At 40.2% G+C, this 123770-nt stretch overlaps 4 protein-coding genes across 10 annotated transcripts; 2 read left to right on the top strand and 2 right to left on the bottom strand.

Moving 5' to 3' along the window:
* Positions 1-23033: 23033 nt before the first annotated feature.
* Positions 23034-51044, bottom strand: LOC102791648 (semaphorin-4G-like). 4 transcript variants are annotated; one of them, XR_436684.3, is made up of 16 exons: positions 50940-51044; positions 45129-45448; positions 38445-38593; positions 35525-35587; positions 35290-35388; positions 34987-35080; positions 34788-34901; positions 33334-33488; positions 32237-32412; positions 31488-31632; positions 30488-30710; positions 29271-29386; positions 29004-29158; positions 28596-28654; positions 24015-28068; positions 23034-23922 (listed from the first exon to the last, which is right to left on the bottom strand). XR_436684.3 is itself a non-coding variant. In XM_006783852.3 (15 exons), the coding sequence occupies exons 2-15, from the start codon at positions 45259-45261 to the stop codon at positions 27071-27073; spliced, it is 2679 nt and encodes an 892-aa protein (XP_006783915.2). In that variant the 5' UTR covers positions 45262-45448; positions 50940-51044; the 3' UTR covers positions 23034-27070. The 4 variants fall into 4 exon arrangements, 1 of the variants encoding a protein (XP_006783915.2); XR_004843414.2 differs by having other exon boundaries at positions 25739-28068; XR_436685.3 differs by having other exon boundaries at positions 25796-28068.
* A 4510-nt stretch (positions 51045-55554) lies between these two features.
* Positions 55555-83074, bottom strand: tp53bp2a (tumor protein p53 binding protein, 2a). Of its 2 annotated transcripts, XM_087850223.1 has the most exons (20): positions 82993-83074; positions 82510-82675; positions 71740-71887; positions 70663-70776; positions 68671-68741; positions 67953-68054; positions 66487-66661; positions 66109-66290; positions 65853-66017; positions 64097-64144; positions 62855-63038; positions 60660-60782; positions 60386-60507; positions 59850-60258; positions 58557-59392; positions 57711-57848; positions 57469-57602; positions 57131-57297; positions 56815-57014; positions 55555-56726 (listed from the first exon to the last, which is right to left on the bottom strand). In XM_087850223.1, exons 2-20 carry the CDS (start codon positions 82534-82536, stop codon positions 56685-56687), a joined length of 3387 nt encoding a protein of 1128 aa, XP_087706349.1. In that variant the 5' UTR covers positions 82537-82675; positions 82993-83074; the 3' UTR covers positions 55555-56684. The 2 variants fall into 2 exon arrangements, with proteins under 2 accessions (XP_087706349.1, XP_087706350.1); XM_087850224.1 differs by lacking the exon at positions 64097-64144.
* Positions 83075-84404: 1330 nt separating this feature from the next.
* On the top strand, positions 84405-99132 carry xpo5 (exportin 5). The gene is made up of 32 exons (XM_006783851.3): positions 84405-84639; positions 85162-85283; positions 85372-85444; positions 85525-85662; positions 87614-87796; positions 87893-87919; positions 88018-88203; positions 88948-89024; positions 89109-89286; positions 89371-89454; positions 89555-89680; positions 89762-89852; positions 89949-90077; positions 90494-90609; positions 90709-90864; positions 91057-91098; positions 91186-91275; positions 91396-91595; positions 91675-91777; positions 92467-92648; positions 92761-92861; positions 92952-93048; positions 93160-93296; positions 93459-93556; positions 93650-93696; positions 93915-94024; positions 95085-95144; positions 95252-95346; positions 95433-95540; positions 96336-96473; positions 96853-97017; positions 97282-99132. Exons 1-32 carry the CDS (start codon positions 84538-84540, stop codon positions 97426-97428), a joined length of 3708 nt encoding a protein of 1235 aa, XP_006783914.1. The 5' UTR covers positions 84405-84537; the 3' UTR covers positions 97429-99132.
* An 817-nt stretch (positions 99133-99949) lies between these two features.
* On the top strand, positions 99950-107791 carry LOC148099916 (cystatin-like). 3 transcript variants are annotated; one of them, XM_087849707.1, is made up of 4 exons: positions 99950-100024; positions 107215-107366; positions 107439-107549; positions 107694-107791. In XM_087849707.1, exons 2-4 carry the CDS (start codon positions 107223-107225, stop codon positions 107781-107783), a joined length of 345 nt encoding a protein of 114 aa, XP_087705833.1. In that variant the 5' UTR covers positions 99950-100024; positions 107215-107222; the 3' UTR covers positions 107784-107791. The 3 variants fall into 3 exon arrangements, with proteins under 3 accessions (XP_087705833.1, XP_087705834.1, XP_087705832.1); XM_087849708.1 differs by lacking the exon at positions 99950-100024 and adding an exon at positions 106196-106213; XM_087849706.1 differs by lacking the exon at positions 99950-100024 and having other exon boundaries at positions 107005-107366.
* The last annotated feature ends 15979 nt before the right edge of the window (positions 107792-123770 follow it).

Here is a 123770-nt window from a genome sequence, read left to right as displayed (position 1 = left end):
TGACAACAGAAGATTGAGAAAAACATTGCTTGGTCTGATGAGAAAAGAACATACATCAGTATCTTCTTAACTTAGGCTCACAGTGGGCTTTTGTGGAGCTGTGTGGAGGCAAGGCCCTGGACAAGGCTAACACAGAGAGAAACAGACAACTGCATATTTCCACCTCCACGCATAGGTCCAATTTAGGAAAAAACAGTTAACCTAACGTGCATGTCTTTGGACTGTGGTCAGAAAACCACTCAGGCACAGGGAGACCATACAACTCCACACACAAAGGCCCCTGCCAAGAGGGCCAAGAGGGCCAAGAGGTTGAAACCTGAAACCTTACTGTAAGGCAGTAACAAAAAAGTCAACAAATAAACTTAAAGAATGGCTTTAACATTAAAACAGATTGCAAACCCACTTGTAACCTCGTGTCCAAGTAACTGAGGTTATACTCTACAGTAATTTGCAAGTATTGTAACTATTCTCCTGTGATTTAAAGTGTGTTTAAAACTGTTTGGTGAGTTTTCTCTAAGATATACTTAGATAAATATGAAAATGTGCTTTATTTTGGAAAATCTCCCCATCTTCTTAGCATGTGACCATGCAGATATTGCTTCACAGTCTAAACAACTAATATTTACAGCATGTGATGGGCAATATATGAAACAAAAGAATATTAGCTATAAAAAGTCATCAACAGTTGAAATACTACCTCTGAGCCAGCTTGTCTGCACTGAGCCCCCCACTTACTTACTTCTGTCCCCTCTTATGTCTTGGGAACACACTATAGGGTCTCCTCTTCTCATCACAATAGACTTCCACCTGCTTAATTCATCCATGAAACCGGAGCTGCAGGAAAGCCTGTCCTAATTTCTTAGACGTCGACATATGGGTCGGTTTCCACCAGATCTTAAGATGCAGAAATCAGTGCCAGTCAAAAGGAGCAGCTGTCAAGGTGTAATGTTATGTGATATACTGCAGGTAGCAGGGTCAGTTTACTTTAGTAGGGACATCTGGTCCACAGCATTAAAGGTTAAAGAAAGCAAGCATAATCCATTTTCCCCACACACAGTTGTCAAGAAAATAAGGAGCCTCTTATAATTAGTAATGCTGAAGTGTGACCCTGGCTCTCTTAAACCCTCATCTACAGCTGATTCACTTATGAACTTATAAAATGCATTAAAATATTTGGTTATATGAGGTTGTCTGTGATTTTTCTTTTTGGTCTTTTTTTTTGCTCCTTCCCTGAGTTGTTTTTTTTTTTAACTTGGTGTGATTAAATAACTCATTAAGGTGTGTGCATCTGCATCCATCCATCTGCAGGGCGGGATTATATTAAAGTGCTGCTAAAAGTGTTTGCACAGCAAAAACCAAGGACCTGCAAACCTGAAACTTCCACCAATACTCAGACCCTAAAACCATATGTTGCACTGTAATAAGCAACTTAATATTTTTGCAGTAACTTGGGGAAAAAAGCAGGAAAACTCCTTAGCAGGGAGTTAATATTAATATATTTATTATTTTAATCAATTTAATTCATCTGCATCATTGCTCCACTCTTTTCACCTTTAAAAATGTCAGTTCTTAGACCATTCACTACCCCAAAAATGATTGAGCACTATCTACAGACTTTTGCTTGTCTTAACTTGCTCAGTAGTTTTCTTTATGTCAGTTTATTTAAATGTTGCCAGCGATTCAGAGCAAGCAGCAGAGCATTCGTAATATGGACTAACTCACTATCACTTCGAGATATCAGCACACCCACTGATGTGTGCTAAAAGTTGTCTTCACTGCAACCTATGAACAGCGCTGGAAGTCAATTAACATCAATAACCCCTTAAGTTATTGTTTAACTGGAACCAAAACCAGCACAGGCTTCCTTTGCATACTGGAAATCACATGTTTTAGATGCTGTTAAGATGGGTCAGTAAGTGTGCAGTGACATCCAGTAATTACTGCTGTATGCAAAACATTTGCTTGATCAAACTTAAGCAAAGTATTAGAACTATATGTGAAATCAGATTTGCATCTGGTTTTGCATGTTTGGTGTCACTTATGAGAAGGTGTGAGTTAAAAAAACATATCTCTAAAATCACTACGTCACCTTTTCTATTGTAAATTGTGCCCGTGTCACATTTTCAGCATTCAGTGCTACCAAATTACCATGCTCATGGTTTACTTGGACCCCCAACCACTGCTGCTTGAGGCTGTAATTCTTCCCGATGTTTACTTCTCCACTCTAAAAGTGTGACCTGGAAAAATTCCTGGAACCTTAATGCCAAGACCCTCAATTCCTTATACTACTCAGATGCCAAAATGAGGAACTGCACTCCAGTCATCGTAGCTTCTTTTAAACGAGGGATAACGAATACAAATCACGGGGAAATTATATTTTTGAAAAACTCAAGGTTAGAGTATGAAATGTCACTGTATTTCTGTTAAACAAAGGTTTAACTTTTGGACTCTGAAGCACACTAAAAGTGTTTAAAAAACGGCACAGAAACAACATATTTAGCCAGTATTGTGATGACGGTTTAGTGTGAGGATGGTTTAAAATCTGAGATTTTATCTGTAGCTGGACTTGGCATGAATGGTTTTATTATTTATTTGTTTTGTTGTGATTGTGTATTTAAATATTATTATTATTATTATTATTATTATTATTATTATTATTATTATTATTATTATTATTATTATTATTATTATTAAATCTTAGGTTACAGATGTATTTTAGGATTAATGTTCCTTACATGTTGATTGTTGCATCGGGGTAGGTGTTATCGACACATTTTCCATTTTTTATGGGATTTCTTATGATTGTATTTTGTCATTTATGCTATCATGGTTAAAATGAACTTTACTGAATGAAAAAGTGAAGACAAGAGCCTTCAATTTGTAGTTTATGAAGAAAATCTTTAAAAAGTTCTTTATTAGATTGCATCTTCAACAGCATCAACCTGTGTCTTTGACCTCCAGCCAGCTCTCCTGCCAGAAGACAAAGATATTGAGGACTCCCGTCACTGCTGAACTCCAGCTAACCTCTCTCCTCTGCGTACAACATACCAATTTATTTTCTGTTCCAATGCCAAGTACATAACCCCCACCTCTCCTGCTCATCTGTCTTCAGACTGTCAGGTACGTCTGTTTCTTTTCATCTGTTCAATACGACTCCTTACAACTGCCCACCATCATCTCAAGCCTATACACATACCCTATTTACCACAACACTCCTTTTCTCAACCCCTTTTTTCCTTTAAATCATCTCCATGGTTCAGTTCAGCTTCAGGCTTCGGCAGTCTGCAATGCTAATATGATTTCTAGCTGAAATGAATCGTGCAAATGTGCTGTAGCCTCTCTTTCCCCCCAGTGGGTTCCCATTTAAGTCCACTTCATTTGACTGGAGTGGGTGGAGGGGTTTTTAAAATTTTATTTATGATTCTTTTCTTTTTTTGAACTGCGGAGGATTACAGTGGATATTTTTCTAGGCTTGATGTTTGTGGGTGGAGTATTTCTTATTTTTCCAGCATCCAAAAAGCCCTGTTAGTTTATTGTCTCTTGCAGTATGCAAAGAATATGTGTGAGTGTGAGTACGAGTGTGTGTATGTGTCCCGCTGCAGCAGTATGTTTCTGCAGATCTCTGTGTGCCCAAGAGTGTTTTCTAAAAAAAGTCCTTGCCCTCGGCAGGCAGCAAGGTTTGTACACGACAAGACTGTTTATTTCATAATAACAGGGAGGAGGTTGCTGCCTGTGCAAAGACAGAAAGAAGTCCCGCTCGTGCTATTGTTCTCATGCTTTTGACAAAAACTGCTTTAAGCGTGCTTGTAGGGAATCTGGTGGGTCCACCACATCCATGTTTGTGTCCAGACTGAAAGATACAGGCAGATTTGGCTCGAATATTCATGTTTTCCAGATGATTGTTGACTGGTCAAGACTGAAGTGATCCACACCCTCACTGTGAAGAGCATCACATTTTGTTTTTCAAATTGAAATTAATGTTGCTGTGCTTGGTCTCCAGAGGATAAATCCTAATAGGTTTAAATGAAGCTCCACCAAAGGAGAACAGATGTTCTTGATTTTTTTTTCTTCTTTTTTTTTTAAAGAATGGGCCTTTTGGGCGGTGGCTACACATAGTGTAAGGTCAATCACTTTCCACAGAGCACAGGCCTGTTATATCTGGCCCTCTGAAAAAGGAACTCATCTATTAAGGAGGGGGCACAAGCCAGTGTAAATTGACTGGTAATTACATTGCCCCTTTCTACTCAGATGAACACATGAAGTCTTTCTACTAGAAGTCTTATTCACCTAATCCTACATACATGCATACACCGCTTTTATCAATGGCTAAGTGTGTTTTCATCCATACACACACTCACTCTCCAATGGATACATTGTGGGAAACTCAAGGTTCAGTAACTTGCCCAAGAATACTTCAGCTTGTGGACTGAAATGGATCAAACAACCAAGCTAGTGTGTTCCTTGTGCTGGCCCAAAGTCGAGATTTAAGGGGAGATTTGCATCTGGAAGCTCCAAGTAAAATTTCTGCCCAGTCAATATGTGGATCCAAATAATTCCATACTGGACTGGTTGAGGCCTGGATGGAGGTGAATGATCTGCTGTCATGACAAATGATCGGAACAGCTAAAAGGAGAAGAAAAAAAAGAAATAAAAAAAAAACATAAAAACATTGAACTTTCTGTGTAGGAAAAAGTCAAGAGTCAGTCTCAGTACTAATTATAAAATGTTACATCCAAACGCACTAAACTAAGATGGTAAACAGGATGAACTGTCATAGTTTCAATAACAACATTAATGTGAAAACAGCCATGATAATCATACAGGGAAAATCTGAAAGCCCATCTGATATCAACACATAGGATAAACCCAGAAAAGTAGCAGCCTGGTGGGGTTTTTGTGAACAGAGAAAGCTGGAGTGGAGTTAGACTGAAACATGCTGCTGGCATACTGTTTGACTTAAACCAGCTAAAAGCATGACTGTAGACTCCTAAAATCGTGTCTTGTTAAGACTAACTGTATGCTTAAGTGGACATTAAGCACTTTTAAACAATGATTAAGGAGTGTAGATACTAATGTTGCAGTGTGTAGAAATGTCACAAGAACATCAGATATTAATAGCTATATATGTGTGATTAATATGGCTACAGATTCAGTGATCAGTTTTGACTTGATGCAGGATTTGAGCCTCACTCTCCCGGGTGAAATGGCTGCACTTAAATGATCTGAGAATGGCCAACCTCACCCAGCAAGCTAGATTTTCTTAAGCCTAAAGACAGAGGAGGCAGTACACTTGAAATCCCTTCTTTCTAGTGATTGATGACAATGTGCTGAAAAATGATATTATGGATTTTTTGAGTTTTTTTGGGTGCCACAGGCAAGTAATCCACCCCAAACTCAAGTTTCTACACAAACTGCCAAAAATGCGTTTGCGTCTAATTGTTCTGCAGCTGTAGGTGTTCTGTAATATACGCTGTGTACATGCTGTGTGACTCAAGTATACATGTGCCTCCACAGCATCCTTATACTGTGAGAACAGGCACAGGGCTCCCAGAGGGGGGGCTCTGACAAACGACTCTACTGGCACAATTTAGCAAAATAGCTTCATAAAAGAGATTAATGGAGAACTCCTCGCTGCCATGCCAAAGCAGAAATACTACACTGCGGGTCTTTGTTTCTACTGTGCTTTAGTCTGTCTGTAGTTGTCTGTGTAAAGCCTGGATCATATGACTCACATGCTCTGTCCCCTCAGGGTCTTCATCCACCGCCAGACACCTGACCAAAGCTCGACCCTCAGCTGCAAGATGACTGAGATAAGAAAGAGCTAAAATTATTCCCATGAACCTGGGAACGTTCCTCACGTGCATTTCAGTTTGCTTCCGTTTCAACATAAAGTGCCGTTTACTTGTCCAACCTTTGAGTTTAATGACTCATGAATAGTTTATGCCTCATTTGCCAAGTGGATGAATTTTAGTTGTTCAATAAACAATGAGGCTCAAAGTGCATCCAAGATGAATCTGCCAAACAAAAAGAGAGACAGCGTGGGAATTTGAACGATGCCATTATCTTTGTTTTTGGCCACTGAAGAATTCATCAAGACCTATGACATCTCTGTCACGTTCCCAATTAGACTCTCCTGCACGGCTGGCACTCTGCTGAGGTTTATTTACATATTTCTATAATGGTCAAATCAGGAGAGTGCAGTATAGCATGAAACACTCCCTCGGATTCCTGCTCGGGTCTGAGTCTGAAAGCTCATCCAATATTGAACTCTTTGTCTACAAGACGAATCAGTGTGGCTGGGAAGCAAAGAACTGGGGCAGAAAACAGCTTCATCTCTGTTTTGATACCGCTGTCTGTTCGGAGCCTCTCATCTCTTTGCTGTCAAGGATGGTGTTGTAAACCAGTATGACAGCTCAGATTCTGTCTAATTCTATGAAATGCTGCAGTCAGGGTTTTGGCAGGGCCAGCTCGCTCAGACCAGGCTCTGAAGATGATTATTTAATACCACTATTCTGCTATTCAGTACGCTCATTAGAAGCATGTCTGCGCAACAAAAAAATCCTACATTGATAATTTATTCACTCACCATCAACCACTTAGATGTTCCCTTTATTCGCCATCCTGATGCACTTTCATGCATTTCAATTGATGCCCCATAAGCTCATCCATCTCCCTCTGCACTGGCACTGAACTCTGACCTCAACCAACCCCCAGTGTATACAAATAAGATATAATTATCACAAATATACATTAATAAAGTCCAGTCTCAAAATCCATCTGTTTTTTAAACAGCTATTTCTGTTTAAAAAACAGATGGATTTTTTAAAGTCAGCTTGAATTTCTAAAGATCTGTTTTGCAGTTCAGTGGTGCATTTTTGTGGTCGATTAACCATAAATGATGTGAAATAATGCTGAAGTTCAAGGGCAGCTGTGGTACAGAGGGGTCTGGAAGTAGAGAATCTTAGGACTGGCTGTCATTGTTGTGCATAAGAATCAACACAGCTATATTTGCTTTGTAAGCAGTAACATCTTTAGACTGAAGTGCAATGCAGGTTTGATTTAAGCAGTGGTTTAAATGCCACAATCTAAGACTGAGAGATGGTGCACGACTCGGACTGCAATAAAGCAGCATTCTCCCAGAGAGTGCACAGCCTCACAGATCAATGAGCTAACTTTTTCATTTTTAATGTAATGCTCCATCAGAATTCTCCCCTTTTCTGCATCTCCTTGCGATGTGAACACACTGTAGACACTAATCACAGCGAAGCAGATTTCCACTCAAAAAGATTAAAGCTAACTACCTCCAGTAGCTAACACTTCTTCTCAGCCCCAACCTCTAAATTCAGGATTTTTATTTTCCCCCACTGAGCCAAAAATGGGATGCCAAGAGCAATCCTCCCTGGATTATTTAAACAGCCACTTCAAAGGGGAGCAATTATAATCCTGCATTATTGATATGGGAAAACCAGTGAGTAAATGTCATAGTAACTAGAAAAAGAAGTGCCACAGACATGTGAGAACATGCAGAGTGTGAGCAAAGGAGAAGTGCTTTTAGGTTTGAGGTTTAAATTCTTTGATAAGAATTTAAATTAATCAAATAGATATTTGAGTCTCACACAACATCTTCCTAATCTGAAATGCAAAATTTATTCTCCTTCCACACTTGCATACACGCATTTTATCTTCATAGATACATAAAACTGCATTATCTAAACTGCAGTCCATCGCTGAGGGAGATCCAGCCTTCTTTGTTCACACATCACATACATGGCAGACACATAGCCCTAACCTTCCTTATGGAGTCTTCATAAATGTCACCGGTGTCACGAGTACTCCAACATAGGCGTAGATGCATGCATCCACAATGACATCCATGAGTGCTTGCTGCAGAAATCAGCTCATGCACAATAACTGTAGTTAGTGTATAGTAGTGAAATAATGTTGTACTCACACAGTAAGCGTTCTGACCCAGATTAGAGCATGCATACGTGTGTCTGTATTAGTAGTTAGTAGTAAGGCTGCGAGTGAATTAGGATGCACGTGTCCCAGAAAACAGAGTGCAGATGGTTATTTTAGTCAGGCGAAGGCTGCAGGCCGCGCACTGTCATGTTGTGTAAATCCGGTGGCAGGAAAATGGTCTATCCCTCCAGGTTAATGATGAGATAGCTGCACATTTGGGGAAATGATGAATGAGAAGAGTGGTGAAGAAAACTAAAATTATGTAACGGTCAGCCGAGCAGTTGCGATTTTAGATCCTGCGAGCCTTGCAATAGGTTTCCGCTCATTGCCATCAGCACTTCATGAATAATTACATTTCTTGCCTCAGTGACCTTAGTGGATTCAAAGTTTACTGACCTTTAAAATGTCTGAGCAAGAACCAAAAGCATTTATCATCAGACTTTTACAGGAAGAGTGCCTGTTCACAAAAGTGGATGTGTTGAAGGTTGATGATGCATTGATGGCGGGTGACTTATTGCTTCCTGCCACTAACCCGAGAACAGCTTGCAGCATGTTTCAAAGAGGGCCAAGGGCTTTGCAGCAGAAACACTTTACTCTTAAATTATCTACACACCTTCACAAAATGTGCCTAGAAAAAACAAAACTTTGTCTCGTGACTATTTGTCCGTGCAAACAGATGTGTGTCTGGGTGAAAAACAGAATGTGGCGCCTTAGTTTCAAACAGCAGCTGTGGAAATGTTTGTGTTGGCTGTGGTGATATAAACAGTGTGACAGTTCCCAGACACTCTGGAGATGTGCATGAACACACAGATATCCATCTATAGTGTCATCCCATATGCTACAGTATGTCAGAATGGGAGCCATAAATGTTGTTGCAGGATCCTTGAACTCCGAGGAGCATCTTGTGAGTCATACACAGTTTCTTTGTCACTGTAGACAGAGCTGTGTCTCTATGTGTGTTTGTGTGTGTCATTCCTACATTTCAGCTGGCACACCTATTCTCCATCAGTTCATTTACTTGCAGCATATAAGAATCAGCTCATTCCTTCACTCCCTGGCCAAACCTGCTAAAGGATTTAATGTCATGCCTGAATCTTTGATTTAGTGTTTTGTGTTTTTAGTCTATCGAGTTCTGTTTATTATTAAATATCTTCAGTTTCTATCATGGTTCCTCGGTCGTTGACTCAGTGTTTTGAGTTTGTTATTCTTTGTCCTCAGTCAAGAGTTTTCTCATTTATAATTTCCAAGGTTCTTGTAATTATGTTTGGATTATGTGCTGGAGTTGTAGGTCTTTGGTTATTATTGAATCTCGGAGCTTTTGTTCACGTCTATTCTCAATGAGCACTCTGCTTTGGATTATTTGTAGTCTCCTGCTACTTTTTCTTATTTTGCCAGCTCTTCGTGTCGTGTTCTTTGTCTTCAGTTTGCATCCTTTTGTCTCATTGGTTTTCTTTTTAAGTTTGACGTTTTTTAAATTCTGGCCGCAGCCAAGTTTTGTTTTGTAATTTGTCCCTGTACGCTCCAGCAGTGAAGTTTATGTTGTGTCAGGAGTCCTGCATATTGGGTCCTAAATCTGCCTGCCACACAGCGTATCGTAACAGATTCTTAATTTGCTTATTCTTTACATTATCACCGTTTCCTTCTCTGTCAGTTCCCCCAATGTTTAGTTCTGTCTCAGGTTCCCTGTTAGCTATTGTGCGTCATTTCCCGTTTCATTTTGGCACCATTTGCCTCTTGTGTATTTTTGGTTTCCATCCCTCATCTCATTTCCCTGATTTAGTTTAGATGTGTTAAGCTCCACAGCTGTGTCTCATTGCCCTTTAGCCCTTTGTGTTTCTGTGTATTAAAACCTCTGTTTGCCTTAGTTCTTTGTTACATCATATTGTAGTTTTGTGTTAGGTTCCCAGCCTTTTTAAGACTTTGTTTTTCCCCCTGTAATTATCCTCATGTGCTCCTCGTTGGTTCTCAGCTTTCTTGTGGATACTTCACAGTGGGATTTTCATGGGCTTTGTGTTTTGGACTCTTTCATCGCTTATAATAAAAGTTTGTTCTTATTTGATATCTGCCTGAGAGTCTGCATTTAGGTTTTCATTCACACACACACAGCATTACCTGCACTTATCTACCTGCCTGCCCACTTCCCACCGCTCTGCTACCTGGAAATGACTGACCTGTTCATGCCCCCCACCACCTGTAAATACAACACAAACAACTATGTATGAAAGAGTAATTCCTGCACAAATTCCAAGTCTTCCTCATGCCAAACCCTAACCTCTCCAGTAGGTGTCCCATCCAGTTTCTGGAAGAGAGAAGCCAGCTGTTATCACGTACCTGCACCAAAATGAAGGTTATCTGTAAGTTCAATAGGGAAGATCTGTAATTACTCATCTGTTTGATTTCCTGACTGTTCAAGCGGCTAGTCTGTTCTTTACATCACTCTCTCTTTCCTATCCTTTCAAACGCAATATTGACACCGTTATTCTAGTCCAGCCATTTACTTTTGCAAGCCAATCAAAAATCTCAGCGTTCTTCTGTCATTCTGCTTTTCAGATTCTTCTTCATGCAACCCACATCCTTCCCACCTCTTCTTCACCTTAGTCATCCACACCCCCAAGCCTCCATCTTTATCTTTGTCTTTATCTTCACTATCACCGGTATCTAGAGTCCAATCTAGATTTACTGGAGTCTATTTTCCAAAAGGTTTTTTAATTAAACAATATATTTCAAATCCTATTCAGTTCTTCCAAATGATATCTCCTTTTTTAGCTCTTTCCCTGTTAAATCTGCACAAATTTAGTAAAATCTTTAGACTGAAAGACTTGGTTTTGCTTTCAAATCTGAATTAATCTTTTGGTTTGCGATTTTGCACAGCTTTTGATCAATAGAGTTCTACACAAGAGCTAAGATTGCTAATTCATGATTATCTGTGAATTTAATGTAAAAATGAATGATGGCAAATGATATCCCCACTGGGGTCTTGACTGACAGCAGAGTATAGGCATAGGCAGAGTCATATCTCTGGGGGAAACAGCTTTGATTCGAGTGACTGCTCTGTATCCTGTAGATATTGCAGTCAATACTGACCTCTTTGGCATGTCTCCATGTCTTGTGAAGCACATTCCATTCAGTCTGCTGAGCTGCTCGTCTTTGTGCTTCTGCTTTGAAAAAAGTGCAAAGTTTGATGGAGAAAGTCACAACTCTCTCCGATAATACAATAAAACAACCTCTCTAAACATTTGTTGCAATTGCGACTGATACACTTGTCATTAAGTGTGTTCAAAAGGCAATAAGCAAATAGAGGATGACCCATCCGAATAACGAGAAACTTGAGCAATCGTGTAAAGTACTCCACCTGCAGTGCATTTATCTTGCAGGTCCAATATTTTTTTTTTTAGAAAAAAAGACCTTAAATTTAAATATAGCAGAAATTTTAAATACTCTTTAAGATATATCATAATATTACACTACCTCATTCTGAGGACAGACGTATGAAGTCATGCACCCTGAACATTTGTGAAAACCTTGTCAGGCTAAATCTACTCCTGGGGGATGTTTTGTTCTGCTGTTGAAGCTAAATGCTTCAGAATCAAAAGCCGTAAAATGTATGGGTTTAAACCAGCTCAAGGGTCAAAAATCTGTGGCACCAACAGCTATCGTTTTCTTGGAAGAAGGCGATTAGCAGGCGTGGCTCATATTCCCCCAGGGATCAATTTACCTCTGTCTCCTCTGAAATAATGTTGTTATTTTGACAAAAACGTCAAGGCAATGTGGTGTGCTCTACTGGTGAGTTTTGCCCACTTTCTCTGACCGGATGAATGACTGAGAGAGGCAGCTGATTGACTGATTACCATAACAGCAACCTGTGGGTAATGGTGGGTTGGGCTGTGCCAGGAGTTTTGCTCAATGGACTCTTACACAATTTTCAGTCCACCTCAGCAGTGTCGTAGGTGCTTTTTGTGCTGCACTTATGCCACTTTTGTAGTTAATGTGAGAGCTCATCATGTCATCTAGTTTTTAATTGTATTTTTTTAAAACCAGGGCGTTCCCCTGGAACCCCCCTTCTCGATGGACTTGGCCTCCTGAATCAGGAAGTTGACTTTCATTACTCACATCCATTATTCTCTCCGTGTGAGTGAATTACAAGCTAGATAACAGTAACACATTGCTGCGACGAGTTTTAAGGTTTAAGCGAGGGGAGGCGAGACATAGAGATAGCTTTTATGGAAGGAGGTAAGAGGTACATGGGTGAAGTAGGGAAAAAAACAAGAGAATGGAGGGATGGCACAGGAGGAGAGGAAAAAGGGTACACTGCACTAATGTGGGGAGACAGGGCCAGTCAAGGGAGCATCTGTTTTTAGAGTCTATAAACCCTCCATCCACCCTCCCCTTTTCTAAACCCCCTCTGCTTTTTTTTAAGCAACATCTCTTTCCCAGAGCCTGTAGTTTCTTTTTTTTCCCTCTCTGTTTGTGTCCACACCACACTGAGCTCTAAACAGCCCTCTTTTCACCATCAGAAAGCAAAGACCAGGAGCTTCTCTCGTGGGAGTTGGATAACGGCGAGTGGAGACAGCGAGTCTGCCTTTGCATTTTGATATTTTAGGGTCAGTCCGGGCAATTCTATTCAATAACAGAAGGCTATAAAAATATTGAATTGTTATTAGAGTCAAGGCCTGAGAAATAATTCAAAGCATGTACACATATATGTGTGTGTACCGTTATTACATAAGTGTTTGCAAAGGAAAGAGTGGGGTGGGTTTGGATGCCGAAACAAAGACTGGAAAAAATTGAGGGGAGGTTTTATAGTCATCTGTCCTCATTCATTTCTCATTTTCATCCAATAGAAAGGAAATCTGGAAATAATTAAAGGCCGATCAGCCTCAATCTCTGAATGTCATTCAATAAATCCGAGGATTATTTAATAGCTCTTGGAATCCAGCCACTTGCTCTTTGCTTTTCTCAAAAAAAAAAAAAAAAATCTCCCTTCATGTGGAGTTGCATGTTTCCTCTAATTCCATCAGAAAAGAAGAATTTGTTGAAAGCATGCTTGTCATGCTCCTCCCATGTCCTCCGCTGAACCCTGCAACTATTTTCCTCTGGTGAAGCCTCCAAATGGCTCCTCTGGGTGACTACATCATTTCATCTTCATATCCTGCTTCATATTTCACCCAAGGAGCACAAGAGAAGGACTGGGAAAGTACAAAAGAACATACTCGTGTTTTTACTGGAGCCTCAGGGTCAGCCATGGGCTCATAACAGACCTTAATCAGAGAGCAAGGAAAGAAGAGAATTCATAAAGGAAAAACAAAAAAAGGTTTCTATGGTGCTGTAAAACCCAGAAATGCACTAATATTAACCTCGTGGATGCTCTGACCTTCACTTTCAGAAAAACAGCAAACAGTAAAACATAGTAAGCACGAGTCTTGATTCAGAACTACTTGAACTACTGGCACCTTCAGTTCCTCTGCTGTTGTGTTCTCCAAATTATTCTTCTTTTTTTATGAGAGCAGCTTAATGTGAGACCTCCCCACAGATCTTGGTGATTAAAGTTGATGGCTTTTCGCTTCCTCATAAAAATCGATGGATCTCTAGTGAAGCACAGGGCTTGTTCCCATTAGCCAGTTGACTAACTGCATCGTCGGTTATTGAGCCAGGTATTGAGATGGTGACGAGACGGCTGCAACTGCTGCAATGCAGATCTCACAGGAACATGCAGTCACTGTAGCCTAAAGCGAAGGTAACAAGTGGATTCCTCAATGCTGGCTCTTAACCACACACACACACACAAAGTCATTAATTGTTCCCCACTGACTGGGCACCTGGTACTGTTGTTTCTGATAATCAATCACCAGAGCGGTAACTCCCACCCAGATTTATTCATCATTTTATGCCGCAGTTTTGTGTGGCTTTTGTCTGTGCGCTGCTGTGCTGCATGTGTGTATTTCTTTGTATGTGTGTGTGTGTGTGTGTGTGTGTGTGTGTGTGTGTGTGTGTGTGTGTGTGTGTCTAACTGGGTCAAACCCTTCCATTGCCTTTCAGACAGTCCACTGGGACATTAATGCAGGATTGAAGCACGATCCTCTAACTCAATTAAACATCTCTGTCTTATAGGACACACAAACACACACACGTGCGCCTAAACTAACGCTACCATCGCTCCAACTTATCCTGTCACATGCAGATGACTTGGAATAATTTCTTGAAAATACTCATAACCATAACTGAGTTTTCATGGTAATTTTTTTATGTACGGTGATTTATGCATGAATTTATGCATTTCCAAAATTAGAGGCAAGTCCAAACACTTGACTATGTCCTTATAACATAAGTTCTATAGGTAATTGTGTGTGTGCAGGTGAGTGCACAGAGTCAGTGAGGGTTTTCAAACTGATATCTCTGCATCATCCTTCCTCTACTGTTTCTATTCTGGCGTCTGTGTGTGATGGTAAGGGATGCAAGACGTGTTTTTGTCAAATTTTCTATGTAATTAAAATGTTTAAATGTTTATTTTTGACTTGTTAAAATCATCTCAAATCCATTTCAACTTATTTGTTCGTAATGTGGTACTTGACTGTATCACATTTCATTATTTTTTCGGTTTCTCAGTTTTAACAGCACCTGAATTTTACCAGCAAATGTTCAATGTTATATTTTAAATACACAATTCACAGAGCTGCACTGACTGTATCACAAATACATTTTCATTTCAAAAATCTATCAGTTAAAAAGTCAACTTCAAACAGCAGAATTCAAAGTATATTTCTGATCTATTAACAAACAGGATGACGCTGTAACACCCCTTCCTGCCACCAGATGTCCTCAGACTTCCATTAGGCGCCTCCCTGCCACACTCACCTGGTTCCAATTTCCCACTAACTCCCATGTACACAGTTATGTTTTCAGACCTCACTCCTCTGTTAGATAGTATTTGGATCCTATGTGCATTTTTGGATGCCTTTTACAACAGACCCTTTTAAAGTCTTTTCTGCATACTTGGTTCAGTCTGCAGTGGGTCTTACTTCACGGGAAGCAATGGTTTCTGTGTTTTTGACCCTGCCAGCCTGCCGACAAGACTGGTCTGCCACCTTTCCTGTTGAGTTACACCAGCAGTTAGTTGTACTCTGCTCCTCGTGCACTCTGTCCTTCCTTTCTTAAAGCACCGCGAGGATATGAATCTCATGTCATTATGCATTTGGAGTTAATATATGTTTTTCTGTATTTTTGAAAATATTTCACTCCCACGCAGACTGTTTAACCAACATGCAAGTTTAAGTGTGGTAGGTGTATTCAAACACTGTGACTAGGGTTTATCAAGACTGTGCAATAGGAATTAAAGGGGTAAGTAGCAGCCAGGTGCTCATAATAGAAATCATTTGATTAATTAAACATCAAGAAAATGTGAGCACCTCTTAAAAAGCTGACGTTTTGGCAATTTGCCCATCTGGAGCATTCAGGTGTGAGTTGAAACAACGCTACGATTCTTCCAGGAGTGAACGTTACAGCAAATTCACCCCCGAGATCAGACCGTGCAACACTCAGAATCTTTAGCGGTCTCAGTCAGCATGTTAAACGTTAAAGTTTATCACAGTACAATTAAAAAACAAGACTGAATAAGTGAGGCGGCATGGTGGTTAGCACTGTTGCCGCACAGCGAGAAGGTCCTGAGTTCAATTCCACCATCAGGTCGGGGTCTTTCTGTGTGGAGTTTGCGTGGGTTCCCTCCGGGTACTCCGGCTTCATCCCACCATCCAAAGACATGTCATTCACAGCGGATGGAGTCAAGCCTGGCCATCTCTAAGCTTTAGATTTTTTACCAAGATTTTCTCTTAGCAGCTTTATATAAAGCTCTTAGGAAGACATTAATAGTTTTGACTTTTTAGCACTCCTCCTAGTGGCAAAATGTGATCTTTGTGAATACAAGGGAATGTAAATGGGGTAAGGTGAGAGAGTGGCTTCAGTTTTGATTCAGGGTAAATAAGACTGAAACAGAAATTTGCTGAGTGGACAAAATGTCCTGTTAGAAACTTAAATAATGAAACAAAATTATTATTGTAGAAATGCATTGTGAAAAATATTTGTATAGCTTTTCTGTTTATCGGTTAAATGGTGCAATACATGTTCATTCTCAAGTTAAAAAGTATAAAAAAAATTATGCTGCTGCAAAGAATAAAGTAAATGAATGAATATTTGTGATTTAATGTGACTGTACCACAAGACTATCAGACTACCCACTGACTATTAGGTCAGTGTGCATCAGCATTATACAGAGAGACACTGACTGTCAGGGGCAAAGATTGCTCCAGTGAAATAATTTGACAGTGTTTAGACAGCGCTGGCAACACGTGTCTTCCAATAAATGGCCGCACAATATGATGGAAAGAGGGAGGAAATGGTGTAAGTCAGCAGAAATGAGACCCACACGCACGCGCGTGAGCACGCAGACAAACACTGCGTCTGATTTCTCCATCCACCCTAAACGAGAATGACACTGAAATACAGACAAGTGTTCTCGTCGCTGAAGCCTGAAATTGCCTTTTCCCTCCTGCTGTTGATTGTGTTTCACACTCAGTGAAACAAGAGCCAGGACCCAGACACAACTTCAGTGTCAATGTATGTCTGTATCTAGTCTTACTCATTAGGGCTGCACTCACACCAGCGTGAAAGAGATTTTATATTCAGGCAGTAAGACTGTTTTTATGAATGGAGGGCGCCCACTGTTCAACAAGAGAGCGATCTGGTTAGTTAACCAGCCACCAGTCCAACTTGCCTCCTCTTAGCATGGTGTGGCTGTGGCTGTGCAACACTGCACAATCATTTGTCTACAACACTGCTTCCTTCTAAACAGCCTCGCCTTTTTTTTCCTTAGTTTAGTTCACTAATTTTACTTCTTAGTGGAGAAAACACAGAAAGTAAATTTACTTACGTGGTGTCATTTTTAGCTCCTTGAGTATTTTTTCTGATTCACTATGTTTTAAAGGAAAACTGTAGTTTTAGCTGTAGTTCCTTACAAATTCAAATTCATTGTTTGTTTGTTCTTTGTTTTTTTTTACAATATATTGTATAGTCATGCACAGAAAAAGTTGGGACGCTTTTATTTAAGCTTAAAAAAAACAGAATACAATGATTTGCAAATCTCATATTTTAATTTACAATAGAACAAAAAAAAAGTCAACACGGAGGTAACAAAAGGCTGGAAAAGTAAGTGGTGCTAAAAAGAAACAGCTGGAAGAACATTTTGCAACTAGTTCGGTTAATTTTCCACAGGTCAGTAACATGATTGGGTATAAAAAGAGCATCTTGTGTTTTCTGTGTTCTGTTGTCAACAAAGTATGATTTTAATTGATCAAATCATTGCATTCTGTTTTGATTTATATTTTACACAGCGTCCTATTTTTTTTTGTATTACCTCATTGAGATGGTTATATAATAAACAAAGAGTCTGAACCATTACATTTTAATGTCATAAAATGTTCAATGTCATACCCTAGTCGTCACTTGTGGCCACACACATACATATTGTTTAAACTTTAGCTGCTGCCTTGCATAAGTAAAGAAAATTCCTTGTCTGCAGTAAAAATGTCTAATTCCTAATGTGAAACGAACAGCAAACGTTTCAGGAGACAAAACAGTAACACATTGTGTTGATTCTTTACCGCTTCTGGGGAAGGTTAATTGTGTTTTTGCACAGGAAGGTTGGAGGGCATGGTCACCTTCAAAGCTGACAGGAGTTCTGCTCCACCTTGGTTCAGTGACACATTCATGAGTTTGGACGCTTGCACACATGAAGGATTGATGGCAGGTCAAGGTCAGTCTGTTATTCATTATGCCAGCCCTGTTTCATTCTGTCCAGCGGAGTTGCGTTGGTATGATGACAGACTGGCACAATCAGAGGAAATCGCCTCAGACATAACTGCCACACTTCAGCAATAAAGTCGGGTTAAAACAAAGACTTTTACAACTTTCACTACATGCTGAACTAAACAAATAGAAAGAGGTCATACCTACAGTAGTTTAAGTCTTTACAAACCAGTAAAATGAAAGGCGTCACCGATTGTTACATTTTCTTTAGATATTTAATCGTTTCAGACAAGTACGAGGTCTGTCTTCTGCAATCAGAAACTACAATTAAACTTGTAAAGGTAGACAATATCAGAGTTTGTGCTGGCAGATGTGTAAGCTCTATAAGCAGGCTGTCAACGACCTCTAGTGGTAAACGGCGCTCGGTGCATTTGACATACGAGAGAAGAGAAAAACACTAGATGGCGCCACATGAGTGAGAATGAATCACCACATGGCGTGAGCCCAGCCCACAGTCCAAAGGCTGACATGGTTCATAGCTCTAAGCCACACACACACACACACACAGAGAAATCTCACTGATTACTGACCCAAGCATCATGACTACACATCCATAAAATGTATCTCCAGTTTAAAACACGTGTTCACTACTGCTGGTTGCGCTTTACATATCAAATCAAAGACAGATAGCCTTAACTGCATGTGCCGAGCTGGTTTACACTCTGTCAACAATTCCAAGTGTCAACAGAGTCCAAAAAGTCCAAAGGTCAAAGATTAGACATTTCGTTTCCGTTTGTCCAGGACATATCAGCTGCCTGTGTGTATGAATCCCCTCTTACATGAGCACAATCACACATAAACACCTGAGAGGAAGTCTCTGTGTTTGTTTGAATCTGAAACTGTTATAATGAAAACAAGATAAACAGCATCACGTGTTGCTCACATTACTCACTGAGTTTCAGGTGAAACTTGAGCGAGCTGCAATCAAAACATCTCTCTGCAGTGGAAATGTAGCTTAAGAAGACATTTCAACATATGTATATATGTGTGTGTGTGTGTGTGTGTGCGTGTGTGTGTCAGAAGTCATTGTGATGTGTCACTAGGACACCTGGGCGTGTCTTAGCACTCTCTCTGGTAGCAGCTGCAACTCAAATTTCAGTCTCCTGTTACTTCCTTCATTCCCACTGCATGAACAGAGAACCCTGGGGGATCTTTTGATGAATTTGTTGTTAGAAAAAATAGAAAAAAGCTGCCTTTGCATTGATTTTGTTGGCAGCTGTCAAGAAAAATCAGAAAATTGGCTGCTTTTTAACCAGAACAAGCACCGGCAGTGGTTTATTCAGCATACCTCCCATTACAACATAACCAATAGGCTTTAAAGGCCAGTTGGATAATTCAACCAATCATTTAATCTCCTATCATGATCTCAAGGGGTATTCAGAGCAAAATAACCTCTCTGACTTTTGACAGGCACATGTCTTTCTGTTTCTGTCATGTGGAGGAAGCAGATAAAGAGCTGATTGATATGCCAGTGTTACGTGTGTGACAGCAGAGACGCGTGGCTTTTCTGGCGTCAAACCGGTCCGGGAGGAGGCAAGGGATCTGCTTGTTGGCCTGAACAAGCACAGTATCTGTTTGTTTTGGGGAAGAAAAGTGCAGTGTGTCACGCTTTTCCTTTTGTCAGTCTAATACACAGGCTTTCTATAATGGTGACATCCAAACAGCCTCTTCAGAGTGGAAACATTTTTATGAGGCTGGATATTTAGAGCATTATTTGCTACACAGTGGCTGGACAAAGAAACAACAGCATGCTCTGAGCGGCATCACAATGAAGAGTTCGCTTTTCTTTAGCCATTTAATCTTGACTACTGTGAAGGAGTCAAAGATGACTCTGCGACAGTCTCAGCAGCATAGTCTGTACTGTGTTTTAGTGTGTGTGTGTGTGTGTGTGTGTGTGTGTGTGTGTGTGCGTGAGGCTAGATTCTCTAAATTTATCCTGACCGTCAAAACTCTCATATCTCTGTCTGTGTGACTGACATTTTCAATATCACAGTCTGAGGCTTCAAATGGACAGTCGAGCAGCTATGAGGAGGATTGATGGGGAACCTTTAGATGAAAAACTTTAAAGTCACCTCAGCCAAAGCTACTTTTAGCTTCTCCTATAGTCACAAGAGGTCACCATAGTGGGTAGCTCTGCATATTTTGCAGATTTTCACACTGGATGCACTTTCTGGCACAGCTTCAAACACATTTGTGTCTCCTCCAGGGATCAAACCAGGGATCTTCTGATTGTTAGGTGAAACTGTCAGCCACTATAATCGTTATATTGTACTGTCTTTACAAAACAGTGAGTAATAATCAGCAGACAGTCATGTAAAAGCTATTTGTCCTTTCCTCACTTGGCTCAGTGACACACTTCTTCAAGAAACACAAAGCAGGGCTGCTCGTGTCTAAAGCGACGAATAAACAGGAGAAAGGGGAGCAGAGACAGCAGAGCCACCAGAAACAAAAGAGAAGAACAAGAGGAGAGGGAATTATCAACCACACCTAGACAATTCATGCACCTCTCTACACATTCTGCTCTGAAGGTTACCTTGATATACTGAAAGATTGATGTCTGCAAGCTAAAATCTATTTTTTATCCTCATGTGTCACTGAAATCCCTTTCATCTGTGTCTGCTTGGATGATATTTATCAAATATGTACAGCTTTGATTCACCAGAAAGGAGAAAGATCTGTGGAAATAATTTTCCCCTGAGAAGCAAATCGAGTCTATGAATAGAATTGTTGTTTTAATCTCAGATTAAGTCACCTGTCAGGTTATTTCTAGGGGAGTAAGTACTTTACACAGAGCACAAACAGATGAGTGAGTTTGAACAACAACACAGTTCAAATCTAACCAACAAGGGCCATGTCAGTCATAGTCTGTATGTCTACAGTGCTGTTTGTTTTAATTATGTTGCTTATAAAGCGATTTCAGTGTTTCTGTCAGGTGTATAAAGAGAGGGAATGCAAAAGTAAGCTGCAGCAAACTAGCAAAAGTAGCACAGACAGAGGGCAATAGAGAGGACTATACACATGCATACAGGACTGAGTGGATGAAGTCTGACCGAAGGATCTCCGCAAAATGTAACCTTACCAGGCAGTCAGACTTCACAGGCTTAAATAATTTTCATCATTCAAACACGGAAGAAGATCCATCCATCGTCTTCCAATTGTTCTTATCAGATTCTCCGGGGGCGCTGGAGTTTATCACAGCTTTCATAGGGTGTGATCCAAAACGAGCAATTGAGAGTAAACAGAGTTCACGTCATCTTTCAAGGTTTCTCACGTGACATCATACACACATTTCTTGCAATTTGTCCGTCATATTGGATGTGATAAACCCCCGTTTGCTAGAGAAAAACTTTTTTTGTATATTTTCATGTTTCTCTGAAAATGCTCAGATGATAATGACATTAAGGACCTTTTTTTAAAAATGCAGGTTTAAGGCACTTCTGTGTTGGCTTGATAACCAACTTTTCTAGCTAGTACCAACATTAGCTGATTAACGTTGGCCCTGAGAGGCCAAACGGACTGCAACTTAAGAAAACACTAGCAATAAGAAAAACGCTACAAAAGCACACAAAACACAACGGAAATAGGAGGGGAACAAAACAGAATAGGAAAAACGACAACGGAAATAGGAAAAAACAGATTTCCAAAAGCACAAGTGAAGTGTTTCTGGGGAAACAATAACCAGACGGACCAGTTACAGGAACCAAAATATGCGCTGTTTTCTGTTTCCTGTTTCCGTTGTAGCTTTTCCTATTTCTGTTTTGTTTTTTCCTATTTCCGTTGTGTTTTGTGTGCTTTTGCAGCGTTTTCTTATTGCTGGTGTTTTCTTAAGTTGCAATCCGTTTGGCCTCTCAGGGCCAACATAGGTAAGCCTCTCCTTCAATTATAGTTTTACAGAGATAGATAGATAGATAGATAGATAGATAGAATTTATTTATTATAATTTATTTATTATTGGGTTGTTTTTTTTGTTTTGTTTTTTTCAAAAGACGAGAATGGTGGCTTCTAAAGTGCCAAACTTTGGAACATGCTGTTAACTGGACTACCTGAGCATTGTCTGTCATTATAACCATTATAATTTGTACTACTCTTTTCCAGTAAAGGTAATTTTTAGTTTACCCGGCATTACATCAGCCAAAACACTAATGTTTAGGCTTCAAAATGTGTAGTCTAGAAAAGTAATGGCTTGCACCCATCACACTGTCTATCAAAGCAGTCTTCTCTAGCTACTAGTAGAGAAGATAAAACCGAAAAAGGTATGATGAAATTACCACATTTTTTCCTGCTCATTTTAATGCAGCCCTTTATCCTAAATGTCTCCATGTGGGAGTCTTGATAATGTGTAAATTCCGTCAAACACAAAAAGCTCCACTAAGTCTGCACTTCTGTCGTTTAACATAAAACCGCTTTGTGATATCCACATTTCAGAGCGGGCCCTTTGAAATTAACCTGTAAATTTTACACTACTCATTCCAATGTGCCACTTGAGAGAACAGGCTCCTCCTGTTGACACTGATTATCCACGGGAGCATTACGCAAGTAACACACTAACCATGACAGTTTGTTAATCACACATCAAGCTGTACACACTGCAGGTACCTGGCACTCTTACAAATCCTCCATGGGTGTGTTTGTGTGAGCGTACGACACGGCTGTCCTATTTATGGGCGTCTTGTTTTGCTGTTGGTAATGTGTTACAATAAATGCATTGTGTGAAAACTGGGTGTTGTCCTCTCAATCCTAGAAATGAAGGAATAGGTCTTTTGGATGACGGAGAAATCTGTTTGGGAGGGGAGGAGGGTAGTTCTGCACTGTGGCATTTCGGATTGAGTAAATTCAAAAGGTGCATCATGAATGTAAGACCTGCAGCTCGTTAATACAAGCTCCAACATTGGACGTTGTCTTTTAATGCCTTTTCAGGACACAGGATGGACATCATGCAGTTGGTTTTGATCAACAGCACTGTCCTGCTGGCTCCGAACCAGTCCTCGGGCATCAACCTCACAGCAAAATTTTCCGTACCAGTCTGCGCTTGCTGCAGGAACTCAGGCCTGCTTCCAGTTACAAAGCAGATGCCTCACTGACAATATTTGCAGGCTTACATAGTTCGCTCTCTCTCTCCTCTTACATATAAAAAAGCTTTGACAAGGATAGGATTTCTTTCATCTACCTTTGTATCTGCAAAATCAAAAATGAAGAAGTCTTTGAAGTAGAAAGTTTTATTCAAATTCATCATGACTGAAATGTGAAGGAACCCACGTCCCTTTTAATTCTTTGTGTTAGCTTAATAAAAGAATTGGATTTGCTGTGTGCACAAGCATGCAAACAGAGAACAAAACAATTACAGTGACAAAAAAAGCTTAACGATCCCTAATTAAGACATTAGGAATATTGTGAGGTTTATATATAATTTGCTGCATTTTCATTTCCCTTAGTAGGTTATAAATACTCACTTCTGTGGTGCTGGTACGGCTTCTGCATGCTTTTTGTTTGTCTACCGTGCTTCTATTTATTACATTTTGTGCAACACAGGCAAAGTGTGATCCTCCTTTTTGTTAGGCATTTGTTTAACAAGTGGCACTTTGACACAAAACATCGACAGTAAATTCCAAAACATACAATGTACAAAATTACAAAATAAATATGCAGCTTCTTTGAGGGATAAAGTAGGCGCACAAAACAACAAACTTGGCACTTTCGATTAATAGTAAAATGAGTTTTCTTTGTCCTTTACTTAAAGAGAAACAGTGTTGAAACAATTCATGCAGCAAGTGAGGGGAAAAAAAGGTTATTACATGAAAAGGAGGGAAGGGCACTCTGCGCACACATAAACACACACCCAGCTGCTTTCTGAAGAAGAAATGCTGCTCGGTAAGACACGGGAGCCAACAATTTCCTTTCCAGTTGTTGCTGCTGGGGCAGAGACTTTTATGCTGTAGCCCTTATCCAGCCTTGCTTCAGGCTCCACTGTCCACTAACGACAGAAATTTTGATTTCAGTGCTCATTAAAGAATATCTTTGCAGCCAGTTTTGCCATCTGACACTGGTTGAGAGATGGTATCCTCGGGAATGAAATTAAGTGGGCTTCAAACTGACCTGCGCTCATCACACCTACAAACGAGAGAGAAGGCAAAAAATATTCAGCGTTTCCACTGCAGCGAATAAAACTGCAAATCACATCAAACCCCTGTAGTTGTGTTCACCTTGTGTTGTGCTTTGAATCGAGGTCAAATGGTTTTAATGAAGGCTTTTAATGTGTGAAGCGTTCAAGCTACATTCTTCTCCTTTTGTCTTTGATCACTGACGCTGACTGGAAAGCCGAGCTCAAGCCACAGCTACGCTGGCGTCCTGACATCACAGCCGTGTTAGGTTCAATCACACGTACGACTTTACATGCTCGTCACTCGTGTTTATCATGATGTTGTTTACATTCGAGTTATTTTTGCTTTTCTACTCTTGACGTACAGCAATTAAATGGAAAACCACACCCCATGCCCGGGGGTATAAGAAAAATAATTATAAACCTGGGCGCGTTACATAATGTAAATGTCCGGGGAGACTTCTCACTCAGTTTCTCCATCCTCGTCATAAGTAGACTGTTTAATTAATACTGCGCTCAGGCATGGGAGCTGAAGATGCAGCAAGAGAAGATGGATTAGGAAAATAAAAAGGACTAAGAGTGAGACTGAGCAACATAATGGCCAAATGAGTCTAAACATTAATCACTGATGTAAGAGAAATTAGTTTTAATTTCCTGCATGGCTGGATTATTACCATAAATGAATTATTCTGTCAGAGTGTAATTTGTTCGAGATAAGACAATGCAGCTGTGAATGAGTTTACAGCATATGTTTTCAATCGGAAATCTGTGAGCTTACATTCCTCCACAAATTATTAATAACCAAGCTGATCTAATTGGTACGCTGTTAGAGCATACAGGTGGGTAGAAACTGTGTGTCCACTACTGTGCAAAAGTCCTGAGCCAAACCTCATTTCTTTGAACTTTGCTAGGGAAATGGGTGCAGCGGTTTATTGAAACATTCACGAATCAATGAAAATGAAGTATATAGGGCAAAAACAGAGTTTGCACAATTAATGAGCTTGAAGGTCAATATTTGGTGTTACCACCATGATTCTCAGACAAGCCTAAACTATCTTAGCCAAACTTTCCGGTAATTTTCTTAAGTTGTCTTCAAGAATAGTTTTCCAGGTCTTTGAAAAAAAAAAATTCAAACCTTTTTGTTGGATTTTGGATCAAAATCTGATGGCACTTTTCTGCCTTCAGAACTTGCCAACACCAGGGTTGAAATGCAACCCCAAGCCATGACATAGCCTCCACTCCACGGTGTTTACAGATGGCTGTAGACACTGCCTCTGTTCTGACCTCCTCTATACAAGATCTGAACCAAAGATTTTAAATCTGTTGGTACTGATTTCCAGTCCAGATCTTGCGTAATTTGGTATACCTCAGCCTCACTGTGCCCCTTCCTGGCACACACTGCATGCCAAGGCAAGATACACCAAGCTTTTGGCTAATAGCTCTTTGGGAATTACCTTGCTGGTGTAAAACTACTATTTACACCTGTCAGCTGTGTGTTTTGGCATTTTTCATAGATTCAAGTAAAGAAATGGAGACAAATGTGTTTTTACTAAGTTATCTGTTATGTGTAGACAACAGTGACCTATAACTGATAAAAAGACACCAAATTCAAGGGACGAACCAAACATAAAAGCATTCCTTTGAAAATGTATAAGGACTGGACTGAAAGAGTGAAAAAAGCAGCCAATGCCCAAAGAAAATCTTTGAAGACCTTCAGAACTATTCCTCAAAAACCACTTATAAACAATTACAACAAAGTCTGGCTCCTTGAAAACAAAATATAAAGAATGAGGGGTGTTTATCTGTCTGATCCATAGCCTTAAGTACCTGTTTGGCTAACAGCCTGTGTAGAAGATGTATCAGTGCAATATAAAGACGATTAACCTTGGAACGCTCTTGGCGAACTCTGTTTCCCGCAGTCTGTCATTCTGTGTGATGGTCTCATGCAGGGAGTCACTCAGCGGTGGATTCAGGCTCAGTCAGTGTTTTTCTCCTGACCCACTGTGTCAGAGAAGGTCCAGCAGACACAGCTGAGGTCTGCACAGTTGCAACTCATCACACTGACAAGGGGGGGAAGAAAAATAACTTCCTCTGGCTGGCTGGTTGCAGAGTTAATAACAATGACTTTAAAATTACTAGCATTTAAAGTGCACTAAAATAATTATAATACTGTCACATATTATCTTGGGATGTCCATCAGTACTTGGTGAAATAATCACTATTTAATACATTTTCATCTAAGGGTTTAATAAGTTTAATCCCTCATGAATTTTGCATGTAATGTGGACTCTAATGGCTACTTGTAGGAATTAGTAGATATTAATTAAACTGGAGTATTAAAGGCTAACACACTGCTTCATGTTTTAACCATTTATGATGCATTAACAGCATCACCTGGATTATCAACAAATTAACACAAATTATTTTTTCTGCAATTTAAACAATACATATAAATGATTAATATGATAATTATCTACTAAAAGTGGTGCATTACTTGTTTAGTAATTATATAAATCAGTAAATAAAGAAATACTTAGTTAAGCAGGGTTAATATTAAATAATGATTAGTTCACCAATTGATGGCTGGTGTAAATGTTATGTGCCATCCGGTCCTATATTACTGTAAAATAATTCGTGTTGGTTATTGCAATTAGTTAAAAGCAAAAACATTGCGCACCACATTCCCTCCCCTCTCTCCCTTCATGTTTTTAAAAATGCATAGGCCATCTGTGCACAAACGAACTCTGGCTAGCTGCTTTCCGGTCTGAATCGACTCTTCACATGTATTCATATTCCAGTGTGGCTCAATTTGACTTGTTGGAGCCTGTGCATCCCGCTTTGTGCTCTGTGGATCAGAGGGCTCAGACATGACACTCAGATCAGACTGGGGACTGACTGCACTTGTTCTTATGGGCAGTTTTGAGGTGAGGTAGATTGCTCTTTTTTGTTGTTTCATGCTCGGCCCCTTCACTGGAATTTATCTTCTCATTTGTCGCGCATTGGGAAATTGGGGAATTCAGTTTGACAAGCAGTTCAAAAATAGGAATGTCTCATTTCTGACCCTTTCACTGCTTTAGACCACAACAATAATGAGTCACGTGACAGGCACCAGCTAAGAACACTTAGCAGTACGCCCACTATAGGGGAAGCTACATCTGTCTACACCGAGCTCTCATCCGGCCTGGGCAGCAGCTGAGTGTGTTTCCTCTTCTCTAAGATCTTGTTGAGCTCCTCAGCAAAGGAATAACCAGGTGGTGACATATTTTCAGAGTCGCTCTGTCTCAGGAGCACATAGCTGTTCCCATGTATCCTCCTCAGGACACTAGGCAGCGTTGCCGACAGCCCGTTGGAAAAGTCACACCCAGGCGAGGTAAGTTGAGGTGTGGGAGGGAGAGGCGGTGCTGGGGGAGGAGGTTCATTACTGGGTGAAGTGTGACCCTCGCCAGGGACAATCTGTAGTAAGCCTCCGTCCTGGATGTTGCCGTTATGCATATTTGAACCTCCGTTACAAATGCCGTTGCCATTACAGTGACTCGAGATGGTCTTCAGCTCCATGGTGGTGGAGTTTCTGTGCTGTTTCCTGTTCCTGTGGTGCTTCTTACCACTCTGGTGGGCCGCAGCCGCAGCCCGTATTGAGTACTTTCCTCTTTGGCCTACTCGCAAACAGAAGCCCACATAGATAAGAACCACTGTGAGAACCACGCACAGGCCTCCGAGGATAGTGATGAGAGAGAGGTAGATGGCCTTCATGTTCCTGGGGGAGAGCAGATCTGAGTGTGGGAGAAGAGGGCTCAGCAGTGGTGGCTTGCCCCTCTCTGTCTGGGGATGCTCACTGGGGCCTCTGACGGTGGTAAAGCCATGAGTTGGATCAACAGGCGGTGGAGGGTGCAGGTCCAACCGGATGGTGACATTGTAGGTAACTATTGCAACCTTTACACCGTTTTCAACGCCGTAGCAGGTGTACAAGCCGCTTTGGTCCTGCCGGGCATTGATGATCAGCAGGCCATCTGTGCCGGTTCTAAAACCAGAGTTGAGGTCGTACCCCTGCACCTGTCTGCCGTCCAGCATCCAGAGGGGCGTCGCCAGATTGGAGCTGAGCTCACACTGCAGCAGCACGTCATCACCGACCCGCACTGAGCGGTTCCGGTGAACAACATCTGAAAAACACAAGCAAGCCCACATGTGCTGAAACACAGATTTCACAAGAAAACCCACAAATCAGCCACAGACACGTTTTATATATATGTTCATTGTTTTACATCTACTGCATTTATCAAAGGCCATCCAAAGTTATTGAGGCATGAACTCCAATTACAAATCTTTTAATTCCTGCCCTCACATTACCTTGCACAGAGCAAGGGAGTGAGGGGGATAGAAGAAGCTACACTTTATCAGATTGAAATTGAGGAGTGAGAGAAGGACTTCGCCTGCCTTGAATATCAAACAGATTTCTCTCCAGAGATGGCAAAAATGTGATTAAAGAAGGGAGGAGAGGATTTTGCCAACACAGTGCGCATAATCAACTTTCAAAGAGGCCTTCATGCCATCTGATGACAACTATGCATCTTTCGAGTCCTTCCATGCGTTCTCTATTTTTAATCTCCCTTTCAAGCGTTAAGTTTTTTTTCTTTTTCTTTTTTTTTTGGAACAGCAGCACTGAGGAGCAGATGAGATTTCTGCGTACCGCCTTGTGTGTTCTCACATCCCTTGGTGCCATGCTGGATATCCTGGATTAATGTGGATCTGTGAAGAGAGATAAATCATCACAATAGGTACATCAGTACAAGGAATAAACAGGCACCTTAACATAAGAATGTCAGCTATTTATTGCTTCGATATCTGCTTTCTAGAGAGGAAGCGTATCTTTCCTGAATAATCAGGACACCTAAAGTACACAGGCTATGTTTACAATCACAACCATCTGCTGTCTGCCAGCACTGAATTACACAACAGTGTGAGAGTGTGACAGGACACGCTGATACTTTAACTTCACTCAAATCAAACGTACAAAAGGGCACTTTAATCACCTGATCTAACCACACACACACACACACACACACACACACACACACACACAACCTTTCAAACTGACCTGTCTGCTTGCATCATGACGTCCACGCACTCTGCTCCGTTCCAGGCACAGTGCGGGTCCCTGGCAAAGATGCAATCATAGCAGGAAGTGTATCTACCACAGCTAGAGAGTGGCAGCTGAACCACGCCTGATGGAGAGCCCACGTACACACTCCACTGAGGGAGAAACAAGAGTCATATATTGTATAGGACACGTAGGACACAGATGACTTTGTTTAAAGCAGAAATTGGATCTAATAAATGTGGCTGTCTGTGCATCGGTCACTACCTGTTTGTCAGATATCAGTAGATTGTTAACAGGCTGTGGCTCTTCAAACAGCTGAAGCTCCTCAATAATGTGCAGCTGACCTTTGATGTCTACGGCTTTGTGTAACCAGCCTTCATCTGGGTGACACAAAGGGGAATCATTAGAAATAAAGCACTATACATAACACAAAACGCACTGTAATACAAGCTGAATGAAATGTGCATGCCTATCAGACACAAGTGCTAGAATACAGGTAAATAAAATCATTTTGGACAAAAATATTGGGTCACACAGGCTCTTAATCTTTGAATTCAAGTGTTTTGAGTCCCATTGCTGCAGGTATTGAAAATTAAGCAGCTAGCCACGCAGTCTGCCTTTACAATGAGTGTGTGAAATGTATTTACCCCTAGATATTTCATGATCAGCTATAAGCAGTTATTACCAAAGCAACTCAGCCAAGAAATGGAAGACCATGTAAAGCTACAGAGCTGGTTCGCTGAGTGTGGCCATGCACAGCTGGTGACAGTTGTCAGTGCTCTGCTGAATCAAGAGCATCAGCATTCAAAACATCCTCTGGCATTAACATCAGCATAAAAATTATGTGCTGTAATACAGTTTTTAATGTCAAAAAGGCTAAAAAAATATATATATGAACAGATAAAATTTATTTACTGTAGTGTGCTAGAATTGTGCTAGGGAGAGGCAGGAGAAGGAGGACTTTTGACCACGTCAGAATGTTTCGCAAACTGAAACAATGTAGTTACATGCAAGTAGAATTGCAACATCCAGTTGGCAGTGGACCAGGATGACACAAGACTGTGTTCAAGAATCAGTGTTCAACCTTAAAGCCGCTGAGTACAGATTTTTTTTTTTTTCATTCCACTCAAATGTTGCTTATATTTCCCATATGAGCTGCTTGCTCAGTGCTTGAAAAACCACTGACAGGATGACTTGTTATTTTTGCTTGTTTCTTGTGAAACAAATGAAAAGCTGGTTGAACAAGAATTACAGGAAGTCTAAAATGATATGTAGGTGGACTGGTTCCAGTGACAGCAAGGGTCTTGAACCTCCCTGTAAGCCACAAGGACCTCATCACCTCTAGAACAAGGCAAGCTTTGTGTTTTCAGTTTTTACACCAAGCTAAGCTTAAGTTATCACACATTTATTTTGACAACAATTCAGAAAAAATAATTATTAACTGGCTGCAAAGTTAATACCTGATCTGAATTCATACACACCTGTGCCCATGTACAATACATGGTAAGTTTTTCCATCTAATCCCTGGGCCGTGTGCACACCCATGTGTGTGTAGTCTGTGGTCCTCCTAAACAAAAGGGGGCGTCGGTCCTTAGGCTCGACCTGCTTGGACATCAGAGGATGCCTCCTGACAAAATTCAGAACATCATCAGGCAGGGAAGTGGAGAAGTTCATGTTCCTGGCCCTCAGAGCATCAGTTATACACTGCAGGAAAATAAGGCAAAGAGCACAACAAGAGAAGAGATGATGAGCAAGTAGGAAGGCATGATGTGGGCTGAACAGCGGTATTTTTGACTGATTTGTAATAGAGGCCAACACTGGAAGGCAGAGAGGGTGTCAGAGAGCTTAGAGATGGTTTAGTGGGAAAATCGGGATCAAGACGAAAATGTGAGAATGTGAAACACTGTGTCTGGGGAAAATGTGACTTTTTTATTTTGACTACAATGAGCCTGCATGGGTTCAGCAGCTGGTTTGTGCTGACATGCGGGTGAATCAGCTTCCTCTGTACCTGACTAAGGGAACGACTTTCCTCCTCTCTTTGTTCCTTTCAAATCATTTCAGCCAACTCCTCTAAGAGGCTTTCACGCTCCCAAGTTAAAACGCTTGACCGTTTCTCCTTTCCATTTAATAGCAAAGTTAAAATTAAGTCCCACAAAGTGTTGAAGTGACACTGCAGTGGATGATGTCTGCTCCTGCTAACGATGACACGGCCCTGGCTGCTGCACTAAGCCATTGTCACCCAAGCTGCGAGCTTCAGTTAATCGCCATGGAAATGGTTTTCAGTGACATAAGCTGGTTGTGTTTTGAGCTTCATCCTTGAGGCCACCACTCATTTTCTCAATTATTTTCCCTTCATCTATTCCTGTCCTCTCTTTATGAATCTTCGCTTTGCATCGGTTTCATCTGCTCTCTGTTAGGGAGACGTTATTTGTGTGCTGCATAGTATGTTTAAGGGATTCATTGGCCAGTGTGTGCATTTACCGTTCCAGGTCGCGGGTCGGGGATCTTTCCAGTGTATTCCTTCCACTTAGAACCAGAGTCCTGGTTCTCCATGTACGGTCCTTGAAAGGCTTCTTGGACTTCAGACAGAGTGAACCGACACACTGCAGACGCCTTCACGTTTTTCCTAAAGACATCAACTCACACAATGAGAAAGACCAGAGCGCGAGCCACGAACAATAACAGCAGTAAACCCAGGGTTTCCATAGTGACAGCAGTAGAAGTACAATAGATCAGTGAGTCACCTCGATGAAATGATAGAAAAAGATAAATGGGATGAAAGCGTGGGGCAGGGAGGGAGGGGGAGACGAACGCTGAGAGAGATGGTATGAAGCTGATTAAAAGTTATATCTGTCTGGGACGAATAAAAGAGAAGGAGGAGAGAAGTAAGTGGTTTTAGAGAAGTGTAGTCGGACCTGAGGTAAGAGAAAGGAGAGCCAGTGAGGAGCAGTATCCCAACCATGTGCAGTATTACAAATAGATTTAGTGTCACTTGTTAAATTTTGAGTACAACTCTTTCCTCAAACTGCTGTTAAACTTCTGCAATCAGCTTCTTTTCACATCGCCTGGATAAAGAAATTCCTTCTGTCTTTCATCCTGTCCCTTCACGTCGTCTTTGATTGTCTCAGCGCATCGATTGCTGCCTTTCATCTCCATCTCACTCATTTGCATTTGCATCCTCAAAGACCCTGTCGATCAGCGATCTTGGCAACATCCAAATTCACACTCACCACTCAGGGCCAAAGATGCCGTAGAAAAGCATGTCCTGCGGCGTTTGGCCAGGCAAAGCGAAAACGCTGCGCAGCATGTTGAAGTGGAAATCATACTCGGGAAGAGAACAAGTCAACCGAGTCTTGAGGAAGGACGTCCACCGTTTCTGGAGAGTTAAATGGCCTCCGCGGTCTTCCTGTAGGATGACAGGTGAGGAGGAAGGAGAAAAACAAGAGGGTGGAGGAGGGAGAACGGGGTGGGGGGGGGTGTTGATGTGAGATAAAAGAAAAATAGACTGAACACCACTCAAGGTGGCACACGAAAGGATATGAAGCTCCTGATGAGCACAACAGATGGCAAGGGAAAGCAATAACGATATATTCAATAAGGTTGTAGCTTCCCATAGGTAAGACTGTAATTTACAGATTTGTGTGTATGCGTGTGTGTTTATCCTCAGCAGGTTGAAAGCACTCACAGTGGAGTGAGCTTCTAATTGGATGTGACAGCCACACATACACAGAGACATCTCAACACCCATTCACTATATAAAAAAAGCTTCACTCGAGGCTGCGGGTCTTTTGGAAAATCCAAATAATGGCACCATTTGGCTTTTTGATTTTAACCTTAAAATGTATTCAGCCTGAGGCAAATTGCTAGTGTCACGCATGTAGCCACAAGGCACTGCTATTAGGATGAATACTTTGCCCTGCTTTCAAGGAGAGAACTTGCGAGCTGACTCAATTTTAAGGCGCCAAAGGAGAAAACAAGGTTAGAACAGTACAGCTGGCTCATGTCATTCTTGATACTTTACCAGGCAGCAGGAAATCTAAAACTTTATTGATACAGGCAGCAGACGATGCTAAATAGTCTATGTCTTACCTGTAGCCATCCACCCGTCTCACTCCGAGTTACACTGCCTCTATAACCAATTCATCAGCTACACAGTCTGCTCTTCTAATTACACTGAGGCCTTGTTCCAAATTTATTCTTTATCCAGCCCCTCATCTATTACAGCCCTCTCTTCTATCATAAGCTAACCTTCACTCAAGTTAGCCTGACGCAATCTTTCACTCCCACATGAAAAATATCTCACGCATCTCTTTCAATCTGCACTCACCTTACAAACCCGAGCAACTCGTGCCACCCGGCTGTGGCTGTAGGTTGGTGTCTGTTGCTGGCTTATTTCAGTGAAGAAGAAATAGATCTTGTCGTCATCGCCAATACTGCTGCCCACACTCTCCCTCACGAGAACTGAACCCACAAAGTCTGCCTCTGCAACGGGGGGAAAAGGAGATGCACTTATTGTAAATGTGACAAAAGTCTTTTGAACATTACACAACATTGAACACAACTCTGTTCTCAACTCCACCACGACGCCATGTTGTAGGCTCTGCTACTCTAGTCTCTTGGTGATTACTTCTTCTGGAGGCCACCCTAAGCAACCTGTTGCTATGGATCCCTTGGCTTCGGCTCCCCACTTCCCCTGTGTGTCCAACCAGGTAATAACTACCCATTGATTCCCATTGATTATTGAAAGGAATAAGCACCATAAGACACTGCCTTACATCTGCCCTGATTGATAAGACACTATGTAACAGCTGTAATCCTGTCCTGATCTCTGACCTGCATCTGGGATTATCTTGGTCCTGGCAGTTTTCACCTATGAACTCCAAACAATGTCAGAATAATCAAGTCAGGATAGTGAACCAACATTGTTCTCATAGATATGCAGCACACAACAAGGAGACTGTATGAACTCTGTTATCACTACTGAAAACTAGTTAGGTAGGGCATGCAGGGGGCGGGACACACAACACCCACACAACATACCTGCCCTACCTTCTCACATGGGCACAACTCACAGCAAGTGAACAGCACATGGACTTTCTACTAGGAAGCTGGCAGGTTAAAATACCTTTTAATGTCAGATTAATTGAGTGTGGCATTTGTATTGAAGCAGGCAGCTCTGTGCAAGGAAATATCTAGAAAAGTTCCGGGCTGCAGTGCATGTGTGAGATCAGCTTAAAACCTTAAAGTCTTGCTAATTACTTTGTGCGACTAATCTAGTGCCAAGTTAAATGCTAACAGGCACACAATGCCAACTAGTACTTATATAGTGCTTTTCTACTTTAACTATCATACATGCATAATCTGATAGACAAATCAGGAATAAACTGGAGTACGGTATCTTGTCCAAGACCACTGCGATGTTGAGCATCTGTCACAAAGTATTTTAATAAGAATTTTAATAAATTATCATAATGATTAATCCTGACAGGGACATGAAGGCTAACTTCATGATGATTGCTGAGATATTTGAGCCCGAACCAAAGTGTTCGATTTACAAACTTGGACTACAAACCTCAATCAGTAGCAGTCGTAACGTTAACCATTACATAACCAATCCACTGAAGCCGAAGGAGTATGTGAGTCACTAAGGATATTCCAGCAGAGAAGGTCATGTGGAGGTTTAACATGACGTTAGCTGGCTGTTTGCTCAGACCCCTGTCCACTTGCACCATCCTGCCACCCAAACGCGCTAAAGGAGCTTTTATCGTGCAATGAACTCACCATTCAGCCAGCGTGTGGGAGCATCTTCTGTCTTCAGCGTGGGAGACGGAGAGTTTCGGCGGATATCTGGAAAGCTCCTAAACTCATACTGGGAAGCTGTGTATATCTGCTGGTCTGGAAGAAAAAAAAAACAGTTTACCAGCTTATACAGCTGTTTATTGGAACTCAAGAAGAGACTGGTTTATTTTAACTGCCTTACCTATAATGAGGGCAGTGTAGCCTGTTGTGGGGCCGTAGGGGCATTTGTCTCTGCCTTCTTCAGGCTGAGATGAAATCACAAATCTCTCCACGTCCTGTACAGGAGCAAAGATTTGAATATGGAAACTCCATGCACAAAAGGTATCTTTTAATCACAGAAAACTTACAAACAAAACACTGGAAAATAACAGACAGCACACGCTTTCTTTTTTAGTAAAGGTCACGGCTATAAAGCAAAAAATGCAATTTCTAAATATGCTGTATTTTCACTGCTGTAAAAAAAAAAATGCATATATGTACATACTATGTATGCACAGAGGGGTCTGTAGGCATTAGTACCACACATGTAGAGATGAGTTGAGTTGAACCTCTGGAGAAGGCGGATGTGATTAAAACACTCGGTCTGAAAGAAGAAGATGGAAAAAAAAACATATTGCAAAGAGCGAGCTAATATCAACACATAAAATAGACCCCAAAAAAAACAAAAAAAAAAACAATAAAGGGCTGAGGGTGGAAGAACGAGTGCTGTAAATGCCTACCTTATTGTCTTTTCCCTTGAGCCGGCACTGATGTTTTTGCTCCGGGGAGGCCTCCCAGTCAATCTATAACACCAGATAACATACAGTAAGACAGAGATTCCCAAAAACGGATGGCTTTATATCACAAACCCACATAAACCCCTTTGGACTGTGCCACAGACGTGACAGCAGATAAACTCTGATAACGTTACTTTTGCTTCGTCAGTGCATGCATTAAGAATGTTATCATCATCTGAATTTGTTGTGTACTTAGACAGCTGCGAGTTTGTTTGTTTTTTAACAATGAAAGTAAATTCTTACAGCAAGACAGAGGAGTGGCACGCACATGACTGCAGCCACTCCTTACAGCACAAACTTTTGCTGTATTAGGATAATTAGCAAACCAGTTTAATGCCAGGTTGTCACAAGCTAGAAAACAAAGTAGCATGGCAGCTAAAACATCAAAGAACTCCAAAGCACACTTTTGCTTCAATAAACTTTCAAGTGCCTTTTTTCTCATAACATGGTTGTGTTTAACTTGAAGAAAAGAATTTTTAAATAACATACAAGCCCTCATTGAGGAGTCTTTTTTACTGGTGTTCCACCAGTAGGAACTTTCCACTTGTGGTTTCACACCATTGGCAAAATTCCATCTGAGGTGATAGTGGAATATTTCACCAGGGCCGCATAAAGCCCACAACATTCATCAATTTTATACATCAAAAACAACACACAATAGCATAGATCACAGACAATAACTGCACCTCAAACAAGGTTTATAAAACAGCAGTAAAGGTGAGTCATTTAAGCCAGGGTATTTAGTACCCTGTACACTGTAAAATATGGATTTTCTTGTTCAGCTAATTACACTATATATCTGAAGTTAACAATAAATTTTAGGGATTGGCTCATTTTTTACAGCAGACACCCTTCCCAACCTGCAGTGAGAGACACTATTTTATGACTCCCACACACAAGGCTTGGTTTGTGTTTCTTCCTAGCTGCAAAGAGGGAACCCTTCACATGTTAACAAGCATGCTAACTCTTACACTGTCAAAATAAATGAACCTTCCAAAGACATTTATGTTGCTATAATTTTATATAATTATGTAAGAAATGAATAAATAAACTGAAGAGGACACTGCTGAAAGTCAGCTGAAACATTATGTTTTGCACTGGTGTAGGGGTTAGCACATTCACCTCAGAAGCAAAATTCCCACCTTTCACAACTGGGAGGAAACACAAAGACAGGTTTATGCAGGGTGTCGCAACCCCTGCTAGATAAATATGGTCCAAATAGGAGTTGAAAATTACACGGAAAAGGTTTCATGTTGAGTCTGTTTACTCAACAAGAATTTATGTGTTTTGTGAAGGTATAACACGCGGTGCTGAAGCTTGAATTTTACTGTTGACCTCACAGGAGTATTAGTAACAAGTAGCTGAAGAGGACGAGTCAAGTTTCCTGAACACTTTCAAAGTAAAGTCAACACCAGTGCTGAAAAATCTATTAAAACATGTTGCCTTGATATTTTGACTTTTTTCAATTTTTTTCCCATAGCGTACCAGTCAGTCACCTCTTTGTGTGGAAAAGCAATTCCATTTGTAATGTAGATGAGTTACTATTAAGGAAGTCCAAGTAGTGTCTAGCCACGGGCAATTACTACTGCCTGTGCATATTTGCATATTTGTGCTCTGCTAACCAACCCTGCAAATGTCCAGCAGTGATGAATGAGGTTTTACATTTAATGAAATGATTAACAGTAAACTCCTTTTTAGATGCGCAAAAGTAACATGACATATGGAGCAGGGTTTTCAGTTCTTACTGAGGACAGTCAACACTAATTACTTTATTCTAGAGCACACAGTGCTGAAAGTCGACACAAACTGAAGGCAATATTTAAGAGTGCTGATTTTAACTCTAGTGGTCCTGGTGGGGTAATGCTAAGAATATTTTATTGAATACAGGTCTCGGAGTTATGTTCGATATTTCACAGAGGGCAGGAGATACGCTCGCTGCAGCTTCCCTGTCAGAAATACAAAAGAGACTATGATGAAAATTTGATGCCTTCTTTATGAACAACAGCCGCCGTACCTGTGTGAAAGCGTATGTGCTTCCTACTGCTTTTAAATATTTCAAGACTGCTTAACATATGAACAAAATTGCATTATTTTGTGAAAGCAGCAAAGCAACGGGGTGCTCCATAGCTGAGCATGTAAAATTCTGTATAGCCATTTAACAAAGCTGTAGATATATTTTTTCACAGATGAATTAACTTCAGTCGTTAATGGTGCAAAAAATGGGGTTAGCAGCACGGAAATTACAAATTTGATGCTGATAATAAAAGGAAAATGTCTTCTTACAGTCACCAACCCTACAGTTATATTAGCCTATGATATTAATTAGCATCTAAATTTGCTTCTTTGTCCAAAAAAGACCATTTGTTCGGGCTGTAATAGCAATTTATGTCTAACGAAAGATGAATATTCACAATTTTGCATTTGGAACAGTTTTAAAGTCTGCGAGTGTAAAAAGCAGCACAGAAATGATCTATAGGTTATGCTAATTACTGCATGAATTAGGAAACTATTTCTGTGTCAACATACACCAGTGGTATCGCCATAAATTCTGGATCTATTTAAAGTGAGACGATCCAGCAGCTGATTCTTCACCGTTTTCTCTTTAATGTATTCATTTATGCAGCAAGATAGTCCTGTGAGTTATTGTGTTAAAAATAATACAACTACACACACACACACACACAAACACACACATACAGAACCAAAACTAGTGACAGAGGAATGTTTTTGCCTCAGACTGAAATATTGTTGCCTCAAAAGGTTCCTGCGATGTTGAATGCAAATGAGGCTGTGGCAGAGGTAAGGATGTGGCAGCTGAGGCACACAACATGCAGCAAGATGGAAAACAAACAAACAAACTCACAGTGAGAGCAGAGCTGGCTGAGATGTCAGAGGCATTGAGAGCGAATACGGCCCCACGGGCCCCGACATACAGACGCTCACTGTCAGCCTCCAGCAACATGGTGCTGTAGTTGACTGCAGACGACTGGAAATGCCTACAGCCTCGGAGACCTAGGAGAGTAGAGGAGAGAGGACGTTAATGATTGTGGCCTTCCATAACTCCTTAACACTACTTTTTTTTTTCTAAATGTATAACGGCTCCTAATGACCTTAAAAACTCTTTAGAGACATTAATTTGTCAAACATACTCTTTATTATATGAACAGCAGTTTGGCACAAAGAATAATTTGCCATCCATTGGAGGACTGGTAGGTTTAACCACCTTTTTTTCTGGGTGATATCAACCATAACTGTGTATGTATGCCTATGTATTACCACCTGGGTACATCTCAGCATGAACACCATCCGTCTCTATGGGAACAACTGTAGGTACACTTTTCAGAGAAAGTGGCATCTTCTGTGCACAGTTACATCTCCTGAAATTCCCAGCAATGGGCAAAATTGTCTCCTGAAGTATTTTCAGAACCAATTACTGTAATTTGTATGTCAAAAATCAAGCAATTTTGAGTGCCATTTGGATGTTTAGGTGATAAATTGAAGCAAAAATAATGAATGAAGCCACACTGTCCCTGAAAGCCTTTAGAAAGTCGCGGCCATCACAGCGGGACATATTAAAAGCTGTAGAGTGATAGCGTTTTCAATCAAACCTGACTGTCTGAGGTAAAAGGTGAAACAGAATTTCATCTTCTTTGATGGATTTCTTTGCTGTGGGATTTTTCAAACACTGGGGCAAAGTGGTAAGAAGACCTTGTTCTTTGATTTTTGAGAGAGTTCTTTGAAAAACGTTGATTTTTTTTTTTTAAAGTGAGGTAGAGAAAACTGTTAAATTTCAATCTGCTGGTGTCGTGGCTGAAAAAAAACTTCTTTGCAATCAGAATCGGCTTTATTAGCCAGGAATGTGCACAAATACAAGGAATTGGGCTACATGTTCTTCTTTGCCTTCTTCACAGACAGTACCAACATGTACAGCATAGTCCAGACTGCAAAGATGTTGGAATAAATTATGGAATAATTGAAGGATGGATAACTTGTTGCTATAGATACCGTATATAGATTTAAACTGACAGTATATTGGTATATACAACCAACAAGACATGCATCAGGCTTTGGTTGTGTAGCAGGTATGGTGAATGTTTAAGCAGAGACAATATGCGATTGATCTAGTGATCTAGTGATCTAATGAGAAATATATACCACAAAACACAAAACAAAGAAATTCGTTTTGTGGTATATATCTTAGAGCTAGTGATCGCTAGCTCTTTATCTATTCGGGAAGTTTTATGCCAAGCTGTGACTAAGAAAAACCACTAGAGCACACACAAAGAGAATGATACTTAAAATAGCCGTAAACAGAAAACAAATTTTAAGAAAATACATCAAATACTTTCACTTTAATACCATGAATACTTCATAAGTCTTGCGGCAAACCAATGGATCAACAGACTATACAATCCTATCACCAGGTCTGCTAAAACAAATAGCCCCAAAAATCTGGTGGTTGCAGTATTATCAATGTAAGAATTCACAGGTTTTCTTGCACTCGTTGAATACTAAATTGTATCTTTACTCTGAGGTATAAAAGGGTTTAAGGTGACGGTTGTGACTTTCATACACACAAATGGATGAGCTGTGATAGTCACCGCGTTATACTCAAATCATTTGTTAAACACTTTCCATCCTCAGGTTAAGCCCTGAGCGGCACAGTTGTCCCAGATTTTATTTTGGTGTCATTAAAAGCATGAAGTTGAAAATTAGTCTTTCCTAAAGCAAAACAGATTTTTCTTGTCTATTTTTCAGTCGTTGATGTTTTCTGATCAATTTTAAAGCATGAATGTTAGACAAATTATGATTACACATGGTCACAATTTTCATAAACTACCACACAGACTTGTTCATGAAATACTTGAGGTATTCTTTTAATTTATTTGTTTGTTTGTTTATAAATGGGACCTCACTTTTTGAAGTATTTAAAGGAACAGTTCGCCAGTTAGTTAGATCTGGACGAGGAGACGTTTTGCTCACGCTTCTGCACGGTGCAGTTGATCAGTAATCTAACACCACTGGGAGTACCCTTGCACATGCCTACACTTCTTGGACACAAAGAGCCCAAGTACATGACTGCCATTGTGATGCACCTTTTTTATTTAACATCTAATTAAGATATCTGACGTGCCTGTGCAGGTTTTACAATCAGCACAATAATTAAGTAAAAGTGAGCCGCTTTTTATGACCGCTATTGACTACGAGAGACAAATTTTAAATTGCCAGACTTCCTGGATCCTCAGCCAATTCACTATCCCCTGAAGATTGCATGGTTAGCTCAAAGTAAGCCGTCATTAAGATTCCTATCAGCTGCTGCGAAACACAATCCACTCTGCTCACTTCAGCAGCAGCAAAAGTCAGATGGCATCCCAAGCTGCTCCTAGGTGATCAGGCGCCTGCTTTTCTCTCCTATTCTCAGCAGGAGGAGAAAGGTTATCATCTGTACGGTCTTTTCAGAGTAACAACCTTTCCTATGTGATATGAGTACCTCATTGTGAGTAAATACAATGAGTTATTGCAGAGACAGTGCCTACGTTTCAAGAGTGTAATCCAGGCATTAGGGCACACAATGAACTTTGTGTGTAAGCTTGTGCGACAGGCGTGCCAGGTAACTGGAAACAGAGCAGCAGAGGGAGGGTTTATCTGGGATTTATCACAACGAAATAACATCCCGAGTCACAGGTTAGCCTCGGCTTACAGGATCAGGTGAGAAAAGGCACATTTGAGTTAGTCTACAGGGAAAGAAAAGATGTGAGCTCAGATACTGTTATTCACTCAGCAAACACTTGGAGGGATCTCAGCTGATTGTACAGCACGTTGTGTTCAGGGACGCCAGCATACTCTATGAACATCAAGGCGCTGGACTGTGACGTGGCGACCGAATTGCATACAAACTCAAACTCAAGTCTCAGGCGCGTTTATGGCTGAGAGAAGGCAAATAAAATGTGTGCAAGATTCCTAAATATGAGCGTCTAAGAGGAGGCAAATTCCCGAAATACCCAACAGGTTAACTCAGTGGGTGTAATAAAAGTGTATTTACATGTACTGCCAATTTATTAGTGTTTTTTGCACCATGGCCCTTCACTGTGGTGCCAACTTTTAATCTTTCAGCTGCTCCAAACTGTCTGAGTGCCGAAAGACATCAAATTAATTATCTTTAAACACACCTGAATGATTTAACCTTGCTTAAGAGAAAAAAGGGAACGTTTAAGCCCAAGCATGAGAGACTGGGAGTCACTGTAGATGTATGTGTAACTTCTCTTGCCCCTCTTGTTTCTGTAGCTTTGACTTTAGGTTGCCAGGGAACACAGAGATTAAAAGGATTAGAGGTAAGTTTGCATATCGAAGGCTTCCCATCAGTAGGAGGGACGCGGAAGAAAAAAAAAAAAAAAAAAAGAGGTGGAGGCAATATAAAGAAATGGAAAAAGAGGGCAGTGAACTAGAAAAAGTACAAACTAATGAAGAAAAATTGGGCAAAAGAGCTTAAGTGTAAAGGCAGAGCAAGGAGGAGAGGTGGGGGAGAGGATAGAAGTGTGAGGGGGTGAGCTGTGTGGGAGGACCTGTGGGCTTGAGTGAGCTCAAACCGATGATTAAACTGATGATGAAAGTGAGATATATACGTATCAAGAATCGTAAAAAGATGGGCATGGGATGAGTGTAAGCAGGTGATGTGCTTTGTGAAGTACAACTGTTTAGAAAAAGGGCCAAGAAGAAGAGTGATACTGCTCTACAAGTATTTCTAGCAGAAGAAGGAAATGTGGGTGCCATTCAAAGTGGAAACGTGAGAAAATTTCTTGCACACATCTGTGCGTCGACAAATAAAGTCCGGGATCAGACGGCACTGCACGCTTTGCCATACATGAACTAAAGGAAAAAATGCTCTATACCGTCGACTTGTGCAATACCACAACAGTTGTCATGGTTACGGTGCTTCTCAACTACCTACGGCAGTGTCGGGCGCTCTGGATGCTCCGCAGGGAGCCCAACGTACACCGTACACTCATCTGCTTCTGTCTCTGCAGCACCTCAGGCTACATGCCATCACTCATGAGGTAAGTAAATAATAATCACAGCCGGATAAAATAAATCCTCATGGTTAACAGAAGAAGCAGGTGTTAGAGGAAAGCGAGGGTATATTAAACTCTGTGCACACATTGAGGTATAGAGGAGCGAGTGGAGAGAAACAGAAAAGCATTGCTTCGGGAGATAATGAGGGATAAAATGCTATAAAAGAGAAGAAAGAAAACTAGATGGAGAAAGGGGCAGAGAAAGAAAAAGGGACAAGTGAGGAGTTTTTTGTAAAAGTCTACTTTTAGAAAACAATCAGCAGCTTTCTAATAAAAAGATGACTGATGACTGCATGTAAAGAGCGAAATAAATACGGACTTATGAGTCATCTTCAGCTATTTATCTACAGTTCAAACGTTTGTGCAGTGCTTGGAAATCCAAGGATTTCTGCAGCGATTAGTCATTAAAATGTGGTCTGATTTACATCTCAGTCAGTGGTACATTTTCACATCTTTACAACAGGTGATCAGTTCAGGATGAATAACAAAAGTGAACCCCTGTGCCAAGGCAATATCTATGGAAGCCTGTTTCCGCCACTAAATAAAAACAAAAAAAACTAGTATCCATAACTCGAAATTTCGAGTTATTTTCTCGAAATTTCGAGTTATTTTCTCAAAATTTCGAGTTATTTTCTCAAAATTTCGAGTTATTTTCTCAAAATTTCGAGTTAGCTCTGCCAATCAAAAATCTACGTGAATGAGGTCGCTTTCTTGTTACCCGGAAGCATATGGCGCAGAGGAACGCGCACTCAAAAACGGATCCCAACAAATTGGCGCTTTTGCGAGTACGTTTGCTAATAGTAACGCCATGTGATTCAGCTAAAAGCACAGGGATTTCATCATTTGTGAAGCCACGCTGAAAACACTCAGCAATCTGTGCATTCACGACTGGATGTAATACCAGTAGCTTAGCTGTAGCATTTGTAGCTGAGGGCTTCAGCTTCCGGGTAACAAGGAAATGACGTCATTGACGTAGATTACTGATTGGCAGCGCTAACTCGAAATTTCGAGTTACTTTTCTCAAAATTATGAGTTAATAAATCGAAATTTCGAGATAATATGTCGAAATTTCGAGAAAGTAACTCGAAATTTTGAGAAAATAACTTGAAATTTTGAGTTATGGATCCTATTTTTTTTTTTTAGTGGCGGAAACGGGCTTCCATAAATATCACCCATTGGTTTAGGAATTCTTAGTCAAAGCCTTGAGATGAGCATTCGAGACATTTTTGGAAATTAGATAAGTGATAAGCTGGGGGTGAATCTGACAATATGGTAGCAACTTGTTAGTGTGTTCACAATGAGACAAAAATATATATTTATATTATAATTCCATTATTATATCATTCCTGCCTGCATGACTCCTCTATCATACACAGAGCAGTAGTTACACCCCTTTTCTTAAACTTTGTAATATATTGTATTATTTAATTTAGTTCAGTCTGTTACTGTTCTTATTGTCTTAGAGCAACTGTAAACACATCTTCCTTAGGGATTAATAAAGTATTTTGATTCTGATCAAACTTTTTTTCAGCCAGATAGTTAAAGCCCTTAAACCCCACCTTTACTATTAAGACTGGATATTTTATATATCCAGCCTATGCTGGGTTGTTGAAAACACTTTTTCTATTAATAAGGGCACACAAAGCATTTATTAAGAAAAACTGGTAAATTTAACATTTTTTACAGGACACTTAAAGGAGCATTAGAGAGATTAGCAGTTTCTTAAAAGCTTACTTCTTCATTTCTAAAAACTGGTCTATAAATGAAGAAACTCCAGGAGTGTTGCTACTCTCCCTGGGAGTGGGCGTCTTGCAAAGATTACACCAAGAACACAATGTGCAATTCTGAAAGAGGTAAAAAACAAAACAAAAAAAAGGGCAGAAATCTTCACTTGTTTATGTGTCAATCGCAATATTTCTGAGATAATGATGAGAAAAAAAAAGTTGCACATAAACCAGGAAAAAAGAAATGCACTGCACACCAGAACCAATACCTCATCACTATGTCACAGTTTGGGGTTCCCTTGCCATTTCAGAAGCTGGACACTTTGCTATAATTTATGGGACAACGAATTCAAAACTAAATCAAGCGATTTCTTAGGCCTGAGGTGATGCTACAAGGAGATGACCCAAAATCTGTAAGTACAACAACAACAGAATGCTTTAAAACACAGAAAAGTCATGTGTTATAATGGCAAAGTCAGAGCCCTGCCCTCAACCCCATTTAGACCTGAACAGGGCTGGTCAATTACGACATCCCAGAATTCTCCTGAAGGCTGTCCAAGTCTCAGCAGCTGGTTGAAACAGGCGCCACAGGTTACAAAGTTCAAAAGTTCAATTTTCCAACCTGTACTCTGCATGATTATTGAATTTGTTTAAAAAAAACAGCTTCTAACAGTTCACTAATGAATGTTGGAATAAACTTCGGTACTGATGATTTTAAAGCAAGGTGCAACACGTGTTCGTGTCTGTCCTTACCGCTGTTTAGCACAGTGACACGTGGAGTCACATCCAGGTCCAGGGGTGTCCTGAACAGGTAGCCGGTTGCCACGGCACACAAGCAGCCCAGCAACAGCAGCAGCTGCACCACAGAGGACACACCTCGCTGCATCTCCGCCGAGCACCTCACGGGACAAACACTCTCCGTTCAGGATGTATATGTATATACAGGCATTCACACTGGCATATTCACCCTGTGACTCACATACACCCCTGCACACAAATACGCACGCACAAAACAGCACACCGACGCACTCGGACAAAAGCGGGCAGCCTCTTGTTCGCCACGCTGAAGGAACCTGAAAAAAAGAGAAAGAAAGAAAACACACAAAGCGAACAGCGTTAGTAGTCTGTGATTAAAAATGTGACACCTTAAAAAAGTCAGAGAAGTTGAGAAAGAAGAAAAGCCGGTAAAGTTAAACAGCAGAGTTCAAACACATTAGATGAGCTGATGTGGAAGGATTTCACAAGGATGACGACAGAGATATGAAAGAGATACAAAGTGGATTTGCTCAGTAAAATATTGGAGGCTTTCGCAGATCAATGTTGCCCTGCGAGACCGGTCTGGCTTAACATGTTGCAAAGAGTGCGGTGTGTGAGAGCAGCAGCTGTTGGATACAAACATAGGGCTGAAAATATCATTAACCAAACAACGACTGTCAAACAAGAGCTACGTGCCGATATAACGAGCAAACACTTGCGACGTGAAGCAATCCAGATCGATGAGGTGTGAAGCCAGTTCAAAACAGCAGACATACCTGACAGGAGTCAAATGCATGAGTGGAAAGATTGTGAAATATGATCATTTCAAAGATATGTGTGTGTGTGTGTTGTGATATGAATGCCAATGTTGTTCCGCCAGACCCTCTTACAGAGGGGGAAAGGAGTGACGGTGAGCAGAGGAGAAGGAGGTGGTGTATATGTGTGTGTCTATACCAAGCGCCAGTGCACGCACAGGCACTGAGAAAACACTGACAGACACTCATTACCAGCATTATCCAATTTTATGGTAATGCCATTCTTTCACTTACACCCTTTCTCTGCTTCTCATTTAAAAAGAATCGCACGAATAAAACCTTTTGAACTGCTTTCCTGATTCCAAATGTAGACAGTCACACTCTTTAGCGCTTTCTTTTCAAACAAAACCTGCCTCCAGTGCTGCAAACAGGTGACTCTCCAGGGAGCCTGCTTGTTCCTTACATTATGAGCATAGGCATGCTCAACACAAATCTATTTACACACACATACAAGGCTGCGGTAAGAAACGGGCAGAAAGGTGAAGCCATTAGCACGAGAAACCGTGTGTGTGCTCTCACAGAAAGTACCAGCAGTCCCTCAAGGCTGACACCATGACAACAGCTGGCTTCGGTGTTGCATAACATTAGAGATGAACACAGCAGCATGCGGGTGCGGACAAAAGAGAAAGTACACGAAATGCAAGGCTAACAGTAGGTACACGTACACACAGGTAATTAGACTTTCATGAACTGATTGTGCCTAGCATTAGTTCAGACAGGCTAATGTACAAAGACAGTTCATCCAATCAATTGCTTTAGCCCCTCTAGAGCTGCTGATGCTGCTGTCTCTACAAGCTGCTTTGCAACCCACCTCCACCCCAGCTCCCCCATTTTCATGTAGTAATGTGAAAAACAAAGTTTGCACAGGTCCTTATGCCATCCTGTGAAAAATTACTGCTTTCATAGTTATTAAGGGGGCAAGTAGCAGCCAGGTGCTGCAAATCAAATGCACTTGACTTTATCATTAGCAAGTGTGATCACAAAAACAGAAATTTTGGCAGTTTGCTGGTCTGAAGCATTCAGGTGGATGCGGACTTCTCAGCAAATTCCCCCCCTAGATCAGAACGTACAATGCTCAGGGAAATGGCAAAAAACCTAAACCCCAAGAGCAACGTGTCAGACTCTGCCCGCCTCATTTAGCATTTTAAGGTTAAGACAGTCCAATTATAAACAAACTGAACAAGTATGACTTGTTGGGAAGGGCTACCAGAAGAAGGCCTCTTCTTTCTAAAATGAACATAGCAGCATGACTTAGGATTGCAAAGTTGCATCTGAGCAAACCACAAGACGTCTGGAACAATGTCCAAACACGGCATAGCAGCATAAACACCTCATACCAGCTGTCAAGCACGGTGGTGGTGTGATGATGATGATTTGGGCTTGTTTTGCAGCCTTTGGCACAGTCATCGTGTCAGAATTGAACTTGTCCTGCAAAGAGTCCTGTGATTCTATAGAATAATCTTGCCGAGGCATTCCCAGAAAAAAGCAATACCACCAAATATAAATGACTATAACTGAAAATACTCTTTTTTTTTTTTTTTTTACTAAATAGGGCCTGAGTGAACTTATATATACCATACACAACATACATTACAGTCATATAACACACATACAAATAAAGAAAAGTAATTGTCTATAATAACACAGTAGAAAGTTAACAAAAGCGCAGACACTTTAAATAATGGGGAAACAGATAATACACAACTCGGCACTTGTTTAATGCACTTCTGAGTCAGGATTGTTTCTGAAACACAATCTGTGTTGGGAAAGCTGCCAAAAAGTTTTGCAGCCACAAGTTTGACCAGCATGTAGAAGGTGCAGCAATAAATAAACATGAAAAATGTTCTGGAAGATGTACTCATATGTGGGGGATATATTGCTCGCGCTTGTTTCTTTAATCATTCTAAATGCAGTACTTTGTCAGACCACTCATTTTGATTGTTGTCATTCCATTGAATGGCACTGTAATCACTTCCATAGATATGAACATCCAGTGGGAGCCCTCCTGGAAGCTCTCTGATAGTCCAGCAGACGTGTTATCATTCACTGTAATCGGTGATAAACATAAAGGAACCCTGTTGCTATAGGAGATTTCTGGCAATCATATGAAAAAGTGCACGTAGGCGCATGTTATATATAGTAAACCAAACATATTTTTCCCTAACCTAACCAAGATGTTTTAGTGCCTCTCAGACTTGCACAATGATAAACTCAAGACTCATGACTAAAAACCATGTGACTTACACAACTAAAACTCAGAATGACGAGCATTCAATGGTTCATAACATTCAAACATAAAACAAACTGTTACAAATATTGCTAGATTATATTTGATTGATGAAAACTGCTTTTTTTTTTTTAAGTTGGCTGCATTAAAAAAAGATTCCTAAACGTGAAAACTCCTAAACTCCCTCAACGTGACAAAAAAGAAGAAACAAAGTCCTTTATGCTTCTTTCTTTTGACAAAAAAAAATCTATTAAATCTTCAAAAGTGACAGATTTTAAAGTATTTCTGCTGAACTTGAGTGAATGGCCAGTGGACAAGAACTATAAATGGGAAAATCTATATAAATAATATAAACCATGTTTTATTACTTCCTGGAGTTAATCCATTTGAGATATACGACACTTCCACCAACCTTAAAGTTCTTATAGGGTTTCACAGCTCTATCTTGCTCCCTTAATGCCAATTTTACTTTGGCTAGAGCTGATTATTTCTGTTGCGTCCCCTCTGAGCATGTGCTAGCCCTCGTGGGAACTGTCAAACACTGAAGGTGCGTCAACTTGGCTCCCACTTTTGTCTGAGCTCCTTTCAAAAGGTGGTGAAGGAGGTGCGCCGAGGGGATCGTAATAAGTCATTCATCTGACTCATGCACACAAAATCACTCAAATGGGCTGTCATGGTGCAAATCCTTTCAATCAGTCAGCCACAGCGGTCCTGATGTGGTCTAATAATCTTCAGAGGAGCAGAGGTTTGTTCACGCAGAAATGAAACCCTAAGGTGACAGTACGATAAAGAAAATATGAAAGAGAGGAGAGGAAGCAGTCAGCAAGGAGGTAAAATACTGTCAGAAAGTTCAGCAGTGCAGAGAAAAATCCCATAATTGTCACATTCCCAATTCTCTGTCATCTAAAATCAATTATTCCTGATTTCCTCCAAGTACCTCAGACCCCATGAATGCAGGAGCTTTCAGCTGTTAATTGGCCACAGAGCACACCATCAAAACTTTGAGGAAACGCTGAAAGAATGAAATGAGAATGAAATGCTGAAAACGAAATGAGCCGAATCCAGGGGAAATCACAGAGGCTCTACCGCTCACGACCTTCCTAATCTGCCTTCCTCCTGATCTCGCTGCCGGCTTTCTGTCCCATGACATCCATTCACGGAAATGGATTTTATCAGCCAACTGAGGCGTCCATAAACCTGCTTGAAAAGAAAATAGTGGAGCTCCGTGGCGACAGCTCCATCAATAGACAACACTGGTCCCAAAGGACTCCAAACTCTCGGTTGTTGAGCTGGATGTGTGTGCGTGTGGTGAAAAGATTATAGTCAAAGCCACTGAGCTCTGCTTCAACTGGCAGTCAGACTGCTTTAAAACAGTCTTGTTTCACAGAGTGACAAAAGGACGCCAGCTGAACTGAACTCCATTTGTTCAGAGGACTGTAGTATTTACACTTTGTACAATTGGGGTACAGTGAGCCCTTTAAACCCACCTTTAACACACTGGAGTCATTCTGACAGAAGCAATGCTTTGTATTATTAAGATTTTGTTTGCCATCATTGATAACCCTGCAGCTTGTTTGTGCTATTTGTCAGAATCTTTCAACTCAGCAGCAGCCTTGCAATTAATTTTAATCTAGTATTTAGGGGGAAAATATCCAGATTTGCATCAGAAAGCTTCAACAATCTTTCTGCCGGCAACCTTTTCTATCGCTGAGCACTTAAATTTGACGAGGAGCCGCCCTAAAGAAAATAGGATGCATAGGCATGCAAGTAAAAAGGCAAAACAAGACTTAAAAACACCATAATTTTGTACAAAACACACAAAATCCTTGATGCAGAAAGAACCAGGAGGCTAATCTGTTAATTTTCATTAATAAAGGGTGGGGACTTCATTCTGGGCTTCCTGTTTTCACACAGCTTTATCAAGTTAGTCCCTTTGGACTGAGCTAAACCTCAATAACAGCAAAATATTGAGTTAGGCCGCTTCTGAAGGCATTACAGAAAACATGGTTAGAAATGACTAAAAATCAACATTTTAATAATGCAGGAGCAAAAAACAAACAAACAAACAAAAAACGGCTAACCAATCCTTTGAGTTAAACAAGAAATGACCATCGAGGACACTATCTGCATAACAATAACACCTTTCTTTGCACATGTCTTCCAACAGTTTTCTTCCTCTTACCTCACAAGTCATGATTTTTATTTTTTATTTTTAAATAGACAGGTAGATAAGCGGGTCCACCGGATCCACACAGATTTAACTGCAGGCCTAATGATGATTAGATCACCATGGCTGGACAGGAGATGGACACCTTTATCAGATCGATCAACCTCTTCCAGCACCTTAAACACGATCACGGTGTGTTTAAACTGCTCTGATCACAACTGCTCAGCTAGCTTTTTTCATATGCAAAACAGATTTCGCACTTATCCACTAAGTTATAACACCGTATGCTCTCAATTAAGGCTCAATTTTAACACAGAAATGAACCGAAATTATTTATTTTAATGTAAATGAGAAAAAGAAAGAAGAAAAATAGACAGGTAAGTATTCTTAAACATGCAGGAAATATAATGTAGGACATCTGTATAACAATAACTGAAAGGAGTAATTTGTTTATAGAGAATCACGCTGTAGACACTCTTACTACAGCACCGCCGTTGACACTAAAGAGATGTAAAGGTATTAACACGGGAGCCGAAATCATATATTTGGTAGGTATCTCGTATCCCTGCAGAGATCGGGTAGTGTTTCGGCTGTCTTACCTGTATTCGTGCGCAGAAAGGGATATGTATGTTCCCTCGAGCTTCAGATAATCCAAGTGGACTTTACACTCCTGCCTGTGCACTCTCGCAAACACCCGCTGAAAGACACGCAGCACTGACAGAGGCGCAGACTCGCAGCTCGTCCACTCAGCTGCCGTCACAGGTGGCCCGCCCTCCCGCGACGCTTACTTATTTTTTAATTTTTTTATTTACGTTGAATCAAGAGATATCTTTGGCTTTTTATCACCGGTTATACTGCTGTTATACTGCTTTGCTATCCCATCAAACACCTCCACTTGGAGTTGCGATGCAGAGGTAAAGTGGAGGTTAAAAAGGTGGGCAACAAAAAGCAACAGAGTTCATTTTAAGTTGTGCCGTGGCTCCACACTGACACCTAGCGGACATGGAGAAAATTACACAGAGCTGAGCTGACAAGTTTTACAAGTTTACTTTTATAAGTGGCCTGCAGATTAAAAAAAAAAAAATCTGGCACTTTTACAAGTGTTGGTGTTAATTGATGTGCACAGTAAATAAAATTAATATAAAATTTAAGTTATTTTGTTAGATATTTGTATTTTTGGTATTTTCACGCCCACACCCAAGTTTTGGTCCAAAGCCCCCAAGAAGAAGAGAAAAGATCTGGTGATCTCTGAGGTGATGCAGGTGGAAGAGGACTCATACAAAATCAAGGCTGTTGGCCAGCATCAAGGGAGATGGACAGCCTGGGAAGTGATACTCAACAGGCCTTTCTGTTGAGGCTGCCGGTATAGACAGCAACACATCCAGGTTCTGCATAAGCTGGCCGAAATACTGGAGGTACAAGGCTGGAGGGAAATAGCAACAGTGCAGTAACATCCCAGAGGCAGAGCCATTTCATCAGGAAGGAGGATCAGGCCCACGTCAGCTCACAGTAGACACGGTCCCTAGTGTTAACGGGAGGTGAAAGCTGATCTTGGGAGTGGATCTCAACCGTGCTCTCAGGTTCCCAGAGAAAATCGCCTCTGGGAACCTTCTCTGACCAAGACTGTCATCCCGGTCATCACTTATCCTTCCTTTAAATCGAGCTTTTCACATTCCTGGTAAAAGTTGGTTGCAGAGGTTATACCAGAGCAGCACCTCTAGATCCCACAGCCAGCTGCAGGGCGTAGAAAGGAGACATCTCAACTGCTGCTCCACCACCCTGAGATGTTTCAGGGTTAAAGAAGCGAAACATCAGCAGATAGTCCGACCTGTGCTCTAATAATGACTGCAGAACTAGGAGGAATACTGACCCTAATTGAATCCCATCAACTTTTAGTGAGGAGGACTGACCTGGTTAGGTACAAGAAATGCAGTTCTGCATACATTAACATATAATCTACGAAGAAAGATGCAAAACACTGATTAGTTCAACTGAAAAGTGATTAGGTTAACGTGGCTGATTACCTCATTCAAGAATCAAATTAAATAAATTTAAAAAACAGAAAAAGGCAGGGTGGATCCATGCTGTATAAGTGCCAAAGTCTGACCATCTGAATGTTTCAGCAGAAATTGAGAATCATCAGACCAGGCATTGTTTTTCCAATCAGGACAATGGAAAAATGTTCAAAGGAGTGGCACCCTGTGTGGTCTTCTACTGCTCTAGCCCAAGCCCTCTTTTACATACCTTGGTTGTAAGGAGTGGCTGTTTCAGTCACTTGCCTTCCCATCAGCTTGAAGCAGTATGGCCTTTCTCTGACATCTGACATCAACAAGGCATTTTCACCCAGATAACTGCTGCTGTGGATATTTTATCTTTTTCTAACCACTCTGTAAAACCCTAAAGATGGTTGAGTGGGAAAATACCAGCAGATCAGCCCATCTGTCCCCATCAAGTGCGCCACATATAAAGTGATATAAAAAAAAACAAACCTTTTCTTCCTCATTCTTCCTATACCCGCAAAATATACATGCCAAAATATATTTGATTACTGCTGTTTAGATGCATTCGATGATTATTTGCATTAATGAGCAGTTGAACAAGTGTACCTAATAAAGTGTGCATTGAGTATATGTTGTGGGTTCACCACCTTTAAAAGTTGTGTGGCTGCGCAAGATGTATATTTGCCTACTGCAGAGAACAGCATGTGTTTGAAACTAAAGATGTTCCTGCAGGTCTTTGCTACAATTGTCCCGATTAATAAATTCCTTTTTGTGTGCTACTAGAAGAGTCACATTACCCACATCCAGGCATGCAGATGCAATTGCTCCTGTGACTCCCCATCTCTTCTCTCATGCCTATAGCTTTTGGTCCCGTCCAGACCCCTGGTTAAAAATAGCATTTTTAGATGTGGTAATATTCATGGTGAGCAGGATTTCACTTCTTGTGAGAACTGAAATGCAAATGTTTTTTATACACTTAATGAAGACGTCTTTGAGGAAAACCGGTTCCTTCACTCTCCCCTGTTGCTATCCCAAGAATTGATATGCATAGGACTGTATTTAATCTAATGCACGAGCCCTGCAGGTCTTCACATAAAAACACAAAGGGCTCATTCTGCTGGACTGCAGTGATCAATTGGAGCTGAATTATGAAAGAAAACTGCAGACGCTATCTGTCATAATACACTTGTTTATACAGAAGTTTGAATGTATTATGAATGCATGCATCGATAATGGATGGAGTTTGTCATGTTCAGAGGGCACTGTTGCTGCTGAATTCAGCCATTTATCTCAACTCCTTGTTTTAATTCAGCAAGGATTTTGCACACTCTGCTCCATTAACTCCAAAGATTCAAAATGTTTAACTAAGTGTTTACAATACCAATTTAAGGTTTAGAAATATGACTTTGAATGGAAATTGCCTCACTATGTGTGGAATTTCCTTCCAGAGAGCTGCAGACAAACAGAGCAGATTTTTTTTTTTGTTTTCGTTCAACAGGTATCTTTATCTGTCATTAGCACATGCTACTTGAAGAAGCTGATGATCTGGCTGTATATTATACCATATAAGCCCATCACTGATGTATATTTTATAATAATATTTTCCACAGACATTATTGAGTTATAACTGTTAAAATGGGATTTACCAGGCACCTAAAATCCAATACTGTGGGGAAAAAATGACTCATCTCAAATTAATGACCAAAGTTGATTTGCACTTTGAGCTCTGCTGGACCTGTTCTCTTTGTGGACAGGCTGTTTGATCAGCTGAACTGTGCTGCTGCAGTGGCTTTGAAGTTTTCTTCTCTTTGTGGAATTAACTAGTTGCACTTTTCTAATGTAATGTGACAGTTTTACATGTACTGTGACAGATTTTCCAACTTTTAGCAATAAAGAAATTTAGAAAGCGAAACTGAATAGCATCATCCGTTTAAATTTGAACTGATGGCTCCTCCCTTTTGGACTGTAATAATCAGGTAACAAACATGTAATAAGCATCTCACTAGCACGTTATATAAATGCACTGTATGCTTAACATTACCTCATAAGCAGTACGTCAGCCCTGTTATTTGTTCACCATGCAGAAGAAGAAGAAATAGCACACACAGCACTTGGTACACCAACTATAATGTTCTTTCCTTGGCTCCACTCTGTTGGGACCATACGCTCGGCTCTCATTTGGAGAAAGGTGATTAAAAGGAAATGAAGTCATTATACTGCAACATTCAGTAATTTTTTTTAACACACTGAAGTGTAATATAAGAGGGATTTCCAATGTCCCTAATGTGTTGTTACTGTTAATAATGTTTGTTTGTGCTGCTTCCACAGTAGAATAATTAATACGATATAGAACACTGTTCTCTTGTCAGTCCTAAGATGAGTCAGTACCGATGGCACACATCTGCCTTTTAGTAAGAAAATACCCAGAAAAGAAAACATCATTGGCATGGTAAAAACAAATCAGCTCTCCATACCCTCTTGCGCTTTCCTTTACATCTTTCAGACTTTCATAATGGTTTGGCTGAGCAGTGGTCAGGTTGGACTCCCTTCTGCAAGGCATTTTCATCCAGAGCAGCTGTGTTCACCGGATATTTGGACGATTCCCCAAAAATCTTAGAGATAGATGTGTGGGAAAATCCCATTAGATCAGCAGTTTCTGAAATACTCAGATCTGCCCTTCTGGCACCAACAATCATGCCACATTCTTCCCTTCTGTCCTTTTTCTCCCCATTCTGACGCTCTGTTTCTAAATGCATCGACTTGCTGCCATGTGATTGGCTGATTAGATAGGTAACCACTTTGTCAGGTACACCGGTTTTTGTGTGTTGATATGGATGCAAGACGGGCATGTACACAAACAGCTCCTCGTTGGCATCTTCACAAAGAATCACTAAAAAGGTCTCTGTCTCAAGTCAGCGAAAGTTACTCATCCTTCATCTATTTACCACTGCACATACTTGTGTTAACATCAGTTTCAAATCTTGTGTCCACGCTTTATAATGACTAACAGAGCCTGTAAAGACGAGAAAATCACTATGTAATGTCAACTACTGTCCAGCAGATGGCAGAGAATAACTTGTAACAAGGCCATAAGAATTTTTTTTTTCCCCCACACCGGTTACATATTTTTTTTTGTTGCGCATATAAATGTCTGGCTTAATGTTTGATTCCTTTTGATTGTAAGACACCTGAAAAGAAATTACATTAGAGCGACTTAGTACAAAGTTTTTATTGTAAATGTTTGAAATACTACAATACATATATGGTTACAATTCTGACAAAATGGCTAAGGGAAAAAAAACGTAACAAAAAAAATAAATACATCAGCACTGATTGATATGTGGTGATCTGAGTCTAGAGATATTTCAAGCTACATCTTATTTTAATTATTTTTGCTTTTAGGAATCGATTTTACTTGGAAAAGGTTTGTGACAGCTTTGTCTTCACAGAATGGCTGTATCAAACTCATACTGCATGTTATTCTCCTGTGTCCTCAGACAGCCTCTTATGAAGTTCTGTAATAAAATAACTCCTACAGTGACATTTAGCTAACTTTTATGACAGAAACACATGTATACACATCATCTGTGGCATCTCAACCATGTGCAACTGCAGGAAAGCAGGCCAGCTTTTGAGGTGTCATTGACCACAGAACGTACAGCAAGAGATAAAGCAAACAGCTTCGGCGCTGTATCCCCCCCCCAGCTGTTATTTCTTCTTCTAATTGTTTAGCCAGAACAGCAGTGGTCACGGCCGAAACTTTACAGCTCCAGGGCAGTTGTACAGAGGCACAGTGACTTAACACAGGCGATGACAAATACGCCCTGAAAGATTGTCACAGTAACAGAGTGTTTCAAAAGCATCATCATCACCCTCCACTCATTAACCTCATGCAACACAGAGTCCCAAGTGTGTTAGAAAATAACCAGTATTCCAGACATAAGATTTAAAAGACTACTCCAATGTGTAAAAATCACTTTCAATGTGAATAAAAAATACTGTTTGTTCCTTTTACATCCCACTGTGACGTCAGACAACATTCCAGACACTAAATACAAAAGCAGTGGAAATAAATGAAAAGAAAGCCTTTAGTGTCATAAGCACACAGTGTGACCTGTAATTAAAAAGAAGAAAGGAAAAGAAAAAAAATAATAAGAAAGGGTGACTCCCTCTCTTTTGTCAATACAGAAAAGTGCCGGAAACATTTGATCCTTCATATTGTTTGGTCTGTCCTCATCTTATCGTCTCACAAGGTGTCCTTTTCTTCACCAGTCTATTAAAGCCTGTGTATATGTGTGTGTTCCAAGTTCTGCCAGAGTGGAAATGTGCAGGGATTCCTGTATTTTAAGCCAGCGTCCTCTGTCTTGGTTTTATTCTGGGGTAGAGCTGTAGAGGACGACACAAAAAACATATTAATAATCCACATTTTAACACCTAGAATACTAGACTGATAATACGCCGATTCATAACTCACCCCTAAGAGGTTGCGGGGAATGTAAGCCTCAGTGTCGCCCATGCGCGCCCACCACCACTCGATCTCATCTTCGTCCTCCCTGCGGACGACGGTCATGCAGTCTCCCTCGTGGAACGAGAGCTCATCAGGGTTTTCAGCAGAGTAGTCCCAAAGGGCGTAGACCACACCCCTGTTCATGATACCCATTTTTTCTTGCACGCCTGAGGAAAAATGACATTTTAAACACTGAGTTTTTGTTGAAAGAGGGAGGGGGAAAAAAAACAACATTCACAAGACAGGAAAACAATAATGGAGAGACAAAACAGCTTTTACTGACCATAGAGGAACTGAGAGCACTGGGTGTAGCCTTCTTCCATCTCTTCACATTTATCAGCTGCCGTTTGCATGTCGCTGTAAGTCATAGCAAACACTGCTGCTCCAGACTCCACCAAGAACTTGCACACTTGCACATTGTTGCAGGATGCAGCACAGTGAAGAGGTGTCCTATTTTTTTTTTTAATTGAAAAAATAAAGAAATAAATGGAAAAACAAAGAGGAGAAAATGTGAGATGTATTAGGAAAAAAGAAAAACAGTAAAGATTGCTAGAAGTACTTTAAAAATGTCCAAAAAAGCAAAAATAAAATTAATGTGCCCAGCAGCGAGCATGAACTTACCAGCCGTCACTATCAGCGGCATTAACATTGACACCAAACTGAACCAGGAACTTTACGATCTCCGTATGGCCGGCACAGACAGCGTTGTGTAGAGCAGTGATGCCTTCATCATTGGGCTGACTTGGATCTTCCACCTGTGATTCAGAAACCACGAGAAGTGAAATACTAGTATAATACCAGAGCAGATTACCAACAGGAGTGACAATATAATATATAACAAGCTTGTGGGAGAGATTTCTTACTTCGTAGATGATTCTCTGAACCAGATCAAACTCTCCCTCCAGAGAAGAGTCCAGCAGCAGAGCCAGTGGGTTGAACTTGACTCTCATGTTGTGCTCGATACGTTCAGAACCAGGCTTGCGCAGATTGGTCCTCTTTCCCTAAAGACACAACCATAATAGTGTATCACATAAACGATCTCGAACAGCACAGAAAAGAAATATAAATCTCAGAGAGAAGAGACGTCCACTTGCTCTTGCCCTCAGTGTGGGCTTAAAGCAAATGTGGGACTTGTGCTTCCAGCAAGCTAATCCAGTTTATGAACACAAGCTGAAAAAAACTAATTAATTCCTCCAACACCACGATTATGCAACCCGATATGGAAAAAAAGGTTCTTTAGCTTTCAAATTGAGGTGACAAAAGGAGGGGACTGGGGTGGAAAATGGGTCATAACACTGATTTCTCAGTGTTAAAACCTGCTACTTTAAGATCAAAACCGCTTAAGGAGTTAAGCAACAAGAAAAAGTAAACTGGTGTTTATTTTTAAGAGAATGTGTAAACTGTGCAAAGCAGGGTGGATATCGGCTTAAAGAGAGCAGAATGAAGCCTATTTTCTCCTGAAACAATAGCAGTACTTGATGGTGATTATTCAATTACATAACACCAGAGCAGGTCACTGCTGTTCAGCAGGGCCAAGTGTAACTCATGATGTGCCCCTAACAAACATGTGAGAGGACTTACAAAATGCACGCAGCACAAATACAAACACAGGTAGTGTCTCCTGTGGACTGCAATGACTAGTTCTTCTTTCAAAAACAAATAGCTAAAAGCCATGTTATAATTGAGATTCTACGGATTAAGATTCATACCGGTGGCAGAGTGACCTGTCCAGTGACCTCAGGTGCTTTCATGTTGAAGGTGTCCTCTCCAAAGCTGTCCTGCTCTGCTCCGCTGGGGTATGGAGGTGGTGGGTATGGGGGGAATTCTTCCAGGAAGCCTTCTGGAGGTGGAGGGGGCAAACTAGGTTCTGTGTCCTCCAGACCAGGAGGTGGTGGCGGTGGGAAAAGAGCATCATCTGGCCTTGGGGCTGGGTGGGATGGTGGAGGAGGGGGAATAATTTCCTCAGTCTCCGGGATGGCCGGTGGTGTGTAGGGCTGTTCAGTAAAGGCTGGAAGTGGAGTGTTGATACCTGTGGTCTGTGAGGGTTCCTGAGTTTGTCCTCTCTCTGATGGGTAGTTTTCAGTGCCAGTCGGAAGGCTTGAACCATGTGGTCCGGCTGATCCTTCCACCGCTTTCGCTGCTTCTCCAGTAAATGTGGTAGTGGCTGGTGTGTTCACAGTGGTCTCCATAGCTGCCAGGGTAGTTTTCTGATAAAGGAGTTTCTGAATGTTGGGCCCTGCCGGACCCTCTGGTTCAGTGATGGAGCTGCGTTTCTTCAAAGGCCGAGGGGCATTGTAGAGTTTCTTTCTCAGGGCTTCCAGGTCACCATCGCTCTGCCTGTAGGGGTTGGAAATGAAGGGAAGCAGCTTGGTAGGGCTGAGCGGCCGGGGGATGCGCTCTGTCTCTGGCTGCTGCCCCTCAGATGAGCTGGAGCCTGCGTTGTTGGTTCCATTGTTGTCAACTTCAGTTTCTGGGGAGCGACGCTCTAAGTATGGATTCTCTGGATGCGGGGAGCCTCCACTGGAGATCAGTGGTTTACCATACACTACAAACAAAAAACAGGAAACAAGTGTTTAAGACAGCGGGAGAAAAAAGAAAACAAGAAATTTTTTGGTGCATAGCTCTTTTTTGGACAAATTTCACCACTTCTCTCCCTTCTACTACTACTAACTTGATATTCAGAGGATGGAGCTTCTTTACAGCAGCCTTCACCATGTCACAGCATAATCATTATGCTTTCTATTATTACATTGCAATTCATAATAACAATGTATTTGATGATTTTTTTGTATTTTAATTCATTAATTACAACAAGTAGGGTTTTTCCCCCGTTTCGTCTTCCTCATTAAATGAATGGGCTATATTATTTTACAGAGTTAGTGTGGAATACAAAAAGATTCTCAGGACAGATTCAGGACTTTGATAAACTCCATTTTCATTTTTTATATGTGAATCCATCTACATCAACTGTGTATGCAAAGATGCTGAATGTATATTCTTACCACTGACAAATCCGTTGGTGCGGTTTTGAGCCCTGTTGAGAGAACCCTGCACAACAGGCAGGAAAGGCTTTCCTGAACCCGACTGCTGTGTGTACATGGAGTAAATGGAGCTGGCAGCTACGATTTGCGGTTTACTCAGGTTGGCTTCTTTGGAGGAGGGGAGGTCTGACGTGAAGGGCCGTACCGTGGCTGCAGGTGGAGTGTCCTGCTTGGAGGGTAGAGGGAGTGTCTGGCTCTGTGACGGTGGGTGAGGGCTGCGGCTCTGGGCGGTGTGGGGCTGCTGGCTGTGGGGCTTGGCTTTAGGGAAGGTGCCTGTGTTGAGGCCTGGTTTGCCATAGGGAACAATAACGGGGCCTTTCGGTTTGCTGGGGACAGGGGGAGGTACCTTGACTGGAGCTTTGGGAGCCGACTGATGGAAGTTGAGGAAAGAGAAAGATAGTAAATTAGCTAGGGTTATTTCTACAGGTATTAACAAATCATCCTAGTATTTTTTTTTCTCATGATGATATAAAAAGTGTGTTTTCATTCCCCCTCACCTTAGCATCCCTGACAAGGTCATCACTGCTCTGGTTTTTGCGGAGGGAGGTAGCCGGAACCTCTGTTGGCTCAAACATGGAATATGGACGCACTTTCCTGTCCCTCTTCAATTCTGAATCATCTAGCCACAAAACACATGGAGAAGATGATGAAGAAATTAGTTTCAACACAGTTTGAGATAAAAAAAAAAAAAAAAGGAAATTTTTTTTTTCGTTTTATAGGAACAGGAAGGGATTATTTCTGCACGTGTGCAGTATGTGCCTGTGTCTTTACCTTGGTCTGTGTTATAACTGGAGTGAGAGTTCATTCGTGGCAGTGTTGAAGCAGAACCATGACCATTGATGTTGGGCTCTGGACCTGAAGAACTCCACTCTGGCAGTTTCCCTGGCTGAAGGCCTGGTGAGCCAGCAGAAGAGGACAGAGAAGATAAAGTATAAAATGAGATGCAATGGGTTTTTAAAGAAATAATGAACTAAAGCATCAACACAGAAATTCATTCATTATAAACACAAAGTTCATAGAGCTTTGTGTTGTGCAGTGTCATACATAACAAACCTTCTTTGAAAAACAACAACAGATTTTGTGGCATTTTGCATTGCTCTTCATTTGCTCATTCGCTTGCATGTCTGCAGAAATCTCTGGTCAGATAAGCCACAAAAGCATGGAGGGGTATCTTACAACTAGCAAAAGTAGCAACACATAGCAAAACCATGACTTCCGTCACAGTGTCTACACACTTTAGTTAAATGGTCCATCTGAAGAAGGGCTGTACAAATACACCAACAGCCCCATATATTTTTCTAGACCAGTCCAGACCAGATTGGGTTGGTCACAGTCCACCCAGGATGTCAGTTCAAGTGAAGGTTATGTGTTTGTTCCAACTGACCCATTTAGAGCTGCAGAGAAAGAACTGAGGAGGAAACTCAACAAGCACGCTTTAACAAACAGCAGCAAAACAAGCAAACGGGATCAACGATCCAGCAAGGAAATGATAAAAAAAAAAACAAAAAAAACCTCATTTTTGGTGAAGATAACAGTCATGAAAAATGAAAACATCTAAGCAAAGATATTGGGAAGCGCATACGTGCACACACACACACACAACACAAGTGTGTACCTTTTCTTTTAGCCCGCAGCTCTTTCAGAGGCTTAAGCAAGAACATGGCTTCTGAGGAAGATGCATTCGAAAGATAAAAAAACAAAAAACAAAGTAGCCTTAAAGCTCCAGATCTCCTCTGGTTCTAAACATGATTTTGGATGGGCCCAGCCTGGGCCCCCCAAGGGGCCATGCAGACCACAGCACAACCCCCAGGAGCCTGCCTGTTACTGTGCACAACATCCCTGATAGAGAGGAAATGGGAATGGGTGTATAGAAAGAGCAGATCCTTCTCATCCCCGCCCATCCCTATCTCTCTTCTTTCCATACTGCAAATCAACTCAGCATGCAGAAATAATTGCATGCAACAACACAACAGACTGGAGAGATGCCTGTTCCATTCACTTTTGGTATGTGAAATTGCTTTAAATAGGAAAACATGAGATGACGATTTCTTTTGTTGTTGTTTTGTAATGACTAATTTTGGTGTTGGATCATTCATTTTTAATAACCTGAAGCATACTGCTGGCACAAAGTCTTACTGACGGACCAATTTTAGGATGAGAGAGTAACTCTCTCATCCCACAAGATAGAGAGATGAAGCACATAAGAAGGAATTACAGTGTGGAGGATGGTAGAAAGAACAATATGTTGCTCTGGTCTCTCATTGGTTGGATCACACTTTCACTTCCATTACATAGAACATACCTTAGTGCTGTCCCCAGTTTACCATGTAACAAAATGTGAAACATATTGATTTAAAGCAGCACAGGAGCAACTACATTAGGGACAAATTTGCAGCCTTATTGAAATAAAGGCAAGTAGCATTGTTTGGAGTTTTAATTTCTTATGGTATAAATTATTTTCTGTATAGCTGTTTCTGAATCTATATTAAGAAAGGCATGCGAGACACACACTTTGGCAAAACAAAAACTCAAACTACTTTACTCAAAACCTAAAAAAGTGTTTAAAAAAAAAAAAACATCCCTAAAAAACAAAAGACTGTGAAGCTCAGGCTAAGCCATGCTAGATCACAGCACAGCACCCAGGAAGTAACTAGCTACCTTCTGAGCTCAAAAAGACATCACAACCAGCAGGTGTCCCAGACTCCTTTGCTCCTGCTGTAAATGGTAAATGGTTAATGAACTGCTCTTTATACAGCACTTTTCTACTCCTTTACTGAGGAGTGAAAAGACCTTTACCTATCATCATGCTGAAATTAACAAAACGTATTTAACTGAAAAAACAAAAACAAAACAAAAAAACAAGAAACATAATTTAGCTGGTGATGTAAAGATGACAGCCTGATATTTGAGTCAAAATCAGAAAAGGAAAAACTTTTAAGAGCAGACTGTGCAGTCTGGGTGCTCACCTGTCCCCGCTTTGCTCTGTGGCTCGTGGGCTGGGAGGGTGGCAGTGCCGTCTGGGTAGGCAGGTTTTACAAGCAAATCGTGTCTCGCTGGGCCCCTCGGCATAGTGGACGACTGGATGTACGGACCGACCGCTGCCACACGAGACGGACCCAACTGCTGTCCGGCTTGGGCATCAGAGGGCAACTGTACAGTGAAAGGGTAGAGAAAGTAAAAAGAAGACTGGTTAGAGAGAGCAATTTAAAGAGCCTGTATTACAGTAAACCACAGAAAGGGATACAATATTTAGACAAATGAACATAAATGACAGAATGGTAATCAAAACTGTAAACTGCTGAAATGAGTCCACGCTGACAACAATTTTGAAAAATGTATTTTTCAAAAATGAAAGGCACTTAAGTCGATTACTTAAACAAATACACAGTGGATGAAAAATGGGAAACTTGAATATTCTCCTGTACAAGTTTTTTCTACTTGGTGGGTGAAAGGTTCCTCCCCACCCAAAGATAGAAAAAAAACATGGATTAACTCTTGTGAGCAAGGAAGTGTTCAGCCTTTTTCAGAATGATAATTTGTTTTGTGAAGTTTACTCTCAAGAACCTTAGTGTGGGACCTTTGTATTTATGCCAGTTGGTGGTGTATAAACCTAAAGATGGCCAGACAAGGAGTCCAAGTGTGATTTGTCATATAGAAACAAATGTTGATAAATGCCACAAGAAGGCAAAAACCCAAGAATAGGTGCAGCAGAGCAGGAGTTGACATCTCCAACCTTAGTGTCTTAAAACACTTTCATAGATATCCAGTTACTTTCTCAGCAATGGCTGTTAAGTTACTGCTGAACTACTATATCACACACACACACACACACACACACACACACACACACACACACACATGCATATTTACAATGTTTACTAATTAAAAATTAAAAAAATGTTTTAAATAAAAAAAAACCAAACATTTTAAGATCTAATGACTCCAGAGCAGCGCAGCAGTCTCCTAAATGTTGTTGCTTTATTAAGTTAGAACAGCACCTTCAATATAAACACAGCAATTCAGTTCATAGTTCATAGTTCATAGTTTCCCTTTAAAACAAAATGATCATTGTAGGCTTTATCCATCAAATGAACGGAGCAACAAAAGTTAAACAAATGCAAAAACTAACAAAGTCTGAAGAGCCAAATCACATTCAGTTTAGAAATCAAACAGGTACATATGTATAGCTGCAATACTAGTTTAGTTACCTGAAGGTGAGTTTCTTTTGAAGCCCTCTCTTTACCAGGATAGCCATTCTTGAGAAAACAAAAGCACAAACATGCAACAGAAGTTCAAAATACCAAATAATCCCCCCCTTTTTCCCCCCTATCCAGTATTAGCCTATTTCACTGTTTTCTGAAGTATGTGACTAAGATGGTGTGAGATGACTCTCAGCTGGCAGCTCTCAGACTACCTCTTGGTCAGTATGTTCAGACGTGTTTGCTGGGTGATGTTAGCCGGACGCTTGCTGTTTAGTAGGAGGAGAGAGCAGCTTGGATGGAGTGTGTCTTTGTGCTGGTGAGAAAAAGCCTCACTCATTATGATTCTAGGCAGGGTGTGGGTAAATCACCTCACGAGCCCCTATTCAAGCTTTCCTCTCAAACACACATGCACACATAAACACCTTTCTATGTACTGCTTCTCCTTTGTTACATATGACATTAAAAAAAGAGGCCAGAAGGCTATAAAGTAATGCACGAGTTGCTCATTATCTAAACAATTAAAATAGATTTACATTTCCTTCTAAAATGTATCATTTATGTTTTAACTTTTAATCTTCAACACTGTTTTGGCTGAGTAAATACTGCAAACCAAATACTCACAAGGCTGTATTTTGAATCTAAAAACACCGATAAAACATAACAAACGACTGTATCAGGTTTTAATGAAAAATAATATTTGTCGTTAAAAGTTTGAGTTGTAATAGAAAGTTCGTGCTGGAAGCCAATAAAGCCCCGATTAGGAGAACATAATTAAATAAGTGCATAGAGGACAGATTACAGTGACTCATGTAATTGAGAAGGTGAAAGCACAATATCAACCAATCAGGATTTTTTATTTATTTATTTCATTTATTTTGTCCACCCTCAGATTTAACATCAAGCAGTAAATATGGTAAGTTCTCTTCTCACAGTCTGTTTCATAAAAATCTATGTTGATTTATTTACAGTCCCATGGCAACCTTCAAACATCTTTTAGAAGGGGGGGAGAGGAGTAGAAAGACACCAGAGAGTGAGATCAGAACTGATACCTCAACACTAAACAGGATTACCACCACAGACTGCCTTAACTCAGCCTTCTGATTTTTAATCTGTGTTGAATCTTGCCATAAATGTTTGCATAAAAGACGGTTTAAAAAGGCAACGTCTTTCTTAAAAAGGCGGGTTTCCTTCAAACTGAATTCTTCCACTTTTCATGTTTATAAGCCCCACCAGAAATAGATAGCATCTTCACTGACATTCCTGCGTGTCTGTGATAGGAAGTCTGCACATACTATTCCTCTCTCATCTTCTGGCTTTGTTTCTGTCAAATGGGACTGAAAACACAACCGAGTGAAGGAGTGGGAGTGAAAAATCAAACTCAATTCCTTTATATGATCAGAACAACCTTCCTTTCCCACCAAGATCCAATATTGGAAAAAGACAGATAGGAACTGATTGCTCTGAGTGAGAGAGGAGGGGTGGGGGTGGGTGGAGTGTTACGTGACCATCTCCAAACAGAGGAAAGAAAGTGTGAGAAGCTTGAGCTCAGAACGTCAGATGTAGAGATACAAACAGCTTTTTATCACAAGGCCACTAGGGGGGGTTCTGATCAAAAGCATTTCTACTAGTTAGTACCAGAAATTAAAATTAGTACCCTGAAAGATTGTCAGGGTGCCATATAACAATTAAAGCGATGTTTGTTTGTTTTTTTTGTTTGTTTGTTGTTGTTTTTTTTATGTAGTTTTGGTGCAATAATACTTACAGGCAAGTTCTCTTTCTGCTGCAGGGCTGCCTTCTTTTTCCACAGCCGGTCTCGGAGCTCACTGATCCGTTTGTCCATAGCAGCTACTTCCAGGTTGCGCTTGTTCAGACTTTCTCTCTGGTGCTGGAGCTTTGAGTTTTGATCCTGGTTGAGCTTGTTCCTCAGCTGACCAACCAGCACAAACACAAATCAAAAACTGTGCTAATTTTAAGCAAGTAATATGTTTGGACTTGGATTTTCCTTTATTATTTCACACCTGTAGCTCTTTGTAGAGGCGGTCCAGCTCTGCAACCGAGCTCTGGTTGTCATGGAAGTTATCCATTTTGCCATTTTTGAGCAACTCCAGCTGCCGGCTGAGCTCCTCCACCTTGGACGCAGCCATCACTAGTTCTCTCTGCTTCTGCTGGAACAGGTTATTCATTTGCTCTATCTCCTCCACTGGAAAGGGAGAGGGATTGAGTGTGATGATGGCAGAGGTAAGAAGAAAGAATGCAAAGAGAGACAAACAATATAATGTTGACAGTCAGTCACAGAAATACAGCGCATCTTAATCCAAAATACATTTCAAACTTTCATGGTTCACACCATACTCTTAGCAGGCATCCAGTCGTGAATTCAAAGTTAACGAACTCACCCAGTTTGCCATTGCTGAGACGTTTCTGCTCCACCTGACCCTTGAGGGCCCGGACCTTCTTGAGCCGAGCTTCCTGATTCTCAATGTTCTCTCTGAGGCGCTGGAGCTTCTCCTGCTCAGATGCCTGTTGCTGCTGACGCTGCTCTTGCTGCTTCAAGTAGCGCAGCCGCTGTTCCTAGAGACAAGAAAGAGCAAAGGGGAAGCAGAGCACTTGTTAAAAAAATATATAATTAAACAAACACATCCTTCCTCATGCATGACTGCACTATGTACACTGCTTAAATGTCTAAATGTTAAGGGCCACTGATAGAAGTTTTTCCTGGTTCATCTTCCTCTGAACAGACAAACCTTCTATGATGTTTACACAATGCAATGCTACTGAAAAAAAAAAGAAGTCACTGATAACTGGGTTGCCTATAACCCTGGCTTTCAGTGCAAAATACTTCCTGCCACAAGTCCTTGGCTGTAATAAAAAATAGGAAGTAACTTGCTTTTCCTGGTAGCCTTGGGAAGCTATTCCCAGGTAGTTAAATAGCAGAAACAGATGCAACTGTGGAAAGTACTGAAAACAAATTGGGGGGGGGGGGGGGGAGAGATAGTTCCAGCAAAAAAAAAAAAAAAAAAATCGAACAAATTCTGACACTAGAAAGCTTAAATGTTAGCAATGGTATTTAAAAATTGGTTGATTTCAGAATCAATCATCGCTCTTCAGATGTGACATGGTATATTGTAAACATGACAGAGCTCTCCCAGCAGGTTCCAAGATAAGCACATCCCAGCCACGGGTCAGGTGATGATGACGACAATGCCCCTTTATTTACTCCAAGCAGTCAAGTATACATGTAATGCTTGTACTTGACTGCTTGGAAGTCACATTCCTGGACTTGTTATACTGTGCTGATGTATACACAGTGCTTGGAAGTGAGTGCTTAAATGCCTAAAGGACCTAAACCACATATTTAAGGAAGTAAAAGAAGACTCAAAGTTTTTAAAGTTACTATAAAACTGCATTTACTGTGTGGGTGATTCAGAAGAACAAAAACATTTTAAAGTGCAAAAAAACAAAACAACAACAACAAAAAAAACAAAAACATAGAAGGAATAAGCACTCAGTTAAGTATTTCATTATATCACACCTATTTTCTATCATATCTTTCTTGTTGTCAATCAATCCTGAGCAAAGTAAAAAAACAAGTTTAGATATCAGATGTGTCCCGCAGAGTGAGAACCTGACACAGTAAACTGTCTCAGGCTTCTCAAATGAAACTATGCCCACATCCACCCATGCCTTACCTGTCTATCACAAACTCTACATAAACATGCATTATATAAGTACAATAGAATGTACTCATTTAATGTACTAAATGAACTAATTTTTAGTTCAGTACTGACTTCAATACTGTCTCCACTTAACCCCTTAATCTCTTATAGGCACCCATCTCTTTCTACTGCACTTTTTTATGCACCTTGGAGGCAAGAAGTTGCTGTTGGGCTTCTATCTGCTGCTGCTGTCTGGCAGCCATCTCTTGTAGCTCAGCCAGCGTCATGTCCATCCGGGGCGTTGCCACCTGTGTAGAAAGAAAGCACAAAAAGAAACACATTCATGTTTTAAATATATGTTCAAGCTGAAGGCATTTTTCCCACTATAAAAGTCTAAAATAAAATTACAACAGGAGGCCTAAAGTAAAAAATGCAAAACATATGCGGGGTGATTACTAAAACATCAGATTTAGTTTCAGTTATACTCCTTAAAAGGGGGGGGGGCAGTTTAAGCATTTTGGGTGGGGGGGGGGGGGGGGGGGGGATTTCAGAATTCATTGTACAATATTTATTCCCCAAGGAGACAATAATCATTTTGCAGTCATATCCATGTTATGATCCACTGATTAATTTTGCAGAAAAACACTGCAGGGTGTGAGAACTGAAAGGAACTAATCAGTATCCCAGAGCACACAATTAACTACAACTCGTCAAGTATAAAGAAATTACATTTTGGGTGAAGATTTTATGCCGATACTAAATGCATGACCCTTATTAGTAAAATAAAATAATAATAAAAAAAATAGACATTGTTCCAAATTGACATGTTTCTAATTATTCACATCAGCTACCATTCAAAGTGAATGAATGTAAAATAGTGTAAACCATTTCAACCACTTGTCAGAAAAAAAGTTAATAACTCACCCCATTCTCCATCCTTCTCTCTGGGGGACCCTTCACTCCATTTCTCTTTGAATCTGAGCCTCTTGATCCTCCTAAGTAATGAAAATAAGTGGAGATTTCGTCAGACATTAAAATTTAGAGCACCTTAAAAGAAATGAAAGATCAACAAGAAAAAAAAATGGCTGGAACTTCCTGTTGTCCTTTTGCCCTTCAGTGTCTCTGACAAACAATCATACACATTTAGACTTATAGGTTTGTTTTGACATGCTATAGAGGAGGGTGTACACTAGCTGAAAAAATGACAGGCTAGTACTGAATTATTTTAACTTCTTTACCTCAGTGCTTTTTGTAACTTGTAAAAAATCTCTTGGGATTCAACCTCATCAATATTAACTTATTAGTGGGGTGGGTACACTACTGCATGTATATATGCTTGTCTAGGAAGATATAACCATATAGCCAACCGTTTTACTGGCATTTGGCATGCACGTCTGACAATCTGGGTCCCTAAAGTATTATCCCATGATGAAAGCCCATAATAGCTTTACTATATAGTTTAACTGCTAGCATACAGTATGCATGCTAGATACAAACTAATCGCTATAAACAGATGTCTGTAAAAAAATGTGAAGAATTTTTAACATTCAGTATTGTTAGTACAGGAAGCTTTATGTGGTTTAAAGAGGATTGACCAACCACGATTAGAGCTTCATGCAAGCCCATAGATCAAAGCCTCATGGGCTGCTGCTCCAGAAGCTAAATAACTGGTTTAATAGATGCTGGTTAATCGCTGATGGGAATGTAAGACACCGCTAAGCTCAAGAGTGACGCAAACTGTTATAGTCACAGCATTCAGACATTCACACAGTGATTAATTTTCCATTAATTTTCCTCACTTCATTTAGATATATCAAGTCAATGACAGAGCAGAAGTACACCCATGATTTTCTGGGGCATTTTGTTGCCTATGTGTCATTGACTATTGTCACACTGGCACTGAATTTGGTGAAGCGTGACAACTCTTTTGAAGGTTTAGTTCTTTCAGCCTTCTTTCCAAAGGTTTAGTTCTTTGTCACTAACTACCGAGTCTGTGTGTTATAGTAAAATAGTATAGTAGAAAAGTAAGATTATTCATGTTTAGGGCAGTCTTCAAACTAATTGTGTTTTTTTTGCCCAGTAACTTGAGAATTTTGTCTGTGCCTGTTTGTTAATGATTGCATTTCATATTCATGCTATGCTGAAAGTAAAGGTCTATAAAAAGTATAATTAGTGTGGCTGCTTACTCAGACATGACGCAGGCATAACATTAGATTAATGAAAAGAAGTTCAAATGTACTGGCAGTCCAATAGATTGGTGACATTCCATTTTATCCTCCGACATGTGAAAAAGAACGTGCTCGAACAGTATCGGGGAAGTATAAACATTTAACTAACTGCAACCTGAAGGCAGGACAGAGTACATCCGTACTGCCGTAACTAATGTAAACACGGCAACAGGACCAAATAAACCTGCATAAAAATGCAGTAACTGAAAAATTTAATACAGAGCTGTGTTGCAAATAATGATCAGAGCTAAGCTCTTAGTGTGGGAAAACAACAGCGGGCTAAGATAACACAAAGGGAAAACAGCCACCTAATCCCTGGGCCAGACTCAAGCTGTGAGAGGTAAAAAGGGCTTAGTTATGCAACTCGGGGTTGAGAGGATAGTCTATGAAAAAAATACTAGACTTTTCTGTGTTAATAAGAAAATTGAAAAGTAACAGACTTCTGATAGTGGGACTCGGACACTCTGATTCCAGCAAGGATGAAGGATCTGAGGGCTCCAAATATAAAGCCCTCTTCTGGATAAACGTTTGAAAAATGCCATAGTGTTTATTGAGTGAATAGTGCGTTATAAAGACAGCAGGCACCTCTGGAGACAGTGCTCACCCAATCATAACTCTTGTGTGTGTGAAGTATCAGACATTAAAGCTTCTTTTCACTATCTGTTGTGTATTGCAAACAGTTGCTTACCTGATTCCCTGCTAGGAGCTCTGTTGTGACGCAGAAAGAAGCGCACTTCTGATCTGTGCTGTCCCCATCGTTGGAGCACATCCAGCATCCTCTCCCCATCACCTACAGGTCTCTCTGCAAGTCGAAATAAAACATTTTAGCCCACAAATAAATATTGAAAAGTTTTCATAATATTTCACTTTGATTGGGCAAAACACAAATGTATGTCAAGTTTGCACATGCCATTTACTCAGTGAATCCAGTCTAACCCAAATTGAAGGATGATTCATTTTGTCAACACAGTTTGCATGCCGTTGATCTATCTAAGCAATAACTTCAGGGGAAACAACTATAACGCGCTGTCAATTATGCCTCTTGGCACTGAGCTCATCAGCTGTTCTTCAGACATTTTCTTTGAGCATTTCATTACACAGATGAGCTGACACATTATGCTTAAGTAGAGGTGAGTGAAACTGATCTTTTAATAATGGTAGAAATGCAAAATGAAGCAGGTACGTAAAATATTCTAAATATAATTTATAACTTTACATCTAATTTGGATGCAAAATGTCACTGCTGTGTTTTCAAGGAGATTCAAAAGTGGTCTGAGGTGAATGGGTGCAAAATGAGACAATCTCTTCAGTATTCATCAATCTCCTTTCAGACCACTCCTGGAAGTACTCAAACACAATAATTGGCACTTTTTCACTATTATGCCAGTATCACCATGGAAACGGCTATGAAGCCTGGCTCCTTGAGTTCTGATGTTGTATACTCCTTGACTCTTAGAAACGGTGAAAATGAGGCAGGCATGAAATCTCAACGTCACTCCTCACCTCCCATCTGAGAGATGTAAGAAATGTTTAGGCGCTTGTGTTTGATGCAGAGATTGGGGCTCTACGCTATTTACATGGTAGACTCAAAAGAGACAAACACTTTAAAAACTGCCAAGCAGATGACCACAAAGCTAATCACAAACCACAAGTGGTCAACGTGAGAAAAAGCACTTTTTGTCTAAATAAAATAAAAACTAATGTGTCCACACACCGACTCCTGTTCCTTCAGATACTCCACAAACAAAAGAGCACTGTCACTCACCAGATCCACGCCACATCTCAGATAGGTGGCAGTCCGTTTCCCCCGGCTCTTTGCACAAGTCCACCACATCCCGGCACAGCGTCTCCGGAGTAACAGGAACCTCAGTAAAATGCTGGTCATTGTTACTGAGGTATACAGTCAGGAACATCTGGAACAGCGGGCAAGAGAAGCAGATAACCCGGTAGATTAGATAGAGCTAATTAAGATCATAAGCAAGAGGATCCTGTTAGAGTTAGTAGAAGTAAGGTAAACATAAAAGTTCTCTGGAATTGGTGTCCAATTTCCTCTTGGTTCATTGTTTGTATAGACTGTATAATATGTGAGCTTCACTGATAGCAGATATGCTTCCCAGGCCTCATACCTCTGTGTCAACAGAAAAACCAGAGGCCAGATCTTGAAATTCCATTTCACTCACTAACTAGTGCTGTCACCACTGTGAGAGATCCCTCCATCCCAATGTAAACACACTAAAAAACCCCGTCAAGCACTCTGAATGAGCAAACTGCTAGGTTCTTATGCAAGTGTGTGACTGACAGCTGCTCAAGGCTGGTTTATATCAATCTACAGAGAAATGGGCAATCTCAATGAAGCAGTTTGTAATAAATTGGAATTTGTATGCCTCCAGCTACTGCAGAAAATAAACACACTGACACTGAGCAGAAAATTGAGCTGTCTATCAGCAAGGATCCAAATGCAGACAGTCACCTACAACCTTTTAAAATAAACTCTAAAAATCAATACTTATATGGGATATTACTCATCTTTATAGCTATAACAGGCAGCAATTGTCAAAACAATTCAAGTAAGAAGGGCTGAGTCAAACAAAAGCCTTCACAGATGATTTAAAAAAAATATGCATCTGAAATGTCTGTGATATTCCAAAACCTATATAATCGCTGACAGGAAACACAAACATCAAAAGTCAGTGTACGAGTATCATACATTCATAAAAAGATAAGTGCTAAGAAGCTTAAGGCTCGTAATGGAATATGCCCCCAATCTGTAATATGAGCACATAATAGGAGTTGATAAGGCAGCAATAAAACCAATTTTATAACAAAGGTGTCTTAGGATATTGCATGCCTTGAACATACTGAACTGTTTTGTTTCAAACCCAGGTTTTGGCACAGTGTCATGCCTTCACAGTGACTTCAGGCAGAGTATCCTGAAAAGCATGTAACTGTAAGAGCGGTATTGTTTTAAATGTCCAGAACCTTCAGGTTACACTGCCAGGTTTTTCTACTCTGAGTTGCTGTGAATAGCCATGCCTACGGGGGCTACTGTGGGAACATGAGGTCAGCCAGGTCACAGGCACAAAATACTTGAAGGGGGTGAGCATGCAGAGCAGCTGGTGCAGAAACAAAAGTATTTGGGTTGCTTTTTAACTGTGGTGTGTACTGCGCCAAAGAGCAACAGCCTTAGGATAAGGGGCTTTATCCCCCTTTTCTTCCTCAAATGAAGCTTACTAAGTGAGTGGGCAGGTGAAACGTTCCCTCTGAAGATCTCCTAAGCAACATCTACAACCAGAGGTTTGTTTTATCACACAGAAGGTGGAATCAACGGGCACTGGTCTGAGTCAGAGGACCTGACTCAACTGCCAGAATCAATGGGGATGCAAATGAAAGATTCTCATGAATAGAGCAAATCAGCTGTGAGTCATGCCTGTCAGTAATGTAGAGAAGAGAAAGCTGTAAACAGAAAGCTGTGTTTCTAACCAAAGACCACCCTCTCTGGCAGAACACTACCCTGGAAAGTAAAACTAAAATAAGGGCTTTTTGTGTCTGTTAATTAGAATAGTTTGAGCATTCATGCTAAAAACACAATTAAAATCACTCATCTAGTCTGCCTTCATCAAATTATTTTAAAAAAAACAATTCGTAGATCTTTCAGAATGAGACGGTGACATCATGAAAACTTCCCAGAAATCCAAAGTGCTAAAGTGAACCTATTAATATTTGGAGAGTGAAAGAGAGCACTGACAGATAGTAGGAAAAGAGAGAACCACAGATGGGAAGAGAATATAATCTCGGGCGCTGGCAACGCCCCCACTAAAATCCAGTTTGCTGCAGCACTAAAGTTGATGATCCAAAACCACCAGTATTCACTTCAACTATCCATCTAGATGACTTGGCACTTTGCAGTTGACCTTCATCCACCTAAAGCATGTGGTCACTGCTTATTCGCTATGATATAGCACACATGGTACAAAAGCTGTATAAACTATAAATACAAATACAAAAATCTCTGAGGCCAATTTTCATATTGTTTTGGAAACTTTGAAACATTCAAAATGACGTGTGGAAACACATTCCCTTTAATTCATTTTTTGTCTTTGATCCTTGCAAACCTTTTAAGGTCTCAAAATGATAGGTCTTGTAGACTTTTCATTACAAACAAAGCAGTGGATGCAAGGTAAATTACAGGAATTTATTTTATGTGCTGCAGTAAATATCAGAAAAGTGTTTTCATTGTTATGTCTACATCTTTATAATTTGTGGTCTACTCAACAATAAGCAATTACACCGCAGACCCTCTTCAAGTTTTAAGAAACGTACCTACTCAGACAGGCAAGATTACCGTAAGTAGGTGTTTGACTCAGCCAAACAAATTGAGTGTTCATTAAATATTCATCGATACAGCAGCAAGTAAAATTAAGTAGCTCAGTAACAGCCTGATAGGTACAATGCAAAATAGACAAACAGTAGCTCAACAGCCTACCAGAAAATACTGCTTTGTGTAGCTTTATATAGTTCGAAGGGAGCTGGCAATATCATGATTTTATGTGACAATGTTTGACAGAAATATGCTCCACTTGCTTTCTATTAGGTGTGGAGAGGATGACAGAAGCAATTGCTGAATTGCACTTCCCTTCCTATTTTATTTTAGAGAGGGTAAAGAGCCCTGGGGAAGGAGAAGGGACAAGCTGCCTCGGCTGCTGTGGCTCACTATTATAGCAAAAGATTTCTATTTCCATCATAGCATCAGCTAAGTCAAACCTGGCTCCCAGGGTTTTGAGGGTGATGTGGCAGCTCAGAATAGCAAACAGACAATTATAGCCAATGCAAAGAAATATGGCCATAATACTGCTGTCTACACTGTAGATACCCTCAAAGCGGGGCAGCTATATGGTTAGGTCATTTTATCGCAGGGATTACGTTAATCCGCTGTATAAAAATATAGCCTTTTAACAGCCTGCTGGCTCAGGGGACAATAATAAGCTGAAACACGCTAGCTTGCAGCTAGGCTATGGCCATTATGTCCTACTATATTATAGGATCGTGTTTTTTTCTTGGAGGTTGAACAGTGGCCTGCAGTGAATAGGTGCAAAACAGTCTGACCATGTATTCTCAAAAAAATTAATTAATTAAAAAATAATAATAAACTGCCACAATTTTAAGAGTCGGCGTAGGATCCTTTGTTCAAGATGCAATAACACTGACAAGACTGTGTCTCTTTCTGACATGAAAGGCTATAACATCAAAACCTCAGACAAAAGACACTGCAAGAGGAAGACATCTAAGAGTAGGAGAGTGACTGCAGCTGGCAACACTTGAGCTAAAAGGTTCAGAAAGACAGAGGGGGAAAAAAACAAACAAAGATATGCTATCCTGGGTTATTTCACTGAAAGTGGCTTCTTTGTCTGCGATTCTCCTGCATCCAAGTTAAATGAGCTCCAGTCCCTTTAGGGCGGTGGAGAACAATTCTGTCAAATTCTGTGTACTGAACAGACAAGCTATGAAGTTTAAAGAAATGCTGATTTTCTTTGCCTTTTGCAGTGTGATTTGGATCCTTAAAGCAGATGCCACCGGCTGCAGACCTGAACAAGCTTTTCAAGCCTCTCCAGTTCAGACAGGGCACTGTGAGATGACTTGAGTTTAAATATCAGCCCTCTACCTGTAGCCAATTGCACAAAGGAATGTTGTGTGTGTGTGTGTGTGTGTGTGTGTGAGAGAGTGAGTGAGTGAGATTGTGGCACTCCCACTGATTGTTAAGATAAGGTTCATGCAAAAGAGAGAACAGTTTACAGACATTTTGTCTCTTGATGTTCAATGTGTTAGGTTAGGACGGGTCAAAGGAAAATGAAGTTAGAAAAATACTCCTTAGATAATTTGACTCCTAAAAGCATATCATTCTTCATGTCCCACCTTGAAAATCCACTCTCTCCATCTGAGGGTCAATCCCCCTGCAAGAGTCTCTTAAGGTAATTGTCCAGATGCAGTTGTTCACATATTGAGTTAAGAGTGATCAAAACTGCATGCCGCTGCAGTTTCCAATTTCCGGGAATAACACACGAGATTGTACTATAATTCAATGACTCTGCAATATAACAATTACTACCAAATAAAAGTCAGTCCTGTCACAGAGAATTTATTATATAATTAGCTTCCAATAGACAAGTACAGAAAACGCAGTATCTCATGTACTGTCAATGCAAAGAGTAGCATATAACCAAAGTTAAATCCCCACACCCATCCCCTGATGACTATTAATGGGTGAAGTATTAAAAGGACCTATTATTACTTTCCTTGCTCGTGTATTTTAACTGTCACACTTATAGAACCTTAAATTAAACATAGCAAGTATACAAGAAGAAGGTCACTGTTTAAATAAGTAATCCCAGAGTCAAAAGCTGTTTCTGTTTCAACTAGGTCAGTTTTGTTACTGCTTGGTTCTACAGGGTGTCACTGAAATTGGATATTCCTAATATGGTCATCTTGGACACACAGCATTTCCTTAAACAGCAGCAGCCCTACCCACCTGCTGGTCAAGCGTTCTGTTTAAGAGGAGGAGCCAATCAGAGAAAAAAGTTTCAGACAGAAGCTGCAGAAGGACCCAGTATAAAATATAAAGTCATTATTCTGAATTGTTCGTCATATAAAGATACTCTAGTAGAGTCAAGAATGTTTCTTCTCTGTTAGCCCTGCAGACAAGCGACCTGTCTGGGGTGTAACCCCCACCTCTCGTGCAATGGAGGAAGAAAATGGATGGATGAAAACATGCATAGCGTCTCCACTTCCAGATTATTGATTTTTGAAGAGTAAACATTTTGTTTACATCAGCACAACTAAAAACCCACAGCAACACTGGACATGGTTAGCCTTCGGATAGGGCTAGGTGAAAAAAGATAAAGACAGTTTTCACAAAGTAAATTTTCCTTGATAGAAAAACGTGACGCGGTCAATATAAAGTCAATAGAATTCATTCCATCCACGTTTTGGCACGAAAGGCCAATGGCAATGACAATAGTGCTGTGCTGAACCAATCTGACAGCTGGAACAGAGTTAGAAAAACATCAGGTTTGGTTGGCCCTCAGTGTTGGAGGAACAGTTGACAGTAGTATATGTGCTAACATTTCTCTCAGAGCACATCCCTTTCCAGTTGTACACAGAGCTGAACAGCTGTGTCATACTTTAGTACATCAGATTTGTTATCAAGTCGCACATCTAAACTATACATGAGCCTCATTGCTCACTTTACTGAGACACTACTGCATTTGTTGCCCCCTTTTTTGTGTTCGTAGGAGCCTAAGAGTGTTTCTTTGCTCACTAGTGAGTAAATAGTTTTTTGTCTTTTTGTGAGGTTGTGATCTGATTTATATGATAATACACAATGATATTAACTGATATAAAAAAAAAAAATCATGTATAAGACTTGATTTCATATGGATGAAATCAGTAAATAAATAAGATACACTGTCCGACAGGTTAAAAAATATATATTAAGACGCAATACCAGTTCCTTATAAACATATGCAACATGTAACACAATGCCTTAGGGGAAATGGAGTGGCTGGGAAAGTGGATAGTATGATAGCAATAGAGGATAACAGAAGCCATATCTTCAAGTATGCCCGAGGGCACTTCACCTAAGGGGTGCTGGACCTTCTGTCCACAGACACTTTCAATTACAGATATTGCTGTAGTAAGCGAATGAGTCAACTAAGTCTTGTTGACGGAGTCACCTCTGAATCTAATTAGCAAAGGTTTGTAAGACACTGCAGCAGCATCTTCCTGTGTGCGGGTGCCTTAGTTCTCTCTGCCTGACACAGTTCCAGCTTAGCAGTTCTTCAAAAAGGCGAGGCAGGATAAAACTCTATGAAACTGAAACGGCTCTATGCATTATTTCTCTTCATCTCGCGTTCCCTCTCCCTCATTTTCTGTGTTGCATTAGAGGGATAAGGTGGCACGGGAGAAAAGGTCAGGGGTGACAAACAGCAAAAAGCACAGTAGTCTTATTCAGCTGCAACATTCGGGGGGGGGGGGAGCAGCTTTTACAGTACATGAAGCTGCAGAAAGCTTCCATCACAAAAGCCTCTTCTCTATGTCTGCACTGCAGTACTTAGCCTATCACTTCATAATCTGCGGTCTTGCAATGCTCTTCTATTTCTGGTCTATGTGATGAGAGAGTTCCTACTTTCGGCTTATCTGGGAGATAAGGGAAATGGGAGTCAAAATTAAGCAGAAAGGAAAGGATGTATCCTTTTTTTCCCCTTTTCCAATGCCTCATGACTCTTGGGTGAAGATATTCCGAGAACTAGTCACGGCCTGAAAGTTATTATAGAAAATACAGATACTTAAAATATGAAGAGTGCAACAAAAACTGAATAAAAAATGCCCACTGTGTGGGATTTAACTGCAAGCAAAATTACCCTTTATCAACTCTTATTTTATGCGAAAAACAAATGCGATTCAAAATGTAGCAGTGAATGATGCCTTTGTGACCTTTAATCAGTCATATGTAAAAATGAAACCTTGGTGAAGCAGCAGAGTGAATGGCTGTAGTCTTACCAGTACAGAAGACCTTTGCTACTAGAGGAACTTTTCAGGACTAAATTATAGTTTCCACCAAAAAGTCCCTGCAGCAACGGAAATAACGGAGAGCTTTGTGTCATCAGCTATTTTGCCCATCAACACTTGAAGTTGTTGTATGTTCTCTGGTCAACACATTACTACTTGAACAAAGTAGATGACTAGCAGGAATTTGGCAACCAGAGACCATAGAGCATCACTTGTATTCAGCAACTTCAACCAAAAAGCCAGTGGAGGATTCCCGAGCTAAACTTTTGTTCAATTTTGAGAGCAAAGAATACCAGTGATTGATATATGATGGGGTGGTAAATACATTATATAGGGGGTATCTACATAGCAACCAACCGTCAGGGACAATTGCATGACAAATAGCTTCCTGTGTAGACCGCCCTTAAGGCTGGATCCATCCAATCTGGGTTGTCACCATTTTTTTTCTCCACCCATTGCTCCTTGAAGTTACTGAATGTCACTGATTATCTACAGTCTTAGCTTCGCTGCTAGTCTCTTCCCGTGTGGAAACCTGTTAAGTAAATGCAATGTGAATGATGAAAAATTTTCAAATTCAGTTATTCGAGTGCTCTCTCTTAGTTGACCAAAACTTCTTTTGTTTAGGTCTTTTGTTCCTTCACACATGTCATAACTACCATTATCAATAAATCTATGTACCGTACTGGTGATAAAGCAAAATGAATGTTTGCCATCAAACAAAAAACATCCTGTGTCCAAAAAAAAGGAACTGCATCCTGTTTATTCATTTTCCTTATCATTGAGATAGGGGTCAGCTATATTAACGATTTATGCAAAAGGACATTTTGCTTCCTGACGTTACCTATACCCCACACGACCTCCCTGTTCATTCAGCAGCTCAACATTAGTCAGAGAACTGTCTAATGTGAAAGTGAGTTCTACTGAAATTTTGCACCACTTTAATGTACATTTATCCCTTTCAAATGGATCATTCCCAGTGAGCGACTTTATATTCAATTGCTGTAATCTGACACCAGCTCAGGTGATTCCTCTCAGAAACCAGGTGAATGTAGAGTTGTGGTTGAGGCACTGGTGCACAGCACAATCTAACAGTATGCATTCAAGAAGATTATTCAGCTTCTCTATAAGATCTGTGGTTGTAAACAACATGTTCACCAGAGCGTTCAACCATTCACAAGAACTTCCTCTTCACCTTAGAAATTATTTTGTGCACTCCTTTGATGAGAAAACAAAATATTACAGGCCTACTGTGTTTTTACACAACTGTTCTCAGCTAACAAAGGTCTTCCTGTCAATCTTTTCTTAAGGATAAAGTCAAAACATGAACGTCCTTGTCTATCACATGTGACTATCTGCTTATGTAACCAACACAACTCTCCCACAGAGTAAACACAAAGCCTGTGGCACTCAAAGAGAAAGCCTGCTCAGGTTTCTGTTGACACATACAGCAAAATCAGGCTTCCCACAGCATTAGCTCACTTTTCCACCATCAAAGCACCACCATAAAGTCTAGGCACACTGAGATTTGATGATGTGGAACCAAGACACGGTACAAATGTGAGCAGTGAAAGAATGAAAAACTAAATAATGTAAGCCATGTGCACAAAGTTGTATCTGTGTGAAAACTGAAGCAACATGCATCATGGGAGAAGAATGAGGAAGTGTTTGGTATGTGAAGAGAAAACACAAAACACAAAAAAACAAAAACACAAAAAACCCCACAACAAAATAAACAAAATGTATTCTTCCAGCTTGGTTTCTGTTATTTTATGTTGTCAATAGAGTACAATTAATCTTGTCAAAAAGTGGACAAAGAGAAAATATGGGCTAATAAACCAGCAGAGAATTCAAGCCTAAATGTGACATTAATTCATGTCTGCAGAACAAAGACTGGTTTCAGGAGAGATAAAAGTAAATCAGGAGTAAATGAGTTATTCCATGCCACGGTTTAATTAACGGTGAACATCACTTATCAGGGTACTGGCACAGCACAGGCAAACACACAATGTACCCACCACAGCACGCTGCTAAAGAGTCCCTGCAGCCCATTGTGCTCAGGAAACAGTGACCTCCTATTTACCATCCCAGCAAGCAATTACGACACTCCATTCTCACTACCCCCCAAGCCCCTAGCCTGCACGAGCAGGGTCATGGGCTATTGGTGTAATTTATAAAACAATACCTCACATCAGACACATCTACATAAAGACCAGTTTGTGTTTATCAGCGAGCAGCAGGAGCTGTATCCCATTTACAGCAAAAGCACATAGAATGATATCCTCAGGTGACAGAGATGGAGCAAACGGGGTAATTATTAAGGGCCAATAAAGAAACAGCTCTGTTATGTAAGGGTGACAGTTTATATCAGTATCCACTAGAAACGAGCTTGGCAATAACAAACAAGTATGTGCCAGTAGCAGACTGAGGTCATGCGCCAGACAGGAGTCGTCCGAACACGACTCTCTCCACTGCTAAGATGATTAATTCAATGAAAGAACACAGGTAGCACAGGTTTGAGGAGAGATGGGCCACAGTAGTAGATCCTACACACAGCAACATTAAACACAGTGTGTCATCAGCTGTTCACGTTAAGACAAAATGAAAATATGACCATGTAACATAGTTATCTGAATTATTCAAATCAGAATTAAAGACATAAACTAAAGGAAAAAATATAGAAATAACAGGTCTTATTATTATTAATATTATTTTATATCATCCCTTTTCCCTGAGGTGTTTTGTTTTGCCATATGGTAGTTACTTTACAGTTATCTTACTTTACTTAAACAATTTTGCATCAACTTACCACCTCAAGTTTTCTTCCCCCAAAATTGGGAATGAATAAAGTAGAATTTATTTTAATGAAACAAGGTAAATTTTAAAGAAAATTGTGGTAGACAGTGCTAAAACAGTCTGTTCATAAAATAACACAAAGAAAACTAAACTATTTTGATAAAAGATTAAATCACTTCCTATGCTACCTGGAAATCAATTAAATCCTTTGCTGAAAGCATGGCAACTGTTGTTACTAACACCTAACTGTAATGTTATTAGTTTACTTCATGTATGTCACAAAATTACTATTTATTTTTATACCTTACTGAGAAAATATGTCAGTGACCTCTAACTCTGTTCATATCCTTGATTTGGTATTACAGGGATAGAGTGGGCGAGGTTTGAGAAGTACGGTTAATTGTTTTCTTATTTTGGTTTATAAAGTCTGTATTGTATTGTATTCTATGGAGAAAATATTGAAAAAAGTCTATAATAATTTCAGCTTGCAAGAATCAAAACAAATATCCACAGACTGATTAGGAAACTGTTTCTTAGTTGCAGCTCTATTTTCCATGAAACATTTGGGTAATTATAAAATTTGCCAGGGTTAAATGTTTACTAGTTTGGGGGGGGGGGGGTCGTTACTCATTAATCACCATTTCTACTTGTTAGGAAGGTTGTTTCTCTACACTGCACACATGCAGGCAGACTGCTGTGTGCTGCCCTATCCACACATCTAAGATAGTGCTGAGAAAGAGAGAGAGCCTTGCACTGCAGCAAAAGCAATGAACCTCTGATGATGTTGAAGATGATGTGGATGACATGGCAGGAGTCCAGAGCTGAGGATGGGTCCAGTGCCAGCCAAGAACTGACAGGTGAATCCTGCCTATATACCGACAATACTTGAGATTTGACTGGTTTATAGGTGACTAAGTCTTGTATGAGTGTAAAATCACATGAGGGAAACACACACTAACGCAAACACAAGCATCTATGGTAGCCAATAAACTTCACAACAGACGGCTGTGTCGACATAGTAATGACACAAAGTAGCAACCGCATCAACTTACCACCTCAATTTAAATGCCCAGGTAATTCACAATGATAGCGCCGCAGCGTGATACAATATCGAAAACAGGGGGATTGCGCAATGGGACAAGGTTAAAACTTATAGCCATGAAAATAAAATAAAACTCACCGGCATCATTTTAGCTTCGTACCGCATTTAGCTAACGCACACAGCATGAATCCCCGCTGGCAGTTTCGACGAAGGCTGTTGGGACTGGCGATCGCTGTAATCCCAGAGCCTAAAGCCGCGGCAGGCAAGGCTACTTTCTCCTTCTTAGGGAGGGGGGGATCCAGTCCTGCGTTAAAAAAAAGACAACACAACAAAACATGGTTACGCTCTAAAATTCGACAAAAAATAAAAAGAATACAAAAACAAAAGGCACCAAAGTTAACTGCATCTCGTGTCTTAGACCTGTTGCACCAGATAACGAGGCCTTCACGGCAAAAGTTTCCGTTGTGGTTGCGCGAGCATCGCTTTAAAACTTTGTAATGCTCGCAAAAGCGAGCGCGAGGATCGACGTAAATAAAAAAGAAAAACAAGGTTTGTGAGTGGGGATACACACATGCGTTTAAATGGAAATACTTAATAATATTCTTTTAAGGTTTTACTCACCAAGAAAATACGTAGGTAATCGTCTCGAAACCCCGTTGAATGACAGCGTAGCTCAGTCGCCCTCAGGCAGCCTATCCCAGAGTGACGTAGCGAGAGGAAACTCATTCCACTTTGGAATTCAGGCTCCGCCCCTGCCGGAGTATAAAACACCCCCACCAACTAGACTTGTATACTTTGTGCCTTGACTTCTGTCTTAATATCAGAATCGCACGCTTAATATTGAAACCATGTGCAAAAAAACAAAAACAACAACAAAAAAAAAAACCATTCAGTGTGTCCAGCAGTTTCTCAGCAGCAGATTAAACTTAAAAGAGCAGAGGTAGGAATGATTCCTCGCCAGGACAGACTTAAGATGTATCACTCCGTCAGTAATCACAAACTGAAAGGTGAAGGTGAAAGAGCTGCGAAACTTTTTGGTTCAGTAAAAGCATCAATTATTAAAGATGGCAACTTAACGAATGAAAAAAGAATGATTATTAAAGTTAATATGACCAGTTAGCTGAATTATAGCATATAAACAAGCAACACCTAATGTAACTTGCTTCAGATAAGAGCTGTAATCAGGATTTATACTGAAATAAAAATTTCTACCTGGCTTCATCTAAACCCCATGTGGCTGTATATCTGTATATCATGAATCAGAAGAGTTCTTTCTTCTCTTGTCGTCTTCAAACATTATAGTCTACAGAGACTCCTGCCTGACCTCATCTGTCATCCTGTTCATTACCACTGGGACTTCGTACATTTCTGATGTAATCCCATCCCCATCCCCTAGCTTCGTATTATAGCTCATCAACCTTATCCGTCTACGGCTACAGCTCTGCACATCACCCTTTAACTTGAAACTCAGTATTAGTAAACTTTTTTCCCACTCCTCGGACACTTTCCAGGATTGTGTTTTCTGGTTAAAAAGCCCACTCCCCTCTTTCCTATATATCACCATACTTCCAAACACGTGTAAAATTTTCCTGTACTTTTATGTAGAATTATAGTTAAAGATTATTTTTTGTAATTAATTAATTACTGTTTATTACGGAATCTATTTGTTGTATTCCTGCTCTTTTGATTTTGCTGCTGTCATCATGTGAATTTCCCAACTGTGGGACTAATAGAAGATCTTTTATGTTATCTTAGACATCCTGGTCTCATTAAACATATATGTAATGACTTCTAATGCGTGATGAAGACATTTCCTGTACTTTGATTTATTTTATTTTTTTTAGTTTTGTAAGTAAACCATACTGTTTGCTTCATTTTTACATTTTTTAATTCAAGTAGCTAATGAATATAACAGTTTCAGAGGTGATGGGTTAGATTTGTATAGACGATCTTTAAAAAAAAAATCTTAGACTACAACTCCCAGAATTCCCACTCAACGGCGAGCAAAGTGTTCAAACGCGCGAGTAGCGGCAGCAGAAGCAACGGCAGCACATTCTGTACACGTTGGTACCTCCCTGAGTGTATCGCTCGTCTCACTGTACTGGAGGTGCTTTGCATAAGGGAGTTGCTTTCGCCTCAACAGTGTGCTAGACGCTACCTGAAGTCATGGCTGACCAGGTGGCCGCCATGTGTGATCAGCTTGTGAAAGCTGTGAATGTGATTATGGACGCAGAAACAAGTCAAATTTACCGACTGGAGGCCCTAAAGGTAGCATCGTTAACGCTTGCTAGCTAGCCGCTAAGTTTGCTGAGCTTGTCATTCATTTGTGAAAGGAGAATAATGTACTGGCTTAGCCAGATAAATTGGGCTATTATACGTAGTTTCCTAGTAACAGCGCTGTTTATACGGTTCATGTATGTTGGTTTAACCTGCAATGATGATAGCCATATGCTTTACGAGCTAGCCGGCATGCCACAATTATCACCTCAACACCAGAGCCACTGTGGACTCATATTCATGCCATTAACCACATGGTGAAAAGACAGAGCTCGATTTAATGAGGCTAGTTAACCAATTCCGAGTAATTCTGCCCCTAAGAATAACTCTAACCCTAGCTGCTAGATTAGCATTCTGCTATCCAAGTATTTATATGAATGTTTGTAAATTAGCTGTTGCTATCTGACGTATTACACGTGTATAGTAGTGGTGAGTTCACACAAGTATTCCTTTAAAGTCTTATAACATTTCCTGATCTTTAAAATTACGCGGTTTCTTTTTTCTTCTCTTCAGTTTTGTGAAGAATTTAAAGAGACGAGCTCCTTGTGTGTCCCATGTGGCTTACAATTAGCTGACAAAGCCCAGCCAGCAGTAGTGAGACACTTTGGTTTGCAAATCCTGGAGCATATCATCAAGTAAGTTGAAGGTGACTGAAGTAAATGTAATAAAGAAAACGCATGATAAGGGATCCATGTTTGACAGAAAGCTAATGTCTCCCTGCAGATTCAGATGGAACGACATGCAGCAACAGGAGAAAGTCCACCTGAAGGAGTGCGCCATGCAGCTGTTATCAAATGTAAGTGTGATTTGTGAAAGACACTTCACTTCACAGTTCACAGTTGTACTGCTCTGATGCCTTCTATTGTCCCTTTTCAGGGTACTCATTCGATCTTGGATGAGGAGAGCCACATCAAAGATGCCCTGTCACGAATAGTTGTGGAAATGATAAAAAGAGAATGGCCTCAGCATTGGCCAGATATGCTGAAAGAGATGGAGACTCTCACTAGCCAAGGGGTGAGTACCCTGTGCGGTACAGGAAGCTCAATTTTTCCTCATCTCACTTGTTTCCTCAGCCAGCATGGATTCAATATGAGAATGGAATAACTTGCATGCAAATAAGGGCCAGTTGTGGATTATTCATTAATTTTCCCATTGCCTCATCATGTAAACTTGGGCACTGGGATAACGTCACCTTCCAAATATGAACCTAATAACCCTCTTTCCACTTCCTTGTTTTATCACTAAACTGTAGACCTACTTTTATCATTAATACCCACTCTGAACTCTGAAGGGATGAACAAAGTACTTGTGCAGTATTATAATAATATCTAAGTGTGATAGTAGTAGTGTGTGTGTGTGTATATATATATATATATATATATATATATATATATATATATATATATATATATATATATATATATATATAGTATATTAAAGGATATACAATTGTTAAGAAAATAATTTTTTAGTTGGTTGCTGTATATTTAGAAAATCAGCTACATCCTATGTGTAGTTATGGGAATGTGGTAGACTGATTAAGCAGTTGCTTGAATGCGGTGTTGTCTGTCAGCGCACCTAAATGGAGTACACATAGGGCTGTTCGATATAACGATATATATCGGATGACGATATAAAAACGTCAATCGTTTCATTTTACGCTATTGTTTGTTTCGTGGTGTCGCAAAATAAACTGTTTACGGCAATATTTTTTTCACCTTTTTGATGGTCACTGTAGTGGCTATATTAATTTCTTAAAGTTCTCTCTTTTTCTTATATTTACTATAACCACACTACCAACAGACAAGCGCCTGTTTTTTATGCGTTGTCTTTAGCAAAATGAGGGTAAAACCCTAGCGTGTCCGCTTGTTTATCTTCCACATAAACCTTTCACAATAAAGCTTAAGATCCTGTTGAGACTTTTCGAAATAAACTGAATCACGTGAAAGAGTATGCAGAGATGCGAAGCAAAAAGAGCCATCATGTGCTAAAAAATAAACCTTAGACTCAAACGTCAGAACAGGCTTTCCCCGCAGCACGTCGTAATAACTATTAAAACTCCTTTTGTTTTTTGTTTTTTAAATTTTACACCTTTAGAAAAAAAAGGAGTTAATGCTGCTGTGCTATGTGCATAAACTTAACAGGCTGTATATAAAAGACAGACATAGCCATTCCACTGCAGCTTCACCCATTAGTTTTGAACTTGCCATTTTAAAAACATCAACATTCATTTATTTGCATACTGCCTTTTTGGAGTCAGCTCCAAAAAGGCAATCATATTTGAACAAGGGGGCAGAGTACTTATTTATAAGCTGAGGTTAAGAAACTTGGTTAGCAAAATGCATTTATAAACCTTACAGCTGCAGTAGAAGGAAACAGATTCCTCATTATTAGTGCTAAGTAACAGATGAATAAAATACTATATGTCACTCAGACTTTTTGGATGGTCTGTAGCACATTGAAGACTGTATATTTTCCAGATTTTTTTTTAAAAAAGTATTAAAAGTGCTCTAAAAAGCTTGAGCACATATAAACACCATACGCTGCTTGATAAATGTATACAACTCTTTCATGCTGAAACAGCAAATGGCTTTGAGGCTTCCTGAGATCTGTCAGTCCCCACATTTATGGGGGCGTTCTTTAAAAATAATTTCTTTCAGTGGGGTGAACAACTTAAAATGCTAGAGAGATTTAAGCATTTGTAAGCTTGTGCATGCTTATCCTTTAATGTAATGACAAGCAGTCAAACTTGTACCATGTTTTTCATGGATGCTTAAATGTTATTAGGTCTGACTTGATAAAACTATCATTGCATCTTTTATGGAAAAGTGAGCATTCAGACACATTCTTGATAATCCAAGCTGATTTGTCACAAATCACTTCTTTAAAACTGCTGTCACAGCCACTTAAAGCTAGATAAAAGCAAATCAAGAAAAAAAAAAAAACGTCCTCTTTGCTTTCACAGGAGGCCCAGACAGAGTTGGTAATGCTGATCCTTTTGAGGCTGGCTGAGGATGTGATCACCTTCCAGACGTTGCCTACCCAGCGACGCAGAGACATACAGCAGACACTCACCCAAAACATGGAAAGCATCTTCACTTTCATGATGGGCATTCTGCAAATTAATGTGGAGGACTATCGTAAACTGGTTAGTGGAGTCCTGACCTCATTTGTGTTGCAAGAAAGTAGAAATTTAAGAGGAAACTGACTTTACAATATTGGTCTTCTTTTTGTTTTCATCTAGAAAGGTTCTCCTGGAAATGAACTGCAGGTAAGAAAGCATCAGTGTGTGCCTGCTTTAATATTCTAAACTTTGTTAATCGACTTGATTACTTCCCATTGTTCCCTTCTAATTTTTCATCCACACAGATGAGAGCTCACTGTCGAGTTGCCGTGGCTACGCTGAATACACTTGCAGGCTACATAGACTGGGTCGCTCTGGTGTACATAACCTCCGGAAACTGTCATCTGCTGGAGATTTTGTGTCTGCTGCTGAGTGAGCCGGAGCTGCAGCTCGAGGCAGCGGAATGTCTGCTCATTGCTATGAGCCGCAAGGTGAGTCGCTGGGACAGTATTCATGATGGCTTTCAAGAGATTTTGTCTCGGTTTGTCAAGTAGGCACTGCTGTATGCAACCTTCTTTTACGAGATGATAGAATTGTCAGACAAGCTTTTCCAGTTTCTTTTCCCAGCAGCTTTCATCAGTGTGATCCACTGAATATACTAATAAGTCCTGCAGAATTGTGTTTTTTGCAGTTAAATTGCTTTAACGTTTATATGCATTGTGCTATTATGACCATAATTACATGAGCAATGCACAAGTCTAATCAGGACACGTGAATCATACAATGACAACAAGGTATGAGTCTGAACAAGTCCATGAGTCATAAAATTTCTGCCATAATAGAACTTTGAGTAGAATTTCTAATGATCATTAATAGTGTTATATTTTCAGCAATAATGACGAAGGTGCTTTTGTCCTCGCAGCAGATAGAACCGCATGTTTGATTTGGCAGAAATTTCACGCGGGATGCTTGTTTGACACAATCCTCCCCTTGGATGAATGGGAATACAATGAGTAAATAAGTGTTGAGGATGGGAAATATTTGTTTAATCTGTCTTTTTAAAAATCCTTATACACTTTGAGAGAATTTACTATTAAAATAACTCTATTTTTGATAATTTAGAGGCTTTCTTTTGGGGATTTAGAGTAGTCTTGCAGATCAGACCAGTAATACTACATTATGGTAAGCTATAGTTTTTTTTTACTACCAATTAATAATCTGTCATTCTGCCACAGGGCAAGCTGGAAGAGAGGAAACCATTCATGCTTCTGTTTGATGATGTGGCCATCCAGTATATTCTTTCTGCAGCCCAGTGAGTACAGCTTCTCTCCATGTCTCTGCAGGCTTCATGCTACCACTTCTACTGCAATTTAATGGTTTGTGTGTCTGCTTACAGGACAGCAGATGGACTTGCGATATATCAGAAATCTGCAGAATCATCATTAAGTAGCCGTGACTCAGAGCCCTCTATGTGTACCTCTAGAGCAGTGGAGGTGGTGGAGCGGCGTTACATTTTCCTGAAGAGGCTCTGTCAGGTCCTGTGTGCTTTGGGAGGTCAGCTTTGCTCATTAGTGGTAAGTTTGGCCATTTTTAAGCACTTTAGATATTCGTTTTTAAAGATTGAAGATGGGTAACAGTTTCTCATCTTTTCTCCCCAGGGTTCAGACGTAGAGGTTGAAGTACCTGCAAACCTCAGCAAGTACATGGAAGCCCTTTTAGCCTTTACTACGCATTCCAGTCAGGTGAGATACCTCAGGAAAAAGATTGGACCCTTTTGAAGTAAAATTTCATTTGAGTGAACAGCGTTTAAAGAAAATGACTTTTCTCTTTATTTCACTGCAGTTTTTAAAGTCCTCAACCATGGCGACATGGGGAGCTTTGTTCAGACATGAGGCTCTTTCAAAGGATGCAGCTGTTGTCAAGATGGCCGTCAAATTTCTCAGAGCCTCTATGACCAACTTAGTTAAGGTGAGGTCGTGGTGACAGCAATATCATTAACAGTGTGACCTAAAGCCAAAGTGTTAATAACTTTCATCTTCCCCTCCTTAGGCTGGGTTCCCATCTAGAGACAATAACCCAAGCTGCGAGTACTCCCGTGTGGACTTTGACAGTGATGAGGACTTCAACTCTTTTTTTAATTGTAAGTACCGGGGATTCAAGTTTTGCTTCAGTAGTTCTGACTCTTTTATTTTGTGCATGGTTTATGGTTTTCATTGTTTCTTTTGGTGCTTTGCAGCTTTCCGAGCGCAGCAGGGGGAAGTTTTGAGGAGCACATGCCGCATTGTTCCTCTAGAGGCTTTCCGGATAGGAGCAGAATGGTTACAGTATCAGATTACTAGCCCAATAGATACTGGAGATAACGCATGTAAGTAGTCTTTGACACAATACCAAAGAGGAAATGATCGCTGTTTTCACACGTGTTTTGGTTTACTACTTGAAGGGATTTTTATGGCCATATGCCGATAGTTAATTCATCATGTAAAATACGGAATAATATTGCAATAATTTAAGCCTGGAGTTAATTGGGAAACTAGAGCAGTCAGTTTGGGAATAGCAAACTCATATTGCTACTAACATATAAGCTTTACAGTATCCTTTCGAGTCTTTTAAGGACACTAAGCAAGAATTGGGGAAGCTCTGATATATTATTGGCTGATATTGACTTTGATGGCAACTTTTTTGTGCAGCACATCCTTAGCAAAACCTTAAACACAAGTTTCATTTCCATATTGATGGCTGAATCTGCTGTGAATGGGCGCCTCTCCCTTTGCATCTCTCTAGCTAAGACTGCAGAGGGCCTGTGTTCCCTCTTGTCCCCTTCAGTGGTCCAGTGGGATGCAATGACGGTCTTCATGGAATGCATGGTCTCGCAGATCATTAAAAGTGTGGATGAGGAGGTAAAGGAACAAGTTTTCTGTAACAGAATGAAAATAGCAGTGTAAAAGTAATAGTAGTCAAACTAATAATGAAGGCTTTCGCTCCTTCTGCCTTTGTAGAAGTTACCCATTGATCAGAGCATGGAGCTCCTGCAAGCCGTGCTGAACTACGAAACCAGAGACCCGCTCATTTTGTCCTGTGTGCTCACCAACGTCTCTGCCCTTTTCCCATTGGCCATACACAGACCACACTTCCTGCCACAGGTCCTCATCAAGGTAAGCTGAGCTGTTACTGGTTCCTGAATAACATTTACTATGTGAATGTAGTTTGTCAAAAATCAATCAGAAAGTTCCTCCTGTCACATATTTTTGCTCGGTGGTGATGTTTCTTGTATTCACACCTTCAGCTTATTTGGAGGAGTTTCTTTTAATAATGTGGATTTTGAATGATTTTGTTTTGTCCTGCAGCTCTTTAAGGCCGTCACATTTGAAATTGATCACGAACCCAAAGTAAGTTTCCTTCACTGAGTCATTTTTACTTCATCTTCATGACAACTGTGGAAAACAATAAATGTATTCTCCTCCTGATGTCTTCAGGCACCTTGGACTCGAGCTGTGAAGAATGTGAGGAGGCACGCCTGTTCTTCCATCATAAAAATCTGCCGGGATTACCCACAGTATATGCTGGTAATGGACTATTCTATTCCAGTTAGCTTAATAACTAATGATAATTGGTCTTTCTGAAGTACACTTTTCTGTATAGAAGTAAGTCAGTGTCTTTAATGATGCCCTTTTTTCTTTCTACAGCCTTGTTTTGAGATGTTTTACAATCATGTGAAGGAACTGTTTTCGAGCGGAGTCGCGCTCACTCACATGGAGAAATGCGCCCTGATGGAAGCTCTGGTTCTCATCAGTAACCAGTTCAAAGACTATGAGAAGCAGAAGGCGTTTGTAGATGAACTGATGGCCTCAGTGGTTGCAGAGTGGACTTCAAATGAGATTAGGCAGTGAGTTTGAATTCTCTCAGTTTGCCTCAAATTGAACACGATAGCGATAAATGATAGTTTTCTCTTCTTTGTTTTTCAGTGTGTTGTGGAACCCAGACACATTCTTGTCCTTTATTGGAGCAGATAAGGTGGTCACGGAGCAAAATGAAGATGCAGATACAGCAGCCATTAATAGAGGCAGAGTAAGTGTATAGGCGTGAACTCATTTATGTGGAGGGATACTGCCTTTGGAGATCACTGTAGGTTTGCTTGTCTCACTTTTGTGTAATGACAAAATGTCGGAAGGGAAACAGACGTTATTTGACCTTTTAAAGACGTTGCACATGGACGTGTGCTCACTGACGAAACTTGTTTTTTGCGTTGTGTAAGTTGTTTATTACGTAAGCAAAGAAAAACTTTCCAGACAGAATGTGCCATGTCACCAATTTTTATTTATTTATTTTTTGCACCAGCCACAAAAGCTCATATTTCAAATTCTGACGCAGTTTTTGGCTTGTCGTTGGAGTTTATATTTTATTAATAAACAAAGCTGAAAACCATCTGGGTGTAGGCCCTGAGGTTTTGTAGCAGCTATGTGACTGTAACTAGGTGTAGCAAGGCTTTTAATCTAATCTAACGCAGCATGGTTAAATTTGCTGATTAGAAATAAACACAGAGTGCAGCTGTGGCAAATGGAAAAACTTTTTTTTTTTTAGCTATTTGATGATAAACAAAATTATTTGACAAACTAAAAATGCTGGTGATAGATATGACACAAAATTTCAAAGTTATAAGAACGGATAAAAATTGCTTGTAGTTAGTTGTAACAAGGTAACTTGTAACTGTTTAATCCTTTTTTTTGTATTTTCTTTTTAATTGAATCCTCCTCTAGTTGAGCTTCTGTTTGTATGCCATATTGGCGGTGGTGAAGCGGGCACACTGGCCTGCAGACCTGGAGGAGGCCAAGGCTGGTGGCTTTGTTGTGGGCTACACTCCTGCTGGAGCTCCCACGTACAGAAACCCCTGCACTGCCCAGTTTCGGATTTTGCTGCCCAATTTACTAGCACTAATCAGGTGCGCTTGTACCATGATGTTACAGAAATTTGTAAAAAAATGATTAATTATCCTTTTTACCGTACTGATATGTTGATCATTGACTTTCCCCTCTTGTTATTCCTCACTGCAGGACCCACAACAGTCTTTTCCTGCCTGAGAACATGGCCCGTCTCAGTGAGACCTTCAGCAGAGCTCATGAGATCATGGATAGTGAGAAGAAAGTGGTTCTTGGTAAGAGGAGTTTTGTCCGCATTTTTTACCAGAAGTCGGCAATCACCTTAAAAAAGATTGTGGTCAAACTTAAGTGCATCCCGTCTACAGGTCTCTCTCATCATCTTTTGGATATTTACGACTCTCCCGTGTGTAAAACCACGATAGAGCGCATGCAGGGATTTTTCTGCACATTATATGATAACTGGTGAGAACTGTGGCTTTGACAGCTTTAACCCAAAATTTTCTTGGCTTTTTATATACCTTACATGTTGTTATATTAAGTTTACCTCCAATTTTGCTGTTTTTATCCATGTAGCTACCAAATCCTGGGAAGTGCAGGTGTGTCCCTGCAGCAGGAGTTCTACAACATCGACAAGTTGGCTGAAGGAATAGCTGGCTCTGCTTTCGTCTCCCTCGACCATGTGCCCGATCACAGACTTCGCCCAATGATTCATATCCTTATTTGCTTTTTTTTTCTCCATTTGATTTGGTCAGCTTCTTTTCCCCTTCTCCTCCATGCTCCAATTCAGTGATGCACACTGGCCTGCAAGACCCGACATAATTAAAACTGAGCTAAAGCTTTATATAAACTTTACATTTCCTTGACAAGTGTACGTCTGTTTCTGAGGCAGCTGGTGCTGTCTTGTCCCCAGGAGTACTATGAAAGTCTACTCTGCCCTCTGCTGGGACCATTGTTCGGCTACATGCTGCAGGTCAGGATCTCCACACCCACTGTTCTCTTCTTTTAAACTTTTTAGCCTAAAATGTGCTAAATATCATGGCTTTGTTTCTTATTACTGCTTCAGAGACTCAACATGAGGTGGCAGGTCATCAACCAGCGGACATCTATCAAGTAAGTTGTGGCACAGTGTTTGTGATCAAATGAATTTTCAGTCCATAAGACAAAAATAACACACATATACCCCAAATATAGACCATAATGAAGACTTTTATCTGGAATGGAAATTTTTCAATTGCAGTTTAAAAAAAATCACTGCTTAGTTTTTCCTCATAATTCACCTTTTTTGGGTGTTTTTTTTTTTCTTTCTTTTTTTTTTTTTTTTTTCTCAGTGGTGAGCATGAGGAGGAGGAGTTGGTTTGTCAGGAAACCCAAGTGACCCAGGAGATGTTGGAAGAGCAAGTAGTACGCCTGCTGACGAGGGAGGTGCTGGAACTTCTCAGTAAGTGGTGTCTTTAGTACCGCTTCCCACTCGCATACATGCTCATTCTAATGCACTATTGCCAAGTTGTGAAAGTTGAGCTTTTGGAGCTAATGTTGGTTTCAGAGCACATCAGAAAAGTGCAACTCTCAGCCACGAAGACAAAGCTGTAATTCTACATTTTGTGGTAGATTTTTCTATCCAGTAGGATTTGTCTTTGGTGAGTGATAAGATTATGTCTGAGTTTATCCAGATTATGAGAAGTATAAAAGCACAATACATGCATACATACATAACAAACAGTTGTACTTTTTATGCCATTATTGAACAAGGAGCCACTCACTGAAGGGCTGCAGAAAAGATGTGAAACTCTGCGTTAATGACTTCTCCCTGAGCTCTCTGGAGTCAAGTGCTCCAATTAAGAAGCTAAAAGTGGAAGTGTTTGCAGAGAATTTCACCTTCTTATAAACAAAAGTTATACAAAGTCTGATTGGCAGATAATATTTGATTGAGGATGTTGTTGCCAAAGTGGTATTTAAAGTACGAAATTTAAGATCCCCTCCAAAAGTTGAATCTGTTCATCTGGACGTAGCGTTTTCAGTAAAAAGGGAAAGACCATCTCTGAATCAAGGAAATGTTTCTCCCACTGAAAACGCTACGTCCAGATGAACAGAATCAGGTTTTGGGGATTTCCTTACCTGGATGACTGAGCATCTAATCAAGACACTAAACTTAAGAGTGCACACTCTTTTTCAGCCTGCATTGTGAGTGACTGCTTAACATGTATTTTAGTTTGGTTTAGTTTGATCACTCATCAGTGCAGAAATGCTGGTAATTTTGAAGTGTAATTCAAAGAGAGCTTCTGTTTTGAACATGAAGGCTTTTGTGAATTGATAGCGGCTTAGGGAAATTAAGGATTTTTGCTGTTACTGTGCATTGTGCAATGAATGTCCAAGGTTTTGTGTCTATGTAGTGGGTTTGGTTGTTTGTTTGTTTGTTTGTTTTTTAGCTGTCTGATTAGCTTTTAAAGATGGAAGTTCAGTTGTCAAAACATCACAATTGTGTTTTCCTTTTGTTTTAGCTGTGACCTGCATTTCCAGAAAGGTATCTGAACCTGCAGCCAATAAGGAGGAAATGGATGGTAAGAGTAAAACTGGAGAATTTGAATTAACTGGATGATTTTTATTCTGGCGTATCTCTTTATTTTTAATTAAAATTTGTTGTTGTTGTTGAAACATGCTCTTGCAGAGGAAGATGTGATGATGGATTCAGTGCAGTCAGCGTCTCCTGCTCAGCCCACAGAGGAGCTGACAGAGCTGGGGAAATGTCTCCTGAAGCACGAGGTCGACCTAAAACGCATCACGTATCATTCAGAGAAAAGCACAGTTGTACATTATTAAAAACGTAATGCTTCTTTTTCATTTCTCAGAACCTCTACATGTCCCTGCTGACCCTGTCCTTTACCTCACTTTCCTGGAAGGATGCCACCAACTGTCATCGCACTGCTTCCCTGGTCTGCTGGACTCTGCTGCGGCAGGTAGCACATTTAATCTAACCTAAATACAAGGCAGCAGCTTTTTTTTGATGCTCTCATCACACACGTTGCTTTTATGCACAAGCTGTCTGGCTATATTTAACCCAGATGTCTTTAAATGTGGGACTCAAGTATGCACAACAGGTTCCTGAGGACTGTACTTTATAATGAAATGCTACGTAAGCAAGAATAAGTTGTGCATTTGTTTAGGATTGATTTCAGCATCACAGTGTATATATGACCCAAAACATAAGCCTGTGCTTAGTGTATTTAAGGAGATTTTATTAAGTAAGATGGCGGTTTATAGCACAAAGGACTGAAGTGCTATAGGCTTACACAGGAAACGGTGGTTGGCATCAACTGTACATTTTTTTTTTTTACCTTTTGAGGTTACGAAAAAATACATTGCAAGATTTTAAATAGCAATATTTATGGATTTGTAAAGATCTGATGAATTATCAGCTTAACATCAGTATAGGCCAAATGTTCATGTTTTAATCTGGTGTTTTTCTGTCAGTTTTGCATTTGGGTGCTTGAAGATGGTGTGACAAAAGGCTAAAGTACCTTAAAGTTATTCATGTATAATGAAGACTTCTTTGATTCTCTGTAACAAAAGAGGAGAGTGCCAACAATAACAAATGCCAACAAAACAAAATACACAAGACATTGGTACTGGTGTCACGTAGCATCCGTATGAAAGCAGAATTTAACAAACACATCCCTAAAATTTAACAATCTTTGACCTGGGAGGTGGCTGAATAAATGTCTTGCATAGCTTTATATTTCTCTTGTCTCCAGGTTGTTGCGGGTAATCTTCTTACTGAAGCTGTTACGTGGTTCTTTACCAGCGTTCTCAGGGGCCTTCAAGTTCATGGGCAGCATGAGGTCTGCAGCTCTACCCTCTCTCAGTTGGCAATGCTCATCTATGAAAACCTGGTGAGGCAAATTTTGAACATATCTGACATATTTACATATTTGCTCCTTTTTTCCCCGCCCTTTAGAGGACTTATTTTACTTTCACTACTAATTAATCTGTTGTCTATATTCTGCTTTGACCTATAAAACAACAGATTATAGTGAAAAAGTCTTGATCAGAAAGAAAGATTTTTTAAGATGTAAACTTACAAAAAAAACAAACAACAATTTCCAAAGCTGGAATCGGCGAAGTTTTGCATGACAAATAATGTCTGTCTTTGGGATGAAGTAAAATTTACTCTTGTTTTGGAGACGGGTGTAATACATTCCCAAAATTTAAGTTTCATATCATCTTGCTTTCTTATATTGTATCCTTTTTAAATGTCTGTGTCCCTGTTAGCGGCCTCGCTATATGGAGCTGAGAGGAGTGATGACCCAGATCCCAAACATCAATTTGGAGGCTCTGGACCAGTATGACCACAGGCTCATGGACCCCAGTGCCCAGAAGTTTGGAGAAAAGAAGAGAAAAGACCAGTTCAGGAAGCTTATTGCAGGAACTGTTGGGGTAATGCTACATTTCCCCACTAGAGAGCAGTGCTTCTCTAGTATATCCCACTGTAGATGGCTCATTAGGAGTAACCATAGACGCTGGCCTTTTAGTGCAAGTCATTACTCAGCAGAGTGATTCTGGCTGTGTTGTAAATCTTCTGTTCGCCGCAGCAGAAAAATGTTCAGCAGCTCAACAGGGCCGGACAGTCTAATGAAATTCTTTCCTGCAGGTCTGGGATAGCTGTGTTTAACCTTTCCTCTACCTGTCCCCTGCCAACAGAAAGCTCTGTGCCAGCAGTTCAGGAAGGAGGTTCATATCCGGAATCTTCCATCGCTCTTTAAAAAGCCGAAGCCAGATAAGGATATAATGAACAATGAACCTCTGGGCCTGGCAGCTCTCTTCTCTCCCAAGAATGATGCCCTGTAGGAACACAAAGCGAGTCAAGACTTCACACTGATTGAAGACGGAGTTGTGTGTACGGACCACCGTCTCTCCTAAACATCCTCCAGCTGGGGCAGTGTGGCACTACCTAACGTATCTGTCAACACTGGTGTTGCTTCAGTAGGTCGTCTTTTCTTTTAACCTACATCGTGCAATGCCGCCGTTCATGCCTTATAACTGCTAGTCATTTGTACAGTCAAGTATCACAAAGTAGAAGACTTTTTTTTTAAGATCCTTTTGCACATAAATGAGATTTGTAGACTCTACAGAATCTGTAGGGATTATTTCAGAATGAAGTTCTTACTTAATATTTAACCATTAATATTTGCACGGCTGCAGAAGCTGTAAAGAGCCACAAGACTAGTTTTATTTAAGACTTTTCTGCATTCTTATTTTACTTTGGGCTTCTTTATTTTTAGTCGCTGTATTTTTCCATTTCCCAACATCAGGACACAAGAGGAACTATTAAGTGTAGCAACTTGCAGTTAATCATATCCAAGTAAGCAAAGCAAGTAAAACAGGTCGGCGTGCAGTTTCCCTGTTGGGGTACGATGAGGGAAAGAGTGCATTTGTGTTATGGCATGTGGACAGGTGGACTTGTTTTGTTTTTGGTTTTTTTGGGTTTTTTTTCTTTACAAAAAAATTTAAAGAATACATTTTGGAGGTTAGTGTTGGCAGATACGTTGGTACCCATGCTGTTGTTGCATCCCGCGTCGAAAAGAAAGATCCGATGGGGGAAAAACTGCTGGTGCACATTTCTCTGTTCACTTTTTTTTTTTTTTTTTTTTTTTTTCTTTCTATTGACTGGACCAGCTTGAATTAATTTTCTGATTCTGAAGGATGTGCTGATGGTACCTCAAGTGTGATGTTCTTTATAATGGGGTAAAGTTCCTCTGTCTATGTATAAACTAAGAGGGGAAAAAGTAATGGATTATATGAATGATTTATTGTAGACGTAAACAGAACAGCGGTCTGTTTTGCAGTTATTTTTTGCCAGTTCTTCATATCGCCACATGTGAAAACAGCCCGTGTACTGTTTCGAATTGTTAATTTAATGCAGAGCACATATCATACTACAAATGATACAACCGCAGTCTGTGCCAAAACACTCATTGTAAATTTGTGAGCAGACAGTTGTCTGACAAATCTAATTACATGTAACTTAAGGAGTATTTAACAGTGGACTCAACTAATGTGTAGCTTAATCCAAGTGTTCCTGTTGTGTTCTTGCTGTCTGGTTTTTATTTTGTTTTTATTTTTTTATTTTCAATACTGGTTTTGCCAACCAGGAAGAAAGGTGAACCAGCACTACATTCCTTTATTGTCCAAGGGATTGTTTTTCAGGATAATTTGTTGGATGAGTTTTGCTCTTATGGAGCCATCAAAGCAGTTTTGTTTTGTTTTTTGTGTGTTGTTTTTTGTTTGTTTTTTTTAAATTAAACTCTTCACATCCTTTTTCTACATCTTGAATGCTGTTGAACCTAAAGCAAGCTGAAGTACTTCGTTAGTTATCAAAACTGTTTTCCTTTTATCATCAAACTGTTTCCCTGTCTTTGTGCTGATTGTTCACATGTGGTTAGTTTTAAAATGTGTTCAACACTAAAATGTAATGTACAAATGAGAAAATAGGCTTTTTAAAGTGTAGTGTGGTTTATATTTTGGTTTTTGAATAAAAACAAAAAAACAGTATCTTCATTTTCTTTTCCCCTCTATTTATAGTATATCAATTACAGCACGTAAACATATTTTTCTATAAATTAATTTCCAGATGCAGCATCTAAAACATTAGAATGACCTTAATGGGGATGTAGCTTTGAAAACTGAAACTAAATCTTGAAAGGGGGAAAATACTTGAAAGATGGGGAATGTTTTAAGACTCCCATATTCGTTGTGCTTGGAGTTTAAAGATCTATTGATAGATTTTTTTAAAAAAAAATTAAATCTTCCGTTCAAGTCTAGTATCAAAAGCAGTAAACTGAGGTGAACAAATACTGCAAATACTTTAATCATGTGGATATTGACCATAACTTGACCCATTAGACCTTCATTTATGTCTGTTATGCATATTAAACTACAATATACTATTAGCAGTTGCTCTTAAGGGGTGTAAGATTTTTACAAGCAGGGTGATAAGCTCACGCTGTAGACTAATTCTCAAAAACACAAGAAGGAGAGAGCGAGACACTGTAATCACCCAAATCGCATTAAATTGCCAAATCTGTACTTTTCAATTCTGCATCAAACTATTTTGGTCAGTTTAATTGCTTTTATAGTCCTTCAAAACTGCCTAAACATTTTCATTTATCAGTCGCTATATTAATCTTATTGGTGCGTGTAATATGGAGATATATTCAATTCGGGAGATATTTCGCGGTCACATTTAGACAAATCCACCTGGCCTCAGCAGCTTAAGGAAAGGCAGTTAACGCTCAGACCGGTAGGGGGCGGTAAAGCAGCAATTGCTATGTACCAGCTGCCGTAAAAAAAAAACAACAACTCACTGAGGAGGAAAGAAGAAGAGCAGTAAATAATCGATGGCAGCCGCCCCATTGCGTTTTGTGGTTTCTACCGTTTTGATGAGGTTTGTTGGGAATGAACAAATAAGCGTACTTGGGTTTAATATGTCAGGAGTAGCACAAAGGCCTACTTTGTGCCACCAAGAGTTTAATGTCGCACACATATATATATAAAACAACTTCTCAAACTTGTCACGAGACCGTCGTTAAACAGTTTTGAAAGAGTTTGTTTACATTTATTTCATTAATTCACATACTTCCAGTCCTTTAAATTTCATAGCGAATTTTTAACACACTTCTTTTTCTTTCACAGCTTTACAGAATAGCATTTTGCATACAATAAAATGTCTACATAAAACGGTTTAGTCAGAGTTACCTCTAACTAAACCAGCTACAACACCAAAATACAGCTTACTAAATATGATCATGTACTCTTAAAAGAGCTGCTTCCGCTGCTGCGTGACTATTTTTAACTACTTATGTCTACTTAAGTCTTATGGCAAAATTTGACAATGAGCGGTAGGATATCTATTAAAAAAACCGTTTCCTTGTAAAACTCCACAGCAGAAGCGTATTTTAAGGTCAGCACACATTTGGCAACAGTTCCGTTTTTCTTTAGTACTTTTTATGTCCATCTTTATTCTTGATGACAGATTTCTTCTTGTTCAGTTACTCTTTGCTAGAGAGGTTGTGTTGCTCTGTTTTCCTCTCCATAGGCATTCTGCTGGATTCATGCAGAGCGCACACTTGCCAGGTCAAAGTTCTCACTTTTCTTCTCATGAATTTAACCGTCTGCTTTGGACCGTTAGGGTGCTTGAATATGCCTCACCTTCTTGTTTTCTGTAGACCAACAGAAGCGTGTGAGGTGTATCGATTCATGACGCCATCTATAGACGACATTTCCCCAACACCTTTTGCATTCATGCAGCCACCTCTGTGCTTTGTTGTCAGGATAATGCATTCACTGTGGTAGTGCTGGCCAGGTTAAATCCAATCATGCTCGACTGTTATTGGCAGCTTAAACAGAATGCATTTATTGAGAGAGTTTTGAATTGTTTAACATTGAAGGCATGTATTTTATTTGTGCATATAACATATGTACATTTTTTTTATTTAATACCAGCAACACATTTAAATGTCAAAACTGGGATGTCCACCAGCGCCGTATCACCCCTTCTGCTCTTTTAACTGCTTAAAGTTTGATTCTTTTTGGCTAATTCAATGGGTCACGGGGCATCAGCCTCCATCCTTGAAAAGCACATAATGTAGATGGCGGCATATGTTGCTGTAAAAGCTCTGTACATCGTTAGCAATAATGGTGCCTTCACAGATGTGCAAGTTAAATGTCCCATGTTCACTAAAGCCTCTCCATACCCAAGGCTGTTGACAAGCCAGATGGTCCCTCTCCTTTAGTCTCAAGGATGTTTTGTCCATGATTTTTAAAAACAAAAAACTTTGGATAAACCACATTAAAGAGTTCCTCTTTGTGTCTGTCCATCTTAAATGAGCTCTATTTCATGTTTATATTATGTTTGTATTATGTTTTCTGTCATCAGATGATGATGAAGCTTTTAACTTGCATTTGTTGTAGGGACAAAGTGCAATCAATGAGAAGGTAAATGCAGTTTTTCAAAAGAGTTCTTGTACCCATGCAGCAATTTCCACTACAGAATTATATCTGTTTTCTGATGCAGGGCCTTCTGAGTACCCAGAGGTCACAGCTATTTGATACTGGTTTTAGGCCTTGTCCTTATGCATAGAGTTCTCTCTACAGTCTGTGAGTTATTTAATTTTTTAATGGTTTAACATGGCGTGTATCAGGGGAATATACACATTTCTTTATCTTGTCTTTTTCATGTGTGGCCCTTAATCACATGCCAAATAACGAAGCAAGGAAACATGAAAAAAAAGCCACACTTTTAAAATGCTAATGTGCCTCTTCAGATGATTGCCATTTATGTTTATAACTGTCAATCATGTCATGCTGCTATGTCATAGTATGCATTAATTGGTGATTTTATTAGGTACAGCACACTAGTACTGCATTGCTTTAAGAGCTGTCTCAATTCTTTGCATAGATTCAACGAGGTGCTGGAAAATTTGCTCTGAGTTTTTCATCCATATTGGCACGATACCATCACTCAGTCGCTGCAGATGTGTTGTCTGTAAATCCATGATGTGGATTGAGCTCTGATGACTGTGGACATGATTTGAGTACAGTGAACTCATTCCCATGTTCAAAAAAGAAAATAGTTTGAGATTATTTAAGCATTGTGAAATGCTGCAAGTAGCTATCAGAAGATGGGTAATGCTGTGGTAATGCGATGGACATGGTTCGCATCTCTTTCAGATTTCAGAATGTTGTGTGTTCAGAGATTATTTGAGGTTATTTGAGTTACTGTATCCTAATTATAAGCTTGAAGCAGCCTGGCCATTCTCCTGACCTCTGGCATCAACAAGGTATTTTCACACAGAGAGCTGCTGCTCCCTGAATATTTTCTTTTTTTTTTTCTTTTTTAGACTATTCGCTATAAACCCTAGGAGTGGTTGTGTGGGAAAATCCCAGCAGATCAGCAGTTTCTGAAACACTCAGACCCATCTGACACCAACAACCATCTTAAGTAAAGAATCACTCAAATCACTTTTCTTATAGTCCGTTTAATTTCAACAAGTCGTCTTGATCATGATGTTTACATGTCTAAATGCACTGAGTTGTTAGATAGATATTTGCCTTAACAAGCAATTGAACCTAATAAAGTGAACAGTGCGTGTCCGAATGAATAAAATGTGAGTAAGTGCACTATTTACTTGCCTGTGAGATGCTATCTGAGAACCGTAGATGTGGGAATTCTTTGCAAGTTTAAATTGAGTTATAAATTTTATTTTTAAAAATTTCTGAGTACTCTTTCATGGGACGGTAAACCCCTCCACATGTTTACTTCTGAAAATCGTCAGCCTCTCTGGCATGTTAATTTTTCACCCAGTCATGTTACTGTTTAACCTGATTAGCTGTGATATGTTCCAGCCAGTGGTTATTTTTAAACATTACACAACCTCGTTCTATCTAAACAAATATGTTGCCGGCATCAAATACATTTTTTTAATTCCCCTTTTTTTTTTGCTCTTACCTTCAAATGTTATCTTTTATGCTATTTACAATTAGAGTATTTAAATGCTCTGAAAATAACTGCTTCATTTACATTTTACACAACATCCTAACTTTATAATTTTTCTTTTGATTCAGGATGATTTCTTTCTGGAGACTAATTGCTGAAGTATTTTCAAGTTTTAAAAGCTTTTTAAAGTTCAGCTGCAAAACATTTTCTCCTTCAAAAGGAGGAGAATAGATTCATTAAATGATAGATTGGGTTTTGAGTGAACCCTAATACAATATATGTAGAGCTGACAGGAATAAGAGGTTGGTTGTTCAAGAGGAAAATCACTCTGCAGTCATTTTGTTAAGCAATTCGTCATTTAAATCATTTATTTAACAAGAAAAGATGCCATTTTCCTGGTTTTCTTTACCTGGTTTCATGTTTTTGGTTGTCGGGATTTTCCATGTTCTGTTCCCTTTACCATTTTACCATCTTCGGATATTTTATCAAGAAAAAACCTTTATTGATTAGAGGGAGATAATCGGCAGATAAACTGGAAATAGGAACACTGGTTAGTTGCAGTACTACTACAGTTATTTATCTTTTTCATATTGGCCTTGAAAAGATCATTTGCTTCTGTGAAATAAACTCAGCACCCACCTTCAGTATGCTGTTTTCCCACCCACACTACACACTGTCTCAACATTTTGGATTACCACAGCCTTGTGGGAAGTTCACAGTGAAACAAAGGAATATTTCTTTTACATTTTGGTATTAATTTGGTAATATCTTTAAATGCAACTCACAAACGCTGTATTTTATGTCCATTTATGCCCCCCTCCCAATGTCTTCTAGGACCATAGCAGCACCACACACACACACACCCCACACTACTCTCTGGGCGAAGATCCTCTCATGAATGTGACTCTGCATCGAGTCGACATTTCTCACTATTTGTCTGCAGTTAATTCAAAAACTATGTCACATTACATGATAAGATTTATAAAACCCCTAGAATGTCCATTCATATTACAAATAAACACATCTTACAATTTAGCTGATATTGTTCTCATCTTAATTTGGTGACTTACTGCAAGCCTAATTTGTGTGAGAGTTCATGTTTACATTGCGTGTGTGTGTCTGTATGTGTAGAAATAGATTCGGTTTTAAAACACACCTTTGCAAAAGGATACAAAATTATGTTTAAAATTGTCCTGTTACAAAAAAAGCATATTTTACTACCCATATTTTGATCCTTTGGATCCATCTACCTTCACAAACCCTTACAGGGTCTGCAGCATAGAAGCGTTTCCATAGCATGAACATGCTGCTGCCAGGCTTCGGGTTGGGCAAGGTGTGCTTTGCGTTATTTTGCAGTGTTTCCATCAGATATTGTATTTAACATGGTAACCCTGCAGCCCCTTTAAAGCTGCAGTATGTCTTATGTCGGACTGTCACGCTTGTACCTTTTCTCACACAGACTTCAAAATTTTGAGGATGGATTTACAGCAATGCTCTTTGATATCCCCATTTCAAGGAATTTTCTGTGCCTGGGTGAGGCTGCCTTTTAATAACCTTGTTGTGTAAATGTTTTAGTACAGTCACGTCAGATATGCGACCCAGAGGCTAGAAACTGGTTAAGTTTGGCCCACTGCATAGCTTTGTAAATTGTAAAAACTTTGTGCAGTGAAGTCATTACCTACTCCAATTTTTCAATAAAAAACACTTTTATTCATTTTGTATTGCCAGTTTTACTACATAGAAGTTTACCTATATGGAAAGTATTAGTAAAGACATAAAATAATGTTCTTGTTCCAAATATCAATATTTTGTGGCTTATGCAATAACATAAACTGGGAGGAGTGGGATAAAGGGTGTCTTACACTTGGGGGTTGGTTTTATTGATTTTTCTTTTCCTTTTAAAACTTTTTTTTTTTTTAAAAATGTATTAATTTATTTATTTATTTTTACATTTTTAGTATTTACTTGTTTAAACAAATAGGAAAAAACATTGGAAACATTTTTATGCAATTATTTTACTGGTTGGTCTCACTTGCAATCACACTGGGCTGTATGTGGCCTAAGAGGAGTTTGACGATTTATGTTTAGTAGTTTTTGAAACCAGTAACTGACCCTGCAGTATTTAAACTAAAATCGCTTACTACACCAGTAAAATGTTACACAAGAGACCTTCATTCAGCTTGGTTACGTATATATCCTTGATTTACCTAGGTAAATGTTATTTAGAGAGACCTGGCAAAGAAGGCAGGAGAAATATATGATAATATAACAAAGAAAAAATGGCAAACACTAATATCTTTAAACATACACAATAACAGATCATTACAAGAGCAACTTGGTCCTTTAAAATTGATTTTAACTCCCTCAGTTCTGATTGTTTCAGCTCATTTTGTAGATTATTTCAGGATAAAGGGACAGTGTATTTAAAAGCATTTTTTCCTAATTATATTCTGTCTCAAAATTATTGCAAGGGCATAGCCTATAATGGTTGTGATTTTTACACATATACACACACAAATAGGTGCACTGGGTGTATAACTAGCCCAAGCAGTGATGTCCATGATTTCCAAGCTAATAATAAAACATAAAGAACAATGGTACTGGTCATAAAGAACACCTTACCATCACAAAAAAAAAAAAAAAAAGTTGCAGAAATCAGGTGTTTCCACACCAGGAGCAAGAAATAAGATTTATTCCTAAAAGAAAATTGATTATATTTCAGCTTGGTCACAAGCTTTTCAGTTTGGGTTTAAAAGACATTTTTGATCTGTAATGATGCCTAAATACTTGCCTAAATTGTGTCCGTTTCAATTTTACCCCCTTGAGTGGTTTTGATTTTAGGCAAATTTGTTAACTCTTTGCTATTTGAGAACATCACCACCTTGGATTTGCCTTCATTTAACAAGCATCAGAAATTTGAGGGCTTATATGACTCAAGGAGTCATATAAGGTCTCAAAGATAACTGTGTCATCTGCATAAAAAGAAAATGCAACATTTTTATAAATTTTCACTAATGTTAGTTGCATAGAGAAAGAGAGGAGTGGTGCTAATATAGAGCCCTGGGGAAGTCCACTGGATACTGGGAGAAAAGAAGAAGAAAACGCAGTAAAGGGGCCGTACTATGTTCTAGCTGACAAGTAATGTAAAAGCCAACTTAAGCATTTGCAGACAAGCCAATGTTGGGTTGTCCATTTAGGTGTCATGATCAAATGTGTCAAAACAGATCACGAAAAAGAACAGCACAATGTTTTGTGCAGTCCATTGCACTATTATACATTCACCACATTAACAACAGCTGTTATTTTGCTGTGCTGGTTTCTAAAACTTGACTAATGTTGGAAAACAGTAGAATCTTTGTTAAAAAAAATATTTTAGTTGTTCATTGATAAGTCTTTGAAAAACCTTTGCTAAAACACCATTGGTAAAATTGGCCTGTAACTGATTGGTAATTTCCTTCTAATAAAAGGAGAACATAGGCAGATTTCCATATGACAAAGATCTCATAGTTTGAAAAGAGAATGTTAAAAATAGAAGTAAGTAGTTCTAATATAAAATCTCTCGTCAGCTTGTGAAAATAAGGATTAAGTTGATCCAGACCTGCAGATTCAAGGGGAGAGGTCTGAGGAGAAACACCCGTGAAAGATTTTAGGCTTACCCACATGATCAAAACACAAAATGAGTGAATAACTTTAGGAAGAATGGGGTTTTATCCCTTTTATTGGCGTTTCTGTTAATTTTTTTCCCCCTTGTCACCCTTCATATATTCAAATAATAACTGATACTTTGTCTTTATAGCAGTGACATTGTTGTTTTAAATAATAAATATGCCATTAGTTCTTAAATTCATTGTATTTTTTTTTTTTAGTCTAGTCTGTAGTAGCTTGTGTTTCTCGGTAGCTCAGCAACGTGGTTGCCGCGCAACACCGAATCTACTGTTCTGAGTGGCGCGTGTCTCTTTTACGTTCAGTTAATCAGCAGATTGGACGCAGGTGTGCGTTTACCGAGCAAGTTTTAACCCGGCATATAATGCGAAGTTAGACACTCAGAGCCGAGACTTTCTTTTATAAACTTTGGACCCACATGTTTTGATTCAAGATGTTTGCCTGGTTTTTTGTTTTTGTTTGTGCTTCGGCCGCAGAACAAACCATGACCGGGGAACCCCGAAGTGTTCCGGTTAACGACACCAGGGTTTTGACGGCAGCTCACTTTGCTGTGGCTGAATTCAACAAAGTCAACGCAGGAGAGATGTTCGCTTATAAAACTGTGGCGATAACATCGGCTAAAATTCAGGTAAAACTTCCTCAGAAGTCACAACCCAATATTCAGTTAAAATATACGAATAGGTGGTGATGTTTTCTGCAGGTAGTTGCGGGAATAAAGTACATTCTGGACATGCTGCTGGGGCAGACTGTGTGCAGCAGAAGCCACGCTGCTGCGGACAGCGAGCCATGTGCTTTCCAGTCTAGACGCAAGGCAAGTTCAAGAACTGGGTGGTGCATAACACAATGCATCATAACCCCACTAACTCCCCCTCCCCCCCCCCCCCCCCCTTTAAAAAAAAAAAAAATTTTTCAAATGGGATAGTAGTTAAATGTACTAATTTGCCATTTGTTTCAGGAGTACCAGTGCCACTTCGTCGTTGTAGAAGTCCCCTGGGAGAAATCACGTGTTCTCTCTAAAAATGAGTGCCACCAAAATAAAAGCTAATACACTCATACTGTCACTTTTGGTGTTTCCAAGTAAAGAGTTATCAGTGAGCGTTGTTTTAGTCTGGTCATCTCAACTTTCAGAAAGAGTGCCAGTTGGTGTACTGCCACTCTAAATTTATAATAGCATGATCATAAACCATGATTTCATTGGCTCTCATTTATGTCACTTGTACCAACACAGAGATGATTAAGTTCAGTGACCTGCGCTCCCTCGGCATTGTATGGGGTAAAAAAAAAAAAAAAAAAAAAAGCATAATTATTCCAGTGAGTGACCGGGGGCAGCTTTTCTGTGCCTCATCTCTCAGTGTGTGTCCTGGCAGCTGTAAGGACCTAGTTGCGTGTTAGGCTTGGTCAGACACATGGCTGCTAAACTGAGACGAGGCTACACCTCCACATATAACCACGGTCTCCAGAAGGGCTCTGTATGGAGGATTACAGGCATTTTTTCAGATTACTGCTCAGCAAGACTGAACTGTCTGCCACTCTGACCCCCTTTTTTTTTTTTTTTTTTTTTCCCCCCCTAAATGGGGGGTGGGGGGGATAAACAGATCACCATGTGTGAGAGTAAATACAGGCAAACAACAAGGGGGTTGGTAGGGGGATTATCAAATTATGGTATGAAGATGTGTTGTCTGGGGCAGCAGTGGTGTGTGTATAAATATATCCATATTTCTGCTGCATTTTGCTCAAGATGAAATTTGGATAAAATGTGTCTGCAATGTCAGTATATGAGATATTGCTGAGTGGCGTGGGGACCAATGAGACTGCATCTGTTTGGCTTTGATTACAGTAAAGAGCCGCACGGATAAGCTGTTCACACACCCTCTCACCCAGCTCATAATGTCTCTAATCATGGATGTCTTAATCAAACTGAGCAAAACATAAAGAATTGGCTGGCACAGTGTATTAGGTAGCAGGGGTTAGGAATGTGGGGGAAGGGGGGATACTCCTTAATTTGGGATGACTAACACTGAAGCTGTAGTGCCAGGAGTATGCCCTGTCCATCTGCCATCCCACTCACCCGCCCACTGACACACTAACAGGTGCGTGCACGCAGATACACGCGTAGTTTCCATGCACGCGCTCACATACTCCACCCGCTCTCTGGCCCTACCCCTGTCCTCACTTAGCCTGTTCAGCAGATGGTGAGGGGTAAGGCTTGTAGGCCCCCCTCCCAACTCCAAGCCACCAGCCCATCACCCCTTATTCCATCTCCCCCCCCCCCCCCCCCCCCAAGCGAAAACCACCCCACCCGTCTTTGTGCAGTTGCAGAGCCTGAGTGCTGAAAGGCGAGCCTCAGCTTGTCCCCCCCAACAAATCCTTGGCTGGCTGCCATTGGCGGGACTCAGTCAGGTGTCCTAATGCTTCAGTTAGGGGAGGAAACGCTGGTTAATCTGCCCATCGCGTGCCACTGGCCATGGCCTGGCCTCTTTGTGTCTGGCACCCCTCTGATCAGTCCCTCCACCCCTTCATCTGTCTTTCCCCCATCTCTTCCAACCCAGTTTCTCTACCAGAAGACGGTATCATCCTTTCTTAAAGATTTACCCCTCTGTCTTTCAAGATGAGACCACATTCTCTATAAAATACAGTTGGTGCACTTGTCCGCCATCCTCTCTGATGAATGAGACCTTTTTGTTGTTGGGATCTGTCGCTACACTTTAAAAAACCCCCACAAAATCACACAAAACTGCTGACTCATCTTAGGCCTCTGGTATACCTGTGTGTGAACCTTACAGGATAATTTATTATATAGTTCTTATTATAACTTCTTATATTTCTCATCTGGAGTAATGCGAATAATCAGGCTTTTCAGTGCATGCCATGAGTTAAGAGCCTTCCTGCCATTATTACATTGTACATATTCCTCTTGAAAATGCAGCTGAATCATGCTGACTGACCTCATTCCCTTATTTTAATCCAATTTCTTGCACATAATTGCAAAATAATATAAGATAATTACATCAAAATTACTTCTAAATGACTACATAAAGTGGTCTGTGACAGACCGATTAATACATCAATACAGGCCTGCTGCATGAATGAATGGGAGTCCACAAGTATAAGTGATTCCTTTCTGTTGTGGTTTTATCCTCTTTTCTTATTTCAGATTTTCATATTTGCTCTTCCCTGTGTGATCCCAGGGGTTTTCACCTGTCTCGTAATACTGAATGCAGCATCCCCCCCTTCTTTGCTCCTGGAAGGTGCACTGCTCTGATTAGGATGAATGATGCTTAGATGCGGTTTGGTGGAGGTTGATACGGTGTGATTGCGTAACCAGAGAGAAGTCGTTACCATTCGACCTCTCCTGACCTCGTTTTGATTGACCCTTTGGGTTGGTCACTGCTTCCGAGCAAAAGGCAGGAGTATAAGGTCAGAGTTCAAAGTATCGTCAGCTGTGCTGTCATGGAAACAGCAGCATTTGCCCTTCTAGATGGTCAGTTTGAATTCAAGGACAATGGTTTGTTTAAAACTGAGTTTTGTTTTCAAAAGTGCATGGTTTATGTAACAAGAAATAATCTTAAGACATTAACTCTGTAGACTGAAAATATTGAAAAGCAGATGTACGTCATTGTTCCTAGTGGTGCTTTCTGGGTTGTTTTGAGGATAATGTGGCTGTAAATCATTCTGAACTTCTTTTACCTGCCTTTTTCTCTGTTTTACTTGGTTGTTGGATTTCCATTATTTGTGCAGAAAGGCATAGATTCCCCTTGTCAGTGTTGTGACCAAAGCTCTGAGTCCGCCATTGTGGTCAATCGAAACACACCCGTGGTTTGTTTTTCCACTTCCTGTTTGTGACCAGTGTGCAGGGTTTCCTTGCAATCAGTGCTGCAGCAGGGGGGAAATCAATACTTTGAATGTAATGTGTGGCCAATGGAATAAGAGAATGATTTATGTAGGGATGGGTACTCCCTGAATCAGATGGGACTTGTGTGGCCGGATGAATGAAGGAAAGGAGGGGTGCTGGCACAGCGACCCAGAAAAAGAACTATAAAAGGTTTTTAAAAAAAAAAGTGTGTTTTGCTGCTCTTGATCGTGGCGCCGCTCCTCTTTTTTTGCTGTCCCTCTTCTCTCTTTTCACCTCTCCAACATGCAGTGCTCTCTGACTGTCCCGCCTAATCCTAGCACCGTAGTATTATGAGACTAAAAACCAACAGGATACGCACACACACATGCCATACACACCAGGAGTTTAGCAGGTTGTAGACCACCAGCCAGAAACAGCATATGTCCCTCTCCCCTCCAGATTAACGAGAGCATGCATGTTAGTATTACGATACAGTGAGAAAGGAGGGGATAGGGGCAAGGAGTAGAGAGGGGTGGGAGATGAAAGGTAGTGGGAGAGTGTAGGAGACTGGCAGACAGACCAAGATTCAGAGGGAAACACGAGGTGAGAAGCGCGAGAACAAGTGTGCGAGGGAAGGAGGGAGAGAGCAAGTCTTGGAAAGAGACGGAAAGATGGAAGTGTGGAGGCGGGAAAGAGTGAGAGATGCGAGGACATAACAACCATAGAGAAATGTGTGTGTATGTGTTTGCTTTATTGCGGTGGCCCCACCTACCCCTCCATCCTGTTAAGGAGGCACAGTCCGAAGGAGGAGGGGTAGGATGGTAGGATCCCCTCCCTCAGCCACCAACACACACATACTCTCTCTCTGGCTCATACACACACTCTGCTCCGTGAGGGAGCAGTCGCTGAAGAGCTCTGGATAGACATGCGAGGTTCTGCAGGTGTCCCACCCTTCTCTCCTGACATGGATGCTATAGGAGGTACTATTTGATTATTTTTCTTTTCCCTTTCTGCCTTGTGAGCAAATTCTTTTTAAATTTTCTTTGGGTTTCCTCTTTCTCCCTCTCCGTTTGAAGATTTCCCCCTCTTCATGTTTCAGAGTAATCCGTGAGCCTCTGCTGTTTGTGTGAGATTGCATGTGCGTTTGCATGAGGCTGAATGTGTGCTTGTAGGTATGGTTGTTTACAAGCGCCACTGTAGCCGCAGGTCTGACAAGTTTAGCAGAGTGAATTCTCTCCATGTGTTTGAGCTCGATTTTATTTTATTATCCTGTAATGCGTTCTTCAAAACAAATTTTATAGGGGTCATGGCTTTGGCTGCTTGTTGCATTATTTATTTTTGCATTTTATTATTTTTATTGGCACTCAACTCTTAAGGGTGGAGGTAGACAAAGCACATTATGTATGCCCTGTGTACACCCTCTATATGCTTATTCATTATGTTTAAGTACAGGCTTTCAGTCAAATCAAGTCTAGTAGATATACTTGTCTTTAAAGCGATAGGATTTTTTTTCTTCATTTTTTTTTTTCATTTTTTTCCATTTTTTGGGGGGGTTGTGATAGTGATCGCAGAGACTTCCAAAGAGTTGGAGATGAACACGGTGAATTTAGAGGATTTTCTTTAGTTAGCTAATGGTTTTGAGATTGCACAGCATTCATTTTGAAGTATCCTAATTAAGAACAACAGTTTCAGATAGGCGATGCTGCATATTGGTTTGATTCATCATAAAAAGTTTAAGTGTAGTATAAAGACATATTGGTTAAAATCCTAATAAATCTTTTACCAATAAGTCAACTGCTTCACTCTACAAAAGCTCATTTAGATGCTTTTTCTTAGAGAGAAATAACAGTAATGGGTATTAAACAGCTAACAATCCTCGTGTAGAGGGTGTGTATGAGAGGGAGAGCACATGTCTTGCATGTAGCGTGGTTTACTGGCAAACATCCAATACGCCCCTCCTCGGTTCATGCTGGAGATCAAGCTACATTTAATTATTGCATTCATATTATACACTAATTAAATGTTCACATGGACAATTTCTTTGTTTTTAACAGAGTCTTGAATCCTAAATTTACACATAATCAAATACTGAGTTTTCGATTAAATTGGATACGATAAAAGTACTCATGTTCTTTCACTGAGGTTTATTTAAGCTGAGAATTAATGAACTGAACACATTTTGCTCACTTCTGTTGCTTTTCTGCACACAGTTTTGGCCACACCTTCAGTGAATGACCATACAGTTTTTTTTAACAGAGCAGCCATACTGATATGTACTTTCAGTGGTTTCCAAAATTTGTCCAGGTGAGGTCATTATCTCGGTTTGCATATCAAATTGGCGACCATTTGTTCAAACAGACTTGACAAATAACCTCCATATACGTCCTGCAAATGTGTTCCTTCCACATATCCCCCTCATCCCTTTCTTCTGCTCATCTTTAGGTTAAAGCAGCATTTGCTTCCCCCCTTCTTTTAAGGTTTGTATTGACCTGTTAATAGTATTATCCACAGAGCGTGTGGCAGGTCCAGGGTCACATCCCTGTAGGGTTTGGATGGTCAGCCCTCTGGCCGCAGTTTGGAGACAGAGTGGCCAATAGGACCCGAGCTGTGGTCATCGTTCAATCTAGCCCTTTTCAAAGAAGAGGTCACATGAGTCAAAGGGTAATAAGTTTAACCCCTCAAGGGGTAAGAAGTCAGAGGTCACAAACAAGGCTATAGGGAGAAGGTTTGCATCATCAATCAGCGGCACTCCTGGTTATATCTGTGCATATCGATGACATGCTCGTTGCTGCCAATCTCATCTGCATGGCTTGCTAAGCACAAAGGACAGCCGTTATGATAGTATTAACGTGAATGAAAAAAACACCACTATTGTGAAGAGTTTGGGTCTTGTCCGTTTTCTTTAGTTCTGTTCTAGTTTACACAATATTGTCCTCATTAAGCTCCGAGGTTTGTTTGTTTTGTTTTTTTTAAACAGAATATAGTGATTGTTTAGAATTGCCCTTTACCTTTAGAAATAATAGCACTGCTTGATTAGTTTACCCCAAACATGCCCGTAAAGAAGAAAATATATTTTCTTTTCTGGGATCAGGTGCTGTGATATGTTGTTGTTGTTGTTGTTAATATCTTTAAGGTTTATTTGTCCCTAAAGTCACAATATTGCAATAGATTATGCTTTTCTTAATATTCACACATTTAAACCACTAATGCACCAGTTTAAGCAAAATGTGACTGGTTATGTCCATGTGAATATTTTCATCTGTTTTTCTTGTTGGGGAACGAAAGTATGATCGGACGCTTTCATGTGAATGATCATAGGTTTATTTGTAGGGGTGTGGCCTTTTCTGTGCGTTTCCACAGTTTCTCTGTCAGTGTGCGTAATACGCAGTGTGAACAGCCTCACTTGTCAAGTCTTCAGTGTTCAAAGAGGATGTTGTGTGTTAAAATAATGTCCCTACGTGTTACTGTGGCAGCTTCTTATATTTTGCTGTAGAATAGCACGTATATCCCTTCTTGTATATCTGAAATGGTGGTGTGCTGATGTTTCAGCATCTCCCAGAGGTCTCTTCTCCCTGGCTGATGTTAGCGATGTGTCAGCATTAAGCTAGGCCTGCCTGCTAGGCTGCTGGGGCCGTGGTGGCGACCAGCCCAGCCTGGCCAAAAGCCAGACCGAACATGTCTTGGCACCAGACAACAGAGACGTGACAGGATCAAGAATTTGCAGAAATATGCTCTTACAGTATGCAGTGTTGTTGACCCATAGATCAACAAAATATGACAGTATATATGCTGGACACATTTCTTAAGAGTTTCATCAGATTAAAGATATTCTTCTCCATGTTTTTTTTTTTTTTCTTTCAGTGGTGTCCCACGATGAATCAGGGTGCAGTGAATGACAGAGAACGTGCAACAAAGATCCCAAGTCGGACGCCAACGTAAGACATGGTAGTAATGTAGTAGGTCCCTCTTCTAAATTAGCCACTATAGCAGGCCTGACGCATATGACTGGGCTGAGATACATATGTGCCCGTCTGAGCACACTATTGTAAGTGTGCATGGCATTAAGTGTTTGAATAAGAGAGATGTACATGTTGCTCAGTCAGCTATTGCACAGACAGAGACCATCAATCACAAATGCACAGTGAGCTGCATTGCTTTTTTTTGCTGGTCCCTCAAGTCCTCTCTCTCTGGGTTGGAATTACACAGCACTTTACCTGCAACACTGCATTTTTCTGGACATTGTCTGAACCCTGCACCATAACTCATGCAACACATTTGTGCAGTGCCATGTCTTATTAAACCAGCGGCTCTAAAAACTGTGGGGCACAAAGCTACTTCAGGTGGGATGCAGACAACCAGGTGAAAATATGAAGTGAAACTAAGTTGAATAATTCATGGTGAAACAAACAAGAGTTTTCTGATGCTGCTGTGTGACCTTTATTTAGGTAAAATTCATCTTGAATTCTTTTTGTATTGTATTGATAAAAAATTGGTGTAGAGCTCAGTTTTCTTTTTTCTTTTTTTCCGTCTGAAATGGTACTTGCCAGAAAATGTTTGAAGTCCACTGTATTATACTAAACAATTATATGGTGTAACTTTTAAAGCAGCCCAAGTTGGTAGCCAGTTTCTTGTTTATAATTTGATTTGATTTGATATACCTTTATTAGTCCCACAAGGGGAAATTTCATAAGGCGGCCGACCTATTGCACGCAATGGCGGCGCCATCTTACCCTCCGACCATACATACATTACGCAAAACATCACATGGAGAAGACAGGTCAGAGAGGTATAACAATGGCAAATGCACCACATGAGGAAAGATAAGGAGAAAAAAATAACTCCCCCCAGACTGAACTCCAACAGGGAGATCAGTTTGAGAACAGAAAAAAACACCTCTGCACATAGCACATAAAATAAAACTCTTAATACACCAAAGAAACACATGACAAGCAATATGTGTATTGAATATGAAAGTGAAGACAACAGTTTAGAGTGGCGTCCAAAGGGTCTTTCAGTAGCTCTGAAAAGAAAGTAAAAGATGGAGGAGACCTCTTGTGTCTGCTTTGTAACATCACCTCCTTGTAGGTACTGTAAGCTTTCTGAGTACAGCTTCTGGGGCGTTAACTATTGCTGTAGGCCTTTATTGGCCTCCATGCAGTGCTGCTTTTTTGTCTGCTTGAACATGGCATCAGCCTAAAAAGTGACTCAAATATGAGCTACCAATTATTTTTGCTCTTAGGTTTGACCAGTATTATCAATATTAACGTTCTTCTTCACAGTGAAACTAAAGGTGCCATCAAAAGAAGTGTCACTCAATGGTTTGCGCAACAGCCAGCTGTATTTGATAACTGAGTGTAAAGACCTTGGGTTTCGGATAAGATGAGGGAATGTAGACTGATGGTGCTATGCATTTTGCAGTATTTGTGAGGGTTTTGGAGGGTGCATGTGATCAGCAGCAGGTGGACTAGTTATTATTGTGATAAGAGCAGGAAATTGATCATGTGGTCAAGGTCTTATCTTGGATTCATAGTTTGAGCAGCTGAAAGGTTCACGTCATATTTATCTCCTGAACTAGAACAGTGGCTGACTTATTTTCACAGAAAATTTAACCACACACACGCACGTAAATGAAGTAAAAAATACCTGCCTTCTTAAATGTGCTCATTGTATTGTGTTAGTAGAGAAGACATTTTATTAAGGAATTGAAACTGCCCAGTGTATAGTTAGAAGTTTGTTGAGTCTTTGTTTTTCTAAATGAATGAAGAAGAAACTTATTTGAATCAAAACAGTAACACGTTGTCAAGAAATGCTCTTTACAAAGGTCATGTATTACTGCTTGCTATGTTGTGATGTGGCCAATAAAACAGCCAATTACCGCCTGTGAAACGTGAACTTAATTGAAATGTTTTTTCATAGATTTTATCGTCAGCATGGAAAACAGGCATTTAAAGAAATAGCAACGTTCTTCTAGCCTCATTTGAAAATGGTGAAACTATAGGTTTGGGAAATTACCTGACCAGAAGTCCATAATTTTGAAGTTTATTAAATAAACTGATGATTTGGAATGACTGTTCTTGTTTTTGCTTTAGTTTTATTGTGCAGACTTGAAAGTATATATCCCCACTGAGAGAGAAGATGATATTCTTCATTAGAGAATCCTCCTTTTTCTGGCTCGTTCTAAAACATGACTCAACATTTTTATTTACACGCAGTCAGGGAGTGCAGTGCTTAAGTTGACAGGAAAGTTTTATCATAAACATGTCTGGGATTGATATTAGACAATGAAAATCTATTTAATTATTCAAAATCAGTCACAAATAAGAGCTAATTACATTTCATTAATAGGAAACCCGCAGAGCAGGTGGTTGAAAACAGAAGGGTGATGCATTGATCAAGGTAAGAGATGGTTTGACTTAATATTCAGATTTTTGGTGAAACCGTATTATGGGTAAGAAGAGAAGCTGATAAGGTGGTGTGATGTCATTCAGTGCCGATACAATCTGTGAAATCGAGGTGATGAACAGAGACCTTGAAATGACCAGAAGTCTATAACAGTAAGCTCTTTGGGGAAAAGGCCAGTTCTCCAATGGGCCTAAATCGAATCCCTGCGCATTTACATGAGACATAAATTCACATTTAAATGGCAGAAAATTGCTTGGGTGGCCGATACACTGGGGCATATGAAATTATAATTGTCGTCAGTTGTGTGTGTGTGTGTGTGTCTGTGGAGCAGGGGGTGATACAAGATTGAAGAGATGTGTGGAGGAATTATGCATCCAATAACGGAGATGGGATGTAAATATGGTGAGGACAGTCAGTCTGATGTGCCATCGGTCCATTTCATGTGAGACTGCAGTGCAGGGGCTAAATGGCAGCCAGGCTCATATTGAAGTGAACGACAGGCAAATTAAAACTGGTCTCCACAGTACTGTACAGGAGCTTTTTTTTTTATTATCTGAAATTAAGTAACTAGTCTAGTAAATGTGCTTCACAGTAGATTGTTTTGTTATCTGTGTTTTATTTTTTTAACTGCTTTTATTTATTTATTTTTGTCTGGTCTAAAAGAGTGTATAAAAAATAATGTCATGGAATAGGGAAAAGCAGCAAATCTTCCTAATGGAGAGAACTGTTGGTGATTTTTACTAAAAAGATTCATCAGAATAATTGCTGAATTTTCAGCTAATGGACTTGCGAAGGGATTGACCGATTGTTGCGGCTCTAAAATTGGTAATCCTGTTTTATAAAAGCACATAATTATTTCACAGCTAGCACTGGAAAAACATATCTCAGGACTGATCAATTGTGCATTTACATTTTTGTGCCATGATTCATGTTCTGCCTGTTTTATGATATTTAACATTGCTATGTGGCTGGAGTAAAATGGCTGTGTAAGTAGATAAACCCACCCTCAAATTCAGTGCAGCTCGTGCTATTGCAGTTTGATCCCTTTTACTCTGCCAGACCTCGTTGTACGCACGCCTTATCCTACTATCCCTCTTACCCTCCCTCGCTCAGTGCTGTTTTTTTTTGTTCTTTTTTCTTTCACCTCTACAGAAGAGCTCCTAATGGAAAGGCTGGAACAAATACTCATGTCACTTCAGTTCATGGAGATCCCAATTGTTTTTAGCCAATGTGTAACTATAAGAGGTCTATGGGTTGTCTGTGTCACTCAGCATGGCTTCGTGTACACGAATGCACATCGTTTCACACCGCTCACCGTACTGCACATTTACTGACTCATGCTGTACATGTATAGCACTATTTCTGTCATTTTCCATCTGAATGTCACTACATGTCATTCAGTCCAAACTGGACCATCAACAATCAGTACAATATGGCTCACCAGGAGGCCCCTTACAGACCTGTTTCATAATTTGTGCTGCTGTGTCTATTGTATGGGCCTCCTTTGATAAATTTACCTCCAACTGATGCAATGCGTCAGTCTTTTTGTTGGAGGAGGACAATTGCTTGTACAGTTAAGGTCCAAGACCTTAATGAAGTACTAAAGCGCACACACACTAGCTACAGGGCACAAAGGTTGGTTTCTGCTCTTAACATCAGATGACAGCTAATGGAGCAGGCAACACTGTGAAAGGACGAGGACCAAAGTTCATCTCGTGATATTATTTTATTGTTCAGTGCTGTATGTGAAAGTCAGCAAAGCATAAAATTATTTTTGAAAAACTGTTAAACAGTCAGAGATTAACTGAAGCAAAGAGTCATTTGCAGTTGACACAACTGAACTGCATTTTATTTCCTTACTTTTTAAAATGTCCATTTTTAAAAAAAAAAAAAAAAAAAAAAAGCTTTTAATACAATATTTATTTGCGAAGACTTTTGTGCAGCAGTCGTAAAACAGGACAGACTGTATTCAGGGGTCACTGGTATCTGTTCAGAGCTACTATTTCTTTGGGTTTTCCTTCTAAAATGTCTTCACTGAGATATTTGAATGCTAATCAATAAAACATATCACTATTCTAATTCCACATCTCTGACTTTTCTGCCCTTTATTTTTAGATGTAAACCCACAGCAGAGGTAGCAGGCGCCCAAAAGCCAGGCTGCAGATGAAGGCAGGGAGGGAAATGCAACAGCAACATTATTTAACTTACAAAAGAATTCTTCAAAGACAGTTGTTTTGCTTGTAATCCATAGTGCATATTCCATATGTGTTTTCTTTTGAAAACCAAATTAAGTGGATTACAAGCACTACTGTATGCAAAGCTTTTAACCTGAAGAGCCATATAACTTTTTTCTAAACTTTTGCTGGCAATGGGTTAAATTCTTTAATTTGTGGACTTTGATGTCAGATGATTAGAATGATCTTGCGTCCTTTCTTAATAGCAGCAATGCATGATTTTATGCTAAACTGTTGGGGGACAGGTTGGGGGGCCTCATGATGTTGGGACAGATGGCATTTAGCTCTAGCTGCGCCGAGCTCAGTGGGACCCGAAGCTTAAGAGGTTAGGCCTGTCAAAACCACTCTGTTCATTCACTGCCTAACAAAGTGTGGACTGTCAGCCTGTTCCGTTTAATAAACTTAAGATTTTTCTTTTGTCAACGCCCGAGCAACACTTTGCAACTCGATGACCTGAATATCCCAACACAGACTCAGACTCTGGTACCTCTGGCAAAAAAACAAAAGTGTGTCCATTCTGGTCAGTAAATGTGCATTAGCTTGATAGCTATTTGATAATTAAACATAAGGTTCTTGTCAGCCTTGTGGCTGCATGAATGAGATGTACATGTAAAATGGCAAGAACCAAGTGTCAAATAACTGTCAAAAAGTATCGTATGCATCTTTTCATGCAACACTTCTTCAGAGCTCACCATCACTATTATTGTTTGTGTGTGCAGTGTTGGTATAGAGGGGAAACATAGGAAAAGGGACATGTGAGGCATTAACCCCTCAGCCACGAATGTCCCCATATTGTGCATTTTTGTTTCATCGTGTAGACCAAGTCCACATAAAATGTAGAAATTTCAAACTATCATACTTCACCACAAGAGGGAGACATACTGTAACATGCAGAGGAAGTCTCCCCTACACTGTACATCTCCCCCGGAAAACTGCACTGCACTCAGAACAGATTTTGTCAGGATAACCTGAACCCGAATGTGATCGTGCAGATTTGTTGAGTAAATGTGGTTAATTTTGTCATCGTCTTCTCCCCTCTCCCCATCTCTTAATTTGTTTCAGTGTTTGTTGGGGTCAGGGGCTGAAAGCTGCAGAGTGCTGACCGGAGCGAGAGGCTTGCGTGACATCTGACCTCTAACTGGGTGTGTGGCTGACCCCGGAGAATACGGCTCAACAATGGGAGGCACGTGCCCTGGACTAGTCACTATGGTAACACAAGACCTTTGGGGAAACGGTGGGGGGGGTCAAACCTCATCCTTTATCCTGATCAGTGTTAACCATCTGCTGCCAATTGACTCTTATAGATATAACACATACCCGCCACAGAAGAGTGTGCATGTGTGTTCAAGAGAGAAAAATCTGAGGCTGACTGAGTAATCTCTGCAGGCAACTGTGATGGTGCTTTATTTTCTCACAATCACCTGGAGAGATTCTGCAGTTTGTCTAATATTCCTTTAAAAAGCAGCCCTAAAACTGTGTCATTGTTCCATCTTTCTCCTTATATGAATAACAATGCAAACTAAGAAAAATTCTATATTCTTTGAACATTTCACAAATCACCACATTGTTTACACAAAGGTTGGCCCCAAAAATGTCCACCTACCTGAACCTGTGATCAAAGCAGGTTTTGCTTTCTAGCTTTGGGTGATGATCACTGCACAACACAACAGATGTGGGCATGCGATAGTTTAGCTTAATCTTTGTATGCCTGACTGTTACAAGTCAAAACACTTAGTGACTGGGCAAACACTGAATTGCAGTGCTGAATAAGGGCCAACAGGTGCAGTCCACCTGGAGGAAAGCATGTTTCACACTTTTCCTCTTTGATGCTGTGAAAGCTGAATGCTCAGTACAGAAAACCACCACCCTTAGCCTCAACACTAATGCACACAATAACACCCTTTAGATTTAGGGTAATGTAATATTTGGCACATGCATTCTTTTCTTCATTAGTCCTACCTTCCCTCATGTCCCCTCTCTGTACCCCTCCTCCACCTCTGATTTTCTTGTCTCATCCCCTTCTCCTTGTGTTCTGCTGTGTTTTGGTGAAATCTCAGCTGGCAACTGTGAGTCGTTCACTAGCTGCTCTCACAATGGCCTCTGGGATTATGCTAAACACAGCGCCTCGGCTGCTCTGCACATCGACCGGCGTCAACGACGCCCTTTGGAGCACACAGGAAAGAGATGGAGGACTCTCAATGAAGATGTCACTGCAATTACACAAGCGCATTTCACAGACACCCTCTCTGTCTGCTCTTCCTTCTCTCACATCCCCCTTCCCCACTTTTTAAAAATTTCTTTTCGACAGTCTTTTGAAGTGCAGCCTCATCTCTTGCAGCTCTTTCATAATGCATGCCCATTTGGAATTTGCATGAATTCACTTTCCAGATGCTTCTGCTGCCATCTTGACTTACGATGATGTGTACTGTACAGTATTGGCTATTGTATTATCATAGGATGAAAAGAATAATAATTGGCTTGTTGTTATGAGTTTGGGTTATTTTGCATTGCTCCTCTCACCACTAGGACGTATTGGCGTGAGATCAAAATGTGTTGTAAATTATTCAGCTTCAGCTACCCCTACACTGATGTCGGAGTGAAGGAAGAGCTTTCTGATGTGGATGATACTGCATCAGGAACTGATTGGCTAATGCTCAATTGCCAACAGTACCTGATGCATTGCCTTCAGCATTGAAAGAAACGTCACAAAGTGCTGGCTTCTCTATTTTCCCCTGGAATAATATTCCTCTGGTTTATGAACTCAAAATATGGTTTTAAATTAGATTTTTTTTCTTACTTTTTTTTTCGCTTCTTAAATGTGGAAAATAAGCAGATTCTTAGTAGTTTTCACACAGTTCCCAAAAATGAATGTGTGTATGTTTGTGTGTGGGTCCATGTATATTAGTCACCACTGAGGGCTGGGGATTAGGTAATAATGATCACAGAGATGTTGTGAAACTCAGAGCAGTACTTATGTTAAGCTGAGGGCCAATCTATCACTCTGGCATTTAAATGTATGTTTATGTTCATATAATGTTCCCCTCTTGTTCGCTGGAGTCCAAACGGGATACCTGCATCAGTGTAGGTCATACTTGTTTTTAGCATGTTCTCTTGTAATGCATTTGTGCACTGTACTACTTAGAATAATACTTTTGTAATGTGTGTGTGTGTGTGTGTGTGTGTGTGTGTGTGTGTGGGTAGGTGGGAGTGTAGGGGTGGGCTTATTGACTTCAGTAACATTCACAGGGAGACTTGGTCACACCTAGAGATCTAACCAGCTCAGCCTCGCCTCTGTGATTTACAAGCATGACTGTCTAATTTTGTTCCAGTGAGGAACAGGACCAAAGGGAATGTTCTCTCATCCTCTCTTTCATCAGTCTTGGATAAAATCTTCTATTAATCTCTATAAACGGTTTGAAAATGCTTCTTACTAATGAAATGTCTTATCTCACTGTTTTTGTGCATGTGTTGAATAGCTTACCAAGTACAATAAAATTCGAGTGAAGTGTAAAACATTTTGTACAGTTTTTTTTTTTTTTTTGATTGTCCATGTTTGTAAAGTTGTGTGCGTGCATATCCTAATGTTTACCCCAATGCATTATTATCTGTGAACAAATCAGTAGTTCTGTGAAAATACCTACTGGAAATAATACAGCTCTTATATGAACATCTTAATGTGATTACATGACTCCTATAATTAGTTTCTTGAGGTTGAGGAGAATCTACTTTTTTTTTTCAAAAGAAAGGAAGGATGAGGATGTTGTGCCATGCAGAATATATCTATTCTTTTATGAACACCCTCTAAGGAAAGGGTCAGGGGGTCAGCATTAAAGGGGCTGGTGCCAAGTCCATTTTAGCCCTGTTCATATCAGCAAGCTCCTGGCACACATGCATGCATACATGCACACAAACACAATCGCTTGCTGTCTCTTCCCCCATGGGAAATCCCAGCAGCCATGCCAATCCAGCAGATGTTCCTAAAGCGCAGGCATCTTGTAAACACCATGAAATGTATTAGAGGCTAATGTAGTGCTTGCTGACAGAGTTCTTCAACACAAGATTTGATTTTACCACCTGCTGCTCACACATTCTGTACATAACACTGGCACTGAGGTCTCACAGGATGAGAGGGGTTTGCATGTGACAGCCAACAAAGTAACTGAGGCTCATTTGTACAGTAAAATATAGAAATAGTTTAGGCCTCTACAAATGTAATGACTTATAGCTCTACATTGGCTCCGAAAAAAAAAACAAACTAAGAAATGAAGGTGATACCGCCATGTCCTTATGTGTATAATATGTTATTACATGAACACAAACTTTTGCATATAACCTAAAATGTGAAAGGCATTTCTTAATGAATTTACAATCAAAAGAGTTTTAATAGATGACTGGCTGATGATAATACTACCGTATTATCTGTTTTTCTGAGAATATCCACTTCCCTCACTGTACATCAGTCTATAGAGGGAGCCACTGAAACTTGCTGATGGTTTACTGCACCCTGGTGAGAGAAAAGCCCGGAGTCAACCTGCCCGGTACACCGCCCCCCAGTGTGTCTTAC

This window comes from Neolamprologus brichardi, chromosome 13 (assembly GCF_056152115.1).
Source record: "Neolamprologus brichardi isolate AB-2024 chromosome 13, ASM5615211v1, whole genome shotgun sequence".
In the NCBI taxonomy this organism is placed as follows: Eukaryota; Metazoa; Chordata; class Actinopteri; order Cichliformes; family Cichlidae; genus Neolamprologus; species Neolamprologus brichardi.
Note: the sequence above shows the minus strand (reverse complement) of the source record. Positions and strands in the feature narration are given on the sequence as shown.

Bases quoted from the DNA above. Each gene is read 5' to 3' on its own strand.
- LOC102791648 (XM_006783852.3), bottom strand. From the start codon at position 45,261: ATGCAGCGAGGTGTGTCCTCTGTGGTGCAGCTGCTGCTGTTGCTGGGC. The intron at 29,387-30,487 runs GTGTGTATGAAT...TGTGTCACCCAG, and splicing joins TGTATTGTACATGGGCACAG to ATGAAGGCTGGTTACACAAA. The intron at 28,069-28,595 runs GTACGCAGAAAT...TGTGTTTTTCAG, and splicing joins ATGTGAGAACACACAAGGCG to ATGTTGTTCACCGGAACCGC.
- tp53bp2a (XM_087850223.1), bottom strand. From the start codon at position 82,536: ATGCGGTACGAAGCTAAAATGATGCCG. The intron at 68,742-70,662 runs GTAAGCAACTGT...TTCATTACTTAG, and splicing joins AGCTCCTAGCAGGGAATCAG to GAGGATCAAGAGGCTCAGAT. The intron at 68,055-68,670 runs GTGAGTTATTAA...CTTTCTACACAG, and splicing joins AGAGAAGGATGGAGAATGGG to GTGGCAACGCCCCGGATGGA.
- xpo5 (XM_006783851.3), top strand. From the start codon at position 84,538: ATGGCTGACCAGGTGGCCGCCATGTGTGATCAGCTTGTGAAAGCTGTG. The intron at 89,853-89,948 runs GTAAGTACCGGG...GGTGCTTTGCAG, and splicing joins CTTCAACTCTTTTTTTAATT to CTTTCCGAGCGCAGCAGGGG. The intron at 97,018-97,281 runs GTAATGCTACAT...CCCTGCCAACAG, and splicing joins TTATTGCAGGAACTGTTGGG to AAAGCTCTGTGCCAGCAGTT.
- LOC148099916 (XM_087849706.1), top strand. From the start codon at position 107,172: ATGTTTGCCTGGTTTTTTGTTTTTGTTTGTGCTTCGGCCGCAGAACAA. The intron at 107,367-107,438 runs GTAAAACTTCCT...TGTTTTCTGCAG, and splicing joins TAACATCGGCTAAAATTCAG to GTAGTTGCGGGAATAAAGTA. The intron at 107,550-107,693 runs GCAAGTTCAAGA...CATTTGTTTCAG, and splicing joins CTTTCCAGTCTAGACGCAAG to GAGTACCAGTGCCACTTCGT.